This window comes from Cygnus atratus, chromosome 1, assembly GCF_013377495.2.
Source record: "Cygnus atratus isolate AKBS03 ecotype Queensland, Australia chromosome 1, CAtr_DNAZoo_HiC_assembly, whole genome shotgun sequence".
Lineage (NCBI taxonomy): Eukaryota > Metazoa > Chordata > Aves > Anseriformes > Anatidae > Cygnus > Cygnus atratus.
In genome coordinates, this window is record NC_066362.1 from 102606898 (window position 1) to 102738188 (window position 131291).

General features: G+C 45.8%; 5 protein-coding genes across 9 annotated transcripts; 3 read left to right on the top strand and 2 right to left on the bottom strand.

Moving 5' to 3' along the window:
- Positions 1–3827: 3827 nt before the first annotated feature.
- LOC118247774 (alpha-2-macroglobulin-like protein 1) lies at positions 3828–27077 on the top strand. The gene is made up of 31 exons (XM_050711574.1): positions 3828–3886; positions 4821–5004; positions 5739–5901; positions 6465–6517; positions 8426–8446; positions 8964–9123; positions 9584–9668; positions 11449–11560; positions 14597–14660; positions 15050–15195; positions 15488–15637; positions 15929–16081; positions 16329–16413; positions 17247–17361; positions 18049–18274; positions 18401–18527; positions 19127–19248; positions 19745–19799; positions 20836–20919; positions 21804–21980; positions 22121–22202; positions 22951–23107; positions 23507–23581; positions 23967–24129; positions 24589–24803; positions 24953–25168; positions 25281–25405; positions 25710–25800; positions 26415–26483; positions 26796–26898; positions 27037–27077. Exons 1-31 carry the CDS (start codon positions 3828–3830, stop codon positions 27075–27077), a joined length of 3678 nt encoding a protein of 1225 aa, XP_050567531.1.
- Positions 27078–29816: 2739 nt separating this feature from the next.
- Positions 29817–53311, bottom strand: LOC118247775 (alpha-2-macroglobulin-like protein 1). Its single transcript, XM_050711614.1, is given in 31 exon segments — positions 29817–29857; positions 30497–30599; positions 31804–31872; positions 32173–32263; positions 32943–33058; positions 33765–33980; positions 34246–34460; positions 34885–35056; positions 36206–36362; positions 37009–37090; positions 37418–37594; positions 38031–38114; positions 38508–38559; positions 38969–39096; positions 39260–39383; positions 39683–39911; positions 40958–41111; positions 41730–41814; positions 42285–42479; positions 43596–43741; positions 44262–44325; positions 44457–44681; positions 45974–46141; positions 46479–46588; positions 47660–47777; positions 48625–48745; positions 49293–49377; positions 49833–49986; positions 51431–51483; positions 52268–52430; positions 53276–53311. Coding segments are annotated over 31 exon segments (3933 nt in total).
- Positions 53312–57387: 4076 nt separating this feature from the next.
- On the top strand, positions 57388–87435 carry LOC118247630 (alpha-2-macroglobulin-like protein 1). Its single transcript, XM_035545761.2, has 37 exons — positions 57388–57455; positions 58108–58291; positions 59286–59330; positions 59660–59804; positions 60515–60567; positions 60863–60883; positions 61364–61523; positions 62125–62209; positions 62639–62753; positions 64022–64130; positions 64968–65077; positions 65918–66082; positions 66957–67178; positions 68012–68075; positions 68624–68769; positions 69336–69482; positions 70288–70461; positions 70845–70950; positions 71512–71620; positions 71715–71940; positions 72147–72273; positions 72418–72539; positions 72700–72751; positions 73994–74077; positions 74533–74709; positions 75571–75652; positions 75750–75906; positions 77535–77609; positions 77956–78109; positions 80701–80885; positions 81300–81515; positions 81943–82064; positions 83200–83290; positions 83987–84055; positions 84359–84461; positions 85603–85644; positions 86066–87435. The coding sequence occupies exons 1-37, from the start codon at positions 57388–57390 to the stop codon at positions 86071–86073; spliced, it is 4320 nt and encodes a 1439-aa protein (XP_035401654.1). The 3' UTR covers positions 86074–87435.
- A 7938-nt stretch (positions 87436–95373) lies between these two features.
- On the top strand, positions 95374–113129 carry PHC1 (polyhomeotic homolog 1). 5 transcript variants are annotated; one of them, XM_050713665.1, is made up of 15 exons: positions 95374–95431; positions 99188–99344; positions 99731–99841; positions 101020–101097; positions 101881–102030; positions 102966–103121; positions 104255–104753; positions 105082–105839; positions 106990–107137; positions 107251–107459; positions 108074–108185; positions 108753–108861; positions 109535–109685; positions 110285–110516; positions 110789–113129. In XM_050713665.1, exons 2-15 carry the CDS (start codon positions 99231–99233, stop codon positions 110941–110943), a joined length of 2982 nt encoding a protein of 993 aa, XP_050569622.1. In that variant the 5' UTR covers positions 95374–95431; positions 99188–99230; the 3' UTR covers positions 110944–113129. The 5 variants fall into 5 exon arrangements, with proteins under 5 accessions (XP_050569622.1, XP_050569611.1, XP_035401774.1 ...); XM_050713654.1 differs by lacking the exon at positions 95374–95431 and adding an exon at positions 95555–95603; XM_035545881.2 differs by lacking the exon at positions 95374–95431 and adding an exon at positions 95559–95603 and having other exon boundaries at positions 102990–103121; positions 110789–113022.
- A 19-nt stretch (positions 113130–113148) lies between these two features.
- M6PR (mannose-6-phosphate receptor, cation dependent) lies at positions 113149–118111 on the bottom strand. Its single transcript, XM_035545884.2, has 7 exons — positions 117911–118111; positions 117097–117270; positions 116707–116879; positions 116509–116618; positions 116174–116304; positions 115498–115624; positions 113149–114917 (listed from the first exon to the last, which is right to left on the bottom strand). The coding sequence occupies exons 2-7, from the start codon at positions 117267–117269 to the stop codon at positions 114795–114797; spliced, it is 837 nt and encodes a 278-aa protein (XP_035401777.1). The 5' UTR covers position 117270; positions 117911–118111; the 3' UTR covers positions 113149–114794.
- Positions 118112–131291: the final 13180 nt, after the last annotated feature.

Sequence of the window (131291 nt, forward strand, 5' to 3'; positions counted from 1 at the left end):
GCTGAGGGTCTGGATTTGGCAACAGCCCTGGAACTTTTCCAGACCAGACTCTGCAGCAAGGCTGGGATTTGTGGTGGTTTGGAGGGAGGGATTTGGAGAGTGCACTTAAATTCCAACTTCAAAGTTCCGGAGCAACCATAAAGTCTCAGCAAGTCCCCACTTTGAGGTAAAGACAGAAGCATTGGAAGTTCTTCTGTTTAAGAGTCAACACTCTCCTTAAAGCACTGAAGAATTCTGCCAGTAAAGCAGGCTACTGAAAGCCTGCTCCATGTTTCATGTACAGGATAATAAGACCAGAATGAATGCCTAAATTCAGCATAGTGGTTAGGTGTTACCAGTGCCCTGTGCAGTGCCAGAAGTGTCTGCACTGAAATTGGCTTCTATTCCAGGAGTCACTTTCTCCTTGTTTGTGCACCTTTGTTTAAACAGGTGTTTTTTCCACCTCATTATTCAATTTCCTCAGCATTTCATGAGCAATGCAGAGCCCAACTCAGCAGAACAGGATTTTCACCAGAATACTACTTTCTCTAAAACATTTCAAAAACAACTTTACAGCTACTGCAGGTTCCTTTGCAGGTATCTCGTCTCCCCACTTCCTTTATCTCTGGCAATGCTTGTGTCCTTGCTCTTAATCCAAAACCAGAACCGTAGCGCATGAGGTTTGTACTTTGTACTGGTATCAGTATCTAGAGAGCAACCAATAGTTATAGCTTTGGCTTTTGCAGAGAAGGAAAGACCCACCTTAGCACTGCCATTGGCACAATGTTCTAATTATCTGTTTTGCACTGCTTAGCAAAGCACAGGCAACAGATCTGATAAAAGTCCCTGTATTCTGGAATAGTGATGTATTGGCAAAGCAACTGCTATATTGGTCACACCCACACATATATTCTGCATACTCCTTATTGAGTCCAGAAGGGGTAGTTCATACCTGAACACATTATTGCCAGAGGAGTTCACATCCCTGAAAAACAGAAACACTCACATGCATATGTGTACATTGCACGTAGTGACATTTTTTGACTTGCTATCCACTGCAATTTCTCTGCCCACATTATTAAGAACTCTTCCAGTTCTTTCAAAATATTCTTTCTCAGACTTAAACTGCAGTATCTGTTGGGTCTGGCTCTTAGACAGCATTTGGAGGGAGGTGGCTGTGTTCCAGCAAGGAAAAAGTAAAGACAGAGAAAAAAAAGAAAAAGAAAAAAAGAAACTTTTGTACAAAATGCATCAACTTCTCTGCAGCTTAATTTTTGCCTTCTCTGCTTAGAGCTAGCAGTATCAAACATCACACTCATTTGTTTATCCTTTACAAAATTGAGAGGGTGAGGTGATTTATCCTGGAGACTTAGTGGTGCGCATTCTTCCACCTGGCTTTTGATCAGCTCCGCTGTTTGAGCACCAAGTACTGACTGCCTTCAGAGACACAAACCCAGCCCCATCTAGAGGACTGCAACAAAGGTGGTAAAAAGCCTGGAGGGCATGTCCGATGAGGAGAGGCTGAGAACACTTAGGTTGTCCAGTCTGGAGAAAAGGAGGCAACCTCATTGCTCTCTGCAGCTCACTGTGCAAGGGAAGTGGAGAGGGAGATGCAAGTCCCTTCTCCCTGGTAACCAGTGACAGGGCGCATGGGAAGAGCACAAAGCTGTGCCAGAGGAGATCCAGGCTGAACACTGGGGAAAATTTCCTTACTATGAGGGTGGTCAAGCACTGGGACAGGCTTTCAGATAGGTGTTTGATGGCCCATGCCAGTCAGCGTTCAAGAGGCATTTGGATAATGACCTCAGTGACATGCTTAAGCTTTTGGTTAGCCCTGAAGTGGTCAGACAGTTGGACTTGACCTTTGCAGGTCCCTTCCTACTGAACTATTCTGTTATATTCTAACTACTTGTAGGCCTCTTGCCTGTCTGTTGTCCTCATGGTCAATGGGTCCATGAGAGAAAGGACCACAGCAAAAGACAGCAGCCACATAACTTGTGTCCTGCCACAAGTTGCAGCAGGGGCAGAACCCTGCTGAGAGGTACTCACTTCCTAGGCACCCCCTGGCCATGAGTAGCTGGTCACCATGCTGGTCACAGGGGATGGAAATGGGACTGAGTTGGATGAATTGTACATGCCAAGCCTGGGACACCGTTTTTGCTGTTCCAACATTTTTTTTTCATTCTGCTTCATTGTCTGTGAGTTGGATTGTGGGTTTTTGTTTGTTTGTTTGTTTGTTTTCCCCTCAGGATATGAGTTTCCAATCAGTATTAAGTAGAGAACTCAAAGATGTTTGGACTCTGCGCTCACAAAACAGCTACAGAAGTCAGTAGGAGCCAGGACTCTAAATACCATTGTGAGCCCATATGCTTTTATGAGGAATTTGGCTGTCCTCTGGAACTGCTGTGGGTCTACTGTGAACAAACAAATGTCAGCTGGGATTGTTCAGCAGGCACTGCCCGTACTTTTTGAGACCCATTGAAAGAAATGAAGGGCAGCCTGGTGTCAGAGTGATTCCCTTTCTTGCTCTGGTTCCTGTTCATTTGTTTATCCAGGTGCACTTTCACCTTCTTCTCAGCCATTGACACCAGAATCACTCAGCTGAACAAAGCCCTGGAAAGAAAGAATTTTTTTTTTAAAAAAAGGATTTGCATCTGCCCACTCTGCCAAGAAAAGAAAAATCATTTTTTTTTTCTTTGTAATGCGTCAGTCTTTCCAAAATGAAAAGAAAATATTCCTAAATGTTTAAGATCTCAGTTTAGCACCTGAAGATAAATTGGTTTTTGATATAAAAATGATGTAAATCTTATAGATATGAAATGGCTATTACACTAAAATAGAAGAGCTTCCTTAATTTAGGAAGTATTTCAAGAACCAGATTTTCCTTTGAATTGTGGTAACATGCTCAGGTAAAAGTTCAGTATAAACAGTAGATAACAGGTTTAAAACTGGCATGTGGAAAGAAGCTCCCAAACTAGATAGCATGTGTTGCCATTTTGTAGAGATAGAGACACACCCTGCTGGTAGCTGGGGAAAACCACAGGACTCAAGGCATGCAGTTTTTGACCTGCCTGCCTACTGTCCAAACCCCATTTCCACTGGTGAATGCATGCTTAAGTAGGCCCTGGACTGGACTAAGCAGGGATGCGTGATACTGCTGGAGTGCACTGCAGTTGTTGGATTTCCTGTTCAAACTCAAACACCTGCAGGGCAGAGATACGAATTCTAGTTTTTCCTTCTCTCTCTGCTGTCCTGCTGGGCGTGGGAGCACTGTGTCAAGGAGCCTAGTGCTATGTATATGCAATTTTTGTGTTCAGAATCCAGTCTCCCTTTCAAGACTGAGACCTGCCTGGGGAGATGCGGACGTAAAAGGTTTGGGGACAGTATGACCACAAGAGTTCGACTTGAGCTCCAGCTGAATGCACACGCCAAGGGGTCGAGCAACAATCCATCTCAAGGCAAAACAATGGAATAGAGGCTGCAGCTGGAACAAGGAGCAGGGGCAGTGCAGTGAAAAGGAAACAAGCTGTTGCTTAGCAAAATAAAAAGTAAACTTGTCTAAATGATGCTAGTGCATCCACAGGGGAGTAGGAAAGCAGAGGCTGGAGGCCAAAAGGACTTGGATTGGCTGGAGAACATCCTGAATGGTACAACCCTGTACCTGGAGCACTATAAACATAGGAATGAGGCAGAAGGAAGGAAACTCTGGGGCTTCTTGTCTGCTTCCTGGGAGAAACGGCAACAACAGCAGGTGGCTTGGAGACCTTGGAAGGAGAGAAGCTGCACTCCATCTTCTCTCCTGACCTGCCCTCCAGACAGACCCACCTCTCTGGGGCTCTCCCAAGAAAATGTGGACTCCTTTCCTCCTGAGCTGCCTGCTCTACACCCTGGCGATAGTGGCACAACCGTAAGTGCCATTTCGAGGTCTGGTGATTGACAGTTCCAGTGCTGAGGGAGGGGCCAGGATAGCAGGGAGAGAGTATGGGACCCTGCGAGTCATCTCCTATAAGGGATAGATACGGGGTGGTATGCATGCCACAAGCCCTGTTATGAGCACAGGATACTTCTAAAGGTGGCAATTTTTTCTTTGGATGTTGCTGCAGTGCAAGATCTAAGTGAGGACTGTCAGTGGGAATAAGAAGAACAAGGGTCTGCAGTCTGAGGCAGTCTTAAGGGAAAGGTGTAGGATACAGAGAAGGGCAGGAGGTTGAGGGTTGCAGGGCTGGGAATAATTAAGCAGGAACCAGACTGCTGCCAAAGTAATTAAGGAACCTTCTCGAAGCAAGAAAGGTGGATCCTTTTCTCTCGAGGCTGGAGTAAAAGCTGTAGAGAATCCTGCACTTCTGATGTTGGAGTCAAACAGACTCAGAGCCACAGAGAGCTTTGGGATCAGAATTACACAGCTGCAACTTCCTGAGTGAACACAGCAGTTTGGTTTTGGATCCAAGTCTTAATTTTGAAACTTTTTCCATCTCCCAGTCTGATAGCACTGTTCCCTTTTCCCTATGTACTGGGAAGCCCTAAAAAAGAGTTCTCTTTGCAGAGGCAGAGATGGTCTCTACTGTGTACGCTTCCTTGTGCCACTGTAGCATGCTCCAGAATTCCATACACACCAGTGTAATGTGAGGTCACCTCAAAGCAGTTTTCATGTAGTCTCCTGAAATTTCTTATATCCTTTCCATCAACACTGGGAGGTGCACATTCTCACTGTTAATCACCTGTCCCTCTCCCCAAGCAGAGCAATTGGTCCTGGAAGAGGTAAACCCTGCTGCTTCCTCAGACCGTGGAATATTAGTCTCAAGGCAGAGAGACTAGTTGATTGTCTTGTTTCCCCACTGCAGGAAGTACCTGATCATCCTCCCGGCTGAACTGCCCTTCCCCTCTTCCCAGAGGGTGTGCTTGGACCTGCGTGGTGTGGAGAAGCCTATTCGTGTAGCCTTAACTCTTGTGCATGCCTCTGGCAACATCAGCATCTACCGCAAGGTTGTCCGGAACAACTGGATCTTTGAGTGCTCCAGGTTTCAGGTGAGGACCGTTCTTGGGAGCAGCTTGTAGCTAACGGCTCCCAAAGCACTCCTTTGGCTCTGACTCTTCTTGCCAGAGAAATGGAGAATGAGGATGATGGGAGGAGAGAGGGCATGGAAAGGAGTTAATGTAAAGCCAGGCAGAGTGGGAGCTTAATGTCTTTCCTCCCTGCCTCTGTCTGTCTGCATGATATTGTTCCTGTTGGGTAGCTTACTATCCACCCTGGTGGCCCCGTTCACCATGAGTGCCTGGCCAGTCACCAAAGGACCGAGGAAGGCAGAAGAGCTCAGAAGCACCCAAATGGCAGCTGTTACCTCATTCTCTCCACCAAGAAGGATGCACTGTCACAGGATGTCATCTGTGCACTGTGATGCATGAAGAACCAGACCTTTCATCTCAGGCAGTCTCTCCTCACACCTGCATCTCTCCAAGCTTCTCTTGCAGGACTGTGAAGTGTGCTTCAGGACTAGGAAGGGCATGCATGGCAGGGTGTCTACGCAGGCTCAATACGATGCTTTCTGATCTGCCATACCCACGAACCTTATTTTCTTTGTTTGTGCTGGCAAGTAAGAGCTAATAAGCCCCTGAAGGGACACACTGTGCTGGCCTTCGGAATGAGGTGGGGAAGAAGAAGGTGTCACAGTTCGGGATATGCGAGGAGAAGAGCATATGCATAATGTCTAATGTCTTCACCTGCTCCCTGCTAACCTGGCGATTTCTCTTCCCTGTCCTAGGTCCCCAAACCTGCAGGCAGCCAAGAGGTGGGCACTGTCCAGCTGCATATCTCCAATGGCCACTATTTCAGTGCAAAGGAGGAGAAGCAAGTCCTGATTCGTAGGACTGGCACTGGCACCTTCATCCAAATGGATAAACCTGCCTATAGGCCAGGACAGACAGGTGAGTGCTCTGCATGGAGCACCCTGGCAGTTCCCCTGCCTTGACCTGTCTTTGTTTTGTTCCCGTTTTCCCTCGAGGGCTGTGCTTGGAGCTTTGAGCCTTGTAGTCCTAGCCGGGACAGAAGGAGAAGCTGTATGTGACCGAGGCCTCTGCTGCCATCTGGGGAGATGTATTCATGCTTGTGTTTCAGGGAAGGGAGGCGGGGGGCTGAAAGCTGTGGTCTCACAGGCTGTAGGAGCAGGCTTTCCAGCCACAGGCTGGGGACGAAGTGAGACTTTTGTGTCCTCCTCCTCAGCCTGTGCCTCCAAGCACTTGCCTCTTTCGTGGGTGAGTGGAGCCAGCGGGTGGGACAAACTGTCAAAAAGCAAAGCAGGAACACCACAGCCTGCTGTGTGTGGGGAGGGAAGAAGTGGTGAGCAGGGCTGAACGAGCACCAAGAGGGGGTTGCAGGCAGGCATGGGGGTGCCAGCAGAGCCCTGATTTGGGGTTGAGGCAAGCACAGGTTTAGCCCCGTCTTGAATGTACTGTCTCTACAACATGCTCTTCTCCTTTTCTCCCTTCAGTGAAATTTCGGATAGTGACATTGACTGAAGACTTTGTCCCCGTTAACAGCAAGGTAAAGCCTGTCTAAGTGGATGCAAGGAAGTCTCCAGACTTCCTCTGCCAAGTCTGCCTCCTCTGCCAGCCCCATGCTGTGCCTGCTGACACGGTCTGCGTGTCTGCAGTACCCAAGGCAGCAGACACTGACCTGTTACAAAACCTTGCTGAATTCAGTCTCCCAGCTGCACTGTCACTCTGACAGGACAGTTGTTGGCTGGTGGTATCTCTGGTATGGCTGCTGAGGTTTGGGGAGCGTGCCAGCGCTGCCTGCTAGCTGAGTTAGGAGCTCAGAACCTGCTTGCACTTTCCCCTTGCCAGAAAAAAGCTGGCTTCTGAGGGAATCTGCAGGCTGCTGGCTGTGGGCACGGTTACCAGACGGGCTGTGCCCAGGCTCAGCCAGAACTGGAGTTGTGTAGCTTTGTGCAGCGTGGTGTTCTTATGGGTGGTGGGAGGGTCTGCAGCAAGCCACAGCACGTCTGCAAAATTTTAAGAAAAATTAATTGATATTGGAAAGGATGCACATGAACTGATTATAAAAAGAGACAAGAGAGAAGGCAGTATAAGCAAATTATACTTACTTGCTGCTGGCAGCAGCTCGTTCTGCCTGAGTCAAGGAAGTGAGAAGTTGCCAGAGACTTGCATAGGTGCTAGCCAGGAAACTGCAAGACTAGCATCTCTCTACAGTGAGCAACTTTACCTGCTGCCAGCAGCTGTAAATATCTTACATTCCTCTGTCCTGAAGCAATTTAAGGAGAGCCAACTGGAATTCATGCCATGATAGATAAATGCTGAGGGGCACAAGTGTGCAGAGTTAAATCAAATCCCTCCAGACTGAGATGAAGGGAGAGATCCTTCTGGCTTCTTTTTGACTTAATTTCCCCTTTTTCTGGTTATTGATGAGGGCCTAGGATCATGCACTCACTTCCTGCCCCGGAAATAGAAGGCATCTGTCTTATATTAGTTAGGTAATAGAGTAAGCAATACCTTTGCTTCCATGCCTACATTTGGTTCATGAAGATATTTGGCCATAAATGTTTGGTGGCTATGTGTAAGTATGAGTAAATTAGCATTATAACTGTTAATAATGCTGTGATGAAAATTCAAAAGAGGTCATATCTAACCAAAGCTATTATGAGGCTTGAGTGCACTGCAACATTAAAGCCATAATGTCTTGTTTATGAATTAGGTGGGTTGGTGATAACACAGGTGCTGTTCACTGGCATGTTTTGTTTAGCATTGACAATGGATTTGGTTATATAAATAGTTAAACTACACTGTTTTTGTTTGTTTCAATGAAAACAAATGTCTATGATAACTTGCATGAAAGTTCATAATGATGAATAATGTGAATCAAATGTGGCCTTCTGTTTACAGACCAGTTACTTTCTCCAGTCCCCTGCTTCTGCCTCCTTATGCTTCACTCTCCTTACACCACTACTGCCTCCTGGCTGGCAGTTCCTGTGATACAAGAACAGAGTTAATAGACATAGGAGGCCCTTCTTTGTGCCTGCATGAATGTGCTGCTGGAGTCAGCAGCATTACCTATCTCCAAGCCTTACCTCCTAGGCCAGGGACTTTACAGGAAAATGTGGGGTTTATTCATCCTATAGATGATACAGTTTTGCTATTTATGAGTTTGGAATGATTGTATTTGTGAGTACCTCTAATTTTCTTCCTTTTTTTTTTTTTTTTTTAAATAGTAAACTATAGCTTTCATGGTCACGGAGTAAAGCTTGAATATGTCTAAATGCATCTTAAAAATATATCCATATTATTTCAGAACCATTTTCCTGGTTTCTGTAGGATCAAGCTCCTTGTATTGTAATGTTTGGGACTGTCACGTGGGCTAGGTGGGTAAGATAAGTCTATATGTAGGTTGGCATATCATGCCAGCTTCTGACATTGCTATCTGTTTGCTTTGCAGTACTCCATGGTGGAAATCCAGGTGGGTGTGTCGGACTCCCCAGGTGTTATGAGGAAAGGTACTTCAGGAGGGATATTTAGGCCGTTGTCTTACTGAGTCAACTTACTTTTTTCAGGGTCAGTGTATACATGTGTATGCATCCACATGCTTGTAAAAACCATTGAAGAGACAAATTGTTTGTTCTTTTCAATGTTCAGGAGCTCCATCCAGACTTTAGTTAACTCTTACAGTTTATCCTTACATTAAGACTGGAGAGTTTAAATGTTGGGATCTTTCCCACTTTCTTTTTCAATGGCAGTACAATGTAGAGTAACCCTTGGTGTGTTGGTCTCATCTCTGTCGGTGTTTCAGTGTTCAGGTTGCTGCAGCACCTCCCATTAAAAAAGCAAACAAACAAACCAAACCAAACCAAACCAAACCAAACCAGGAGCCTGTGAAAGCCTCTGAAATCTCTCAAACTTTAAATCCAGTGGGCTTTGGGAACAGAACAGCAGATATTTTTAATGACAGTCTCTTGTCTCCTTTCCTCTAACTGCAGGACCCAAACCAAAACCGCATTGGCCAATGGCTGGATGTGAGACCAAAACAGGGCATTGCAGATCTCTCTTTCCAGTTAGCTACTGAACTCTGTCTGGGGACTTACACCATCAGTGTGGTGAACCCAAAAGTGTCCAGTACATTTAAGGTGGAGGAACATGGTAAGATGGAGTATGGGGAACAAAGAATGGGATGGAAGAATTGCTTATTTCTGTCCTTATAACAATATGCAGCCAAACACTGTAAACTAAGTTTTAATGTCTGAGAGCTAGATTTCAACAAAAATGTATAGAATGGGCGATATCACAAATGCCAACAAGGGAGATTGTACTGGAGATTCCTGGAGAGGGCATCTAGTAACAACAGTTACTAGAGCGTCACAGAGAGAGAATAAACCTAAGACCTCTGTAGCACTTCATAGGTTGGGGAAAAAAGGGAGATTCTTCCTTTAGTTTCCCTGTTTTAAAGTAATTTTAGTTTAAACATTTTAATTAGCTTTTATTTCACGAACATGCTCCTTTACGGGACTCCAGCTTTATGGTAACAAACTCATCCCTTTCATGATCCATGTCTAGGTAGACTACTGCCTTTTATAGAGTAACTTTGTGATTTTTGTTCAAGTGTTGCAGAAGTTTGATGTTTTCTTCGAAGGACCGGTTCAGATTTATGCTTCAGATAAAACCTTCCCACTGCGTGTATGTGGCAGGTGAGGAGACAATCCTGGAGAAAGGAAACAGCTCATCAAAATCTTGTCTGTTCTTCCACACGTGTACTCTCTTGAGTCCATCAAGGAGAATTGGCTAAAGAGGGGTGAAACGCAAGCATTGCTTTCAAAGACTCATAGGTAGTACAAGAGTCTGTTTGGTTCTTGCTTGGGATGGAGGTACCTGAGCTACACCCTGCTCTGGAAGCTGTGTCCATCTGGCCTTGGTGGACCTTGTATGGGGGAATATGCATATCTGATATGGGACTGATCTGTTGAGGTACAAGGATCAGTACAAGGTTCTCATTTTATTTTATGCTGCTGAACTTCTTTCTTTCTTAGTAGCAGTGTTTCTCTAGTTCCATAATCATTAGCAAACACTGAGCAGATGAGGGTGTGAAGGCAGGCATGACCTCAGAAAGTATAAGCACAAAGGAGGAAGGAGAATGCTCTGGAAAGCACTTTGTGGACAGATAAGGAGGCGAACAGAGCTGTATTTGGAGCTGGGTTGTCCGAAAACTTTTACTGCCTCTTTGCTGCTGAACAGGAATCATTTCTTATTAACTGGGCATTTCAAATCAGAACATTTAAATTGCTAATAGAAACAGCACAGCACTCTTCTTCACCAGGGTAGTTCACGAATGTTTTCCTGTCACTGATACTGTTAGGGAACATTGCTCCCCAAGAGAAGACCAGAGAGGAGCTGAAGCACAGAAAGTCAGCAAGGCAGTCAATGGAAAAGTCCGCCTTGACAAGGGCTTGATTCTGCTATAGTTGAGGGAAAAAAAAAAAAAAAAAAAAAGCAGAGCCAGTCTGGTGATGGAAAGAAGAGTCCAGATTATGAGATAAGCCCATGGTGAGGAGGAAGGACTGAGGTCAATCCTGGAAGTCAAGCCAGTGTGTCAGGCTGAGAAGCAGTGCACTGGCATAGGTAAAGTTGTAATGTAGCTCAAGGTCTGGAGCTTAACCATAGCTCCCAAATGATGTGGGGAGGCCCCAGTGAAGCTTTTAACAACACCCTGTGAATAGGGGAAAGGGGTTGCAAAGCCTGCTGGTTCATCCAAGGCTCTGGCAGATACTGCTGCAGAGGTTCTTACACCTCTGCAACTAAATAGACCTGTTAACAGCCACACAGAAAGACAGTTTGCTGGATAAACAATAGATTTTTCAAACCACAGAGCATGAGTTTTGCCCTTGCTCTACCAACCATCCCACCACCTCCTGAATTACAGTGACCAAGGAGTCAGTGTGACAATGAAAAATGTTTTTGATTTGGATGCCCGGTGGGGTGTGTCTGCTGTGGAGGCAGAGACAACTTTGCTGGGGCTGCTAAGGCCATCACCAGAAGGAGAAGTACCGTAGCTCTATTAATGTCATATCGTGCACATTTTATTGATGTGTACAAGAACATAGGCTTCTGCTCCTTTCACACCTGAGCCAATATATCCAATGGGTGCCGCTCCATGCTGTGTGCACACAACTCAGGCCAGCTCTTTTCTTCTGCCTGCAGTTCCCGAACAGAAAGCACCCAGAAGTGAGAGAGCTTTGGAAAGTGTGGTCCTTTTTTTGCCTAGGCTCTGTTTCTGACTGCGTTGGATGCAAGACTGTGTTATTCCACTCCCCAAGTGTACTCTGTGCTGTATTTTTGTTTATGCCTGCTTGCTTGCAAACTGAATGAAGACCGGCATCAGGAAGCCCACTTGTGTGTAGCAATGTGCTCAGCAAACCACAAAATTCTCCTCAGTGTCTCTGCTTGGCAGCTCATCTGGTGCTTTCCCTGCAGGTACCACTATGGAAAAGCAGTGCAAGGGACCATGCGGGTGACTTTGTGCCAGAAGGCAAGGAGGCGTCTTCAAAATGTCAGCAAGGATATCTGTAGAGAATACAGTGGTCAGGTGAGTAAAATCCTGGAAGATACATGGTTGGTGGAGGAGCACCACATATGACAATGTGTGACAGTGCCTGAAAGAATGGAATGAACTACTACTTAAGGAAGGTTTGCCAACCTCTATAATGTACCTGTAGACTAATCAGTTAACATTTTTATTAAATTAATGCAATTATTGTTACCCTGACCAACTGAGATATCTTTACCCCTAGAAGTTCTTCTTTGTAAATTTGTTTATTAAGGACAGGGAATAGAAAAGAGGAAATCACATGCAGACCTTAAAGTTCTGTTCTTTTCTGTAAAGAAGCATAAATACCCAAGAATGATATAGTGCAAGAAACAACAGGTGCAAAAATACCATGTTAAGGTGAACCTACCCTGGAGATGCACAAGGATACCAATGTACAGTGTAGACAAGGTTATTTCCACAGCCAAATCACATACTGGCTTTTTTTTTTCACCTTATTTCACTCTTTTCATCCCTAACAAAACATGTCATAACTGGATTCTTCGTATCTGCATATATGATTAAAACTTTTCATGTTTTATGATTTGTCATCGGGACATCTTATGGTAGTTGTAACCTTCCAGCTCTGAAAATGATAAGTTACTTTGATTCTGCAGATTCATTTGATTCTGCAGTTTTACTAGTCAGATCTCTTAAAATACTAATATACCTCCTTTGTGATCCAGTTAATGCAACCTTCAGCTTTCTACTAAAGCTGGAGAGTTACCAACATTGCAAACTTCATGCAACTATGGTGATTTGTTTTATATTTCTACAATATGAAATGAATTACATGCATGTATACATATAAAATAGGAAATACCAATTTTAAAATGTGAACAATTTCTGAGTCTGCATTATTACTTGTTGCGATCAAATTATGACAGAATGATTAATATCGTGTACTTCTAACTCCTTCACTTCCCCCCAGCCTCAAATAATATCTACCATTTCCCATTGCAGACAGTGAGCAAGGGGTGCTTCACACCTTCTGTAAGCACATCGGTGTTTAATCTGGCTCCCAGTGAGGAGGACAGCAAAATCTATGCAGAAGCTTCTCTTCTGGAGGCAGGCACAGGTACCCGTAAGGTCTGCTTACGGTCATTTGGTGCAGAGAAGGTACAAGGATGAGACTGCCCGTACCTGGGGTGTGAAGGTCAGAGCAGGCACACTTCCTCCTCTCCTCCACACTGCTGGGGCCATCACAGGACTCTGGGTGCTCCTGCTTGAGGTGCACTGCATCTGCAGAGAGCTGCTCTGCCGGCAGCAGGCAGGCAAGGAGTGGCTGGGAGCCTGGTCCATGAGGCCAAAAAGGGTCTTAGAAACACCTTAGCTAAGGATTGAGCTGCCACAGGAACAGCCTCTGTACATTAAATGTGCTTGTCTTGGGAATGTTGAGATGCTCCAGTCAAAAGGCCTGGGCGTAACGAAGTGAGATTAAACTAGGGTGCGGCAGTCACCTCCGATAATGATCTTGCATCCCTTGTACTCTGCATTCCAACAGGGGTCCAAATCAACTCCTCCAGCCAAATCCTCATTTCCAGGACAGCTGCATGGGCAGTGTTTGAAACACCAAATGCTTACTACATCCCGGGAGTACCCTACAAGGGGAAGGTGACTTTTCCCATGCTTCTTCCCTCCCTATCATTTGCCAATGAATTTAGTGTCTAGCAAATTTTGCTGACCCAAACCATTTTCTGTTCCTCAGAGCAGTTTTCCTTACATTGTGTCACATTACTTGATAGTGCAGCATGGCTCCAGTTTCTGCATTTCAGATTCCCTGGTGTGATTACACTTCTGGCTTCTGTTGAGAGCACTGAGTGATTTTTGCTGGAATTTCTCAGCTGTTGGCTAGGAGCTGAGCTCCTCATGCTCTAGTTACATGCTGCTTTTGGGGAGGATAAAATCACCCTCAGCTTAACTTTACAGATGAGGGAGTTTTACAGGTCTGCTATCTTCTTGGGGCCAGGCTGAAGCCAAGGCCACTTAAACAAGAAGGTGTATGTTTGTCAGAGGAAAGAAGGTTTGGGTATGACACTGTGACTAACATCTGACTTTGGCTTTTCTGTCCTTCCCTATTGTCACCAGATTAAGCTTCAGGATCACCATGGAAATGGTATGAAAAACAGAAAAGTTTATCTCGTGATAAAGTTCATGAGACGTCGGCTTATCAAAATGTATATCACAGATGGCAGTGGAAGAGCATCGTTCAACCTGGACACAACTGCCTGGAACAGCTCCTCAGTCTTTTTGGAGGTAAATCCCACTTCTGCATACAGGGAAGTGAAAAGCCTCAAACTCTGTCAGTGCTCCCCACTCCTGCCCTGCAGCCCCCTGACAGCTTGGTCCTGGGTTCCCCACACAGTTCTGTCGGTGTAGAGCCATGGGGAAGGTGTCAAGCAACGGCCTTTCCCAAACCAAGCTGATGACATCCTAACCTAACAAAGCACTGAAGCGTGCAACTCCCATGTCCTGATTTCTGTATGTCTCTGATCTCCTCTCAGGGAAGGTTTACACTGGAAGATCTCACGCACACACCCTGGAAAACTGGTGTCAGTTACACAAATGCTTACCATCACCTGCAACCCTTCCATGTCACAACGAAGAGCTTCCTGGACATACACCCACTCACAGGAACACTGCCATGTGGACTAAAGCAGAGTGTCCAGGTGACCTTCACACTCAGTCGGGATGACCTGGGAGAAGACACCAGCCGGATAGGTTTTGCATATTACGTGAGTGAGGGTAGTAGAGAACCGAGGTGGGGGGAGGCAATGCTGATGGGACCAGGACACAGTGAAACACTGAGTGTGTAATTTAGATCATCCCTAGAGGGATGACAATATGGACTTGTTCTTGGAGAACTCAGGGAACTCTACCGCTGCATAGAGCTCACCCTTCTCACCTGGGTCACCTTGGATTGGGCCCACAGTTTATTTCTATGGTTGCTTTAGAGTGCAAGACACACACAGGGCAAGCATGAGTGTGCCCTGGTGACAGACAGCAGTCTGCTCATCCAGTGTCCTCTTCCCTCAGGTCACTGGGAAGGCTGGCATTGTTGTCAGGGGACAGAGGAGCGTCCAGGTTGGGAAGCTGAACAGTAAGTCTGCAGTGGCCTGCCTGAACAATGGGAAACAGTTGGGCCTGGTGGGTTCCTAGGTTGGATGGTGAAAGTTACTGGAGTTTCTCCTGAACTCTCTGAAGCTATAGCTCCTGGGCAGTCAACAAACAGGGTGGATGGAGACAAAGAAGCAATTATATCAGCTGAGAGAGGACAAAGAGACAGAGCAAGTGAAACAATGAAGGGAAGAGAGACTGGGAAGAACTGTGTGGAGACGGAACACACAGGGTTAAAGAATGGAAGGAGAGAACAGGCAGAAAAACAGAAGGAATTAGTTTGATATTGTGGGATTATAAAGCAGAAAAAAGGAGACCAAAAGAAGATCTCAGTGGGGCTGTGATGGAAACACTTTTCTTTTCCTTCCTCAGTGTTGAAGGGCTCCTTCTCCATCCCTCTGACCTTCACTGCTGACTTCACCCCATCACCTTCTTTAGTGGTGTACGCTATCTTCCCCGGTGGAGGGATAACAGCAGATAGCATCCGCTTTGACGTTGCCTTGTGCTTTGAAAATGAGGTGAGACTCACACTGACAGCTGAGGGACAGCTGACAAGCTTGAGTCAGCATACTGTGGAAGGAAAACATTCAAATCCTTCAGAGAACTGGGGAGAAGAGAGGAAGGGGATGTCTGGAGCACAGTGCCCAGGGTCTGGGATCTTCCATTTAGCAGTGACTTCTATTTGTAGCAGAGCTTGAGCAGGGAGGATGTTAATTGAGCTTCCTCTTTCTGTCTGTGCCATGTGTCTGTCAGCCTCCTTACCCCTCTTTTTCTCTTTTTCATATTTCCTTTCTTGGTGTGCTGCTCAAGGTCAAAGTAGGTTTCCTGGCTAAAGAAGCCCACCCAGAGTCAACAGTGCAGCTCCGACTGCAGGCAGCCCCTGGCTCCGTGTGTGCAGTACAGGCCGTGGATGAAACCATGTTCCTTGTGAGACCGGAGAGTGAGCTGACAAGTCAAATGGTGAGTGTCTGTGCAACCAGATAAGTACATAAAAAATAAAATAATAAATAAATAAATAAAAACAACCAACTACAAAAAACAGGCATGATATATGAGCTGGGCAAAGACAGGCAGGGCTGTGGCAAAGGGAGCTGGAGGCTAATGGGTGAGAGGATCCTTGTGTGGAGGAGTGTAAGTAGTAAGTGGTGTCTGCCTAGAAAGACAGCAGGCTGTATGTTGGGGAGGTTGTAGTGAAGCATTTGAAGGTATCTGCTCCTGGCCTGATTCTCCACTGCCTGTGAGTTTTCCTAGGTCTATGGCTTGTTCCCTGCTATCTACCGACATGGGTACCCTGCCCAAGTCGAGGAGTATCCAGATCACTGTGTTCAGCCCCACTCCACATCACCTCTGCTGCAAGGGAAACCGCAGCATTCCTTTCAGCCTGACATCTTCAACCTCTTCTGGGTAATCATCTCTGTCTTTCCCCAGTGAGACACTTGTTTAGAGTCCTTCTGAGAAAGAAGGGACCAGGGAGGCTGTGCCATACCTCCCTCAGCATGCTGTCCATTTGGGCCAGTGCTGACCTGGACTGTCTGGGCAGCTGGCCGTCCTAAAAGTGATGGTTTTCAGAGTCATTTTGAGGAAGAGTGGCTGCCCTTCCCCACTCACAGCTGCTTTTCTTTTTCCCCTCCTCTCCTTCTTTCTCCAACAGAACATGGGTCTGAAAATCTTCTCAAACCTTGCAATCAGGAAGCCAACTCAATGCTCTCATCGGGCAGATAGCAAGCCAATGATGGGTAAGCTGAACTTTCAGCCGACCCTTGTGCCAGGACCTGAGATCACATAGATGGAAGAGCTTCCTGATCACTGGGGTTTGCTGGTGGTGAATATTAACATGCTAAGGTGTAACAGATGCTGCTGCCACAGCCTCACTGCCAGGTTCATCGGACCTCAGCAGGAACAAATGGGTCACTGTTTAAAAAGCTTTGAAAAATTCCCCTACCTGCATGTTCCCTGACATTAAAGGATGGCGTTCCCTTTCTGGGTACAGACAAACCCAGTGGTTTCTGAAGGGGAGTGTCTCCCATTCATTACACCACAAACTGTGCTGTGGCCTGGCTTGTGTTCCACCTGTGGCTGCAGGAACTGTCACCTGCTTCCTTAATGTCTCACTTTGCACTAGGTAATTATACCAAACTGCCTTATGTGCCTGCTGATATTGAAACTACTATTGTTTGCAGAGGTCTCTGCATTTTCTGCAGACAAGCAAACGAGAATATTGTTACTCCCAGAATTACAGAAATGTTGGTTTAAAAGGGCCCTCTAGAGGTCCATAGTCTCTTTAACACCAATTTTGGTTCAGGTTGGGAAGAGTCTTTGTCTAGCCAAGACTTTCAAAACTTATAGCCACAGCCTGCTCACTGCAAGCTGATTTTCCTATTACCATTTTCTTCTCCTTCCTACTTTCCCTCTCCTACCAACTCAGCTCACTCCCTTGTGTATTACTCTGCCTGACTCTTCTCACATCTCTGTTACTGCTTGCTTTGCCTCTTGTCCCAGTGCTTGGCTGTCGATCATTGTCAGGGCTCACCTCTTCCACTCTTGTGGGAATTTTTATTCTTTTTTTCAGGGGGTCCTTCTATGGAATACAAAAGAATGACCGAGGAACAACCCCAATTAACAACCCAAGGAAGATTTCACCACTATTTGCCTGAAACTTGGATCTGGAATCTGTTCTCTGTTGGGTAAGTGATGCTAGACTTTACAAGTGGACAGAGGGATGAACCCTTTGTTATTGAGTTTTGGCTGACTTGTATCTGTTCAAAAAAGCCATCCATAGGTGTAAAGAGAGGTCTGCATGTAAATTTTATGGCTCTTCCCTGCACTTAAAGTGCATCAGAATGAAGAACTAGTGGACTTCAAGGAGCAAAACTTCAGTCTGCTTAGTCATGCTTAGAAAACAGCAGTGCTGTTCATCATCAAACCACCAAGTATCCTCTTCTCACACAGTGCTGTACACTCTACTAATTTCCCAGTTTGGTGGGTGCACTGTCTAAATTTGTAGCCTTTGTTGCCACAATGCTTGTATTGGGACTCATGAATCAGCACTCAGGCTGATGTGGTGCTGCTGCTTTTCTGGACATTTTGCTGTTGACTGAGTGTATAGAGCTGGAATGCTGGGACAGTGTCTTGCTCAGGAAAAGGGTATAACATAATTACTGGAAGCATTTAATCAGCAATTATGGCTTTAAGGAACAGATTTCTGAGATCTGTCTGAGATCTGAGCTACTCGAGTGGGAGTAATTGATGAGAGGGCAGAGGTTGATCTCAGTCTGAGGATCTGCACAGCATCCCTCACCTGGTGTCCTGAGCTCTTCCTGTTGCAGTGGGGTGGGACAGACTTCCTTATGCAAGTGCTGTCTTCCTCTCAGCTCCAACGGGAGCAGGAGCGTCCCAGTCACAGCGCCTGCTGCTGTCGCTGAGTGGAAAGTCAAGACATTCTGCTTGGCTGGGAGGGGGTTTGGACTTGCCCCGACCACAAGTCTCAGAACAGTACAACCTGTCTTTGTGGATGTGACATTGCCATATTCTGTGATACAAGGAGAGACCTTCACGCTGAAGGCTACTGTCTTTAACTACCTGCAGCAGTGCATACAGGTATGTGCTTGTGCCACAGGAAACACTGTGTGGGACAGGCCTAGCATGCCTTCCAGTTTTACAGCAAATGTACCACACCATCTCTCCCAAGTTGCCCAGTCATTCTCCTTCATCGGACTCTTTCAGATACAGGTAGCCCTGGCTAAATCCCCGGACTTCCAGGTGGAGCTGTGCCGGACCTGCAGGGACAGAGAGTGCCTCTGCGTGGAAGAGTCCAAGACCTTCGCGTGGAACATGACAGCAATCCAGCTGGGTGTGGCAATAAGAACGGGAGCAGTGGTGGGGAGCCCTCAAAAAGAAGTGAAAGGGAGTGGGAGGTCCAGAAAAGCTGGCAGAGCCTTGCCTTCCCTGGATCCTAAAGCTTATTTTTAGTGGTACAAGAATACAAACCATCATGGTTGCTTTCTTTCTCCCTTCTTAGATAGGCTCATCAGAGAGAGTGGGAACTGAAAGGGTAACGTGGAGAACTCTTGGGGATAGAGGTGTAGAACCGTGTAGAACCAGATTGGGAGGAAAGGGCTGCATGTGTGTGAGTGGGAGAACCTAGTATGGCTGGTGCTGTGCTTCACGTGCAATGGGAAGGGGTCACTGAAGTCCAAGGGGCTGCCGAACCTTCTCACACTACAGTCACATGTAGTGTACTAAGGTCACTATTGGTGAGGCACTACCAAGTCCCCTCATACTTAGGGTGTCTGGACAAACCATTGGCACTGACTGGACCATCTTTACCTGTCAAGCAACTGAAGCTGGGAGGATCAGCCTCCTGAAGCACCCGAGACGACTGCCAGCTAAAGCAAGTCGACTCCGTTTGGCTACAGACGTAAGAAACAGACTGTTCCATTTATTTGCTAGGGACTCTGAATATCACAATCAGGACTGAGGTACTGGACACCACACCACGCTGTGGGGACAGGAAGCCCTTGCCAGCTACCACGAGGCGGAGGCACATTCTGGTCAAACACTTGCTGGTTCGGGTCAGTATAAGAGCAGGCTCACTTCTTTCCATGAGTGTCCTTGCCCCTGGGTGAAAAGAGACTGAGCTGGGCTAAGTGGTTTTCTCTCCTTTTTTTTTTTTTTTGTCCAGCATTGGCATACCAAGGCCTGGGCTCAGTTTACTCTGTTCCCCCCAAGACCTATTCCTTTCTTGCAGTACTCTTTCTTGAGCTGCATTTGTATGCCGTAACTGCACTTCTCCCTATACATTCTCCTGCTCAATGACCAACCGTACATGAGCTTTTGTATCTGCTCACTGACTAGAGAGTCCTGTCCCTCAGACTTGCTTTTGCTTTCTTAATCAGTGAAGCAAACAGTTTCAGTGCAGCCCTGCCAAAGGTGAGGAGTAGTCCCTGACAGCCTGGGAACTAAAAGCTGAATTCAGACCTGCAATTGCTGTGCGATTTTACTGCTCTTTGGGAATTTTGTGTGTAATCTTGTTTCTTCTCTCTCATATCTATGTTTCTGCCCTGGCAGCCAGAAGGTGTGCTAGTGGAGAAGTCTTACAGCTCCATTCTGTGCCCAAGAGGAGGTACGTGGACAGTTTGAAATAACTAGACCTGGTTATTGTTCAGGTCCTGCAGCCTGAAATAACTAGAATCATAGAATGGTTTGGGTTGGAAGGGACCTTAAAGATCACTTAATTCTAACTCCCTTGCCATGGGCTGAGACACCTTCCACTAGAACAGGTTGCTCAAAGCCCCATCCAACCTTGCCTTGAACACTTCCAGGGACAGGGTATCAACAACTACTCTAGGCAACCTATACCAGTACCTCACGACTCTTATATTAAAGAATCTCTTCCAAGTATCTAATCTAAATCTACCCATTTTTAGTTTAAAACCATTACTCTAGTCCTATCACCAAACTCCCTGATAAAGAGTCTCTCAAGCTTTCTTGTAGGCCCCCTTTAGTTACTGAAAGGCTGCTATAAGGTCTTCCAGGAGCCTTCTCCAGGCTGAACGAGACAAAACTAGACCTGAGAGTAGGACTGAACTGTGGGAGGGCTAATGAAAGAGAGATTTTTTTTTTTAATTATTTTTTTTTTCACACAGGAAATTTAATTTCTTATTAGGACAGAAAAGGACAGTAAATATTATTTCCACACTTGCTTCCCTGTTGAATTTGTCACTGAGTTTAGGTGGCAAAATTGTGCTCTGTAGCCCCCTTCCCACAATGTAGCCTCTGGGTGTTCCTGGAGCATGATAGTCACTCAAGAGAGAGAAGCTCCTGCTATACCACCCTAACCCTGCAGCACTACAAGCCTCTGCAGGATGTCCCCCTGCCAAGTGGTGACCAATTGTGATCCTTGTGGAACTTGTGAAGCATGGTGAATTGAGTTGTGAAGCTTGGTGTGCCCTTGCCCTTGCCAGCAACTCTCAAGTCACTTCTAATCTGAAAAGTTTCCAAGCAGTGGAGCTTGGCGTGATGACTGGGACAGATTATAGAGAGCAGTCTGCATGAACAGGATGTAGGCAGTGTCCCACTTATTTGTTTCAATTTTGTCACTCTGGTTAGATACTTTTGGTTTGATTTTTCATGCTGCACCTTAACCCTGTTGTTATCAGGAAACATGGTTGAAGAGCCTGTGCCCCTTCACCTCCCTGATAATGTAGTAAAGGGATCTGCCAGAGCTTCAATTTCCATCTCAGGTAAGCCATTTCTGTTGTGAACTCACTGACCGATGTTACAGATGAGCAGGGATTAACTTTGTAATGATGTCAGGGGATCCATTTGGAATGACACTGCTCAAAAGAGAGAACAATGAGTTTCAATGCTCTGCAAGGTTTGACAAAAACAGGGTTTCCATATTTTATTTTATTTTTTGGATTTGCACTTAGATTTTCGTGAGAAAAGTAGGCTGCAGAGGAGAATAATCCTCATTTTTCTGGCTAGGACTTTGTAGCAGAGCCCTGAGGCCAAGATTTATCTGGGACTTTGGGAGCTTGGCTAGTTCTGTGTAGATAAAATCAGCAAAATTCATAACTATCTCATCCCCTGCTAAGTTTCAATGTTACAATAAAAGCTGCTGGAAAGAATAAATCCTTCTCAGCATTACAAAGATACAAAAGGATTATCTGGGGAGGCCACTGGGACCAGACAAATGTTTTCAATATGTTTCCTTGCACTGTGCTCCTTTGTCCCCATGTTCGTACTGGTATGAAGCCAGGCCTGCCATAATTCCTCAAAGAAGAGAAGACCTGAGACAGCTCAATCTTTCCCTAAGTACTTCTATATTTGTCTGTCTGCATGACACAGCCTGAGCAACTATAGCCCTGCTCATAGCCTTTTACAAGGTTGGAGCCCTTCACACTGAAAAGGTTCCTCAGAGACTCCACAGTGTGCTCATCCTGTATCGCATACCCCCCAAATTGGGAAGATGAAGAATAGTCACCCACCTTCATCCTATACTCAGTTGTTTCTTTCCATTTTCTCCTTTCTCCTTTGCTGAGATAACACACTATTATCCAGTGCCTGGCTGAGAAGCACCTCAAATCATACTCAAACTTGCTTTGTTTCTTATATTGTCGCATAGGTGACCTCATGGGGATTGTGTTACAGAACCTGGACCACCTGGTGCAGTTGCCCCATGGATGTGGGGAGCAGAACATGGTGCTGTTTGCCCCCGTTATCTATGTGCTGCAATACCTGGAGAAGACAAGGCAGCTGACCCCTGAAATCAAGGAGAAGGCAGCAGGACTCCTGCACAATGGTAAGTACAAGAGATCCACCTTGCTCCTCTGCTTTCCCCTGTGTCTAATCTACCAGTAGCTCTCTTCCTTGCATTTATTCTGACAGTACTGGCCTTTCTGAATTACTGTGCTATATTAATCATTGTTCCTATTTCCCCAGGGTACCAGACACAGCTTCTTTATAAGCATAGAGATGGGTCCTACAGTGTCTTCGGGCAGCAGGATGGGGAGGGGAACACTTGGTAAGCACTGGGAACATCCCTTGCTCCTAATTTGTCCTGTTTGGGCCAGAGCAGCTAATGTGTCTGAGAAGAGCTGATAGGATGCATGTTCCTTGTTTTGGATGGAGCCACCCCAGGAGCTGTCTGGCATGGATACAGATTGAGGGATTGAGACAGGACAGCAGAGTTTCTGGGAAAGTGAAACACAACGATGTGGTCTCAGGGGGAAGGAGATCCCTTTTTTCTCTCTGTGGTCTTGCTGGCGCCCCGAACAGAGCAATGGGTTCTACCTGTGGAGCCCCAGCAAGACAAGAGGGGTACATACTGACTGGAGGAAGATCAGGGAAAGACAATGAAAAGTCATTTTTCCCAGGGAGGTTTTTGCTTGGGAGAGTTTGAGTGAACTGCATTGGCACTGTGATGGCTGGGCTGGGAGTAATGAAGAAATGAAGGAAATGGAGTATTCAAGATTGTGTCTAGGTATTCAAGGGAGATGAGATGCAAGAGACAAAGTAGAAGGGGTAGAGGTTTTTCACTTGTGAAATGACTAGGTAAAGCAGTACGTGAATGTGTGGACCCAGACTGAAGGAGAGGAGCTGCTTGTATCCCAGAGACCATTTCCACTTTTAGTTTGCTTTTGCGTATGAGAGAGTCTTTTTAAGCACCCTGGTCTGTCAGTGTTAAATTCAGAGACAAGCACCAGGAGGCATTTGACTTTCTTTTTGTCTTTTTGTGTTTCTATTTCTCTCACAAGTCATTCTCTTCCTAGGCTGACAGCTTTTGTTGTCAAGAGTTTTGGCCAAGCCAAGAAATACATCTATGTAGATGACAAGAATATCCAGGATGCCTTACGCTGGCTAGAGCAAAATCAACTCCCCAGTGGCTGCTTTGCCACCAAAGGGAGTTTCTTTCATTCCTCTATAAAGGTAAATGAGAGACAATTCAGGCAGCACAGCTGGGGAATGGCTGGGCAGGTGTTGTGGCAACAAAGAGTCATAGGATCACAACCGATCCTGGAAAGTCACTTGTGCAAGTCATGCAACCAGACTGAAAGAGAACAGAGTATGGGGTAGAGACAGCATAAAGAATGCCTACCCTTCTTGGAAATTATGCCCTGAGCCTTTGAAACAAGCCTTAGAGAGTGAAAGGTGCTTCAGGTCCTGGGGTGTCAGAATGACACACCTGAGAGCCATGGAGACCATGCTTACGAGAGGCTCCAGGTGCAGTGTTTTGCCTCTGCAGAGGTGGAATCCCTCACCAGCAGAGGGTCTCTGGTGACTGGTGATTTCTCACAGTTTATCTCTGGCAATGGATTCCCTTCACAGGGCAGTGTGGATGATGAAATCTCCTTGGGAGCGTATGTCGCTGCAGCACTGCTGGAGCTGGGTCAGCCACTGAAGGTGAGCACAGGCCGGCTGTCTCCCGCTCTCCCTTATTATCCCATGCCTGCACTCTGCTATGGGGAAAAAGCTCGTAATGTTGACATTCTCCAGGCCAGGAACACATCAAGGGCTGCTAAGAGGGAGACAATGTTTGGTGAAACTGAAGTAATTCCTCATAAGAGACAGTGTTGTAGCACTAGCATGAAGCAATAGTGGAGCAATAGTGTTTGGTGGCCATAGTTTCCAGTGCACAATGGGGCTGTACTGCCTTTTTTTTTTTTTGCAAGAGAGGGTGATAATTGAGTGGGTTTCTCTGGAGCTACATCAGCAAGACATAGTCCCAGAGAGAGCCTGACCCCTGCTTTGCCCCTGTCAGTGTTTGGCATGTCTTCTACCAATGCAGGGCAAGATGATGCAGAGTACCCTCCACTGCCTGCAGCAGGCAGTTCACAACGTCACCAGCATCTACACAGAAGCTGTACTGGCCTATGCTTTTGCCCTGGCCGGAGACTATGAGACAACCCAGGAGCTGCTATACAAGTTGGAGGAACAGGCCATCAAATCAGGTAGGTGCTGGCTGCTTGTTGGAGTAATGTCTCTTGTTCACCTGCTGGGATTGGAGCAATGTACCCATGCAAGTTGCCTAGCCAGAGCTGATAAACATGGAATATGCTAACCTATGCAAGAGGCTTGCTGAGGGAAAAAAAAATGCACCTGCTATTCTTGTATTTGTCCAGGAACTGCATCATGTTAACTGCAATACGTTATTTAGCAAGCTGTGTGGGTGACTTACCAGAAAGATTTTCCTCAGCCTTTAGGATTTAAAGATCTTATTGAGGGAGGAGGTAGAAACCTGTGTGCTAGGACTGGATGAAGTCCTGGAGAACCAACTTAACAAAGTGATACTGGCCTGACAGAGAAGGAGCAGGAGGAGCTCTAAAAGCCCTCTACTGCTTGCTTTCTGTATCCAGAACCCTCTGTTCCCTTCTCTCCAGATAGCTTGCACACTCCTTTTCTTTCTGCAGGAGGACAAATACACTGGAGCCCCAAACCAAGCTCCCCGGCTTCCACAGCCTTCTGGCCTGGTACTCAGTCAGTGGATGTAGAACTGACAGCCTACGTGCTCCTGGCATACCTTTCCAAGCCACGGGTGCATGCAGGTGACATGACAACTGCAGCTGGTATTGTGGCATGGCTGACCCAGCAGCAGAATGCCTATGGGGGCTTTGCCTCCACCCAGGTAACGAGTAGCTCCATGTGGATCCATATACTTTTCTCCCTGAGGTTGGCAGGGCAAGTCTTCTCAAGGTCTTCCTGTCCAAGTTCGAGGCCAAGTTGGCCTTGCTAGAGATGATGTTTTCAGGGAAGTGACTGTCTCTTTCTCCCTAGGACACAGTTGTTGCCCTGCAAGCTTTAGCAAAATATGCAGCAAGGACCTTCAGCACATCAGGCCAAGCACTTGTGAGGGTGAAGTCCCACAGGGGCTTTGGGAAGACATTCCAAGTCACCCGCCAGAAACGGCTGCTGGTGCAGCAGGCAGCGCTGACAGAGATCCCAGGGCAGTTCCTGGTGCAGGCCCAGGGCAGCAGCTGTGTTTTTGCTCAGGTAAGGTGGTGGGGTGAGTGTGGGAGAGATGATAGATGGAGGATTCTGCCTCTTCTCCCTGGATGAAATCAAGCCTGGGCTGTCTTTTCCCCTCCTGACCCTCAAACTGCAGACAGTGCTGAGGTACCACAAGTCTCCCCCACGGACCACTGTAACCTTCACTCTGCGTGTCAACACAGAGCTGGCCAACTGTAGCCAGGCCAACACGCGTGCCCTTGTTGTCCGCATCCTTGTCAGGTAATCCTGAGGATTGTTTCCTCCTCCAGCAAGACATGCTGTGCTTGGGGAGTGCAGCTGGAAAAGCCTCAGGGCTGCGATGGAGGGACTGAACACAGGCAGGACAGAGGGTAAATTTGGCAGTAGTTAGGGGTGGAAAGGGAAGGTGCTGGCTACCTGCATCTCACCTCCTGTGAGATGATAAACTGTCTGCCTTGACCCCAGTCCCAGATGGCTCAGGGTCCTGCACACAAGATATGGTGGTAAAGGGAAGGGGGGGCTCTATTCTCTCAGACAGACCCTCTGACTGTGTGATCTTCTTCAGCTACATTGGCAGCAGAGTCACATCCAACATGGTGATCATGGAGGTCTCCTTGTTGTCTGGATTTGTCCTGGCTCCAGGCTCCAGGATGTTGGTAAGGAGTCTGGAATCAGAAAAAGGGTGGCTCTGGTAAATGGGTCCCACCTGCTTGCTGCTGTTGGGAACTATTCATTCAGGCCATGAGCCAACTACATTAGGAGTGACCCTTCACTGTTGAAATTGAACCAAAATCTCTCAATTTCCATACAAGGTCCTGCAAGGACTGCCCATGGCATTTCAAGGATGGTTCAGCTTCTCCCACTGACACTATTCTGTTGGATGTGCTAAATAACAGTATTTGTTTGTCACATGAAAATGAAAGCTGAATTATTTGCACAACACCCAGAGGTGTATTTAAGAGCATTCTAGCAGTTAGTGAGATAAGATAACAACAGTCTTTACTTGTGCCTCTTTGCTGACCAGTGCATTAAGTCCTATATGCTATCCACTGCCTTTTGTCCCCAGAGTGGGAGATTCCTCTAACTGAGCAGGGACAGCGTAGTCCATCCTTGAGATGAGGCTCACAAGGAGTGCTCCAGGAGGGACTACTGAACACAATAAAACCCTTGCACATGCAAAAGACAAAGATCCACAAAGAGTCCAGGTCTACTTTGTGCCATCAATACAACATCAATACTAATTTATTTGTGTTGTTCTTTCCTGTCCCAGCTGGAGCGCAAAACCATCATTAAGAAAATAGAAGTGAAAGCTGATGTGGTCTACATTTATCTGGACAAGGTAAATAGGAATGACAGCATTAGGTTTGGCATAATGAGAGCAAGAGGCCAGAGGACAAGGAACTGTGTGAGAAGGCCAAGGCTGGGCTAGCCATGGGGAAATAACACTGGTAGAACTGTGGGCAGAAGAAACTTGCCTACTTTCATTGTTGTACAGTTAGCATTTGCTATTTCTCACATACTCCATTTCTAAAATCCAGAATCTCTGATGGATTAGAGAGATTTTTTACAGGAAAGCATTCAAGCTAGGGAAGACAAAGATGCAATGTCTTCTTTCTTCCCTTCCTTGCTAATTTCTTTAAATCTCCATAAGCTCAATGATGAATCTCAGACTTTCAGTCTGCAACTGGAACAAATATTTGAGATGAAGAACCTGAAACCAGCCACCGTCAAAGTCTATGATTACTACCAGCCAGGTGGGTTGGTGATTCCCCTCCTACTCTGAGATTGGGAGCTGGATTCCTAGTTCTCTGGATGTGACTTGAAAAGTCATTGTGCGCTATTTCTTGTGCACATGATGTGCGTGTAATTGTCTTTCTCATTTCCTTATGCAGAGGAGCGAGCCTTGGCTGACTACAATGCTGTCTGTAGCTGAGGTAGGCAACAAGTCCCTGTGTGATACAAACAGTGGCATCAGGAAATGATGGGTCTTGGGTGGGAGAGAGGGAATGTCTGGGGAGCATGTGAGCAATCTGAGGTGGGAAGGAGAATGGTAGTCATTGGGGAGTATATGTCCAGCAAGAATGAGGAACAGTCGGGTGCCTGTGGCTGAATGTGTAGAGCTAGGCCGAGGGCTCTTTTTCAGACAGGAAAGCAGCTGAAAGGCTCTGGCTGACAGCAGATATAGTCTTAAAATGGGAGTGAGGGAGGAAAGACTGAGCATGGTGACTGCATCATGTGGAGTGAGAATGCAGAGCTATAGTGGCTTGCACTAACAAGGGACTTCAGACCCAGACAACTGCTCCAGTCCCTCCCCAGCCCCTGCTACCTTCATTGCCGGGTAGAAAGGGGGGATTCCGGGAGCCGAAGGAGCAAGATGAAGCTGGGAAGAGGTAATACTTTGTCTTGTGGGGTGACAAAAACAGCTGTTAAAGGGGATGGCTTGTTAGCAGCAGCCTGAGGTGAGGACAGGTTTGGATCTGTCTTTTCTGGAAGAATAAAGCAGAATTTTGATATGGCATATGCTTCATCCTGACATAATCCCACACACAGAGCACTGTGGGACCTGCCTATACAGATCCTAGGGATCTTCCTAGAGAGCCACCGCCACTACTATCCAACACAAGTCTGGTGATAGCCATGAAGGTGCTGGATCACTCCCTCCTTGTTTGCCTTACCTTCTGTTCCCCACAATTGCACATGGTTCCTCAGAAAGGAGAGGAGGCAGTCCCAGTTTTGTGGTAAAGGAGAAGTGAGAAACTGCTACACCGTGACTTCTGCCTTTGCCCAATGTTTCAGGTTGGGGACCGAATGGAAGGAGATGCCCCAGCTACCCCCAGTAGAAGGACACTGCCCCTATTAAAGTTGAGCCTGTGTGGTCTTGTGCCTGAGTGGATGGACTTAGGGATCACAACGGTCCAGCAGTTGTGCCTGCACTGGGAGGGGGCTGGGCTGTGAGGGGGGACTGTTATATATCTGGTATATTCCTGGGAAGAAGAATTAAAGTAAGCATCACCCCTGACCTTGCTGTCATTGTGCCAGTTGTTGATGAACTGCAGGCTTAGCCCACAAGGATACCATTTCTGCCATCGACAGTGTACAAACTTTCTATCTCCTCCATTGCTCTCTCCTCATGGTCCCCATGGTTTCTTCCAGCACTTTCTGCTGAGTAGGACCCGGGAAGCTTTGGGGTATAAGGGCAACTGTACATGCTGTGACAGCCATATCTCATATGTCCTTCCTGCAAGCTCCTGTATTCCTGCTCTTGAAGTAGGCTCCAGATAGTAATGCAGTGTGATTGAGACTGTAGCCCCTCAATCCCTCTCCGCAGTAAATCCTTGCTGACTGCTCTTGGTAAAGTTCTCTAAGTGCAGCTGTTGGCCAGAGAAGTGTTGAACATATCCCAGTCCTCCCTTGCCTTTGACTAAAGCTTATCTGTTGGTCACAGCCACCAAGTACAAACTCTGCCTTGGCGTGTGCTCTACCTTCTCCTGAGCAAGTCTGCTACTGGCAGGGCAGAGTTTAGAACTTGTATATGCAAACACAGAACAGAGTTGTTTTGCCCAGGTTCTCCTAAACATGATTTTCCTAGTTTGGAAGAAAAACAGTAAACTTGAATGATCACTCAACCAGACACTTCTAGTCTACTGACTTTTAATAAGACAGCTGGCATAGTCCTAGCCTTTAGGAAACTAACTGCTCAGAAGGTGATTTCAAGTATTTTCTCTTTGCTTCTTATCTCCATGTGGTGGCTGTTAGCAGGGATGACAAAGGACTGATGGACAGAGACTGCAGAGAATGTCTGTCCCTGATCCTGTGGAGACAAAAAAAAAGGACAAAAAAGTCTGTGTTCCTGAAGTATTAAAACTAAACATTGGGAACTCAAGGGTGGTTTTTTGTGCCTCGTGACCAAACAAGACTGCCAAGCCGTCAAGGACAGAGCTCTGTCTGGCTGTCCTACAAGTACATCTCAGCTGCCTGTACAAAGCCTGCAGCAGCATCTTCACCAAGAATGTGGGGCTTGTGGCAGGCATCCCAGGGCAGGGCTGTGTGTCTCCCACAGGTGACCCATGAAGCAGGTGTTTTTCTCCATGTTGTGGACTGAAGACAAGGAAGCACGGGGATGCAGCAAAGTTTAGAACATGACCAGACACTCAGAGTTCAAGCATTGCCTTCGCCCAGCCTGGAAGCAGGATGGGACAGGTATCCGTTCCCTGGCACAGCTCAGAAGCCAGTCTGAGGCTGCAGAAGGCTTGGCATTGAAGAAAAGTCAGGTCTTGCAGTAAAGCCGACATAGCATGTTGCATGGACAGGGCTGGAGGGTTGCAGAATTGTGGGACAAATAACACAAATAGGAACTGTGTTAAGTATACTCAATACAAAATGCCAGGACTGGTGGTAAGACTCAGGACAGTCAGCCCTTGTTTTATGAAACATGCCTTCAACTCTATTAAGGGCTGGTCACCTCAAACTTTCCACTTCAAATTCAATTCTCCCTTTCCTTGGTTTAATCACTGGGATACAGGAATTCACCCTTAACCTTGCTAATTGTTCCCTACCCTCAGTGTGTAGTGTCAAAAGTTTCTTGACGAAGAGCCCTTGCCTGCATCCCCCTCCCTCTCCAAACTCTTCAGGACCATGCCTGTGATGGCAAAACAGGTGTCCAGCCCTCACCTCATGTGCAGGGAGCATTGTAGCTGATCACCGTTGTTTCTTCTGAAAGAGGAGAGGAAAACGTGTCAGTGAGATCACTTTCCAAAAACTCCCTAAAGCAACCCAGCATTATGCCTCTGTTTCTAGAAGAGGTGTCCCCTTAGCTTACAGCCCACATCTTCCCTCTGCCATGACACATGAAACCACTTGCATGTAGCAAAGTTCAATTATAGTTATGGACTCCTCACTTTCTCAAGTAATAACAATCCTAGACACATTTCCAGCTTTTCCTCCTGCTAAAGAACTCAGGGAATGGGGAACAAATTATTACTGTCATTCTTCCAAGCCATCCCCTCACTATAGTGACTACAGTCCCTTTCCTTTGTTGCCTTCCACAAAATGAGTGTACAAAAGCATGGCTCCGAGCTTCTTGCTTGTCTCTTGTTGGAAGAGTTAGACTTTGAGTGGAGCCACGTGCCAGCTTCAAGCTTGCGAGTTCTGAGTCCAGAAAAAGAAAAATCCACCATTTTGAAGCCCAAGAGGGTAAGTCCATCACTAGAGAGTTTCTAAGGGGCAGTTAAATAAACATGCTAAGGATAGTATTGTCTTAGACCAGAAAGTCTAATTTCAGAAAGACAACTTCAGAAAGTTCCTCCCAGTGGGACATTTCTGTGATTTCTGCAGTACAGCATCTGAGCTCACCTGGCATGTAGTAATCATAAACCTTGATATTAGCCGGCTTATGATCTTTCACTTGCATGTCCTGCTGCATCAGCAAAGTGTAGGCCTGAGGCTGTCGAGTCAGCTAAGACCAAGAGATGCAAAGATTACAGCCAGAACCAGTCGTGTAAGACAATCCCTTCCACCTGCTCTCACCCAGGCTCCTATGGAGACATCACCACTGTAGCAGATCCTTCTAGTCCATCTCAAAAATACCTTTTACTTCACATTCTGTGGCCATCTCCCATTTTGTGTCTCCAAAATTAACTCAATTCATGAGAGACATCAAGTCCACAGAATCAATGTGCATTAGGTACAGTGTTAGTGTTCCCAACCAATCCCACATTCCGATCCAGCTCTTCTCCTTCATGTATTTTGCCTCAGTGGCTACTTGCTTATATGCAGTCCTATTGCATCAGCTCTGACTCTGTAGTCTCACACAACTCTCACCATGAAGCAGCCACATCCAAGCTGTGGATTAACATCTGTTGGATGATGGTAGTTACATAAAATGCCATTTGATCGGTTCCATCTTGTGCTACCAGGCAGCCTGAGCTGAAATCTTTCCCTGTGCTTTCTGCTCTGTGCTGTAGATGTAACAGAAGCAGTCCCCCTGCAAGTCTAATGCATTACAATAACCAGCTTTCTATGAGGATAACTTGGTTCAGCTGAATGACAGCTGGAGATAAAGAATCGCAGAACAGTAGAAGTGCTCCTTGGAAATTCAGAATTTTAAATTCATGCCAGCTCTTATTTCTGTTGCTGTTTATGTATACATAGAGCTGGAGAAAACCTGGAGTGGTTGTTAATCTGTTGACTAACGAGGCTCTGGAGAGAGCACTGCAGCTCACACAACCACCTGGTTTAATTTTGGGTGATCTTGGCAAACTCCATGTGCAATCCAGGATGTGCCCTACTAAATTCAAGCCACTTAAGGGCTTTCTAAGAATTCAGACTGGCTTGAATTTACTGGATGGATCCTCCTATCTCTCCAGTCCTGATCAGATCCTGTATACGGACTTTTAACAGTCTCTGAACAGTGCCAGCAGATGTAGTCTTATCATCAGTTAGCTGCATTTCACTTAAGTGGTCCTGTGTACAGTCTCTAAAGCTGAAATACTGCAGGCTGACACACATACTTCTCCAGGTCAGCAAATGTGGCTGGTATGCAGAACAGCAGCTCTCAATACTTAAAATACTACTAGAACCAAAATGCATGAGTAAGCTAAAAGCTATATCTGCCAGCTCACAGTCCTCCTAATGATGACATTAATCTAAATTCCACTCACTTCCTCCAGATAAAGAACGACTCGGTCAGCTTCACTTTCAACTTTCTTCACTAAGGGCATTTTCTTTAGCTGAAAAAAAAAAAGTCAGAAAAACTCTAGCAGAAAGCATAAATATTCAGGGATATTTGACCTTTGCATGGGTAAAATGTTCATATGGCCAAGAAAGTTCATGGGGTGGGAAAAGGCAGTAGGAAGAAAAGGTGAAGATCTCTGTGTGGCCTGGAAGAGACTCTGGGTGTAAAGATTTACTAGAAGGAAAAGAACAATGTTTCTCTGCCCACAGAAATGATGATGGTTCTGCATAGAAACCTGCACAACGGACATCTGTCACCATTCCCATCCCAGCTGGACACAAACTTGTGGTCTCACCTCATCCAGTGAATCTGCCACGGGGCTGTATCCAGACAGCAGCTCCACTTGGATCAGGACCATGTTGGTGGAGACACGGTTCCCTGTGTAGCTGCAGCAGGAACCCAGGGGACAGCACTAATGTTACTTTCTGAGCCATGATCTCCACAGATACTCCAGCCCAGCTTTGGGACTCAGGTGGAGGAATCTGCCTTTCCTTCCAGTGTTCCTCCTGTAAGCATACCTGCTTCTGCACTATGATAAATTTTTGTACTTCCCCTGATTTATCTTTTAATTATGCTCAGCCTAGGAGAATTTTATTCCTTTGGAGGCTTCTGGAGTCTCCTTCTCTAGTCAGGGCAGGGAATATCCCATCCTCCTCTTGTTCTGTTGGTAGTTTCTGTCCCAAATCAGGCAAGGGTAAAGCAGAGGAGAGTGACATGACAGCTAACCAGGAGGGAGGGAGACTTAGGAATAAGTGTCAGCAGTCAGTCCCACAGACCCTTCACAACACTAGTGTTTTGGGACCTTGTCTTGGAAGGGGATGAGACCCACAGAGCTTGGGAGAATTTGTGATGACTGGCATGATGATGAGATAGGACTACAGCCCAACTCATCCCTCCATGGCCTTGTACCTTCCACCCAGCTGAGGAGTGGCGTAGTTAAAAGAACAGGGACATCTTAGCGCTTGGACCTCATGAATAAAGGAGAATCCTGGCTGTCAAGAGACTGGTGTAGTGCCAGGAGCCTCTTAGCATAGGGGAGGAGAGGGGCAACTGAGTGTCTCCTACCGAGTGTGAACGGTGACAGGAAACTGGGTGGCGTCGGGTGCTGTGCACTCTGTCTGCACAGACACAGCAAAGGTGAGGTCCTTCCTTGGCGGAGGGATGTGGTACCGCAGAATTGCCTGTCAGGACAGAAAGAAGCTAGTTGGCAGAAACAGCAATTTTTTGATGGTGAGTATCCTCATCTAATGTTTTGTTGCTGTCTTGCACTGGTGTAAGAGAAAGCAGAGGTGATGCTACTGTGCTGCTCCTGGTGGTGGTCACTGCACTCCTTGGAGAAGAAATACAGCTCTGACTGGGTGGTGATGATCTTGACTTCATTTTGGGAACTTCTTGGTTTTCCTTGGGTTTCCTCCCTGTTGGATCGCAGCTACTCCTACCAGCCCTGAATCATAGAATCATCACAGAATCGTTGAATGACTCAGGTGGGAAGGGACCTCAAAGTTCCGCCCACCCACCATAGGCAAGGATGCCACCCACTAGGTCAGGTTGCTCAGGGCCCCGTCTAACCTGGTCTTGAGCACCTCCAGGGATGGGGCATCCACAACCTCTCTGGGCAACCTGTTCCAGTGCCTCACCACCCTCTGAGTGAAGAATTTCCTCTTAACCTCTAATCTAAATCTCCCCTCTTTTAGCTCAAAACCATTCCCCCTTGTCCTGTCATTATCTGATTGAGCAAAGAGTCACTCTCCATCTTTTTCTGAAGCCCCACACTCTTGCAAATCACTGCAGCAGTCTGTTTTCAGTCTTCACTTAACAGCAAGGTAGAGGTCCCCAGCTTCCATGTTTTTTCCCCAGACAGACCTTTTGTCCCTGGACTGGTATTACCTGCAGGAAAAGGCACCCATGGCCCTGTACATGCACAGTATAATCTCTGGGAATGGCAGGCAGCTCCACTGTCTGCAGCAGGAGGCGATTGGTATTGTCTACTCGGACGTTTTTACGGAAGCTCTCAGAGGAGAGAGAAACCTGAAGATCAGGGCCATCCTTGCTGAAGGTCTTGGTTGCATACAGGGCTAGGGCTTCCAAGGCAACCACTGTGTCCTGGTGGAAAAGACACATAGTTGGCAAAACAGAATCCTTGTTTCCTGCGCATCCCAGTCCTTAGCTTTTCCCTCCCTGGTTGAGATTTCCCGTTGGACTTTTAGAACAGGATTAACTCAGAGGAATACAAATATTCACCCCTCACCAACACCCAGGAGCTTGTAAATCCATACTTTTTTTTTTTTTTTTTTTTTTTTACATTTTTTTTCTTTACAAACCACAGCTGACAGCAGGTTCTCTACTGCCAGTGGCCCCAGGGGATTACCTGGGTTGAAGCAAAGCCTCCATAAGGGTTTTGCTGCTTGATGAGCCATGACACAATCTGGGATGCCTTTCTGATTTCATCTGAAGACAAGCTTGACTTTGAAATGTGAGCCATGAGGATACTAGATGTCAATTCCACATCAACAGATGGAGCCCGATACCAATGTAGGGAATCTTCTTCCTGTTTGGACTGTTGACTCCAGAATATTTGAGCATCTAGAGGTGGAGTGTGGGAAGACTTATGGAGTGTGGAGCTGTATCTAATGACCTTGTAGTTCCTAGGCACTGAGTAAAGACGTGCTGGGACAAGATATGGGTACATATTTTCCTATTTGTCCCCCACATCCTGCTTTTGCCAATAAAGACAGTCCTGCAGGCTGGGGAGGAGCTCTACAATATCCATGACACTCCCCTTGTTTGGATGACTGGAAGATCAGGACTGTGATATCATCCACAGAGCAAGTGCGTCTCACGGTATGGGTATAGCCTGTGGCAAACAGAGGCTATCCAAGCCTTGGGCTCTCCCCAGAGCTCTGCCAGTGTTCCCCACTCTTGCCCCACATTCTCTTGGTGATTCAGCCCTGGGTTCTCTACACAATCCTGCCAACACCCCTCTCTCCTGTCCTGCAGTCTCTGGTACCTGATCTTATGGCTGCCTTATCCAGTCTTTTGAGGATTTTCTGCTTCAGTGCCTTATCACCTGCTACTGCAAAGGCATTTGCAGCTAGTGCCAGGCTGTAGAGGCTGGAAGTGCCGCTGTCAGCATTGACCAGGTCCGTTATGCATTTCAGAGCTTTCTGCACAGCTGGGTCCTAGGATGCAAATGAAAGCACACCAATTGATAGCAGGGTGTAGGGGAGGGAATGCAGCCTTGATGCGTGCAGGGGAGGGTGGAAACAGGGACAGGTCACACAGGGAGAAAACACATCATGCACTCCTGTGTGAACAAAAGCAGGGTGCCATTGTACTGTCTGCAGTGCGGCTGCACATACAGCGTGTCCCTTCTGCCGTTACTCACAGAGCGTGGCGTCCCGGAGTGTATGAGAGCTGTGATGATGGCAGAGCTCAGCCCCAGTCCTTCCTCCACTGCACCCTGCAGCCACCACAAAACAGAAGAGGAGAGCTGCCATGAGAAGAGAGCAGGAGAAGTTTTCCACTGCATTCTGCCCCGAGTGAACTCCAAGCCAGCAGAGACAACAGTGCTGGTCCCGTTCCTCTGCTAAAGAAGTGCCAGGGCTGGTGTCTGTTCTTGCAGGTCCCATTTCTCAACAACAGCACCTCAAGCTCCTCTGTGTAGCTTATTACCCTCTGCTGAACACAGAACGCATTCCCCTTTCCCTTTCTCCTTCCCTGCAAAGGATTTGCAGCAGCAGATTTCAGCGCCAGGGGAAAGTGATATTCCCACAACCCAGCTGCACAACGGCACCTCAGCTGAGGATCTGGATGAGCGGCAAGAGTCTGGAGGACCAAAATAAAACATAGCTTTTGCAAGGGGAAATGAAAGGTACCATTCTCTTCACTTGGAGTAGTTATTATCTGAAGTCTGGTGCATTGAACTGCTGCAGGCTCTGCTTTGATGGTGCTGTGTGTGTGTCTGTGCATGTACAAGTGCTGTTTCTGACTGAACAAGGCGCATCCCTGGTATGGTGAGTCTCACATGGGTGGCTGCGATTAATTGCCATTCGCTCCACTTCTGACTCTCTCTGTACAGGGAGAAACTCAGACTGAAGGCTGAAATAGCAGTTCAGCAATGGGAAAGGAAGCTGTTTACCAAGGGAATAACAAAAAGTACAATCATGACTAAGCACAACCCTGGCTGTCACTCAAGGGTGACCTGAGCACACCAGAGCCTCCCTCCTGCAGTAGTACTGCAGTAGTCCTCATTTGTTTTTGGCACCCAAATTAGGCAAGAAAGTGAAGCAGCCCTGAGGTACCCAATGAACAGCCAGAGTATGTCATACCATCAGGCCATTGTTGAAGAGTTTCCCCACACTCTTGAAGCAGCCAGATGGAGTCTGACTTTTAATCAGGGCACTGGCAGCATCCTTAATGTTCTGCTCATCTATATGGATGAAGTCCTGGGCTTGGCTGAATGTCTTGAGGACAAGGGCAGTCAACCTAGAACCAAGGAAGGGTGAAGAAAATCAGACTGAGTTAGTTACTGACATCCATCTCCAGAAGGAGACAAAAGTCTCTGTGTCTTCTGTTATCTCATCCCTGGAGAAATGCCAGCACATCAGAGCCTCTGAGCAGACTGAGAACTGGAAGCAATGCACATGAGATAGATGCTATTGAAACTCAAGCTCAGATTCACCCATTTGCAGAAAGAGGATGTCTGAGATAGAAAATTCACTGACAGTTCACTGCTCCCCTGGACCTCTGCCAATTCCAACACAGTACACATCTGTGATTTAAACACGAGGGCTGATTTTTGGTAAGTATAAAGGCTGCTCACTCAGCCCCTTTCCCAAATCCCCTCTGGGAACAAAGCGCATTGGAAAAGCTGGGAAGAAGAAGGCTTTGCAGCCAAGTTTTCAAAAGCAGGCTTGGTTGGGGTGTCCAAACACAAACAGTCAAAGAGCAGTACCTCAGGTCAGTTCACTGTCTCGTGGTGCTCTTCCAAAAAGTCTCAGAAGTGGTGTCCATATGAAATACCTGCACATCTCCAGACACCCTTATATTCCCCAGGCCAAAATCCAGGACAGCTTGAGCCTGACCAGGTCAGGCTGTTGTTCCTCAACTGTGTCTGGACATCTCTGCTTACCATGTGTTCCCTGGCTCGCTACCTTCCCCAAAGGCACTATATGAGCCATCTGCGTGTTTATATAGAAGCTGCCGTTGGTATCCTGCAGGAAGAGAATGGAGGTAGTGAAAATTTTCTGTGTCTGGCATGTTCTCAAGGTGACAACCTGCCCTGACAATAAGTCTGCAGATCACTATAGAAAGCATTGTCTCCAGGGAACTCAGCAAAGAGCTTTTAAAGGTGTCTTGAACCCTTTGTTTAGCTGAGACACAGCAGCCTGATTCACAACACTGCAATTCCCATGGCATCACACAAATGACACTGTACAAATCCTGTTCAGCATCACCTGTCTCCTGAGATCCCCACTGTACAACCTAGCATAGTGAACATCACCAGCTTAATAACTCAGCATGAGCAGAAATCCACTCACCACTTTCCAGATAGCCAATTGCCTTCTGTTTGATTTCTGGAGTCAGTTGTCCTGTCTCTTGGAGGTATCGTGTGATAAAGACATTGGGAGCAAAATGAACCATGTTCTGCTCACCACAACCACTGGACATCTGGAGGAGCTCATCTATGTTGTCCAGTGCTGTCCCCAAAATGTCACCTGTACAATAGAACCACAGCTTTGGCAGCTTTACATATTCTTGCATATAAAAAAAAAAATCTATGCTCACTGATTCTCCAGATAACCTGCTAAGAGTGGGCTCAGCTCACCCCTGTTCACACTAGGGTGACTTTAAAGTCTACAGGGCTCTGGCCATGCAGAGCTATATGGTCAAAGGTGCATCCCTATAATAATAGTGATATGGTACTCATCTATGTCTCTTGGCTTGGTGGAATTACAAGCCCATCTAGCCCAGTGTCACTTGTATAAGAGAGACCAGGACTGGATGAATCTCTGGAAGAATGGGGACCAAATATTACACCTCACTGTACACATTTCCTCCTGTTACTCTGCTACAGAAGTTACAGAAGTGGCACTAGAAGAAAAGAATCCTGCAGGGAAAAATCTTACTTTCTAAGATCCCCCTAGATCTCACCTAAGAAAGAGATGTGGGCTCTCTCTGTCCCGAGGACCATGTTCTCTGGCAAAGTGAAAGTGATTGTCTCCGAAGCTGAAGTTCCTGCAAACGGCAAAAGCATCAGCATAACAACATGCAGGAGGGAGATAGCAGAGCCACAGGCATCCCCAGGAGATGGTGTGAAAAAGGCTGGAATCACCTCATCTGTACTGAAGTAAGCATCGAAAAGAGAGGGTGACACAAAGATCAGGCCACCCACTGATGTGTGACTGTGATGTAGTTAGGCTTTGTGCTGCCAAGAGCTTGTGCTACTGAGTAGAGCTGAACGGCTTTGCCTCTCCATAAAAGTTCCAAAATCCTTGACTCGCCCCTCTCCATGCCCCTCTAGACACTCCTGGATTTGTTCACAGACCACCCTGCTTCTGTTTGGTCTCCGTGGTTCACACACACATACTGCCCCAGTTCTAAGCTAGTCCCTGTCTGCCTGGTATCTACACCTACCTTTAGGGCACAGGAGCGAGGTGCGGGTCTTTTCCTCCAGCAGCCCCTCTGCCTGGTGGGGAAAAGGCTGGTCAGTGCAGAAGAGGGAGCAATAATCTGAGATATCAGCTGCACAGCACCCCACCTTCCTGCAAGACTTCCATCCTCATGGGCTTTCCACAGGGATATGCATGTTGCTGATGAAGTTTTGCTGGGAAGCAGGTTTCTTAGCTGCTGCATGGCCTCTGACTACATTGCTTTGTTAGCAATCAGTTCTGATGTCTCTGTCCTACCAAGCATATCCAGACTGGTGGTATTCAGCTCTCATCCCTACACAACCTACCATTAGAACCTCTCCTTGACCAACCTCATTGAGAAATGTGCCAACAGACAAGTGGGATTTCCCTTCCTAGACCCATCCCACCAGGCTATATTGAGTCTGACCCAGTTCTGATCCCACCACAAACCTGAAGCACACTGACCTTCACCAGCAGGTGCTTAACCACTGTGTCCTTCCCTCCAGATTCTGGCACAACAGCTGTACTTTCAGTGCAAACATCTTTCTGATCAATCACCTCTGCAGTGATGGTGAAATTCACCTTCCCTAGAGAACAAAAGTTTAAGATGCCAGGTGGCACATCAGTGCCTACATTTCAGTTTGTTCAGCCTAAGGCTGCTCATTTATGGTTCCCATAACAGGTCACTCTCCCTTCCAGATCAGTTCCATTCCTGCTTGAGACCCTGCCCCTCCCTTGTCTTCCTCTTACCTGGCTTAGTAGCTTTCACATCCCAGAAAAATGTCTTCGCTGAATCGGGACACAGACAAACGGTGAACCTGACATTTGCATGCACAAATTCAAAATCGCTGGAGTTCATTATGCTAAGCTGGAGCTAGAGGTGAAATGAAAGGGAATTCAGGTTACAGAGCTGCTATTTTCAGCTCCTTGATCCAAATGTCAGTTAGAACCAGGGTGAGTTTGATAATGGCCCTGTTGCAATACCTGTGGGCCACCAACAGCCCATGGCATCACAACCCTACCGTGTTGAGATTATGGGGAAGGATAACCTGGACCGAGATGGACGTGTGTGGAGATTTCTGAAGAGCTGATTTCTGAAGAGGGCCTCAGTCAGTAAAGTACGGTTACCATACATTCCCTTGCCCAACACCAATCCTGGAGGGAGCCACTCACCACCATGCACTGCTTCAGGTAATTGAAAACTTTGACAGTCAGGGGAAATGACTCTCCCCGGAAGATGGAGTAGGGCAAGACGGGTTCCACAAAGAAGGGCTTGAAGCTCCGCAGGCTGGTGGTCTCTGAGATTCCCAACCCATGCGTCTCTGATGTGCAGAAAGTCATGGCACTCCAGTCTGTGATACTATCAGGTACTGTGACAGATAACTCAGCAGACCCTGAATCACTGAGGAGAAAACAGACCAGAAGAGGTAAGCCCTGTCCCTGTGGATCATAAGCTGAGCAGAAAACTCACTTGACCATCGCGGTCAAAGAATGGTGAACAGTGACACAAAATTCAACTGGTGACTGCTTGCCTGTGGCATCCCTCAAGGATTTATACTGGGACCAACACTGCTTAATGGCTTTATTAATGATCTGGGTAATAGGATAGAGCACATCCTCAGCTGGGCATCCTGGTGCATGAAAAATTGAGCGTGAGTCATCTCATTTGCCCTTACAGCAATGAAGGTCATCTCTGGACTATATTAAGAAGACTGCAGTTACTGGGCTGAGGGGAAGTTATTTTTGCCCTATATTTCTCACTTGTGGGGCCACATCTGGAATACTGTGTCCCGTTTTTGTCCTATGGTATAATAAAGACTGATACACTTGCATGAGTACAGTGGAGGGCTATCAAGATGATCAGGGAGCTGGGACATTTGATGTACAATAGGAGGTTGAAAGAACCAGGGGTTTCAATATTTAAAGGGAAAGGCTATGGTAAAATCACACTGCTTTCTACAGCTACCTAATGCAAAGGTGTAGAGACAATGGAGCCAAGTTCTTCTGAGGTGCATAGTGATATAATGAGAGGTAACAAACACAAACTGGAACATGGAAAATTCTGACTTGAGACAAGAAAAAAAATGCCATGAGAATAGTCAAACACCAGAACAGATGCCCAAGGAGTTAGTGTCTCCATCCCTGGAGACACTCAGAACTTGACTACAGCAACCTGATCTAAAACCTCATCTGCCTTGTACAGGATGATGAGCTCCAGACCTCAGGAGGCCCCTTCCATCCTACAGGAGCCTGTGATTTTAAGTTCCCCAGGGTCATTTGGAAAATCTCAAGATCCAGGAACTGTGCTGAACTCCTTATCCAGTTCTTCACACTCCCCTTTTCTTTATGGGCATGAAAGTGGTAATGCCTTGGCTCTGCTCCTGCCTATTCTCTGTCTGCTGTGGCTGACAGGAAGTCCGTGTGGGGCCACAGCCCATAATTACTCACTTGATGGGGACCAGACTCCAGATGAACGTCTCAGGAAACCAGGTACGTACAGGCCCTGCCTTGCTGCCCAGCTCAATGTGCTCTGACTCAGTATGTTCAACAGCAGCATCTAGTTCTGGATCCAAGTCTTCCAAGTCTTCCAGATGATCATAAGCTATTGGGAATACAAGCATTCATACAAAGACAGTACTTTGCTGAGATCAGGATACAGTTCAGCTGGGAAAAACCCAGTTCTCCATCCTTCCCACTCCCATTCGGATCCCCATTGTCCTCTCCAAGATGCCCTTGACCTACTTCACTACTTTCTTCCAGTGGACTACTCAGCACGTGGATTCCAGCATATGCGTGCTCCCCCATGAAGAACTCTGCCTGCTCACACTTCTGATCTCTCAGCGTCTACTGAAAGACTTAGATACTATACTGCCCAGAGCCAATCTTGGCTCATTATCTGGTTTACAGTGAGACCTTTATTAGTCTTACAAAAATATCCTTCTTCCTGGGAGAGTTATCTTTTCCCCCTTGGCCATATTATCCTCCTGTCTGCCAGAAGCTTCCAGGTGGGCTCTTCCAATGCAGTCAACCTTCTGCCACTCCAGTGCACTAGACACGTCAGGACCCTTCCCCTCTTCCTGTGGTTCTCATCTCACGTGCAACATCCCACTCATCCCTGGAAGCCATTCCCAGTTCCTCAACGCACTGCACGTTTAGCTGCCCTTGTGCAACCTGTATGTTACCCATGATTTCCAAAGAAGCACGATAAATTAAAATGTACACATGTAGTCGTAGAAAGTGGTCTGGGTATGGCACTCGATTGGAGACTTGATTTTAAGGCTGGTTAAAAACGTTAGACCTGAATTCTGCGGGAAAGAAGGGGAAGAAAAGAAGGCAGATTTCAGTGGAGGGAGTGGTATGTCTGGGGTTTGTCTCTGCCCCCACCTCCCAACATATCAACCACCCCGTGTTGTTACACCTCTGACTGACTTGAAAATTTAAACAGGGAGAATGTGGAGCCACCCTGTTCACAAAGCCCAGGTCCAACCTCCTATTTCCTCTGACTCTTCCCTTTCCTTCCAACCACTACAAAGTCTGAGGGCCTAGAGTCTTGGATAAGTGGGGAGCCGGCTTCTAGGGATGTGCCTGATCAATGGGAATTTATAAAGCTTGGAGCATGGGATGTCAGAAATCTCTTACTTCAAAAGCTTGGCAAATTCAGAATGTGAAGTTGCTGTGTTTACAGGAAGAACAATCTGTGAAGCTGCTCTGGGCTGACCCAGGATACAAAAGGGCACAGCTCTGGTATTTCAGGGTTTATGGAAATTAAATTTACCCTCAGAAGTCCATAGACATCTGGCTGGGACACTGCGTAAGAATAGCTGTTGTACATAAAGGGTGATGTAGTAGTTGGTGGAAGCATGGTCTGAGAACTGATGGTTCCTGAACTCTTGTGGACAGTACAGTAGTCACTGTAAGAGTCTGTGAGGATACTGGGGTGCTCTTGAGGATAACTGAACATATTGTACACCTGCAGACAGAGAATGAAAACAGTACAGGTTAGTTTGAGAGGTAGGCAAGATTCTCTGTGATGGAGGCAGAGCTTGGACCCTGCCTGCCACAAAAATCCATCCCCAAAGGTTTTCTATCTTCATGGAAAGCATCCACAAGTTTCAGGTATGTAGAACAAACATTAACACAAACCCCTCTGGGGCACAGGTGCATAGCTGTGGCTCATAGTTTTCACCTGAGAGCTTAATGCTCCTTAAGGAGGCCATTAAGAATCCTTAGAAGGCTTCTTTGACTGTGGGCACATCCTGGATTCGCCAAGACAAGTGTCAAGATGCAGCTCAAGTGTCCTCAGACATAATGCATCCCAGGCCTAGGTGAGAAATGAGACCTTTCCACTGCCAAAGCACCACTTCCAGTCTAGTCTGTGCATGGAAGGACTGTCCAGTTTGTGTGAGTTGGAACAAAGTTATGGAGCCTATCATACACTGGGCATATCTTCTAACGTAACTCTTCTTTTGGAGCGCTGTCATGAGGTGGTTCAGGAGATGGAAGTCCCTAGACATTTGGTTGCCACTACTGCAAAGTACACTAAGTTTGGCAAGAATGTGTCATTAGTTTGTACTTGGGCTTGTCAGTGGGTTATTCTATTAGATCCATCCACAGAAACTGGTAATTTTGGCTGATGATTGATGTTTGTCTTCATTTTTTTTTCTCATGAAGCCATGTCCTGTCCCCATTTAAATACCTGTTGATATATTCACTGTGCCTGATTACCCAGTGACTGTAATTAGATATTCAAAAGGCATCTCTCCAATAACAGCAGGGCTCAGCCTTAGACTCACATTAGCCCTGGATAGCTCAGCCTCTGGCCTTAGCAAAAGTACACTCTGGTCTACAGCACGGATGCTACATAGGGAGTGTGGTGCAGCCTGCAAATGGAGATGGACAGCTGATCCTGGAAGAGCCACCGTGTCTGAAAAGCCAAGCTTCACCTGAAATGGAAGAAGAAAGAGGGACAGAAGACATTGAAAGAGGAGTCTGTGACTACTGGGTTCTACTGGACATTTATTGACAGTTTTTAGCTAATTGGCTACCCTCCAGCCTATGACCCCCTTATGTTTTGCGCGTTACTTACACGGTTCCTGAAGCATTTGGAAACTTTCAGGCTGAAGCTGTCAGCTGCCACTTGACCCTCAGGGAAGGCAGTGTAAACAAAGAGCATAGCCATGGGTGAAATTATGTCAATGGGAAGACTGATATTGAACGTATCACTGTACTGACCTGAGGGAAGAAGGAGAAACAGCAGTATAGGAAGAGGCAAGGAGGTCTGTCTGTAAGGATTATGGCAGCAAAATGGTCATCCTCTGCAATACTTCTGTACAGTTACTTGGATAAAGAGCTATTCTGTCTTGCTTCTGGGGAGGCCACAGCTAGACCAGGCTGTAAGTTAGTGCCATTTTGTAGCACTGATCTTATATCATGAGGGATCTTGCAACACTGCATGCTTGCAAGAGAAATGACTTTCCACTGGAGCGTGGCAAATAGATTCTCTGAGTTTTCTCTTGGAGGCCTCTGATAATTCCTGCTTGGCAGCTAACTTCTGACAATTTCTTCATTTGATCAGAAAAAAAAAAAAAAAAGGGAAATTAAAAGGCAGAAGAGAGATAGCATATTTGCCATTCCACTTGAATTATTTTTGCCAGCTTTGTTGTTTCCTGTTGGTCTCAGATCTCTCTGTCCTTCCCCATGTAGGCTTTCCTGTTGGGTCCTTAATCTGTTCTTGGTATTTAGACACTCTTACCTAGTGGTGGATCAAGAAGTACTCTTGTTTTGCCGTGATGCACAAGGGATCCTCTGGCCAAAACCTAAAGGGGAATGAACAGAGCAGTGGGCTGACAAGTGCCACTACTCTGTGTCTCTGGGCCAGCAAAGGGCCCTATGCCAACACAGACCCATTGCAAAGCTGACCTCGTTGCCTGTGCTGCCCTGCACTCACCAGGTGGTAGAACTCTGCTCTGGCAGCCCCGTCCCCCAGCTCAGTGGCCAGGAGATGATAATTCACGGTGACCTGCTGCACGTCCCCACAGGGCAGCGCTGCCTGCACTGGTTGGATCCTCACAGAGCTACGGCTGGAGGAGTAGAAGGCCCTCAGTGTGAGGGATGCAGTACCATAAGACACCCTCATGTTCTGACTGCTGAATTCCTCTGGCTGGGTCTTTGCCTGTGGCACAGAAAAGGTGGCTCGGTCTTCAAAGATTTCTTACCAATCTCCCCAGGCCAAAACTGTGACTGATGGGACAGCAGCCTTTGAACCCTCCCGCAGTAAGGTGTTGAAAGCACCACTATACTGACCTGAAGGAAGGAGAAATAAAAGTACAGAAGGAGGCAAGGAGGAGGCTTCTGCTAACCCTAGAGCAGGCCAAATCATTCAGTTGTGCAGAGTGGCTTAATAGTCCCTGGATCAAACCACTGAACCCTTCACATTCATATGGTACACTTGGGGAAAGTATCAACATGGATCTGCCCTGATAATGTATTTCACTGTTCAGTGTTATTCCACTCACACACCATATTTCTTTTAGCAATTTCCCTGATCCATTCAGTAGGGATGGCAGGGGACAACTGAAGATCAAGAGCCTTGCTCATCTCTAAACTATGATCTATCTGTACCAAGACTATGATGTTAACATCTTTCAGACTTCCAGCCAGGTCAAGATCCTTCATATAAGATACTACATAAAATATGATGAAAAGGAAAGATGTGCCTTGACCTGGAAGTGTAGATATGGCAGGTATTAGAAACCTACCCCTAGAAGCAGACGAGCCTTCCAGGTTCATGGGAAGGCAGACAGAGAACTTTTCTCTGTCATTTCCCTATACCTGGCAGCCATCTTTAGCTCCCACTCTGCTCCTTCCATCCTGGTTACCTGTTTTGATCCAGATTGGCTTGCAGCAACTGGTTCCTTACTAGCTTTCCTTCCTTCCTACGTTTTCTTCCTCTTATATCCAAGGTTCTTATATCCAAGTTCATTATCTTCCTCTTATATCCAAGGTTTTTATATCCTAGTTCTTATGCTATGAGGGTGATACACAGCGAACCGGTCACTCATTTTTTCTTCTCTACGTGTATTTTCAGATGCTTCTCTCCTGGCTCCTTTCCTAACTTCCCATCCCATGCCATGTGGGAGTCCTTCCTCTGTTTTCTGTCCCTGCCCAGTCTCACAGAGCCTCGTCCACCTCAACCAGAGGTGCTATGTGGATAGACCTCAGTCACAACATCACACAGCCTCTGTCCACAAACCTGTCTGTCATCCTGTCTCCTGACTGTTCAGGGACTGCGTGTAGCATCAGAATGCTGGCTCTGCCAAGGAATATTTCTCTTGCCCTAGATCTGTCATTTCACTGCTCCGCACTTCCACCTCCCTGGCTATACAGAGACAATGACATCAACTATGGATCTGAGGGATGCATTGCTTAGTGCTAGCCAAATCCAGTGTGTTCATTGGCCTTAACCTGCAGTCGGACTTCACTGCTGTTCCATGCTGAAGTCTCTAAGATGAAAGAGGCCATCCCAGTGTCATCTGTGAAGTAGGTCTTGGTCTGCTTCCTGCTACCATAGGACACTGTAAGAATCACCTTTTTGTTCTTCAGGTGGGTCCCATTGCCACTTTTGAGTTCCAGCTGCAACAATGCAGAAAACAGAAAATTGGAGGCCTTGGAACTGAAAATCTGCCTCACAGTAGAAGACTCAGTTCCCCTCTCTGCAAAGGGATTCTCAGTGTGGCCCCCTAACTCCTCCAATGCCTCCCCATTTATGCAGAAGCCATCCCACCTGGCAAAGCTATGTACCTATTCTGTGGTCACACCTTTGGATTATCTCTTGGTGGAGACATCAAAGGAGAGATTGGGATAGAAGAGTTGTGGCAGCTTTGGACAGCTCAGAGCAAGGGGACTCATTATTTCTGTGTCTGCCATCCCCTCAGGCTGAACATTCCACGTTTTTGCTCTGTTCGCTTACATTTCCATAGTAAGGAGCTCCTTGCTGATAGTAGTAGCTTGTCCCCCAGAACTGAAGAGTTGTGATACCAAAAGTGACTTTGCAGTTTTCAGTGGTGTTGAACTCCACTCCTAAGAAAGACAGGAGATGCACGCAAGTGAGTATCATGTGTCTGAGCAAAGGCAGAAGGATTGAATGGATGGAGGTAAACGTTGGAGTATCACTCACAGGGAACTGTAGTTTCTCCATTTAGCTTCAGGAGTCATTTAACACACATTATTTGTTAATAGTGTCTCCTACATTGTGAGCTGCTGGAAGGACAGAGGCCTACCACGGGGGTTCTGCCAGACCCAAATGCTCTTTCTGACTTTGTTTAAAATTGTTCCACTTCCAATTATCCACTTTCATTCTCTTTGCATTCTCACAGCAGAGTCTCTATAAGGCAGCATTTCCCCTTGACTACACAACTTATTTTACGGTCTGCTGTCTTGTCATGCGGTGCCCAACTGAAATCACTGTCATTGCTTGGTAAGTGAATATGTATTACTGCTTTCAGCAGGGGGCTGGGAAACATTTTCTTGTAAGGAATGGTTTGTAACATTTTGGAAGAGAGGACACCTTCCAGGATGGGCTATTTAGCTCTGGGCAAGTAGCTTCATATCCCTGCCTGGGATGTTGAGATAAATCTGGCAAGATGCCATTTATTAATGGTACAAAGTCAGGGCTCACGTTATCACTGGTTGCTCTAAGCCCCTCCTCATTCCAAAGGACTTCCCTAAAATGTGGTTTAAAAAAAAAAAAAGAATGTGGCCTGGTCCACATTTCTGCTGTAACCAGAAGAGGAGAAACAGCAGCTCTGGTCCATCTCTGATAAACCAAGGTGACTGTCAGAGCTGGAATGGCCAGACCAGCTTCTAGAGGAGCAAGCATACTGGTAAAGGCTATCTTGTAACTGGAAGAACTCACATTGCCTGTCTGAGTTAGACCTCAGTGGTATGCCCCATGCTGCTGTAGTGCTTCCAGGAAAGACACAACCCTCTGAACACCTGCCCCCTGGAAGCCAGAGTAGAAACTTCCACTTTTTCGCTGTGTGCAAGACACAGGGAGTCTTGCAGGTGAAAACCCAAACGAAAGCATATTGTAAGAGTGTAAATAAAAAGACCTTCCACAAAGTGTAGAATTGTGTTTTTTGTTTTTGCTACCTGTTCCACTTTCTTTCAAAGCAGCCACAGCTTCCAGGTTGAAATCGTAATTGTCAGTACGCTTCTGGTGGTAGGTCTTAACGTGCACCTCAGTGGTAAAACAGCCGTCCTCATTTGTCTGAGGGTGTGAAATTGAATCTATTAACTGATTATGAATGCACTAATCATTTCTGTTGTTCAGATTAAACCCAAGGCCCAGAAGTCTAAATTACGTGACTAAGACACTTGAGATAAAGGAGCGCTGCCCATACTGGCATGAACCATCTTCTTTCTGGGGCACTGAGGAATAGGAGATCCTGGTTCACAAGCATGGGTGTGTGAAACATGCTTTACACTCTTTACACAGTCATTCACATGCCAGTAGGAAACATTAATTGCCATTTCTCCTTGAAACATGATGTTTTCTGCTCTGGCAGGATTTATCTTTAATATATATATATGCTGGGTTATTTAAAAACATGTAAACAAATGTAGATACATTTATTCAACCCCAAAGATGAATGAGTAAAGCTTATGCTGAACTGCAATTGTTTGCTTAGACATAAGAGGTAATCTCTGTCTTTCCAAAACAGCTGTTTCTGGGAAACAGTATATACATCTTTCTTTACATCAGATGAAAATCTCTTGCTAAAAGGCATCCAGCAGAAGTCAACTGATGTGGACAGTATCTCTATTTTTATTGTCCTGTCACAATACCTGGCTTGTAGGTGAATCTGCAGCAGTTAGCTTGTCTACAAATGCTCCTTCCTTTGAGTGCATCAAAGTGCATTTAGAGAAATTACTGAGATGGGTTAAGATTATTTCACAGGGGAATTAAGAACATATTAGTCCATCATCCTTGACTGGACTGAAGAACATGCTGCTTCAACAGCTGATCCCCACCCCACATCTTACGTTAGCATTATTCCTTCTCTTTGCCCCCGTTTTTCTCTTTTTCAGGAGTAGTGGATAGCCCGTGTGCTCACCTTGCCAGTGTAGTCCTTACAAATACTACGCTTGGCTTTGGGAGACTTCCTTTTATACTGGATATGCTTACGGCACACCACAGCCTTCACACTACCTTGAACTGGTTTTCCATATGTGTACCTGGCAAAATAGCAGAGAGGGCTTACATATATGCACAGAAACACTGACTCAAGACAAATAATATCTGCTTTAGCCTGTGGTTTGCAGCCATACCGCCCAGCAGCTTGAAATATCTTCATGGATCATGAGCCAAGAATTTACAAAGACTTAATCAGATTAAGGCAGAAGGCAGTGGTGGGTGAATTCTCCTCTCTAAATTTACGTTAATCCCACTAGACAGTGCTAGCAGACATTGTGCTGGCCACAAGTCTGAGTCATTATTCCCTCCCCACTGGCACTAATCAATGCAGCAGAGGTACTGTACTGTATGGCACATGCCCCACTGAGGAGATCCACTGTCTTACTTTCAAACTCACAGATAAATAAGTAGGGAGAGAGAATACGGAGAAAGGTGAGAGTCCAGGAGAATTCCTTAGCAGAGGATGTCAGGGTACCAGACATCAGGGAGAGGGACAGTTGGCAGAGATCATTTTGCACTTGGTTACTGATAGCTGCTCAGTTTCCAAAACAGTAAGAATGCAGCTTCTGCCAAGGTAAGTCAGCTCACATGCCACAGATATGGAGATGGAAGGTCTCCTCCAAGATGGTGACCACCTGAGGCATCTGGATGGAGACACTGAACTTGGGCAGAACTGTGAGAAAGCAAGAGAAATATAATGCAGTAAGGAGAGAGAGCTTGTTTGTCCCAGATGTCCAGAACCTCCCCAGATGGTTGTTCACAGAAAGACAGTCTCTCCTTTTGTTCCCTGTCCCTGACAGGACTGGCACAAGGCCTGGTAGGAATGCAACAGCAGCCTGGCTAAGAGAGCGTGGTGTGAGTAGACAGCTTTAGTCCACTTCACAGAGCACAGTTGCAGGACAGTGCCTCAGTCCCTCCTCAAGACATGTGGAAGGAGAAAGCCAGTGGGTCTGAGTGAAAGCCAGTGATTACACCTATTAGCATGTGGTGGGACATTCCAGGTGCTAGCACAAATAGCGCAACTAGCACAGCTGTTCACAGCTGCAAGGCCAATTCAGCCCTGTGAGAGGTTGGGAATCCGGAGGGAATGCATTTTTGTCTGTTGCTGTGAGCTCCTTAGACCCTTACCATACTCCTCTACCCTGAACGTATGTGTGCGGTCAGGCGTTTTGATGGTATACTCTCCAACTGGTGCTTCTGCAGCCAGAGGGAAGGACAGATCCACAATGCCTCCCACAGGGGTAACATTCAGCCACTGTGCAATTCGGTTCCTTTTGGGGTCCTGTGTAGGTAGTCATAGAGAATGGTTATTTCCAAGTGCAAAAAGAGACACTTCCAGGATACCTGTGCTTGAGTGCACATAGTCATCCTGAAAGCCCAAACCTATGACACAGCTATGGTGCTCAGGTGAGTTCCAGCTTAAAGAATATAGGGCCTTTCTCCCTGTCTCATTGACAAAGTCATTCTATTGTGTTATTGCTCTCTACCATCTCACTGACTGCTGCAAAACTGTGGTTTGCTGCCAGCCAGTCTCACTAAGAGATAGAGGTGGTTCCTCTCAAATGCCCCTGCGGTGATCTGAGCTGGCATATCCCCGAGGTCACTTTGAAAGTGGTCAACCCTGACAGCACGTGCTGCCTAAGGCATGATCTACTAGAGTGATCACTGGGGAGTGTGATAGCTTGAATCCCTGGGAAAGTCTGGGGAAATAAGTTCAGGACACCATGCAAGGCACCATGAGGTCCCTAACAGAAAGCAGGATTTAAAGACCTGTGATGATGAGGAGAGGCTGTGGAGCTGTAAGGTCTTTTTGAGGCTTTATTGATAGTCATAGTTGGCCCACAACTGTCTGTTGCTGTTTGGAACTGGGACCTCTCTGTATGGGTTATTACAAACACACTGCTTTTGGGCATCTTTCCTCAGCTCGGGTGATTGTAGTTCATATTTTATCTTTCATATTAAGACGAGCAGATTGTAAGGTCAATATCCTGAGAGCTGCTTTAGGAAGCTTGGCTCTTTTAGGAAGCTGTGTAGCCACAACACTAACTGATCTAACTTCTATTTTCTGTATGTTAAATATAAAAATCTCCTGAAAAAGACGTTATATTTTCGTAAACTTTCAATTCACAGGCTACAGGGACTAAAAGTACTCTGACCACTCTAGAAAAGTTGGCTGGACAGCTGACTGATTCTCACTGGCACTGCAGGAACCCTTATGAGACTGGTATCATAACACTGCACTGCCACACTTGTGTGGACAGTAAAGGGCAAGAATTCAAGTGCTGTTCTCATTCATTCTGAGGTATTTGTCTTTCTGCATCCGTACCCTCCCTCCAGTCATCTCCAAACCTTTGTCTTCCCCAAGGGGTGAAGAGATCGCTGCTTTCAACAAAGTTTTTTTACCTTCAGTTCCACTAGGCGGTGCTGTGGGAAGAAAATAACAGTTAGTGGTAGGACGCTTTCAGGAAAGCCACTTCTCATGCCCCTCTCCCCTCCCCAGCATTTTTGTCTCCCAATCATCCATGAGCCTTCCCTAAGCAACACCCCGGGATTGCCTGTGACCCAGCATCATAAGCAGTATCTGCATTGCCCAGTGCTGTTTGTAAGCACTAAAACCAAGACTGAGACTAGCTGTCCACCTAGCAGGGCCAAACACTGATCCAGAAAACATGGAGGCAACCCATAGCACTTTCAGACACACCACGTTTTCTCTGCTCTTGACTTACTGTTTCATTGCTGGCAATGAAGTTCTGATCCAAGGTTACGATTCGCAACTTGACTATAGAGCAAAAGAAAAACAGGACTGGTGACATTGGTGGTAGGGTGATGGTTGGACCAGATACCTTGAAGGTCTTTTCCAACCTTAATGATTCTATGATTCTAAATGAAAGTCTGTTAATAGGTATGGATGTGCCAATGTGCTTCATTGAAAGGGTATAGGCAGAAGCTAGTGCCTAAGTTCAAAGACCTGCTCTGAGCTGGCAGCCTGCTAAAAAATAGAAAAAAAAATGCTACGAGGGACAGTGTGGGGTTTCTGGGAAGGCTGATTGTGCTGGTGAGAAACAGCATTTTTTATGGACATTGGACCTAAATTGAAGCCCTCAGTCTTGCCTGCCGTGAAGGTCAATGCCAGCAGCAGGTGGAGAGATAATGGGGAAAACAGCTTTGCACTGAGGTGATCTGAATTGTGTTAGTGTGGGGCCTGCAGCACCATGGTCCTCTTCTGAGGAAGTCTGTGAGGGAGAGAAGGCTTTAGGGCAGTCACAAACCATGTCTGACTGGAGCAATTATGAATACAACACAGTGCCATGTGGGCCTTTTCTCATGCCTCTGCCAAAACACGGAAGCCCTGTTCACACTGGCACGCTGTCCGAGTATGACTAGTAATGCTAAAAACATGCCATGCTGACACATGGCAGAGGTATCCAAATCCCTCAAAGCAGGAACAACCTCGAAGGGTGATGGAGGCGGTGCAGGCCCCACCCCAAGAGCTGGAGGCTACCCTGTATTTGTGGCCTGAGGACTGCCTCTTCCTCTCACAATGCAAGGCGTTATAACCATACCAATCTGACCGGGTTTGTACACAGGTTTGTCTGTCTGGATTAAAGTCTTCTTCTCTGCATGCTTGATTAGGACTTTCTGTTTCTTCTCAAACTCTGAATTGGCTCCCAAGACTGTGATCTCAACAAAAGCTACTTCCTCTGGCTGTCCAACAGGGGGAGGGACCTGCAGGCATAATTGTAAACATAACTGAAGCTGAATCTCATTCGTGGATCCCTAGTCTTCTGCAATAATGATTTTTATACTGATTTTTTATTGCTCCAGTTCTTCTTGCCCTGAAAGATATCACAGTACTTTTCAGAATGTTTTCTAGAAGAGTAAAATATCAGTGGGGCTCAACAGCAGGAAGAACCTGTATAGGCTGAAGCAGAGCCTGATTAAGAGAGGCCCATGGGATGACACAGTTAACTGTCTTTCCAGTCCAGCTAAAGCAGAATTCATGAAATAGCCACCCTATTCACAATCCTTGAAAATATCCTCCTCACCTGGAAGCTTGTGCAATGGAAGAAGATGAGCTGAGAGATGGTCTGCGTGATCAGAGTCTCATTCCCAGCTTTGCTTTGCAACGATACTGTCACATGGATTGGGACTGCTTGCTTTCTGCTGAGCTGGAGGCACACTGTCTCTGAGAAGGGGTGGTAGAGCTGAGATGGTATTGCCACAGCATAATTTCTTTAAAAATAAATAAATAAATAGATAAATAAATAAATAACTCAGATGAAATTGATTTTCTGATGGGATGGGTTTTGACTGTGGGATTTGGGTACTTCTTAGTAAGACTTCTGGTTGCTTCATTCCACTGTCAAGATCCTGGTGGGACAAGATCACACTGTTCTCATCTATTGGTAATGTAGGCATTACCACCGAGGCTACAGTACATGCTGCATACACTTACAGAAAGAGACAGTCGCTGCTTCCAAAACCAATGCCATTTGTTGTATGAGACCCAGTGTACTGACCTTATGTCCCAGACACAACATCTCATAAACACGTTTTCTTCAACCCCTCACACATCCGCCCTCACTCTCATTCCAGATCTCACACATCTGTGGCTACTATCATAGCTGTGCCCATGGGTAACACCAACAAGCTGACCGTATTGTTTTATTTCACCTTAAATGGCATTGCAGCAGTTAGGACCAAAGAAACGCCAACATTCAAGGAGGTCTGAAAACTTACTACTGCTTACTGCCCCTAGACTGAGTCAGATATCAGCACCTTTTGCAGCAACAGGAGTGCAAGGCCTTGAAAGATCAGAACAGCAGGGATATGGTGACGTTCACAGACGTGAACTGCTGGCAGTTCTCAGCTGGAGCTCATAACCATAGCAAGAGGGAGTCAAAGTCCTGTTGGCCAGGAGCCATAAATGCTTTCACAATCAAGTGCTGTCAAGCTGCCTTGAGCAGCCTGTCTGCTGCTATTATTAGAGGAGATGATAACAGGTGCCAACATTTTGATTTTCCTTTTTAGGACGACTCATAGCACCTCCTGCCTGCCACTGTGCCAAAGGATGCGATGTGCACTAAAAGCTTACTTCTTGAACTTCCCAAACCTCACTTGCTCCTAATGGTCCCTCGGTGCACTCTCTACTCTAGAACATTTTCTCACACCCCTCTGCTGATTCTTCCCATGTCCTTGCCTTCTGAGCTATAAAAGTATCACACAGCCTCTCTGAGGCTGTTTTTCCAGGATCCCTAGAGCAAGGCTAGATTACCTTCTGATGAAGCTACAAAAAACATTGACATACAGGTGTGACAGCAGCCTGCCTGCTGAAACCAGCAGTATTACCATCAAGGAAAGCTTCATGCTGAAGGCAGCAGTAGGAAACAAGCAGCAGTAAAGACGTATTTGATTGGAAGCTGTATCAGCCTATAGAGTATGTCCAAGGCTGTACTCCCACTAGAACAGGCTTTTAAAACTAAGCTTGTGCATTCCACACCACACGTGGCTTGAGAAAACTCAGCTAAGACCCAGTGACATATTTCATACTGTTACATCTACCATGAGAAAACTCAGCTAAGACCCAGTGACATATTTCATACTGTTACATCTACCGTAGGGAGCACACGGCCAGCTAAGGCAGAATCAACACACTGCTTTACAAAGATCATGCGTATTAGATACCATGGACTCACATTTACCCAGTTTGTAAAGGCACCCAGCTTTGTCTACCAAAGGTTTAAATGGCAACTTCTGACTCTGGGGAGAAAAGCAAAGCCTGGAACACAGTAGGACACATGAGATGCTGGCAGGTCAGAATTAAACACATGCAGAAAGCTGTCAGGTTTGGTATAACCTGAGTCCTTGCAGAAATACCTGGTCTACACCATAGGCACCAGAGGGAGAGCCAAGTAGTAGGGGTAACGTGGTGGGGAGGGTGCATGAAGACCAGGTAAAACCTTGGGCGTATGAAAAATGAGAAACTCCTTCTGTCCTCTTTGGAAACACTGCCACCCCCCAAGAGCTCCCCCCAGACCAATGCGCGTATGCGAAGCAGCTGAGGTTCTTACATCACTGCAGATGTTCCAAACGCACTAGGCAGGAGAAGGATGCTGCCCCACAGGAGAGCGATGCTCCACATAGCTGAATGCAGGTTGAATCCCTCCACGGGAAGGTGAGCCTCTCCTCTGCCCACCTTTGCCCCTGTTTCTGCTGCTTTCTTTCTTCCCTCTGCCCCTCATCCAGAGATGAAGGACTATGCAGCTCTTGCTCTGACAGGGTGCCTGTCTCTTTCGAAAGCCTGTCTTGGCTTCGAAACCAAGAAGGTGGAAATCATGCTGTGCATGGCTGGGGCTGGGATGTGGGCGGGTGGAAGGGGTGGAGACAATGTTTATTGCTGAGGCACCAAAGGCACTTGCCCCAAGGCTTTGTAAGCCTTGTTGATATTTCTCTGGGAGATGTGTTTCTCTGCCTTATCTTATGCAGCATAGCTGATGACAGCAGGAATGCTCAGATACTTGATTTGGTATGGGGGTTTAATTTTTACAAGGGTGTCTTTAGTGGGATTTCATTATAGAATCACAGAATCACAGAATGGCCGAGGATGGAAAGGACCTCTGAAGATCATCTAGTCCAACCCCCCTGCCAACCAGGATCACTCAGAGCACATTGCACAGGGCAGCATCCTGGTGGGGTTTGAATCTCTCCAGAGAAGGAGACTCCCCACAGCCTCTATGGGCAGCCTGTTCCAGTGCTCTGTCACCCTCACAGTAAAGAAGTGACCCCTCATATTCAAATGGAAATTGGAAACATTCTCGGAAACATTCCTGGAAACATTGGAAACATTCTTGGGCAAATTTGTTGTTTTTGATGTCAGTTGAATTTTGCTTTAGGTTTGAATTTCTTCTGTAGAACTTCTTTATGTACTATTCATTTTGTATTGAAACTTCATTCCTGCCCTGCAGCCTCTGGCCAGGCCAATCCAGGGCTCCACATACAGCTCTTGTAGTGTCCCTGACTTCTCCCTGGAAGAAGGGAAGAACTTTAACACTTTATTATCTTTTAGTTGTCTTTCTGTTCCCATTTAAATTCTGACGCAGCTAACTTGATGACTATTCAGAGATGAAGAGCCATGGGGAATGTTTCTGAAATCAGATAGAATTCTGTTTTTTGTCTGGCTAATTTAGGCTTGAAGTCAAAGTTGATTTCAGAGAATCAAATGTATTCCCAGATCAGTGACATACAGTGCTTCAAACCTGCAGATTATTTGAATGTCTGTGCTAGGTGAAAGGTGCACATTGCAGTTACATTGCTCTGTGAGCTCAGAGAGTGGATACACATGCACAGACTCCATGCCAAAGTAAATCCAGGGGATTGCTTCAGCTGGGATCAAAGAGTGGGCAGACGGCAAATTCATTCTGTATTGTGTACCTTTGGTTATGATCTGCAAAACAACAGCTGTGGCCAAAGCAAGATGAGGACAACCACCTTCAAATAAGGTTGTACCTAGAAGGCAAATAGATCCAAGCCCTGCTCACTTCAGCTGCCACTGCTGCCATACAGAAAAAGGAAATAGAAGTTTGCAGTACCTGGTAGGAATCTGAAGGAGATTGGTGGTGGTGTCACTGTAGAAATACCTTATGGTTGGATGAAGCTGTGAACTGGATCTGGCTGGGATGGAGTTAACTCCCTGCGGCAGCCCATACAGTGCTGCGCTCTGCACTTCACAGAATCACAACTTGTAGCTAGAACAGCGTTGGTAGCACACCAGTGTTTTGCCTATTGCTGAGCAGTGCTGGCACAGCATCAAAACTGTCTCCAAAGCTCCCCAGAGCCAGTAGGCTGGGGGTTGGCAAGAGGTGGGGAGGGGACATCACCAGGGCGGCTGACCTAAACCAACCAAAGGGATATTCCATACCATGTGGTGTCACACTCAGCACTCAGCAGTAAATGGTGGGAAAGGGGAAGGAGCAGGGGGGGCTCTCATTATGAAGACATCTGTCCTCCTGAACAACTGCTACATATATTGAGGCCCTGCTTCCCAGGATGTGGCTGAACATTGCTCGTTGATGGGAAGCAGAAAAGAGTTGTTTTCTTTCTCACTTTGCTTCCATGTGGTCTCTGCTTTTTTTTTTTTTTTTTTTTTTTTTTTTTTTTTTTTTAGGTGGGGAGGAAATTAATTGAAAGGTTTTGAATTCAAGCAGTGATGAAAAACTGGATGAGGGAAAGATCACTAATAAAGCACAGTCAGAGAGCTGAGGATCCTTTTTCACAAGCTAAGGATAATAGCTGCTTTGTCTCCCATGGGATGCTACAGCCAGAATCCAGACCAGCCAAAACTGAGGTGAGCTTTTCTGCTAAGTCCCTTTCAGTTTGGGTTAGAGGTCACCCACTCCACATGTCCCCCACAGTGCTCTGACATCCCACCATCTGGAATGCCATCTGAGCTTAGACGTGGGTGGAGAACTGCGCTGTGTGGTCTTTACTCTGCCATTGGTGGAAATAAGTAAATATTAGCTAATGTCATTAGCCTGGAAGAGATATAATCTCCATATATAAACTTCCCCCACACTTTGGCCTTAGGAACATCTGAGGGGTGTATTTAGGATTGTTCCAGCCCATCAATACAGGCTACTCTCTCCTCCTGTGCGGATCTTGACAGCTGTCTTTCCCAGCCCAAGCAATGAGAGCACCAGTGCTCCTTTTAGCCCTGACCCTATTCCCAGTTGCAGCTGAAGCAAGCCTGGAACCGTGAGATTATCTTTTGATTTTGGGGGGCTTGGTGGAAAGGACTGTCATTGAAGGGTGTGGTGCTGAGGTACTGCACGGTTTAGCATCACAGAGCTGCATGCAGGGAATCTTGTTATTAGGGAGGCTGAGCAGAAGCAATTCCTTCTGAGTTAATTTGGAGCTCTGGGTGTCAAGCACCACTACAGGTGAAGCCCCTGGTATATGCTAGTGCAGGCACCGCACTAGCAGTGCACTGTACACACTGAAAAGCTACAGAAGCCACAATTTTGCCTTCGTTGATCCTGTGCTTGTGAGGATGAAATTTGGTGTGAGGATGAAATTTGGTGTGAGGCCTGAAGCCTTATGCATCGGTCACTGAGTTTTCAGCTTCATTCCTCACCTAAACTTTCTGTTCTTGTGTACTTGCTGCTGGGGCAGCTGTGTCCTGGCTGGTGGCAAGGTGGTGACAGACACATACCAGGAGCCATCTGGTTCCATGCTGGGCATGTTGCTTCTTTCTGGCATGGAAAGGGAGCTGCACCATAGTTCCTTCACTGTAGGCCTCTTAGACATTTCTGACCTTTGGTGTGCCTCTTCATGAAAGCAGCAGAGATTTATTCTGGCCTGTCCACCTCAGCCTCTGAATTGTTTCTGAACATCTGCTCTCTTCCAGTCACTACATGGTGGTGTTCCCTGCTGTCATTCACCATTCCCAAGAGGAGAAGCTCTGCATTCACCTCAGCTCCCTGACTGAGGCTGTTCACCTGGCTGTCACCCTGGAGGTGGAAACCGAGAATCACACGCTGGTGGAACAGGACGTGGAGAAGCCAGGTACTTTTGAGTGCATCACCTTCCAGGTGAGTGTAGCTGTGGTTGCCAACTTGTCAGTAGATGATCTTCCTCTCACTTCAGACAGGAGTGCTCTCCTGACACACCGTCCTTCTCTGCCTTGCCATGAGGTTCCAAGCAGGCGAAGTGTCTTTTCCTACCAGTTCCAGGCAAAATACAAGTGTGCCCTAGAACCTAACAAAGTAGGCAATCTTTCACAGTGTAGATATATATTTTTTAATCTCTATCAGCTGATTTCATCCTACTGTTGTAGTTAGCTGAACTAGCCACACTGAGGCTCTGACACGACTACAGAAATTTCAGTTACATTTCTGGAGAGACGTGGAGATGTGTCTGGTGCTGAGACTCTACAAACTCTCCCTGTCTCCTTCAGCACCATACTAAGTTGTTGTGCCTATGCTCTGATTGTCCTACAGATTCAGCAGAACTCGAGAGGGGTCTGTAGTCAGTTCTGGTTCTTTTATCAGCAAGACAATATTTAACAAAGTGTTTGGTGCCAGGACTTAGGAGAGAGTGAATCCTGGTTCTGGAAAGCCAGGGACATCTGTAGTTAAAAAACAAAACAAAACAAAACAACAAAACAAAACGAAAAAATAAAAACACTTTCCCCTGGTGAGCTTAGTCTTTCTGATAGTGAGATGTCCAAAGTTTTTGCCTGACCATTATCTTTTTCCCATTACTGCCTTAGTCAGCTCCATATCTGTCTTCCCTATGTGTTTTTTTTTGTTTGTTTGTTTTATTTTGTTTGTAAAAAAATCTTAAATTTCTGTGATGGAGAGAATGGTATGTCAGATGGTTCGCTCTTACATTCATGAATAAAAGACAGATGGTGACTGCTTCTTCTTCAAGCAATATTAAGTGGGCTAGAGACTGATTCATGCAGTGGAGTTTGGACTCTGAAGTTTGAGGATTGTTTAACAGTGAGGTGATGTCTCACATCTGGGATAAGATGCAAAATCTCTGATGAATTTGTTTTCTGTTTCCTTACATCAATCAACCTAGGTACCAGCATTAATTCCCTGGGAAACAGATGCTTCAGCTTCACAAGTAAGACACCTTTCTTGGCTGCCTCTCCTCTTACAAACTAGAGAGCTTCAGCCTCTCCTGTGTCTGAGCCATATTAAAGGGAGGAGTTGCAGGGTGGGAAATATAGCAATGGGGAGAAAGAAATGTAGAAATGCACAAGTGCGACAAGGGGAAAGGCAGAGAAAAGAGAATAAGGAAACTGGGGAGCATGTGGAAGTCTATGACTAAAGAAAGGAAAGAGCTAAATCAAAGAAAGGGGACAGAGAAGAATTAAGTTGGAGATTTTGGTAGCCTCAGTTTCCTCTTCAAGTTACTTCTAGTCTTAGGCAGTTTTTGTTTTAATCTGGCAGTCAGGGGAGGTGGTTTTTCTGCATGTCCTGATACACAGCGGTGACAGTGTGCTCTTTGAGGGTCGCAAGAAGGTACTGGTCAAGCCCCAGAAGAACGTAATTCTGGTAAAGACAGACAAGGCCTTATACAAACCTGGAGAAACAGGTAAGGCAAGAAGGTGACATGGAAATGGGGAGGGAAGGGTTAAGGTAGCAGCCACATTTTGAGGGAAGACTTCATCAAGTGCACCAAGCTAAGCCTTTTGGAGCTAGAAGAAAGCAGGTCTCTTTTTTTCAGTGTTTCCAGGAACAATGTGAGTCAGGATATTCCCCATAAGCCGTGCTCTACCAAATGCTCAGCCTGCTGCTTCTAGGTGTTGTTCTGGTGAATTATCTCTCATGAGGCCAAAAGGAAAGCCAGAACACTCTAGGACACTAGGCAATCTCTTGCTATTTTTTGAATACTTGTTTACATTTGAGTAAAGCTTAAAGTCACTGCATAGACACTTTGTGCTTAGAGCACCTCCAGGCTGTAGAAATATGGAGACTTATTCCGCAGTTTTCACAATATGAACAGACTGCAGAAAGACCAACCCCACTGTTTTACACACCGTTATAATCCTTCCAGGTAAAAGCAGTGAGTTTCTACAGCCTGCAGCTGCATATAAACCTCCCAGACAAAGTCCTGGGTGGGGTGGGGGCTGGGGTTGGGGCTGGAGGGCAGGTGCTGGGAAGGACTGTTTGGGGAAAGACCTGAATACCTCTAAGGTAAACAGAGAGATGCGTAGATATTGGAGAACAGAAAAGGAGAACAAGATTTGTGCAAGGACATGTTGAATGCAGAATGCTTTACTATCCTTTCCTTTGTATTTCCAGTGAAATTTCGAATTGTGAACCTTGACGATGACCTTAAAGTCATTAAAAATGAGGTGAGTTTCACCCCATGCATTTATAGAAGGAGGAGCCTCAGCATGATACACATTGAGAGGCTTTTGAAAGAGACATTTCCCTCTCCCTGCATGCCTGTTAAGTCCTAAAGACAAGCGATCTTTGAAGGGAAACCACTCATCCATTGGTCCCCTGGAGAAAGACTGCAGTGTAAGCTACCACAGAAGAAGGAGACATAATGTAGGGTCTGGATGGAGCAGAACTTCTCTGGTTCGCATGGATGCTGTTTTGCTCTATACAAAACTGAGCTTGTGTCTTTTTTTTTTTCTTTTACAGTTTCCCCAGATATGGCTGCTGGTAAGTGACAAAGAACTGACCAGGGGGAGTCTGTCTCTTCCACTGTGCCCTTTCTCTCCTTGACTGAGCTGTGCCACAAATGTAACCCTATAAATAAGTCATCTGAACTCTTTTCTACCTGGGCTCTTCTTTCAAAGCAGCACATAGCTGAGCTAGAAGCATGGCAGTAATGAATCAGAGCAGAAGCACAAGGCAAAATGGTCAATAGATACAGCACAGCTGCTTCTCCTTCCTATGGTTCTGTGGTATTACCACTTCCCAGTAGCTTTACTGACAGCCTTTGCAAGTCAAAAGTTCAGTAAAAGGGTACTGGAGGGAGGAGGAGTCTCACCTGGTGGTCTCTGCTGTGACAAGGGATCCTCTCTGCTGGGGCAAGGCTAAGCCCTGGTAGTGTCTTCTTGTGCCTGAGTATGGTTGGACCTTCCAGGTACCTATGCTCCCAGTGTGACTTAGTGTCTCTGAATGTTCTTTCCCAAATAGGATCCTAAACATAACCGTATTGCTGAGTGGCTGAATGTAAAGTCAAGACATGGCATTGTGGATCTGTCCTTCCCCTTGGCCTCTGAAGCAGCCCTTGGGAATTATACCATCTCAGTGCAACAAGACATGGCTAAAAATACCTTTGTTGTTAAAGAATATGGTGAGACTTGGACAACAGAGGTGAGGGAAGAGCAGTGTGGGTAGGTAGAGAAGAGACGTGGACATGTTCATCAGACCTTTTGCCCTGGGAGAAGAGCAGATCGGGGACATAGATGGGTCTGGGCACACATCTCATGCTGGTCTGAATGTTCTGCAGCTGAGTAGGGTACAAGGCAGATGTTGTAGTCTGACAAGACTGTAGATCTTGTTCTAGCTGCAGCTGGACCCTGTGGTGAGCACTTTCTGCTGCTCATTGTCACCCTCCTCTAAGCTAAATGTACTGTTCGCTCCAGTCAGCTGCCATAATAAAGAGCTGCATCATGCCCTAGCCCAGTTCAGTTGCAGTGACCCTAACCTGTTTACAATGTTTATGCCTGATAGAGCTAGAGTAGAAAGCAATTCCTTGTGGAATTGTAGCAGCAGAGGGAGGCAAAGGGAGTAAGCACTATCACAACATGGGGATGAATAACTGGCGTCATTACTATCTTGACTGCAGCTATAGCAGAATTTCCAGTCAGTGCCCACCATACTCAGTACTGCTTTTTTTTTTTTCTTTCCTCTCTGTCCATGCCTCTTCCCCTCTTCCATGCCTCTGTCTGCAGAGCTGACGAAAATTGAATTAGAGATTGAGCACCCTCCCTTTATCAGTACAGCAGATGAGGAATTTCAGCTGAAGTTATGTGGCAAGTGAGTACCATTGTGGTATCTGTCCTTTGGCTCCACAATCACCTCTAAATTACTGGTAGCAGAGAAGTGGCCTTCCAGTATGACGTTCTTGCATTACCTTGTTGAGAGAGCCAGATCACTCTGTGGAACTGGTTCCTTCTCACCTATGGTCATTCACTGTGAGACTGAAGGACACTAAGGATGCTGGTCAGGGGCACACTTGAGATGGTGGCTTGAAAATGGGCTGTCTTGAATCTGTGAAACACATTCCCAATGTATAGTGGGTGGAAAGAAATGCAAACTGTTTTGCAGGGATGAGCTGAAGTTCCTGAACAAACAAGATACAACACTCTCCCAGGCTCCACTTCATCCATGATAGGGTGGGGGGCCTGGTTCAATTTTTCTGCTGAAGTATCTCATCTTCAGGTGTGTTTCTACCCTGTGACGCAGGTATACCTACGGGAATCCTGTTCGAGGGAAAATAGATATTACTTTTATGACATTGCCACAATTTGGGAAGAGAGATTTCTCAAATTCTACTGAGATGAGGAAGGAACAGAGCTGGGTAGGTGGAAATATGAGTGGAAAGTATCACCTGATGGAAACGTCTGTCCATCTGTCCTCTTAATCTGCCTGACTGCACCTCTGATGTACGCAAATCTGTTTAATCTGGTGTCTTTCCACTTCTTAGACCTGATTGATTTCTCTTCCTGTAACTCCTGTATTACTTGAATTACTTTTCTGGCTGCCCATATCTGACTCAGTAATTCAGGAGAAAGCATGAGTTCTGTGTAAGTAATGGTTCCTGTGGCCTTTCCCAAGAATCTGTATCATACTGTGCAGAATCAGACCACTGGTCTATTCAGCCTTGTGACTGTTCCCACCAATAAACAGTAAATCAGACAATCAGATAGTCAGTGGCTTAATGTACCATTTCTTGCTCTGTTCACACAGTTTAAAGATAATCTTAAGCTTACCAGTGTCCTGTAAAATATTAGGTCCAGTGCTGGTTACACTTTCTGCACATTTGTGCTCGTTATATATTTTTGGTTAAGGCCCAAGGTTATTTTTTTTTCTCTCAGCTTTCAGATGCAGCTCTTTTAGCTTGCAAGTCACAAGAAAATATTTTTAAATGTCAGGTGAGCCAGAAACAAGCCAGAATATGGAAATCCAACTGGATCTCTGCATTTTTTAAAATCCATCCAGTAGCAAAATATCTCCATCTGGAACGATGCATGCCAACTTCCTCTCACATAGCATGCAGAAAGCCATGCAAAGTTCTCCAGAGAACTTAACAGACACAGCTAGAAACACTTTGTCCACCCCCACTCTCATGGCAGACTGCCTGTACCCAGCCTCTACCTAATGATTGGCACAGCTCTTGAAATCTGTAACTGGATGGATGCCCTTGTTTAGCATGGCTACATCACAGAGACGGTTGTCACTAGAATGCCACCATATCAGACTTAATTCATCAGGATCACAGTTTTAGGGAGAAGACTACCTCCGGCTCAGGTGGACACCAATGCTCTTTTAAAGGCAGGGTGTGGGCTTAATCCAGTCTCCTTCTTAGCCAGTGACATAACTAACCATTGTGTCATTTGTCTGAAGCACTTTTTTGTGCCCCTTTTTTGGTGACTTTAATCCAAGCATGCTCAGTTTTTTCTCTGGCTAAGGTATCCGTGGCGGATTTCTGCAACTACAGGTTTTTGAGCTTCTCTCTGTTCCACAAGTATTTGGAAATACTTCTTTAGGATTACCCAGCACCTGTGAAACAGCTCCTCTACCTCCACATCATGCTCTTTCTTTCTGCTCATGTCTCTGTTTCTCCAGACAGACAAGAATGGCTGTACTACTTTTACAGTGAAGACAAGGACTCTGGAATTAAATGAATCTGACAGCTACATATATGTGAAAGGGGAAATGGAGGAAATTGGAACAGGTACTGCAGGACATGTGAAGAGTTCTAATCCCTGCAGACAGCTTTTCATTTCTTTTTTTTTTTTTTTTGGTTTTGGCCTTTTTGCAGCAGTTGAATTCCTTTTGAAAGGAGAGTTCCCTAGTCTTCCATCATGATGATGTTCTCTATTCTAGCACCTCTTCCACCTGTTATGACCAGATTTCCTAATCCTCTCTACCCTTCATCTCCACAAGCACACAGATGTCATTTCAGTGACTGCCTGAACACTGAGGTGTGTCTCAACCATTTACAAAGCCCTAGCTAGTCATGGAAAAGTCTGCAACAAATCCTCACAGTTCTTGCTAACTGTAGTGCACCATCCCAGCAGGTAGTCCCTACTCACAGAGTCTCTTGACCTCTCACTTCCTAAGCCTGAGGCAGGGTTGCTTATGGACACTTCTGCTGTCAGAAATCCCATTCTGCTCCCTTTTATTCTGCTACAATATTGACTATGAGGAGGTAGGTTCTCAGCATCAGTGTTAATGTCCCATTGTTCTGGCAACGGGAGGCGTCCATTTTTTGAACTGCCACACTGTGGGTGGGGTTTCTCAGGCCACTTTTAGGCATCTACAATATAGTTGTCTATACCAGAACAGTCATCTGATTTCTCTTAATCTGCAAAAAAGAGAAATATGTGCTTATAAGGTATGATGTATCCTGTCATTAAGCAAATATCCCAGAGAGATTGAGGGAATCGTACACTAGAAGAATGTATTTTCTCTTCTAAATTTAGATGTAGGTAGTGTAGAAGCATCTTCTCATCTTCTGCTTCCTAAGAGGACTGCTGGGGTTTAACAGATTTCTTCTCTCTCCACACAGGAGCAAAGACTGAAAATATATCTGGAATTCCTATTGTGACAAGAATGAAGTCTATAGAGTTTATCAATCTCCATCCATTCTACAAACGTGGATTACCATACACAGGGAAGGTAATATCCTTAGGTCCCTTCTCTGCTGAGAATACATCATAGGTCTAATTTTCCGTAGGTAGAAAGAAGCAGTCTCTGGGAAAGTAAGTGCTGCTCTGTCAATATCTGGCAACTATGAATGAAGCCTTCTATAGAAGCAATTTCTTTTCTACACCCTAACCCAGTAATTTCCCTGAAAAAGAATTTTAGAGCCAGCTGCAGTCTCTGAGAGCCTCCTCTGGAGCAGCTCCTGAAACTACTCCGAGTGATATAAGGCATATGGAATGGGGGTGTCGGCAGCAGGAAAATATTATTACCTGTGGACAGCTGTCCAAATGGTTGTGGCAGCTTGGCAGAAACCACTAAAGCCTTGTGTATCCATTCACTGTCAGTCATTGCTGACCCAAGTCCACAGCGTGATGCTAGGACTGCTGTCCCATTGGAGCTAGAAACACTTCCATCTGGGCCAGTACTAATCACATAATGAAGGAGGGCAAAAAACAGTAAGAGTTAAGTTGCTGGAGACAAGACAGCTTCTGATCTTCTAGGATCTTGGAGCATTGTCCAAGAAAAAGTTCAGGATCCAAGGAAATTACCTCTTTTTTAACCAATATAGGTAACTTTTACCTATAGCCAACTGTAGGTATAGTATAGTATGGCTGCACTATACTTTATTTCTGGTCCTGAACTGCTGCACACTGGTCTTTTTGTGTATTTATTCAGTTTTTATTTGGATCCTTCCAACCCGTCTGAAAGCTCAAAGGACTTAGAAAGCCTGATGATAGTAATAATTAGTATTAAGCACTGTCGGGGCCTGGGAGTGTGGCATGAGGGATATTAGCTTCCTTCCCTTGTCTGCAGATGTTCTGCCACAGTGATGACTCTCCCCTCCAAAATGAAACAGTCTACCTAACAATTGACATCGACGATGAGGAGACACACCTGTCATTCCTCACAGATGAGAAAGGGGAAGTCCACTTCTCACTGGATACCACCAGCTGGAACAGCACACTGGTTTCTTTGAAGGTGAGCATCAGCCACAGTGAAAAGATAAATAAAGTAAGGGCAGTTGGAGGAATGGGGCAGAAAGTGGAAGACATCTGAGGTTTCTGGGGCACAATCCTCTGGCTTCTAATCTCATTTGACCTCCCTTTCAATACCAGACTTTGAAGCACTTGTCTTCTCTTCACACCTTCTGATCCTACACCTGAAGCTCATTGTTGCCAGCCTGGCAGTACATGCATCTTTCCAACTCTCTGCATTCCTTGCAGCTGATGTGGGATTCATGCCCAAGCAGTATGACTTCCCATTGCTATTTGTTTCTCAGACTGGAAGAAACTATTGCTCTGGATGTTTTCCTCTGAGACCCTAGCCTATCCAGGATGAGGTCCCCTAATTTTGGTTGATGTGGTTTGATGATTAGAGGTTCTGTAATCTGGGAGGTAGATTTCTGTCCTCAGGGAGCCCAGGGGCAGGCTTTAGTTCCTATTCCTAGGCCCACAGATATTGTCCGCAGAGCCCTAGATTCTCCACATGGAAGTAGACCTTCATCATGCAAAAGCTGTTTCTGCACCTGTTGTACTTAAGGGCATCTAAGCAGAAGTACAAACACAAAACATGGGTGTTGTATTCATGCTAGACAGTTAAAGACTGATGTTAAGTGGAAAGACAATGGAGGTAAAGTAAGATTGTGTGCAAAGCTACTAAACTTAGATTTTTGCTAAAACTTCATAAGAGAAAGTATTATTGACTTCAAAATTGACCTTAAACAAAAGAATGTTTTAAGCATACAGATGTGTCATCTGCCAGGTAATAACTTAGTATTTTCCTCAGACTCAAAGTGTACAAACTCATTTGTCAGGTCATACTGACTGCTTACTCATGTTTTTGTGCTCTGAAGGGCACCTACTACCTTGGAAATGACACTGAGGAGAAGTCTGAAAGTATCGAGGATAGCTTCCACTGGCTGAAACCTTTCTACTCTGAGAGCAACAGCTTCCTTGAGATCAAGGCCAGGAATGATGTGATGCCCTGTGATCAAGAGCAGGAAGTGCAAGTGGATTACATCCTTGACCAGAATAAACTCAGCTCTAAAGCAGACCACATTGATTTCTACTACTTGGTGAGCAGAGAAGACACCTGAATCTCGGGCAAGGTCACACTTACTGGTATTTTATCTTTTTCACAATAGCACACAGATACTCTTGGTAAAGGGTATACTGTTCCCAGGACAGTAAAAGTCAGTTTGTGTATTCTGTTCTGCCCCAACCTCCTGTCCTCCTATCCTCAAGATCCTGGGCCTTCTCCTATCCTCCAGCTGCTTTGCTTTGTTTGTCCTGGCCTAACCTTGGGTGATAGATGCCTGCCATTCATCTTAATTTCTGTTATGTGAACTCAGAGGCAATCTCTGGTGCAGCTGACTTCCCCTGGCCTGGTTCCATACAGAAAAACAAACAAACAAACAAACAAAACAAAACAAAACAAACTTGAAATTGCCAGGGCTTTGATGCACTCCAGAGGTATGTTACCATGTGTTGATGAAGTCCAGTTACAGGAAAGTGAGTCCAAAGCAAGAGTCCAACTACTTTCAGCCTAGCTGAGAGGTTATTAGTATATGGGTTACTGAATTGAGCTCATTCATAACTTTGAAAAGTGTTGTATCCTAACAATGTGAAATCAGACTTCAGTCGTGCTTAAAAACAGCTGCTAGTGCTAGACTCAGATGTACCTCTGGCTTCATAAGTGGCAACTTCTTCTCGCGTCGTAACCAACACTTCTGAAGTCCCTTGCCAGCTGTCACCACCTCTGCTGCAGAGCTCTTTAGGTCATAGCCTACCAGAGGAGCATCTGTGGCAATATGTCAGGCATTTCCTTCTCTCTTCTTTTGTTCTTTTCCCACTGTCCTCATGCCTGCAGAATTCCGGCCCTTCAATGGCTCTTCTCTTTGCTCTTCAGGTGATTGCCAAAGGCAGGATCCTTTTCAGTGGAGAGAAGAAGGTATCAATTCTCCAGCATGAGAGTGAGTAGAACCTCATGAAAATTAAGTGCACCATAACAAATACCAGAAAATTGTGACTGCCAACCAATGACAATTTCTGCAGGTGTTACTATTATCCACAGGAAGAAGCTGTTGAAATGAGTTCTTAGTGTGTGGTCCACCTCATTAGACCAACACAACCTCCACCCTCATCAGTTCAGTGGCCTTCTAGACAAGTGTTTTTCTTCTGTCTTGTCTAATTGACCTAATACCCAACCTTATGACTTTGCTGCTACCTTGTATCTTTGGAGAAGATAAAAAATTTGTGTAGCTTGCCTGCTTATCTAAGGTGCAGGAGGAAAAGGAGATATTTTTGCCAACCTTGAGCCAAAGCAGTGGCTAGTATACTGGGATTATTGTTAATCTGTAATCTGTGACAGTGTATGTGTGGGATGTTCCTGTCTACAGGTATAAAGTATTGAATTCCCTCTTTTGATTCTTATTGTATACCCTACCCCAATCAGCTGATTCTGTGTGGCGTGAATTCAAACAAGAGCTTTCCCCCTCTTCTCAGCTGTTGTCTTGTGCAGATCTACAGGGTTCCTTCTTGTTCACTCTGACTGTTGGCAATGACTTCCTTCCTGACATCAAACTTCTAGTGTATGCTCTCTTCTTGGATGGAGAGGTGGTAGCTGATGTGGAAGAGTTTCAAGTAGCAACGTGCTTTAAAAACAAGGTAAGTAAAACACAAAATGGAAGGAGAGCACAATTGCATCACTGATATGCTCTGGCCTGCTGTGGTTCTTGGTTTTGTTTTATCCTCAGCCAAAACGTGTAAGTTGGACACACGCTAAACCAGATGTCCAGTATTTTTGACTGGGAAACAAACAGGTAACCTCCTTCTTACCTAGATTCCTAGTTCTGCCCTCCCCTACACTGAGAGGCAAGCTGTTCCAAAGGAGTAAAACAGGCCCCCTTGAACTCCCAACATTCCCCATGAGTGACTTGGGAATACACTATCCCTTGTGCTCTCCCTAATGCAAAAGAAAGCCTGCCTGCCTAGCTACGTGTGTGAGCTCTGGATCAGCAGGAGGTGGTGGTGTGGTAGTAGGGGAATTTTGACTGGGGTCTATGCACTGCAGCCCCAGTAACCTTCCCAATAGGTTTCCAGGATGGTTTCTGTCAGTATCTCAGCTCCCTTCTCTATCTTATTCTTTGTTTTTCACCCTGCTGTCCAGACACCTAAGACTCACAGAGTCCCACTCTCCAACAGTGAGCCCCTGACCCCATCTCCTTTTGCAGGTGGCACTGGACTTCTCAAGCAAGGAGGAAGTCCCAGGGTCAAAAGTCAGTCTGGATCTCAAGGCTGCTCCAGGGTCCCTGTGCTCTGTCCAATCTGTTGACAAGAGTGTCCTCTTGACGTGGAACAATACCCTAACAGCATACACAGTGAGTGCAGCCTCCTGTGGCCATCCCCATGATGTCTGCCTGCCTTCTATCTCCATGCATTGGCAGGAAGCTCCTGAAAGGAGGAAGCCCATAGTCCTAACAGGACATAGCATCGTTAGGTGGCTGCTTTGGTATCCCCCCTCCTGGGCCTCTTCTGAGCAGTTATGTGTTGTTCATGTTCCTAGTGCGTCCGCCCTGCACTGTGGGTCTGTCTGGAGAGTGGTGGAAGATGCACACCACTGCAGAAGTAGGTGGGGAGAGCAGCTTCAAAGAGATGCTAGTGCTCACTGCTTAGAGCGAAAGCGCTTTCCTCACATCTACCTTCCTCTCTGCTCTTCTGTCTGCTATCAGGCAGTGAGACTAAGCCTTTAAAAGTGAATTTTGCCCTGGTAGGGTCCTCCTGTTCTTCTGCCTCCAGCCTTGCTGAATTATAACCATATGACAGCTCATGCTGAGCACCTGAGCAGTTCTTTAGAAAACAGAAGACAGGACATAACCCCATAAGGCTGAATTTGTAATTCAGATATGCCTTGTGCTCAAACTGAGTCATGTGTCCTACCCAAATCTTTCATTTTAGAGTTAAAAGGCTTGAGCTGTCAGAAGTGATAGTCTGCAAACTAAGGGCTTCTTGCCTACAACCACTCCTTGGGCTTCATGTCCTTTAGTGTAAGCTGGGCCAGTGCCAACATCTTCAACTACGAAGCTTTATGAAGTATAATAGAGGGCTACAGTACAACTATGAGACCCATACAAATACATGCATGTTGCCCGGTTCCTTATCAAGACCTCTGTTTTTCCATTGCAGCTGTATAAGACAGTCTTTGATGACAGCTTTATAATTGGAGGACGAGGGTTCCCTTATCACCTGGAAGACTTTGATGCATACCCTTGTCTGCCCCAGAGATCTGGTCTCCATAAAAAGACTCGGATGGAAGCACCGTGGTACCAAAGTGAAGCTGATGTCTTTAATCTGTTTAAGGTGATTCTCTGCATTTGTACCAAACTTTTCCTGAGACAGTGATTGCCAGTATGCCAACCTGAACGCCTACAAGAATTTACTCTTAGCAAACTTCAGCTGCTCTGACTTTCATTGCTAAAAGTCATCTGTGCCTTGTTCTTCTCCATCATGTCCACACTCACCTGGGGACTATGGGGAAAGATTAAACTTATGAGTAAGCATAGTGCATTCCTCATGCACTGCCCGGAGTGTGAATCTGTAAGTCTATGCATATGCATATGAACAAGTAGCATTTTTAATTGTTTCATCTATGAACAACTCACTTACTCTTGCTATCTCAAGTATTTTCAACATTCCTGTTCCCTTTTATTTATCACTGATTTATTCTCTTACTGTTTTTCCAGATGTTGCGCATGAAAATATTAACCAATACTAAAATCAAGAAACCAGTTTCCTGTATAAAACGAGACTTCAAGAAAAAGATGTTGTCTAGCAAAGACAGTGTAACTGGTAAGTAATGGAAATGCCCATCTCCTTGACTGAAGGGGCTCTCCTCTCCCAGTCCTGGCCAGGCTGCAGCTGAGATGGCTGACTTCCACCCTGCTGTGTTTCTCTTTTGTGTGTGTATGAAAGGAATGATGTTTGTGTTCAGTTTAAAAGACCTGATTTATATATCACAGATAAAAGCTCAAATCTCTGTGCCTTATTGGCTGTCCCTGGGTTCTGCACTCTTCACAGAAAATGTAGTGTGCTCTCCACCAGTATTTTCACAGACTGCTTAAAACAGTGTGACTCCATTTAAGTGTTCTGTCCCTTTCTGGATCCAGACCAAACTTTCTGGATTTGTCAGACTGAGCCTCAGGCTAAAGTCCATCCAACTCTCTCTCCCTAAAGTTGTGTTCCCCAAAGATACAGGCACTGTGTCATATTGTCACTGAAAAGCCAATCCTGCATACTCTGTTCTGTGTCTCAGGTCATTTATGGTTTGTGTTAGATTGCCTGCAAATGAAGAAGCAATTTCACCTGTACTGACACATGCTATTTTCTGATGTACCACTTGCTTTTCTGCAGACAATTATGTTGGCCGTGTTGATTCTGTACTTCAGTCAGATGACACAGAGAAGCCGAAACCACGGACACATTTCCCAGAAACCTGGATTTGGGATTTGGTCCCTGTTGGGTTGGTAACAGTCTCTGCCTGCCTTCCCCAGAGAGACCCCTGGAAACTTCTGACTGCTCCTGAGCAAGTTCTCCTCTCTTTCTTCCTGCTGTAGTGACGACGGGCAAGCATCTCTCCAACTTACTGTACCCGACACTATTACAGAATGGCATACCAATACCTTCTGTGTTGCTGATACTGGCTTTGGGCTCTCTCCTTTGGCCACGCTTAGGGTCTTCCAGCCTTTCTTTGTAGATCTGTCACTGCCCTACTCTGTGACCCGAGGAGAGACTTTCAGCCTAAAAGCCACTGTCTTCAACTACCTCAAGGACTGTATCCAAGTGAGTATTCCTCCAGTCCCATAGCCTCTGTTGGAGCAAAAGCTTGAGCCCAAAGGCAAGCTCTGAGCTTCTCAGGAGATGTAGATACTGGCATCTGGGCCACAAAGCACAGTCTTATATTTCGTGATCCATGGTATTTGCTCATTTGAGCAGGGCCCAGTACTTACTCTATGCTAATGCGTGTTTGTACACCCCACCACACTCAGGTGCACACCACCCTCAAAGACACCCCAGAACTAAAGGTGGATGCCTGTCCAGGCTGCCAGTTCACCAGCTGCCTCTGTGCCAATGAAACAAAAACCTTTGTGTGGAATGTGACAGCCACCAGACTGGGTGAGGTTGAGCAGAGGGATGTGTGGCAACAGTGGGAGGAAGTGTGAAATTTGCCTGCCTCTGTGTCTGGTCCTGTCATCTGTCATCTGTACATAGATATCTCTGCTGCAAGTGCTGAATAATGTACCCTTTTGCTTCTTGCAGGCAAAGTGAATATCACTGTAAGCAGTGTGGCAGAAGATTCACATGATCTGTGTGATAACCACGTTGCTGTGACACCATTGCGAGGAAAGACAGACACAGTGATAAAACCTCTGCTTGTGAAGGTTAGTCAGACCCAGTCTGGAGAACACCTGGGGACAGTGAGTTATCCCATGAGGCGATTAACAAAAGGAAGCTTAGCCCTTTCTTGGAAACAGGCCTAATGGGTCATGGAGACTTCCTTTCCTGCCTTCCCATTCTGAACTACTCTTTCTTCACCTGCAGCCAGGAGGTGTACCACAAAAGAAGACGCAAAATGCCTTTCTCTGTGCTACAGGTATGGAACATAAATCCCTGGCTGCTGTCCATCATGAGAGCAGGATGGAATCATAGAATGGTTTTGGTTTGGAAGGGACCCTTAATGATCATCTAGTTCCAACCCACCTACCATGGGCAGGGACATCTTCCACTAGACCAGGCTGCTCAAAGGCCCATCCAACCTGGCCTTGAACACTTTGAGGGAGTGTTTTGAAGTTCTGTGATCGTGAAGTTGAAGTGAACTTTCCTGGGCAACCTGTTCGAGTGCCTCACCACCCTCACAGTAAAAAAATTCGTTCTTATATCTGATTTAAACCTACTCTCTTTTAATTTGAAGCCATAACTCCTTGTCCTATCATCTTGCACTTGGCCTTGTTGAACTTCATGAGGTTTGCACAGGCCCACTTTTCAAGCTTGTCCATGTCCCTCTGGATGGCATCTCTTGCTTCCAGTGTGTTGACTACACCACACAGCTTGGTGTTGTTGGCAAAGTTGCTGAGGGTGCGTTCAATCCCACTGTCTATGTCACCAACAAAGATGTTAAACTGCACCAGTCCCAATCCTGACCCCTGTGGAATGCCACTTGTCTGGTCAATCTCTTGGTGACATCCCTGATTTGAGCCCCAGGTAAGCAGCAGACTTCTATAAGAAGCAGATCACGTCAGCAGATCAGGTCAGCAGATGGGTGCTTCTATACCTCTCAGAAGAGAGTCTCCTATTACAATCACCCGTCACCTTTTTTTAGTTTCACTAGTTGTTATATGGGGAGCAGATCAGGCTGCCTTACTCAGCTCCATCCCCCCTGCAATGGGTCTTTACTTGTCAATCAGCAAAGGGGTGAAGCAATTCTGCAAGGGCACCTCAGGCTTTGTGTGAAGACTTCCTCCTGCTGGCCCTTGCCATTGCAAGCTCCCATTCTTCTGTGCTATTGGCGTCTCTCCCTTTCACATGTGCTGGTTTTGAGGGGAGTTTTTGGTTGTTTGGCCATGGGTTCCCTGCAGACTGCACTTGGAACCGGCTATCTGGTTCCATTATGCCTTGACCTGCACAGATAGTCATGGAATGGTGCCAGGTTGTGGGGTTAAAGTGTACCTGGGCCTCCTGCTCAGCCAGTGGAGGGGGTGCCCTGCCCTGCTGCACCCAGCTGGCACACCATGCCCTCACCGCTCATGCTCACTAGGGGTTGCCTATGGAGGAGGCCGCCGTCACTGTGTGTGATAAGTCTTCCATTGAATACATTCCTGGGTTTTGCCTTCCTCAGATAACACAGTCTCTGAAGAATTCTCCCTGACCCTGCCTGCAGAGACACTGGAGGGATCTGGCCGAGCCACTTTCTCTGTCATTGGTGAGAAAGGCTTTACCTGCTCTTGGGTCCCAGTGGGAAAAGCTTACATAATACTTTGGTCTTAATGCTGCATCAACACAGTTCCTCAGAAGATAAACTGAAGGGGGTGTAATGCTAGCCTCAAGAATGTGTATCAAGTAAATTTTTCAGCAGTAATTCCTCTCAATATGGAATGATCTTGGGTGATCCCTAGGTGGCTGGAGCAGAAGACACGGGGTATCTCCTCTGATGTCTCTGACTGCCTCCTTCCAGAATGATGCAGTCTTCCCTTGCTGTGCTGGAGCAATCCAGGAAGGATTTGAAGAAATCTGAGTGTGATATGAATTGCTTGTTTAATGAGGAGCTGGCTCTTTTCCAGGATTCCAGTAGAGTTTGGAGAAGGCGGGAGTTCCCTCATTTCATATTGCTGAATGCCTGTGCTTTTCTTTCTCTATCTCCTCCACCTCAAACTTTAGGGGATATCATGGGCCCAGCACTTCAGAATTTAGGTCAGCTGCTTGAGATGCCCTTTGGCTGTGGTGAACAGAACATGGTTCAGTTTGCACCAAACATCTTCATACTCCAGTACTTGCAGAAGACTAAACAATTGGACCCAGAAATTGAAGATATAGCATTGTATTTCCTGAGAACTGGTAAACATTGTCCTTCCTTCTCCTTCTGCAAAAAGAAGGTATTATAAATCAGGAGTGTGGGGCATTGGTTTATTGGGTTCACAGCAGGAGAGGAAGCACTGCCAGAGCTATGCCAAAGAAAGATACTGCACAGTATAGGAAATTGTTTCAAGAAAGGTAAAGCATCCTTCTGAAGAAACAAGACTTCTATCTCTGGCTATTATTGAGGTATTAAGCGTGTTTTTCTGAGAATGGAGTGGGTAATTAATGATTTGCATTATAACGTGATGCCCGTGTTTTGTTCTTTTATCAGTCTGAGGCAGACAGAGACATTTTCCTTGTAGAAAGAGGGCATCAGCTGCTTAATTGGAATAAAGAGTGGCCATAGGGGATAGATAGGAGTTTAGTAACTTAGTGTTTCCTTTTGGTTTAGGACATTTATTATGGTGGTGTGTCAGCTCTGTCCAGTACAATCCAAATTTAATGCAGTGCTACTATCTGTGTCTCATTTTGCAATGCACATCACATTCCAGCTTGGCAGTCCTCTTAACCTGCTACACTGAATGCTCAGCAGCCTCCCATGGATAGGAAGTTTACTCCCTTCATCTCCCTTTCTTTCCTGTACCATAAATTAGGACAGATGTTTGGGAGATGGGAACTTACACAAGAGAATGGTATTAGCAGAGGGGCAATGGTAACTGATAACTGGTAACTGGTGCCATGGGATGCACAGGGTGTTGCGGTGTAGTAGGTTTGATTCAATGTCTCTGTAGGAACTGGTGAAGTCTCTTACTGTAAAACATACTTCCTTCAGCAAGGGTAAAGTTTGAGATGCTACATGCCTTCACACTGAGAGTTGTGCCCTTGCACCTGTCTTCACAGGTTACCAGCGTCAGCTGCTCTACAAACATGACGATGGTTCCTACAGTGCCTTTGGGAAGGCAGACATGCAGGGCAACACGTGGTGAGTGACCAGAGTTGGTGCTGTCATCCCAAACCTATTGCCCTTACTGTTTCTGCTCCTGGCTGTGACATAGGATTACTCTGTGCTCTGTCCACAGGCTGACAGCCTTTGTGGCCAGGTCCTTTGGGCAGGCCAGCTCTCACATTTACATCAATAAGGATCATGTGCAGGATGCTGTGCTTTGGCTGCGGAAGCACCAGCTGCCCAGTGGATGCTTCCAGAGTGTGGGGAAGCTCTTCAATAATGACTTGAAGGTATGGCCAATAGCCATGTAAATAGTATTGGGAGGAACATAATATAGGGACAGGCTCATTCCCTAGGCTCTTCTGCTGTGCACAGTAGCACAAAGCAATCTCCTCATGGCTTAGCACAGCCAAGACAGCTTCCCAGAGCAGAATGAAGAAGCATGGCCTAAAACACCATGCATTTCCTCAACATGAGGTTTTAGTCTTTGCTGGGTTTTCTTCATTTTTACTCTAGCCAAATGGCACCATGGCTGATTGTGCCAAGGCACATTAGAGGCACAGGGAGAAATATTTGTATCCTCTAGTGCTTGTCTAGAATACTTTGGCCAGATTATCCCTCTTCTCATGCCTTATGACCCACAGTAAAGATTGTCCAGATAGGCCTGACTTTGTGCTCTTATATGGGATTATCTGAAGACACAATTGTCCCTGCACTGTACACTGACTGTAAATTCTCCTGGAGCCTGGCACTCCAAAAACTGGTCCCTGCACTGTAGCTGGAAATGCACAATGAACATGCCCTGGTGCTCAGGTACTAAACATCTGCATGCACTCTGGCAGTACCTGGGTTCTTGTTTTTTGTAAACGTATGAATAATCCAGACTGATCATATTGCAAAATCACCCTTACTAAATACAAGGCAAATTTATGAAAGAAAACAAGCTGATATTTTAGCAAAGCAAGGGGTTACACTTTTTTGTTTCGTAAAAATTTAATGCAGTACAAAATAAAACCAGAGTGTACACGTAGACCGTTCATCCTTGTCTGACTTTCATTCATTTCTTAACATGGGCTTTCTGTCTGAACACTTCTTTTGGGGCACAACAAAGTGCCCTCCTATTGCACTTTGAAGATTTTGCTGTCAGTGTGAACAATGCTTCACAGCATCTCAGCCCAAATTTCCCCCCTCATTTATGATGCAGTCTTGTCTCATGTCTGAGGATGTAGGCAAAACTTCCCTGAGAATGCATGTCCTCTGATGGGGAAGGAGACACTTGAATGCCTGTTTACCCATGTTAACCTGTGGCCTCTCACAGTCAACTGATTTGCATGTAAACTTGCATTGCTTCTTGTATACAAATCCTGCATCATAAAACCTTTTCTCTAGTGTCCATTTGTAACATACATTATAAAATAAATAGCTCCCCACTATGAGGGTGGTGAGGCACTGGAACAGGTTGCCCAGAGAGGTTGTGGACGCCCCATCCCTGGAGGTGTTCAAGACCAGGTTGGATGGGGCTTTGGGCAACTTGATCTAGTGGAAGGTATTCTTGCCTGTGGCAAGGGGGTTGGAATTAGGTGATATTTAAGATCTCTTCCAACCCAAACCATTCTATGATGCTATGAACACTTTGTTTCATTCCCTTCTATGAGAAGGTATGCCTAGACTGCATGCCTATGCTGCATGGCTCTGAGGCTGTTCTCAGGACCAGACTTTTGCAATGTTCAGGAAATGAGCCAGGAGTGATTTTTTTCACTTCCTGCATCAAGAATTTCCAGAAGCATGCTACTACACTCTGGCAAATATGCTATCCATAGGCAGTTTCAGTGGTTAAACAATAACATTCCACACAATGCTCGTAGGCAAGCAGTGTTTGGTTTTGTCCCTTTCTGATGTCTGTCTGTGTGACTCGCAGGGTGGTGTGGATGATACACTCTCATTAACAGCCTATATCACTGCTGCACTTGTGGAGCTCCACCTGGAGAAGAATGTAAGTTACATTTGAACTCTTGTAGGGTTTGGGAGCATGCTCCACCCATCATTTCTCACAAGGTCTGTGGGTTCAGGGAGTACTCAGACTGAGTTGGTGAAAGGCTCTGTCATGCCCCACCTTGGCACATGATCAGCTCAAAAGGAAATTTTTACCATGGGGAATGTGTATGGCCTGAATTGCAGCAAGCAGAACATTTGCCATTCCCAGATAATCTTAGGGGGGACAATTGTCTCTGAAAATGATGCAGGGCTTGCAGGAAGGATGGGATACTTCAGTGTTGTTGATACTATTTCACAACAAAAAGTCCCAAAGGAAATTTACTGTGTTTGGATTCCTTTCTCAGGACACAATGCTGGATAATGCCTTGCATTGCCTCAAGAATATAGCAATTGATGAGACCAACCTTTATGTCAAGGCCTTGATGGCTTATGTCTTCACATTGACCAAGGATATGGAGATGAGACAACAGCTCCTGGATAAGCTAGAGAAGGAAACTGGTAGGCTGTTGCCTTATAGAAGAATGGGTTCAAGAGAGTGTGTTTAAGACCTGATATTGGTAGGATTTAATTATAGTGGATTGGGAAATTTAACTTTTCTCACATTGGCTTTTGTGTCAGAAGATGATAATTTATTGAAGCTGTGAAAGGTCTCTAGTATTTAGGAGAGAATTCTGGAGACAATTTCTTGGACCCAAGAGAAAATTTCTGGTCAAAAGGAACAGATGCGATCTATATTTAATTTGTGGGGTCAAAGTCTCACTTCACTTTAGGAAGAGTTGGCTTCAAATCTTGCCCCATCATTCCTCAGCAATGCATACACAACACAAGAGACCTCACAGAGGCAACTTGCCTTACTGTGTCTATTCAGCTGCTGGTCAAGACATTCAAGCCTTTTGACAGTTTCCACATTGCTGCTCTACTCAGCTCAGGGATCTTGGGTTTATGAATCTTTAGTTCAGTTCTTCCTTTTGTCTCTTTAACTTGCAAACAACTGGACTTCTATCCTGAATGAAGATTCCAGGTAGGGTTTGAAATCACCTAAGCATATGGTGATACAGCTGGTAACAGCAGTACCTGACTTGGGTTAATTAAGTTCTTCCCCATATCTGTTCATATGGCAGTATGGTGAACTACACTGAGAACTGAAAAATAACAGAAGAAAAAAGAAGACAGTATTTTTCAGCCACACCAGCTACCAGTGTAGTTCACTGCATATCCATTCAAGCTGCCGAGGTGGTTTAATAGGGTGGCAGGTGTGAGAACTGGAAGGAGTAGAATTGCACACACTAGAGCTACTACTGAAAAGGTACATGTGGAATGAGTGACTGGAGCACATCCTCACTGATATTCAGTCAGTCTGATGCTTCTAACTTACTGAGCACTTTGGAAAATATCCCCTTGAGAACTTAAGGCATGGAACGCTACAAATTGCCTATGGGTCAAACAATAGTTTTCTTTGGTTCTTGCTTTCACTGATAATAGCTAGCAATGACATGCCAAGAGCAATGGAGTTGTAAGTGAGGGAAAGTGTTTGTTATACTTGTCTAAATGTGTCTGTGTCCTGCCTGCTGAGTCTGAGGATGTGAGGGCAGCTACCAGCAGCAGCGAGTTTGTCTGCTGGAGAATCCCCGCCTGAGAGGACTACCTTCTGTTGGCTGGAGAGGTGAGGTGTCTTCCATGGCGAGGTGTCTGGGATTCTGTTATCTTCACTAACAGGATTACAGTTGGATCTTGAAGAGAAATTTGGTGCTTTTTAAAGAATCAAGGTTAATCTATAGGCTGTCTATGGCTGTATCTCCCAGAGGCTTTCTACCACTTAACGAAAAAATTGTTCTGCTTATGTCACCTTGGAAGTAACAAATCAAAAATGCGTCGTGAAAACTTTCCACTGTGGTAAGCATGATGAAGTAATACAAATCTTTAAAGTCCCTAAGCTAAGTTCTAAAGTCTTTATGCTGGTTTTATGCAAACAACTGATTTTTGTGATTCTTTTTTTCAAAAGTGAAGATTTGTTTTGAAAATAGACTTAGTACTTCAGGTTTCCACATATTTGCAGAAGATTTCTACAGTGGCACAATTAATCAAAACTCTTATCTGAATTTTAGATACCCTCTACCAACACTACAGCAAAGCTTTCAACCTGACTCAAGTGCATTCAGCACCTGTAGGCTTGGACCATAGGTGGAAACCCACTAGTATCTCAAATTGTCCCAGCATATCCACCGTATAGGTAGGATGCAACAAAATCAGTTGGGTAGTCTTGCTCCTCCAGTTGCCTGCCAGCAATTCTCCCTCAAGGAGTGACCAATTATTGTACAATAGATGCAACTGACTGTAGGTAAGTCCTAGAGCTTCTCAACATGAAGAACCCTGTTAGATTATCCCAGGTAAGTGCAGAAACAGCAAAAATACTGTAGGATGGGAATAATTTGCATTGGGGACTTCTACAAGAGTGTAAAACTAGGTTCTAAGGCAAGAAATAGTTGTGTCTTCATGCCAGACCAAAAATGCCCTCAGGCTCTCAGAGTCAAGTTATGCATTCTACAGCACTTAATGACCTTAATGAACTAGTCACTGCCCAGAATCCACCCCCCTCACAGCACATCACTGAGAAAGCAGTTCATGGGTGCAGAGTGAAAACCAGTATGGCTCCCTCATCCTAGGTTGGGATGAGGGGAATTGGACGTGGTTCGTCATTGTCACCACTAACAGGACATAGCTTTCAATATACACAGAGCTCAATAAGACCAGGATGGCACTTTAAACAAAAAGCCTGTGTTGAGAATCAATCAGTTCCAGAGGAACAGTTTCTTAGAAGAACTGATGAGGATTTGGGGCCATATATGCAACCTAGATCTCCTGTGCTTTCAAAGGAAGAAATGCAGTCTAATGTAGCTAGATGGCCTTTCAGAGCACAAAAAAAAACGCAGGAAGGATTGGCTTCTGGACACTGAGGTGGTCCAGAAAGCTGCAGGCATTTCTGATGTTGTAAAGAAAGCTGCCAGTCCTCCAGGGCTACTGGCACAGGATGAGCTAATGCTCATAGGGATCTAATGTTTTGCTCTTCCACGTGTTTCTCCCTGCAACAGCAGAGCATCTGACATCAGATTCCAGTAGTGAAGAATCTTCTTCTTCTATGATTGAGATAGTAGCCTACATCCTTTTGGCTCATGTCTCCAACCCAGACTTGGCAGTCAATGAAAACACAGTGAGCAAGCTTGTGCACTGGCTCACTGAACAAAGAAATGCCCGTGGGGGATTTGCTTCCACACAGGTAACAAGCTGGGGAAGGTTACGGGGGAAGGAGAGATACTGTACCTGGAGTGATGTGCATGTGTCTTGCATGTGCATGTGTCTCACATGTGCATGTCACTCCAGATCCATCCTTTGCAGAGAGGCACACATGAGCCCTGTTTGGGAAGGGGAGTGCTGTGGGGAAGCCCTTCTTTTCTGTGGTATAATTGGGATCACCTAAGTCTGTGACTGCCAGTCCTAAGGTTCTGAAGCCACCCTTGCCAACTAACAGAAGTCATCTTGCTACCTGTGCGCTTAGTGGCACATACCCCAGTCGCATCACAGCGTGATGCAGGGCCATGAGGTGTGTGGTTCTCCATGTAGTGCCTGGATTAGTGTGATGGATCTTGTACTGCATTGCTTCATACCAAAGTGACTTTCTTTCTGTCTTCAGGACACAGTTGTTAGCCTGCAGGCACTGGCTCAGTATGCAGCCCTGTTTCCTCATGAAATGAGAAATGTAAATGTGACAGTGAAAGGAAAGGAGGCTTCTCCATTAGAGTTCCACGTGCACAGAAACAACAAGTTGGTCCTGCATCAGGCATCTCTTCTTGCAGTCCCAGGGACGTACACAGTACAAGCGACTGGCAGTGGCTGTGTGTATGTACAGGTGAGCGTACAGAATGAACAGAGCTGTTAAGTTTTTCCACTGACTCTTTAAGTGAGGTTTGGTTCTAAGTAGGTACTATTGCCTTAAGTTCTGAGAACTTGAAGAAGCTTGGCTTCTTTCTCCTTATGGGCAGGATTCTAGCTAATGTGCTTTCTCACAACTTAATTTTTTCAGTAAAAATGAGACAGTGTTGTACTGAATGGGGCCTTGGGTTACAGATAACTGAGCCTCCAAGCTGGGGGTTATATTTGGCAGATGTATCAGACCCTATGTGCTGAACACAGCTTATCTAAACAGAAAGCACAGCTGTAGCCAGCTGTGTTAGTTGCTGGTTATTGATTTGTTAAAAGCTGGAAGCACAGATAGGCCTTTGTCTTCTACAGGGAAGCTGTGGGGCACTTCACAGACATGTTTTCTCCTCCACCAGAGTACTCTCTACTATAACACCCTACCACCAAAAACAGAAGAGGCCTTTGTCCTGGATGTGCAAACAGTACCAAGAGAGTGTGATGGTGTCAGGAAACAGCTTGACATCCACATTTCTGTCAGGTATGTGATTCCTTAAAGCTCTTCCTTCAGCAGAAAGAAGTGGAAGCCCCAGCAGTATGACCAAAACCACCTAAATACCTCCTGTCTGTGGCAACAAACACCAGGCAGACTCTTATTCTCTATAGACTCCAAGTGTTGAAATGACAAAATGTTTGTATTCGTTCCCGGTGTGCAATGAGCCAATCCACACGCTGCGTCGAGATATTGTTTATTTCAGAATTGCGCAAGACTGGGTACCAGGTGGTTTCCCACAAAGCTGGCACCCCTAAGGATTTTTCAAGCCACTCTTTATACAATCTCTTATCAATACATTTACATGTTTGTACAATCCCCTAGCCTCCTATTAGTTACATACTTAGCAAACTGCTGGTATGACAGAATCATTCTACATATCCTCAGAGAGGAAGGGTCCCTTGTTGAGGTGGTGTCTCCCAGCCTAGGGACATGATTTTTACTATTACAATGAGGGTAGTTCATTGATAGTTCACATTAGAATACTCCTAATCTTTGTTTTTCAGCCAACTATTCACATTACATTGACTGGTGACACATTTAAGGGAATACATCAGGATGCTTCCCTCAAGAATGTCAACATAACGTTCTTGCTGATTAGCATTTCCTCAGTTAATCATCCCGTAGACATCTCCAAGGCCTGGGTAATCTCGTCCTTTCCTCAAAGTACATATTTTATCTCTTCCACACAAAACAAAAGTTAACTATACACTGGTATCACAAGAAGATCATGAAGTGAGAGCTAAGGCCTGGGGAAGCAAGGGAAACACATTGGCAGTGGCTTACATAACCACAGCAACCATTTCAGTCAGCGCAGCAGCTCCCAGAGCACTGGGAAAGCAAGAAAATGAGACCAGTCCACTCAAAATCTGTAACGTCACAGATAACTTCCATTTTTGTACAGGGCAGTGTGAATATTAAGCATCATACATTTGCTGCACAATCTGTCTCCATATTGAGCAAGTAGGTGGGGCATAGGGCTTTTTCATTTCTCCTATTAGCTAGGCAAGCTTCTGTGCTTTCACATCACTGTAGAGCATACCAGAATTTGGACCGTAGTCCATCACTGGAAATGCTGTGATGCCTTCCGCATCTCATGTGCTTCTCTCCTACCTTTCTTCAGTTACACCGGGGACCGTGGGACCAGTAACATGGCCCTGGTGGAGGTGGAGATGCTGTCAGGGTTCATTGCTATGAAGAGGTCTGTGAAAGCGGTAAGACTTTTTCCTCTGTCCCCCTCTGAAGATAAGATGATCTACTTTCCAGATGTAGCTCAGCCAGAAATATCCAAACCTCTAAAGAACTGCTGGAATATGGTAGCTACTATGAGGTTATCTTAATACAAGTTAACTAGATGAACCAAGTGCAGATATAGTGAGCTATTTCACAAGGTAACTTTCTACTTATCAAACTGATTGTGCAGTTTTGTCATGTCCAGTAGTGAAGGTCACGTATGAGGGAAGAAGTTAGAAAGGAGCTGAAAAACACCTAGTTAGAACCATTTGGGATGCACTGAAATTCCTCTCGGTTGCCAGTGCTATTTTATTTGTAGGGATACTCCATAATTGTTAAATACCATTGAGTTGTTTAATGACATGCTTCAGTGTTCCAGGAAATAGCTAAAAGATCCATCATATTTTCCTATTAAATGGCTTTATCTTTTCTACAAGTACTGAAAGTAGGATCACAGCTCAAGGACATTCTTTCCAAATCTGAGAAAATCTTTTCTAAGGCTCTGTGTGCTCTCAGCAAATATCAATGCCGTTATAGTTAGGGAATGCAGGCCTTCCCTTATCTAGGCTAAGTGCCATAATTAGTGGTACTCTGACAAGTACCAAAGTATGTGTGAACTAACAGGCAAGTCCAATGAGCTGATGCTAACCAAGCTCATCTCTTGTCTTCCAACATAGCTGGAGAAGGTACTCTTTGTGAAAAAGACAGAGATAAAAACAGACAAAGTCACAATCTACTTGGAAGAGGTAAGAGGAAGACCACAGCGATCTGCTCATTCAAGTAGGATTCAAGTAGTGATACTGCAACAGCAGAACTTTGTGTTGGGTCTCTCATAGTAGCAACAGCAGTGTTTTGTGTTGGGACTTTTAGAGATCAGAAATACAAATCTCTAGGCTGGTCAAGCAAGTCAAAATTTTGGCAAAAGAGGAAGAGGGGGGGAGAACATGTAAAGGTGAAGAAAAAAATCTGATGCAGAGGGGATAAAGTCAGGATGCAGATGACTTTGAGATGGTCAGTACATTTCTGCTCCTTTCTGTTCTTCCCTCTAGCTGGATAAGACTTCTCTGAAGCTTAACATCTCAGTGGAACAAGATACTGAAGTACAGAACCTGAAACCAGCAACAGTGCATGTCTATGACTACTATAAGCCAGGTGAGATTTCAGTGGCATAGGCTAAGGGTCACTATCTTACCCTCCACTCATGTCCTTCATAACCCTTAGTTGGTGCACTTATTCCTGCAGCTCCAAGCTTGGGTTTCCTCTGTACAGAACTTCTACATTCAAGTTGCAGAATCATTCACTTTTCTGTCCCTGTACATTTCTTGGGATGAGACTGCTGGACACTGTTGTTATCTTTTGGTGTACATGTATTCAAAGTTACTGTGTTCTTTGACTTGCTCTAACTTCAGGCTAGGTCTCTGCAGAAAGAAAGCTTCTTTATCAATTTACCGGATCTTCTCCTGCTTCTTAGCTTTCTTGAAAATATTTAGGCATTTGTTTAAAATCAGTATTATATACTGCCACCCTGATCCATCATAAGGCAGAATTTATTTCTATGCTTTTCAGATACAGTGTAATGATCCTACTACCCACTGGGTGCTGTCATGTCTGAGAAGATATTAGGAAAATAATTTCTTATCCTTTAAAGCTCTAAATGAACTATTAGCACACAAAAATCTTGGAGTTATTGTGAGCCTCTCTCTGATTATTCCATGGCCAGTATGAGGCAAAACAGCAGACATAACAATAAGAATTATTAAAAAAGAATTTGAGAGCAAAATGCAGAAGGTACCACTGGAGATTTAGAAAGCTGCACTGTAGGTCTACATGTTGTATACTGAATTCCATTTTTGCTCCCCATTCCACACGATGTCAAGAGGAGGAGAATTCTTAATCCAGCCTTTACAGAGCTAAATACTGTCACCTGATATGGTCTCTCTTTGCTATGCCATCCTCTACCAGAATTTCTGTGCTTTATACAAACACTTTAAAAATTCTTATATGACAAGAAAATACTATTCATCAGTAAAAAATGAGGCTTCCAGGAAAACCTACTGAAAAGTTCTCTGTTTAAAAAAACATCCGTCTATTAGAAGGCATCACACTGTGTAATAGTACCTTTTATAGCTGGAGTGGACACATGTCAAGGAAAATTCTAGACATTTTTCTCTTCCTATATTCACAGCCTCAAAAATGAAGGTAGTGGGATGGCTGTGTTAAAGAAAAAGAAGCTTGGCATTATCTTACCATGTAGTTCTGCAGCTCACCATACATTCTTTTTTTGTTCCTACAGATGACTGCACAGCAAGAGAATACAATTCACCTTGCAGTTCAGGTTAGTGTTAATAGGCTTTCAAGACAGGAACAGCTGAAATAGTTGGAACAGAAATCTGGCTGTAAGCAAGCAAAGCAGCCCACCTCTGCTCTGTATTTAGTTCCATCAACTGCTGGATGGACTGCACGTTGAATTGAAATCTACTGTATTAGTTATGGGCACTGTTTCTAGTCCAGGTATGATCTCAGTGTAGACCAGGATTTGAACATATCATAGAGAGTTTAAAGGATCCATTTTTATTCCATTTCCATATATCCCTCAAATGTACAGTCCTCACAGTATCCCAAATCTGAATGCAACTGGAAATGCCTATGTCATTGACAAAAAGATGTTGCAATTCATTCCCAATGACCTCTTGGCCCTTTGACTTGTTCCTAAAAATTTGTTATGCACTGTGCCTTCTCTTGTTTTCTTTCTGCAGATGTCTAGATGGATTCCTACAAGAACTCCATGGCTCTGGAACTAGCAATCTGAGTTTCCCATTTCCATAAGGAAAACTTCATTGCTCTGGCTCTACTCTGTGTACTCTGCTGTACACACTTGTGTTCTGTTGGATGCACCCTATTTCTTTTGATGCCCTTAGTTTCTATCTGAAACATGACTTGACATGCAGTAGTTTGGGTTCAAGTGAAATAAAGTATATGGAACTTGAAAAGAATGCAGTGACTTGATAGTTGATGAAATCTGCACAGAGTTCAATGTCTGAAAAAAAGAGAGAAACATTTCTTAGGTCATGATTACATATCTTTCTTTTGGTTGTCATATTAGCTTAAGCATTCCTCTCCTTCCTGAGTCCCATCTCTGGGATACCTTCTCAAGTGAGTTAACACAACAGTGTGTTTGCAATCAAATTCCAAGCAAAAAAAATATTTTTTAACCATGATCTGGGGTTGCTACATGGCCCTCTGAACCATCTTTCTGTCACAGCTGAAGAGTAAGAACAGGCAAGGGGAAGCCAAAGGAGAACTACTTTACCAGTTCTCCAGACAATGTCCTATGAAGGGAGGCCATTAGGCCACACTAATACTCTCCAAATTCTCTATGTGTTGTGTAGACACTTGTTTGTCTCTAGTTCTTATGTCAAGCTGGAGTATTTTAGGAATTCCATAAGGGCATGACCCTGCAGATCTCACCTTCAGATCCGAATTCCATTCCAAGGGCTCCAGGATTTTTTTTCAATGCCAACTGCTTTGAAAACTGGTCTGATATGCCATACAAAAGAAGAGCTAAATATATATGTGTTCATGGAGCTCTTTTTATGGCCTGTGCCTCCTCTTTTTTCAGAAACAAACATTAGTAATGTCCTTTTTGAGATTCAGTTTCCTGCCATAAAAAGATACAGCAATATGGGGCAGTGATGGACTCTGCTTGCACGCAGGACTTGTAAAGCTAAAGCTGTTGTAGATGTTTCATACAAACAGAAGATACTAATAGACATTACAATGCACTGTACTGTCCATGATTGCCCACAGAATATGTCTGTTTCACCTTCTAGTACATGGAAATGCAGTACTGATGTCCTTACAGCTTCCCCTACACACCTGTGTTGCAAAAGGGGATCAAGCAGCTAGCTAAAACAACCTCAGAAAGCTAGCAGACTATATGCATATACTATGGATATAGGGTAGACTAATACTTGTGTAAAAAAAACTGTTGCATGTCACCAGCTTGTAGTACCAGGACAATGGTAGTACTGCAGGATGGGATCAAGATCACAATTAAGACCCCGTGGCAAATACTGGTGAATGAGCAGAACTGTATCTGTCCCCAGATTCCTGAATGGGTCCTGAATAAGGAAGGTGAAGAGGCATGAGCACAGAACAATTCCATGCATAGTGTAGTTGGTGTCCTTTTCATTGTCATATCTCCCCCTGAATTGTAGTGGTTCCCTTTTTTTTGCTTGCCTTTTTGCATACCCATGCATTGAACGATATATTTAGCGTTAACTACACCTTCTTTACTATCATCTCTTGTATTGTGCACCACTACTCAATGTTGATCTTTTTCTATAAACAATCTGAAATGACTGTCTCTCTAGGAGTGATTTATGGATCTGTTTTCCTTTTCCCTCTCTCTCTTTCTCTTTTTTTTTTTTTTTTTTTTAAATGCAGGGCCAGTCACATAAAAGTGTATGGCCCTTCCTGTTTTCTTTGAAGATTGTCATCTCCCCATGTTGGAACTCTAATTTACATGACTATGCCTCCCACTTTCCATAGCATTGGTTTCAGTTTTCACATTTCAGGGAAATATAAAGTGAAGCAAGTCATGAGACCAGAGTTGTTTGGGGAAGTTCACTCTTTTTGTGAACTACCGTGCTGGGTCTTGCTGGATCTGGCTTCTTTCCATAATATTTTCTTCTCCCCCTCTTCTTCTGAGGAAGGGGAGTGAGAGAGCAGTTATGGTGGAGTTTAGCTGCCCTGAGAAGTAAAATCACCACAACATCACTGCTTGGACAGTAAATCTATTTTTTCTCCGCCCACTCAGAATATCTGCCCATAAAGCAGGCAGAGCCAGTCCTTCCTCCCCTACTTGTTATTGTTCTGAATTTTATTGTCTGGTAGGGACAAGAAAAACAAATGAAAATATAAATTCCACAAACATTTGGTGTGAGGCAGAAAACTTGAGAAAGTAATTCTGTTGGCAACTGATACAAAAAGAAGACAGGGCTGAGTTCAATGGATCAAAAAAATGAACGAACTGGATGGGGCCTCTGAGCAGCATTCCTCTAACACTGATCCTTCCCAAGACATCCTGGGAGTCAAATGGTGCTCCTTTGCCACTGGATGGGGAAAGACAAGGGAGCAAAGTGGGCACCACAGGCTCTCAGTTGCCTTCCTGGCAGGTTTCCTACTTTGGATATTTGGGCTGCACAGAAGAAGATTAGGTAGGAAGGTGCTTTTACCTGGTTGAACTTCAGATAGGAAATTTATAAATAAAAATAGAAGATTGTAACACAATGCACTTGGTGTGCACATGTGCCAGGATCTCCTGCCCCTGAATAGACACATGTCAAGGGTCTATTTTTCAGCTTCTGCCATGTGACAACCATGAAATTAGATCTGAGTAGAAACAAGCCTACCAAGATTCCTCTCCTAATAAAAAGTCTTGCCACCTTGCATTTGGGTGGAGTAGCTAAGTAAGGAAATGAAGTGCATGAAACATGAGTACAAAAAGATGTTTCCGGGCTGTGGTTTCATATCAGATTGGTGTTGTTCAGCTGCACATGAGGGGCTGAGGAAGTTGGCAAAACAGAGGGTTTGAAAAGAGCTGCTGTGCAGCAAGCTTCCTTAAGATAGGAGTGTACAGTAGCTGTCAGTGAAGTCTTTGCCTCTCAGAGCAAACATTAGGGACTGTGGTAAGTGGCTAGTCTGTGCGGTTGTTGAGTGACCTGAAGCTTGCTTAGTTCTGCTAAGTGTAGAATAGGTGCTCCCTATTCTAGGTGATATCCATTAGAAACACCTTTCAGTGCCAGAAAGGAACTTTTGGTATGTGTAAATGAAAGTGGGGTATGAATAACTGGCAGATGGCCAGGAGACTTCCTCCCATCACCTCACCACAGCAGCTTTCACAATTTGGTTGCCCAGATGGCCTGGAGGCAGTTGAGAAACTTCCTATACTTCCTATAAAGTTTTGCTGCTTCAGACTGAAAAAAAAAATAAAAATAAAAAAGGCCTGAACAGAATACAGCTAACAGGAAATCTGGTAAGTAGCATCTCAGCTACCAAGGGATTTTTCTGCAAAGAAAAGCTCTTAAAAGGAGTGAGAAATAGGCCCCTTAAAAAGGAGAACTGTAAGCATGTGAGATGGCCCTCAATGGATTCTGACCTTGTTAGGAAGCTCTTATCAAAAATAAATAGCATACTTAAAATCTATACATGAAGAAGATAGTTGGCATGCTGAAGAGACAGGGATGTGTTGAAGCATTCATAAAGGTTTGGTGAGTGTGGCTTACTTGGACTTTTGTGGTTATCTGCCAGTATTGTGCAAATAGGGTTGAAAGACTGTACTGCTTCTGGTGGGTCAGAAGAAATCACTAGGCTTTCACAGAACGTTTTCACAGAGTTTATTTTCTCTGAAATACGCCCTAATAAAGAGGAGTTAGGACACAGGACACGTGGATGTTATGGTCTTCTGTATCCTGATACTTTGAACACCTATGTATGCTTAGAAAACACTTTGTCTCTAATCTTGATAGAATATTCAGTAGGTATCTGGATACCTACTAGAAGTTGAGCTTCTTGCACAGCTGTAAAACCGAAAACACTGAGCTCTGTCAGAAAACAACCCTCCATTCTCCATAAAGGAGAATATTCAATGTCTCTTTAGCGCTTGGGACTTCCTGGTCACCACATCTCCCTCTTGCTCACTCACTTGGCAAACTCTTCTTGGAAGCACATGCCTTATTCCCTGGATACATGCATGTTAGTATACACTCAACTAACATGCGCCAGTTTGGAGATAGAGCAATGTGCTTTGAATCTGCCTTTCGTATTCTGATTTTAGCCCCCACAACAGCAAAGAAATACAAAGCTGCAGAGCTGTAGTTTGGAGTGGTAAGGCTTGTTATTAGGAAATGTTGTACAGTATATAGATTCTAAAGTTTATTCCAAGATTTTCTCCTTCCTTTTGAGGTGCGCAATGGCCTAGATTTTTCTCGTGTAACTGCAGGGCAATGACAAGCTTTTTAAGTAGCTACCACTGAGAACTGTGTGAGACTACATGGGTCCATCTCATGATTTGTACTGTCTCTGTGCAAGGTAAGCATACTTTTAGACTCGCATACAATGACTTGCTATTTTTTAAATCTTACTCCGTTAGTTACTTTTCTACTAAACTCAAATAATGGCGTCAAGGTGTATCAACCTACAGGTAAGGCCAAAACATCCGTCAAGATATCAACCCACAGGTAAAACCAACATATCCAATAGATGAATATTTTTTAAGCTTTCATCAGTAGATAAAAAGTTTTAAGTATGCCTGGATTTTCTTTGTTAACCTGGTTTGATTTACTTTAAGGGTAAAGGCCCTGGAATGTGGCTTACCTTTGACATTCAGAAGCTCCTTTCCTGAGAAAAGTCACAACCTGTGACTTCATGTGTTGTACAGTTTCACAGATGATGTCTCATAGTGGGCCTATTCCCACTCTAACTAGAGGGTCATGCAATTTAAGTGGGATGATATGTTGATAAACAATGAAATTCATACAGTCTTGATGGCCAAGCCCAGTAACATCTGGAAGTATATTGGTATGTATCAGCCTTTGCTTGTTGATCTGCTTTTCCTTTCATATGTAATTCACAATTTAAAGGCAGAGGAGAGGTGAAGCCTGCCTTCAGGGTATGGCAGGTAACTGCCCCTTGGTGTTGGCTCCTTAGACATAGACAAAGCATTCCGATCTTCCCTTTATGTTTTCCAACATCCCAATCACTGCAGGGAGCAGAAAGGTGATTTGGCATGCATTGGCCTGTTTTGTTGTTGATGTTTTTGTCTTGAGGGATGGGAAACAAAGATGAGGGTATTTGTGGTTGTGGCCTCTGTACTATCTCAGCTCACGAACATGGAGAACCTTTGTCATGGTAGGAAGTGCAGATTCACACTAGGATCGGTTAAACAGGAAATAAAATATAGGGTATATAGGGTAAGGAAGGTAGAGATGATACTATATAAAGACTTATTAAAAATGCAAAGCTGGAGAGGTAAGAGGACAGAAGCTAGAACAGCCCACTGAGTCTCTGCTCAGAGAGAGGACAAAATGGCAGTTACACCCTGACATGGGTAGGATCATCTGACCACCTTCGTTCTGGAGATGGTGTTGGGCCAGACTTGCCAGGGCTAGCAGGAAGTTGATGAAGAGTTCCAGTGACATTATGAGGGTGTGGATGGGCTGGTCTATGTGCAGGAAGGCATGTATACCAACGGAGATCTGGGCAGCTTGCAAGAGGTACGAGGTGGGAATATATTTGTCTTTGAGGCTTATCAGACAAGACTGCCAGCTGGAAGAAATAGGGATGGAAAGGTTGTGAGTTTGGCTAAGTGGAGAAAAGAAGCAGTGCTATCTCACCCAGCTGGGCCTCTCATACAAGCTGCAGGAAGCCTGTTTGTAATGAGTAGACAAAATAACTACCTCTTCCTTCTCAGAAACCTACTTGCATTTTTCCAAAAGTGAATGTTGTGGAAACTGACATCCAGGCCACATCTTGCAGGAAGGCAGTTTTATCTGGAGCTCTCAAACTCTCTTCCTGACTCACACCAACAGCCCTATATAGGAAGAAGGATCAATGAGTCCTTTATCATCTTAGAAACTCATCCTAAAAGAGTTGAGGTAGGTGAAAAGTGCTTGCAGTAAACTGACTGTCCAGACACTCTGTGACTCCTGCATGTAAGCCATGTTTTATAAGAAGACATTATTAGGTACAGTTGTGTACACTTTGATTCTCATATCCAGTAATGATGGTCAGCAAGTTTTCATAATAGTTACGGCACTGGAATGCCTAGTAAACCTAGCTTTCCTCTCATTTCCTGTATGATGTGGAAGTACTGCCATATGGCTAGAGGACTCACCAATCTACTCAAATATCCTCTTGAGAGTAGTCTTGGAGACACTGCAAGCTCCCACAAATTGGAACCAGAGCCAAACTAGGTAGGTGGAATAATGCTGTTATTTTAGCCACTACAGCAGAGTGTGGAGTACAACAGTTCTTTGAGGAGGTGGATAAATCACTATCTGAAGTTGATTGCAGACTGCAGTGAATACTTGCAGACTGAAGTGAGTAAATGAGTATGGATAAGGGAAAGAAGGCAAATACGGATACATAGGCTAGATGCCCATTTGTATGTTTGTGCTGTATGATTCTGTACAGTACAGTATGCAGACTCATCCTTATGCTAAGCAGTGCTGTTTACTTACCTTTATACAAAGTTCCTTTGCAACCACCGTCTTTCTAATAGCTTTAAAAAACCGTGAACCAGGAGGTGCACTTCTCCTGTAGGGCCACTAAGTGTCACCATCACCCCATAGCTTGCTCTGCAAGATGATTCTCCAGCAAAATTCTTTTGCTGAAATAGGTTGGGATGTCGTAGCTTGCTGAGAAGCTCGGGGTGGGGAAGGTCGCCACCTAAAATGTGAGAAGGCGATGCTACCGATGAAATGAATCCTGGATTATATTTAGGCATAGTGCTAGACAGGTTTCCAGCCAGTTCTTACCAGCCAGTTTCATGAAGTGTAGCGTGAGCCTCAGTGAGAAAAACTGAAAGATGGAACAAGTGCTTTATGAGGATACTAGAAAGGCTGAGATTCTATCATGTGATGAGCACAATTTGGTGAGCAGATGGGGGAATCGAGATTTACAAAAATAATGAAGGCAGCGGATAAAATTAAGAAAAAAATGTTCTTCAGCAAAGAAACTGCTTTCTTCAGTTCTGTCCATGATCGAACTGGGGGCATATGCTAAAACTGGTAGGTGCTCAGTTTAAAACAAAGTACTTTACACTATAAGAACGTGCAGCTATGGGAGTTGTAGGAGCAGACAATATTGACAGTTTCATAATGCATGTAGACAAACTAATGGAAAACCAATCTATAAAGACACCAAAGGGAACAGGTAGATATATTCTCTAAAATCCCTACTATCATGCTTAGTTGTGGGAATAGAACAAGGAGAATGGACTGTAGATATTGGCCAGGTGCACCTGCCATCCCTAAAAAGTATTAAGTGTAGCTGAATCTGGTGGATTGAAAGACCCAGAGGCTTCGTTTCTTCCTGGGCCAATGAATGGGAGCATCATACATGTTTGAATTACCCCCAGTAGCAGAGTGGTGTGCAAATTCACAACAGGCATGCACACAAAGTTTAATACAGAAAGGAGACAGTACTTTAAAGACACTCACATAAACATAGCATGAATAGCCTGATCTTGTTTCTAAGGATCGGTGGTCAGAAAAGCTTTCCTTTGTAGCCCTCTCTTGGGTTTTTGGCTCTCAAACCATTCACCCTACTTGCAGGCTAAAAGACTTGTAAGTTTATTAGTGTGTCACATACACACACACAACAGAGCATAATCACACAGGAAATAACTGAAATAGTTTATTAAGAATATAGTACAGGCTGGTGATCAGGTGCAAAACTTGTTCAGATCAGCACACTGACCAGAAGCTTCTTACATAATTAGCAGCTTAGTTTACTCTTCTCTTCATTTTGTCATGTCTGTTCATCTCTGATCCATCCCGTTCCCCCCATTTCCCTGCCTGTGATTATTGCCCCAAACATACCACTATAGTCCTGCAAACCATCAAATTCTCTTGTTCAGTTGCAAAATCCCTCTCCTCAAAGCATCCCATGGTAAGTCCTAATGCCTCTTTATTGCAGGAGTTCCCCTTTGTTTGCACAGATTCCAGAAAGAGTTTCTTCCTTTGAATCACCTTTAGTGGGTTTTGCAACAGGGACAAATGGCTCAGCCCTTGAGGCTTTTAGGAGTGGTTGATTCACAGGGATTAAGTTGGCTGAGTTCTCCGCCTTGTCATTGTTCCTTTGATCACTATCTGACCTTTATTTAAAAAATAAATAAAATAAATCAGTCAGATACTTTTCCATCTGAAAGAAAAAAGAACCCCAAGCATTTGGAGCAAGAAGCCTAAGCACCTTCCTGTATGGTGTGTTTTTCAGTTTTTCAGACAGCAGCAAATGTCATTTTGATTCTAAATCAATGGGATTGATTTTGATACTAAATCACTGGATCTCCAGTGAAATGATAGTCCAGCACTTGGACTACTGAATCAGATGCAGCATTCCTGCAACACGAGGCTCAAACTCATCATTTATGGGATTTATTGTGCTCCTTGTACATGCAGGTGAAGCATGTTTCCTTTCTGCTTTTCTTTTGTTTCTTCCCCCTCTACCTTGGTGCACAGCCAGTCATCCTTAGAGGAGACTCAGCAGCTCTGGTCAAGATGAGCCACTAGCCTGACACGACAGGGAATTTCTCATGTTAGAAACAACCACTCTTACAATGCTATTGCTACGAATGAGTAACAGTCTACCCTAATCGACCACCTCCCTAAGACAGGTAATCGAGAGAAGAACTGATGTTCTTCATCAGTAATGAAGTGAAGCAAGGCTATAAAGTGCCTGTGCAGTGTAGCTTCTCTCTTCATGACTAAGCGTGGTCGTTAAACTCTGGCACTTGTTTTCTTTACACTCTCTTCACGTGGGTTTCCACTGTGTACACAGCAAAGTGGTGGAGTCACCGTCCCCGGGCGTGTTTAAGGAGAGGCTGGACGTGGTGCTTAGGGACATGGTTCAGTGGGTGACATTGGTGGTCGGGGGACAGTTGGAGGCCTTCTCCAGCTTTAATGATAGTGTGATTCTGAACAGCCAGGCACAGGTATTACTGCTGTGCCGTTTGCTCATCAACACCTTCCCCAGGTGGTAACGCAGACGTTTCTACGCCGACACAGCACCACCAGCCTCCAGCCGCGCCGAGGCCTCAGGCCTCGAGCCCCCGGCCCCGCCAGGCCGCGGCCGCCGTCACCATGGCAACGGCAAGCGGGACGAGGAGAGGCATCACGTGCCCGGAAGCGCCCCGAAGGGCGGAAGTGACGGAGCGGGGGAGGGGGGGGAACCCCAAAGACCAAAATTTTTAAAAGAAAAAAGAAAAAAAAGAGAGGGGGGAGCGGCAGGGGGCGGGGCCTAACGAAGCCACGCCCCCTCCCTCCCGCCCCGCCCCGCCCCTCCAGCCCCCAGCGGCCGCGCAGGGCCCCCGGGGCCGGGGCCGGGGCCGCGGCGGCGAGGTAACGCCCCGCCCCCCCCTCTTCCCCCCCCCCCCCCTCCCTCCCGGCACCAGGGGGCCCCGCGCCCCGCCCCGCCCCGCCCCTCCCCGCCCCGCCCGGCCCGGCGGGGCTCGGCCCGGCTGCCCGCGCACGGGGGGGGGCGTGCCGGGCGGCGGCGGCGGCGGGCGCTGCGGTAAGGCGGCGGCGGGGACGGCGGGAGGGGAGGCGAAGGGAGGCGAGGCCGGGCCCGGGGCTGACAGCGCCCGCGGGGCGGCCATTGTGCGCCCTGCCCCGCACCGGGGTAGCCTCGCCCCGCCGCCTCCCGGCTCCCCGGCGCTTTGTGCGGGCGGCGGGGCCGGGCCGGGCCGGGCCGGGCCGTGCAGCGCGGCGCAGCAGGTGTCCGTGCCCCCGCCGTGCCGCAGCGTCGCTGGGGCCGGGCGTCGTGGCCCCGCCGTGCGGCTGCGGGGGGCTGTGGAGGAGGGACGGGCGTGCGGGGGTCCTGGTGGGTGGGTGGTTTTTGTTTTTTTTTTTTTTTTTTTTTTTTTTTACGTGGGTCTTGCGGGCACACCGTGCTTGTTTGGGAACTTGGCTCCCCCGGGGTGAAGCTGCGAAGCCGGGTGCGAGGTGAGGAGATAGTCCGCAGGCAGGAGCCGTGGACGCGTGGGGTAAGCGAGTGAAACTTTGGTGCCTCCTCTCTGCTCGGGCGTTTGGTCTGAGCCCGCCGCTGTTGCGCCTGGGAAGGGTCAGGGGCTTGGAGGCACGCTGCCGGAGCCTGCCCTGTCCTGTGCGGAAATCAGCCGTGCAGCTGGGGCACCGGGCCGGCCCGTGCTCCCGCACTTGCGCCGCTCCGTGAACTGGTTCGCTCCCTTTCCTTCCCCATCCTCCCTGCTGTCCTTCCATCCCCGTCGTGATGTTAGCAGGTCTTTGTATTCCCCCGTGCCTGCCTGTTAGGGTGCCGCGCTCTGCTAGGCGTGATCTGTTTTAGCTGTTGTTTGAATGACAATTTCTTCTAAGGACCACGTTTTTACCGCCCTTTTTTTGCATGGGATCTACCAATTACGTTGGCGAGGTGAGTTGGTTAACTCAGTTGGTTAACTATTTTGGAAAATACATCGTTTCTACCTTCTTGGTAGATCATCCATCTCATGGAGCAGCTAACTGAATCAAGTGATCTGACAGCTCGGTGGTCACCAGACTGACACGGGGAGGAGGGTGCTGGAAGATGTGCTTGGAGGGGGTGAAGTCTGGGCTACTTTATGTGGAAATAGCCTGTGCCTGGATTGGATTGGCACTAATGTGGAACTGCATCCTTGAGCATACTTCCCTGGTGGCAGTGGAACTTGGCTGCTCGTTTTTGAGTTTGGAAAGGGTTCTGTTTGTCCCTTCTGCAAAGAGACAGCGTGCTTCTCCGTCCATGTCCCCAAAAGGCCTTTTGCCTACAGAGACACCTAAATGGTTTTTGATGCCTTTCATCCCAGAGGCACCATTGTTTCAGTAGGGTTCTAGATTTATGGTAACTCCTGTTTTTAGGAAGCTCTAGATCAACATGAAACTCAAAAACGTTGGCAACCTTAAGAATTGATGCTGTTGTATATTGAGGAAATACAGGCTGGTGGAGCAGAGCACCAGCTCAGAAGCCAGGCTTCTCCTCCAAGTACCCTGAGAGTAAGGTCATATGTGAAGCTGGACAAACAGCTTGCTGAGTTGCCTTCTCTTCCACCTGGCCGGCATTTGAATTAGCTCACCTCTGAGCCCACAATTCACTGATCTGACTGAAAATGATATTTAGGGTAATATTTCTGTAAAATGAACAAGTTAAATCAACTGATGGAAGGGTCTAGTGAGTGCTGGAAGTAAGGTAATTGTCTCCTGCTTGTAGCTGAGCTACTAGGTAACTTGGTGTAATGTGTGTAGCTTCGCCCTGAGTTGCATTTTAATCCCATTTGAAGTATTTCATTTATTTACACCAGTTCCGTTCTTTGAAAATGTCTGTGTTCTCTCCTTTTCAGTTGCTCTGGGCTTCATCTACTTTTTTTGGTGCTGCCCCCTGGGGAGCATCTTTAAGGCAACTGTCTTCTACAGAGCTTTTGAGTTCTGGGTATACGTATTGATCGACTGTTCCTAACTATAACAGAGCTGTGGGTGAAGACAGTAGTGGCCAGCTGGGAGGGTGCGTTTCAACTGAGGGAAAGGTGACTGCGTGTTACGCATGGTCAGTGCTGGAGCAGGTACAGGACCCTAGTGTTGCATTAGGAGGGAGATGCCTAGACAGGACTCAAGGGCAGAGGTGTAAAGATTCATGGGGAAGCCAGGACTGGAGCAACACCTGCATGCTGGTCAGTGACAGAATTTTCCAGATTTCGAGGAGTAGGTTTGGAACAGTGGTTCCCTGATTTAATCAGCTGTCCACAGCTGTTAATGTTGATGCTATTGTCCTACTTCGAAGTTGTCTGCTGTTAGCACCATTCAGGAATTTAAAAACTTGTCTGGTAGAGAATATTGTTGCACTTCCTTTTATGCTGTGCTGGTCTGTTTGTTTACTGACCTGGAAGAAGTTGCCTTTGGTGAAGGCTATGAAGCTTGAAAACTGGATTTGAAAAGGTCTAAGTACAGGGGCTGTGGTGATGCTATGGGATCTTGGAAGCCTAAAGGTCTCATTTAGAGGTCTCTCAGGTTGGCTTCAGGGGAGCCAGCTGGTAATTTGGAAACAAAGAGGCCATCAGTGATACAGAGACTATCGGAAGCCTTTTTTTTTTTTTTTTTAAACCTTATGCAAATGATATCCTCCTGAAAAGTCATTTTTTTTCAGTAGAATTCTGTTCATGTCTAACCACTTTTGTACACTTCCTTTTCTCACTCCAAGCCCTCCTACCATTACTCCCTGTATAGCCCATCTTTCTTGCTACACGAAGACTCCCTGATCATCCCAATATATTACTTTTCTGCTAAGCACTTTTTTCAGTCTTGCTTCTCTTCCTCTTGGCTGATGGATGCCTTCTCCAGGCCTTTCTTAGTTGTGCAGTTCACCGCATCTCATCTTTCTGCCCCTGGAATATCTCTCTGGCTCTGTATGACCTCTTCAGTGTGTTTCCCCTCATAAGTATTGCTTGTGATGCTTTCATCCGCCCTGCTTCTGGCTCCACTCTTCCTTAAAGCAACTTGCCACCCCAGATATCAGCTTCTAGTCTAACATTTGAGTTACAGTCTGTCAGGAACACTGAGTAGCTGGAGGTGCATGTGATCAGAGAAAGAAAGAAACAAGGACTGGGGGGCAAACTGGGAGAAAGGACTGAGTTGGTGTATCTGCAGGGCAGCAGTTGTAGAATAATTATACCTCTCAGGAGACTACAGGAAGAGGTGATGAGAAGTTGTGGAAGAACAGTGGGAGACTGGAAGTACAGTTAATTCACCTGAGTTCACCAGCCTTGAAGTAGAGGTGGTCAGGTCTGTAACCAAATGGTTGTCTGGATGAGCTGCAGCTGCTACTTCACTCTGCTGCCTGTTTAAGAACTCAGGATGCTGTAGCGTCCAATTGTAGCATGGTGATAAAAATACGAGAACGTGTGTATTACGTTTCACACTGTGGTAATAGAAGACTTAAACTGTGAGTATAATTTCTGGGTTATTTCAGCTCCTAGCATCCCCAGCCCCCTTTGATGTAGCATAGCTGTGGAAGAAGCCTGGTACTGGGATATTCAAGTAAAAGCTGTGTAATGCAGCGAAATACAGTTTGGCTCTTTCTCTAGCCTGACTTAGTTTCCAATTCTTTCGATTTAGATCTGGAGTCAATCCCAGCCTGAGCTCCCAGGATCCTGTCACCATGGAGACTGAAAGTGAGCAGAACTCCGGCTCCAGCAGCGGGAGCTCCAGTTCTGGAGGAAGCACCCGTCCTCAGATATCACAGATGTCTCTGTATGAGCGACAGGCTGTACAGGTAAGACACTGCTACATTCTGGGATTGAGTGTGCAACAGCGGAAGGGTGGTGAGCCCTTTCATGTTCATCTGAGTTGTCATGCATCAAGGTGGGAGCATGCTGGGAAGAGTACAGGGATCCAGACGTGCAGGGATGGGAGTAGGAAAGCCAAGGCACAGATGGAACTGTTTTTTAAAGTGTGCTTCCTGCTGTCCTGGAATATGCTTGTGATTTGTTACCAAGTTTGTAGCTTCTTTACCTGTTTTGTTATACTAATCTGGTGGCTTTGCTTTTTTTTGTGGGGATGAGGTATGGTCCCAAGGCCACGATTTATTTCTTCATTTCTCTCTGATCACATTTCAAGGCCATACTGTTATTTAACAATTGGGTTTTCCTCTTTCTCTAGGCTCTTCAGGCACTCCAGAGACAGCCCAATGCAGCTCAGTACTTCCATCAGTTTATGCTCCAGCAGCAGCTTAACAGTGCCCAGCTTCACAGCTTGGCTGCTGTCCAGCAGGTGAGTTGCCAAGGGGCAGAAGGTGAGGAACTGGATCATTCTCTACTTGCACTCTGACTTATACACCGAGGTCCTGATCTGCAATTAGACAACTGGTACCTAACTGCACTACTTACAATGTGCTAAACACATTGTTTGAATGTAATATAAACAGCTAGTAAACTGGAAGATTGATGGAAAGATTTGTTTAGCTTTCAGGTACAAAAAAGGGGAAGATAAAATTTAGCATCCCATGAGAGAATTTGCACACTGGAGGCATGTGACTACTGTACCTCCTTTAGATAAAAGATGTGTGTTTAAATCACCAGTGGATGCAGTAGTGTTTTAAAAATGTCTTAAAGTGAACAATGGATTGTTATTCCTCTGAGAATAAATGTAGTTTTGTATGTGTGAAATTTCATGTGGTATCCTCTGAATTTTTCTCTCTTGAAACTTACTATCCCATGGTTTCTTTGCCAGTTACTAGCAAGAAGGATCTGGGGTAGATCTTGTCCATGAAGGAGGGTGTTTCTTTAATTGAGTTGAGTTTATTGAGATGATGTATCCTGCGTAAATTAACTTTTTTTTTTTTTTAATTTGTTGACTTTCCTCACTTGAACTGATGATAAATTCTGACAGATGAATTATATGTGATGTGACAGTACACTTCTGTCTATGTAACAATATCTCCATCAGTAGCTGTGCTTCTTGGCTGTTAGTCCAGGTTTTAGTTGTTTTCAAATCCCTACCTGCAGTTTTATAGCACAGAACACATAGAATCCTCTCACCAGTATTATATGAATCTTAGTTGTAAAACCAACTAAACACATACAGTGTACTTACCATGGGATCATTATAGAAAGGAAAAATAAAATATGTTTTCCCTTCTCCGCCAACTGAATGTGCTGTAATCTGAAATTTCTTACATGCAGTACTATCATTGCATTGTTACTAATCTGCGTGACTAGCTCAGCAAATTGGTAGTATTTCAGGAAATGTCTGGGTGTTAGCAGAGTGGACTGGAGCATCAGGATGAGGGGTTGCAGCGTGTAGCATGACAAACTGGGGCAACATTCTTGGGAATGGGAGAAGATGATGATGATGGTATTTATTGCTCTTACCAGACCAAATATTTGGGCTGGATAAAAAAAAAAAAAGTTTTTTTCAGGTACTCATTGCTCTGTCAATCTCTCTTTCAGGCTACAATTGCAGCCAGTAGACAAGCTAGCTCCCCCAACACCAGCACCCCACAACAGACTACCACCACACAGGCCTCCGTAAGTAATTACACAAATCAAAGCCTTTCCCCGCACCCTCCTCCCCTCTGCCCTTGTTCTTTCTCCTCTTTGTCTTTTAGGAAGGCAGTCAGCCAGGGAAACACAGCTTCTAGGAATGCTGGCAATCCACAAGATACAGACAACTTTGAGGATTTGGGGTGCTGTCATTATTGGTGGGGGTTGAGGAGCCCTGAAAAGGTTTCTGAGTGGGATAGGCTTCTTAGCTGGAAAGGTAGACACTAATATCTTTTTTCTGAGGCTTTGGGGATATGTTTTCTTGGTTTAAGAGAAGATCAGGATTTCTAAGAAGAAGGAGTTGTGAGCAGCTCGGAAGGGAACGTTCTTTTTTTTTCTGGGATAGAGTAGAGGTAGCTCGTTGAATGAGGGGAAGTATGATTTTATAGCGGGTATTGGGGAACTGAGATTTGTTCAAAGAGTAGAGGTGAGTTGGTAAGGCAGATTACATTATGTTTTTTTCCCCCCTTTACTTGAGAGGCTGGAGAAAATGTATTTTTAGTTCTCTTTTGGATCTCTTATTGAAGTTGCAAAGTAGCAGTGATACTCTGGCTCATCATACAAATGAGGTTAGCATCCAGGATTTTGGCTAGTTTAGATCACATAGCCTCTTAAGGCAAGAATTGCCTTCTTTCTTCTTGGTCCCCTGTGGGATACAGGGAAAAACTGTGAAATACTTGTTCTGGCTGTACCCCAGTAAGTGAAACTTTACTTCTTTCTTTGCCCCTATCTCTACTTATATGATTTGTGTCTTTTTTCTGTTTTAAGATCAACCTAGCCACCACATCAGCTGCTCAGCTGATTAGTCGCTCACAGAGTGTGAGTTCCCCCAGTGCCACAACTCTGACGCAGTCTGTACTCCTTGGGAATACCACCTCACCACCTCTCAACCAGTCACAGGCCCAGATGTACCTCCGGGTAAGAGATAAGTACACAAAATGTGTCCTGACTATAAATCCCACTTTCTAGACACTCCAGAGTTTCACTGTTTGGGACTACCAGCTCCTCAGAGCTAACTCCAACTCTAAGAAGGATATGATACGTTTTAAATTCAGATGAGGAAGCTCTTATCCCTGAAACGGCATTTGACTTTGGGCTCAGCTTTTGAGGGTTAATTAGCTTTGTGTTGTGTACTGAAATTCTTAAGAACTATGTTTGTCTCTGCTCTGCATAGATGTTAAAGATCCCATGGCACTTCTCAGTAGAGCATAAATGTGAAATATATATCCTAGACTTGAGTAGAACTCGCAGAAATAAAGCTGCTCTTCTTGTTGATTGCTGGAACAGATATATGGTAAATTACTCCCTTCAGTCACTGCACACAGGGACATAAGTCTAGGAACGTAAATTAACAGGAACAAATATCTCATCCTTTTGATTAGTATGAAGTGCTGCTGTATGGAAAACATTAGACTTGACTATAATCTATCTGGAGTTTGGTCACCTACTTGAAAAATACGTTCTGTGTCTCATTTGGCTTTAGGTACAATTTGTAATCCCCTGTTCAAACAGCCCTGGTCTTGGGCGTATGTCTTCTATCACTGTTTCTCAACCAGTCCTGAATATACATCTCAAAATTAAGTTATACCCAAGTATTTTAGCTGGTCCTGGGCAGCTTGTAGGAGTTGCCCCAGGCCCATATTTAACAGAAGACTGCTTGTTTCCATAAGGAAACTGTTTCCTGCTCTTGAGGGTTATGTTACAGTGCAGCGTGGGGAAGGGTGGGGGGGGGGGATGCTGTGTACAACATTGCAGCCTCGTGTTGCTTTGTAATCTGCTTGTGGTTCGCTGTCTTTCTTTCTCTCTTCCCCTCTGTTCCTTTCATTCCACATCACTTGACCCATCCCCAACAGCCACAGCTGGGGAACCTGTTGCAGGTAAACCGGACCTTGGGCCGCAATGTGCCTCTTGCTTCCCAACTCATCCTGATGCCTAATGGGGCCGTGGCTGCTGTCCAGCAGGAGGTACCACCCACCCAGTCTCCCGGGGTCCATGCAGACACAGACCAGGTCAGTGACACCCCCTCCCAGAATCCTTCCCTTCCCCTGTACACAACCTGCACTCTGGTCTTTGTCTCCAGCCACCTATGCCTGTACAGAAGATTCACTCTATTTTATCTCCACTCAGTGTCCCTGTAACTATTGCAGGCAAGAGATATTGCTCTCTCTTGCCATCATTTCCCAGTGTTTGCTTTTTGCCTCCAGAGACTGGATTCATTTCCGATTAAAATTTCTGGGATGAGACACGGGCTGGATCAATCATGTTTTCACAGCTTTTTAGTTGTCCTTGTGTGAAAAGAACTGTTGAGTTCTATGTCCATTTTTCAGCGAGACTTTCACTCTGCAATGAAGAGTCTTTGTCAGCAATAGTATTCCTTAACCTGGGTGGTTTGTTGTAAAAATGCCAACGACTGAACAGGCCCACAAGGACTTAGCTCCTGCACTCAGCTGTAAATCTTTCTCTGGGTCAGAGAGCAGCCATGGCTTCCCATTTTCCTGGTCCTAACTTAGTCTGTCTTGGGATTTCCAGTTACTTCATATTTGTCTTTTCTGGAGCACTTTCTTTGAGGCAAAGTTAGCCACAATCAAACTCAAAGATAATGCTGCACTTGGAGGGGGATTAAATACTGAGGATGGTAGCACTGAAATGCAGAGGAACTGGTGAAATCAGCAAGGCTGCAGGCCTCCTGAATGGAAAGCGCTGTACAGATAGAGCAGGCAGGTGGCACAAAAATTGTAAAGGAATTACTGGCCTTTAAAGGGGTATCTCAGTACTTTTACAGCCATTCTAAAGTGGATCCTAGCAATGCAAGCACAAGGCAGACAGGTCTGGAGGCTGTCCCCTGCCTCAGAAAGAATGGTATTTTCCTCAAGTGCTGTTCAGAAAGTGCCACGAGATCTTTAACTTCCATCAGAGACGGGGCAGAAGGCAGTTCAGGTTAATGTATTTTCTGGCGAGGGTTGCACCTGAGCCTTGCCCTACGGTATTAGCCAGTTCCCCATGTTAGGCTTAAAGCATTGACTTGGCCTACATCCCAACAGAGAATATTGCTTATGCATTCTCTTGTTCTGTACCTCTCTCCAACTTCCAGGAAGTAACATGCATAAAGCAAATGGACTGTGTTCTGTATGTGTGTTTCTAGGTGCAGAACTTGGCTGTGAGGAGCCAGCAGACCTCATCCACTAATGCCCAGCTCCAAAGCTCTGCTCAGAAGGCAGCTCTACCAGGAAACTCCCAGGCTTCGTGCCTACCACAGGCCACGAGTACAGGCCAGACCTTGGCAGTGGCTCAGGCATCTTCTAGCAGCACAGGCCAGTCCCTCAACTTGAGTCAGGGGGCAGCAGGCAGCAATGGTGTCTCTGGGGGTGTGGTGGCAAGTAGTGGGAGCCAGACCTCAACAGGATTGAGCCAGACAGCCTCGGCAGGTGCCGCTGGCAGTTGCCAAAGGAAAGGCACAGGGGTGGTTCAACCATTACCAGTAGCAGCTGCCCAGGCAGTGACTATCAGCCAGGGAAGCCAAACAGAGACAGAGAATGCAGCCACAAAGAAGGGCGAAACGGACAGTGGTGGACAGCAAACAGTGGGCATGAACCTGACGCGGACGGCTACACCAGCACCCAGCCAAACATTGATCAGCTCAGGTAAGCGGTGCCCTGTTCCTTCTCTTTGAACCAGTTGAGCTTTTGAAAGAGTGCCATTTAAAGCCCAGTGGTGAGAGGTTTCCCAACAAGCCTCCCAGTTGCCATGCTCCTGGAGGCTGTTCTCTAGGGCTTATCCTGCTCTACTAATGACAGAACTTGATCCCAGCCCATTCAGTTCCCACTGTCCTCTGCCAGTTAGCTGTCAGTCGTTTTGGAACATAACGATTCAAACCAGTGTGGTGGCTGCTTGCCTTTTTTTTTTTTTGTTCCCAGCCATGCTGTTGCTAACCTTTGTGCGCTCTTTTTCTCTGGTTCTGTGTTTGTATAGCCACGTATACACAGATTCAGCCACACTCCTTGATCCAGCAGCAGCAGCAGATTCACCTGCAGAAGCAGGTGGTGATTCAGCAGCAGATTGCCATTCATCACCAGCAGCAGTTCCAGCACCGCCAGTCCCAGCTCCTCCACACAGCCACCCATCTCCAGCTGTCCCAGCAGCAGCAACAGCAGCAGTCACCATCTCTGACTCAACAGCAGCAACAAGCTCAACCTCCACAGCAGCAGGCTCCGCCTCAAAACCAGCAGCAGGCTCAGACCCTTGTGGTGCAACCGATGTTGCAGTCCCAGACACAGCCTGTTCAGCTCCAGCAGGACAGTCCTTGCCAGCCAACCACCAAATCACCTGTTCCAATTCAGTCAAAATCTATGGTCGCTCCCATCAAGCCACCTCAGCTTGGGCCTGCCAAAATGTCAGCAGCACAGCAGCCTCCACCACACATTCCTGTGCAGGTGGTGGGTACTCGGCAGCAGGGCTCAGGCCAAGCCCAGGCACTGGGTTTAGCTCAGATTGCTGCAGCAGTGACGACTTCCCGGGGAATGCCAGCTGTGGTCCAGCCTGTTTCCCAAGGCCATGCTGCTTCCCCATCCTCTTCAGCTCCAGCATCCTCACAGGAAGCTCCCCCTCTCACCACAGGGGTGAATTTGGCACAAGTTCAAGGCACAACCCACATGGTGAAGAGCCCAGCCTCCTCTCCAGTCGTGGCTCAGATGCCAGCAGCATTCTACATGCAGTCTGTCCAGCTGCCAGTAAGTGATAGCATCAAGAAGGGGAATACCATATGGATTCTCTTCGTTCAGTCCTAGGACACTAATTGCATTCCAGCCCTGGGTCGGTGGGATGGGAGGAATAAGAGGTTTGGATAAAGGGATATGGAGGCTTTTCCTCTGAAAAATGCTGATCCCAGTCCAACCCTTGGGGTTACTGACTACAAACAGTTTTCTTTCACATGATCATTCAGAGGCTTGCATGAAACAAACTGGTGAGACTTGGAGCCTGATTCAAATGGAGTAGGTGTCCACATCATGTACTAAATATCCCATTTAACGACAGCTGGCCTCTTTGATGTCTCTCAGAAGAGAGAAGGTGGCTGACTGGGCTGTGAAGACTGAACTCCCCTCTCCCCACTAGGTGCGGATACCTCCAGGTCAGAGACCCCTTGGTGCGTGGTTATCAGCCACTGAGGTAGAGCTGGCTCTAGGTCTGAGAGGATTCCCTAGAAACAGACTATGCAGAGGTAGACAAAGATGGCTCATGTTCCCTAGGCCTCTCATGCTGCTCTAAATTGGCCAACCAGGGCCTGCCTAACTCCCTGGGACACTGACACTTTTTCAGCTCAGATATCTGTAGTAAGTTGCTCAGACTGTTAATTTGACTGGGTTTTCGCTTGTGTAGTCAAGGGCAAAGTGTGCCAGTTTGTTTCTAAACTCTGGCTGCTTCTTCAGGGAGCTGTCACAGGATTTGTCTGATTTTTACAGCTGAGGGACAATTCTGCTCTCATCCAGCATATTTCCCCTACTGTTTTGACTCTGTTTCTTCGTTGGAACTGATTTGATCTAGCCAAAAGCCTGTTCGGAAACTGCTGGGTGAATGCCATTCCATTTCTTCCTGGAATAATCCCTTGAGGTTTGCATGGTGTCTTGGTATTGTATCAATGTATCAATATATCAACTAGGATGCTACATCCTGGTCAGTAGTCTGATAGTGTGTCTTACGAAGTTTTAGCTCCCTGCTAGGTAAATGCTCCTAAACAAAGATGGGAGCTGGATGCATTTCCAGGAGTGGGAACCGGGCTGGAGATGAAGTATGATGGAGCAGGATGTATCTTGTTGCCTTTGATCTGTGTTGTTCTCTGCTTTGGGGTTCTTCTCTCTGCTTACGTGTGCCTCTATCATTCAGGGCAAGTCTCAGACCTTAGCAGTAAAACGCAAGGCAGAGTCGGAGGAGGAGAAGGAGGAATCAGCCAGTGTCAATGCAATCCTGCCTGCCAGGTCTTCTCCTGTGACAGACAGCCCCAAAAACATGGAGGAGAAGAATGGCCTTGGAGGTGAGGTACAAAAGGAGAGCTCTGGTTTTTCTGTACTAATGATCTGATCTCAAGTTCCACTTGAAGTAAGCGGAGCAATAGTAACAGTGACTTTGGTGCTGTTAACATTCCAGATAAATCCGATCCTGCTGTCACTGCAACCCCAAACACCGCCTCAGGTGAAGGAGCATCAGTCACCCCCACCTCTGCACCCACCCCAAACCTAGCAATGGTGTCGCGTCAGATGGGAGACTCCAAACCCCCACAAGCCATTGTTAAGCCCCAGATCCTCACACACATCATTGAGGGCTTTGTCATCCAGGAAGGAGCAGAACCCTTTCCGGTAAGGATTCACTGCTATGGGGAAAGGAGGTAGTGCTGTCTCTTGGAAAGGTTGTGGGCATCCATCTTTGGACAGGACTTTATTTCCCCATGTTCCAAGTAAGCTTTTTTTAGCTCAAAACACAGAAGTGAGAGGCAGGCAAAGGAAACTGGTTTCGTGCATGAAGCAAAGCATCAGGAATTGGTATTAAAGACGACAGGTTGGAGCGAGATGGGAAATGTGAACTGGCAAATGTGATGGGAACTGTTTTCTCCAATAGTCCCCAAAGCAATAATTTATGCAGGAATTATAAGGAGGTTCTTCTGTCTGATTTCTACTGAGGGAAAGATGCGCTGCATTTTGAATAAGCAGAAGGTGAAGTTAAAGCAAATAAGGGGAAATATAGTCACATGGAATTGCAGGATATTCAAAGCAGACAGTACTTGGTGATCTTTGAATGAACTGCCACGTCTGTGAATAAGGAAAGAGTAACTTTGTTCAGCATCTCTCCTTCCTTCGTGTGCGAAGGGATTATTTTGAGTTACAGTAAGGAGTGAGTGGCATATGCTTCAGAAGAGAGTGGTGGGCACAGAGCTCCTTTACTGATGGGCCAAATTCTTTCTCTTCCTGGCTAGGTGGGTTCTCAGCTGCTGAAAGAATCTGAGAAACCACTGCAGGGAGGGGCTCCTTCTGGCCAGAGTGAAAACCTGTCCAGCAATTCTCCAGGAGGGGACAGTGCTTCTATGGGTGAGTTTCAGCACTGGGGTACCTCGCTAGTGGTACTGAAAGTTTCTGCTGATACTTTATTACCTACTTTATACATTATGGACTTGTATCCCTTTCTGTCCTGCTAACACCTTGGAGTCTCAAGCTACACACCTAGGATCTTCTTTTCTCAAGTGCCAGAAGACGTTACTCTTTTTGTTGTTGTTCATACAATCTAACACACCCTATGTTAGTAAGCAGAATCTGAACTGTACCTGTAATGACTATGAAGGATGTATGGACACAGCAGAGAGTGCAGATGGAGACTCCCCCACAGCCTTGTAGGATAAGAAGGATATGCTATTTCTTGTTCAGCGAAAGGGACAAGGAGAAATACACTACTCTGTTCAATATCCTGGGGTCCTAATTAGCGGAGCTTCTGCCTCTCCTCTACCAGCTTCTTCCCCCCGCTAATTCTTTAGTAGTTTCAAAAGACAATAGTGTTTGGAATCTGTCTGCTCAAAGGAAGAGTAGTGCAATGAGGAATCATTACGTGTGATTTGTTTCAGCTCAAATCATCAAATGGTGTATATCTCTGTATCTCACTAGAGCTTGATAAGAAGGCAAACTTGCTGAAGTGTGAATACTGTGGGAAGTATGCCCCAGCCACCCAGTTCCGTGGCTCCAAGAGGTTTTGTTCCATGACCTGTGCTAAAAGGTAATAGCAAGACATCATGATCCTCTTCTCTGACTACATTCTTGGGAACTGGGCATGTGTCCCTTCTCCAGACAGCGTACAGTACTTCAGTACATCTGATTCTCCCTACATGGGATGCATTGACCGCAGAGATCCTTTAGTACTGGACCTCTTCATGATTTGTGAATGCTCCTAGATCCGGAGGAAGTGAATATGGTATTGAGTGTAAACAGGATTTCCTACTAGCTCAGGAAGTGAGATGGGAAGAGGGAAGCTCTTGGGCTCCAAAGAACCTCTATGAGAGGTACATTTGACTGACTAAATGAACGCTTACTGGTAGCTGTCTGCTCCGTTGGTAGTAAAGACACAAGGGAGTGCTGGGGGGCGAAAATCCTGTGGAGAAATTACACTAGTCATTGCTGCCTCCTATTGATAGCAGAGTGCTTGTTGTGGGTCTTTTTTCCCTTAGGGGAATGACTTAATTGACCCTTCAGATGTTAGATCAAGACTCTGGTGTCCAAATGTTGCTTGTGAGAAGTCTGGACTGGTTTCTTCCAGGGGGAATTCTTAGGAGGAGGAAGAACAGAATTTGATGGTAAAGAGAAGTTTTTCATCCACATCTAGAGAAAGGAGAAACAGTACGTTCAGTTAATTGCTGTCTTCCTAATTGCTGCTCTGCTTCTACTTATTTGAGGTACAATGTCAGCTGCAGCCATCAGTTTCGGTTGCAGAGAAAGAAGATGAAAGAATTCCAGGAAGCTAACTATGCTCGTGTGCGCCGACGGGGATCACGACGCAGCAGCTCTGAAATTGCTCGAACAAAGATCCAGGGCAAGCGTCACAGAGTAAGGCCATAGTCCTGCCTGCCTCTGTCAAGGCAGATTTCAGCATGAAAATTGTCACTGTTGGAGGTACCAGGTTCCCAGAGTGTACAGTATGTGACCAGTGCACATTGATACAGTTGTTACACAAGGCACAGTAAGCTGTTCTGGTTGCTCATCCACTGCAAAAAGTGGATTAACATTTGTATTTGTGTACTCTGTATTCACTCCAGCATGTCACAGACATCTCAGTGAGTGTGATCAGCTGCCAGGCTTGCTAGAAAACAATCCACTTTTCCTGTATGGTTAGCTTTTTTCAGATTAATTATTTGAATCAGATTATAGAAGGATTGAAAGAGCTCCAGAGCTGACATAAGGAAGAGGAATGGACTAGGGGAGGATGGGGAGAAGGAAGAGGAAGGGAGGTGAGATTTTACTTTTGCCTCCCTTCAGTGAGCTCTTGTGACAGCTGCCCCTGGACTAACAGCCTGAGGAAATTGTCCCAGACTGTTGGGACTTCTACTGTTACCAGTGTCTGGTTTTGCGCCTGGTAGCTGATTTAAAAAAAATAAAAATAAAATAAAAAAAATCTCACTTTTTCTTTCTTTCCTGTGGGCTTATAGGGTCAGGAGGACTCAAGTCGAGGTTCTGATAACTCCAGCTATGATGAGGCTCTGTCCCCTACATCTCCAGGACCCCTGTCAGTACGGGCCAGCCATGGAGAGAGGGACCTGACAAACTCTAGTATGGCCCCACCTACCCCAGATCTACATGGCATCAACCCAGTCTTCCTGTCCAGCAATCCCAGTCGTTGGAGCGTGGAGGAAGTGTACGAGTTCATTGCATCATTGCAAGGTGAAGTTATACTCCGTTCCTGCAGTCCTCTGATCCAGTAGCATGGGGAAATCTTTGAGAGTGGTACCTGGTGCACTTACCGTGCTCTGTATGTGTTTCTGAACTGGAGTAGGTCATGCAAATGGATGAGTTGTACTCCTCAAACAGCCTGTGTGGGGAGGGGGGATTGGTTAGATTCCTAGCTTACTTTCCGTATCTGCCAGAGGTCTATAAAGAGTGGGAATGACAGGAGTGCCCATCTGTTCCTTAGTGCCATTTTCTTGGTTTCGCAGGGTGCCAGGAGATTGCTGAGGAGTTTCGATCACAGGAAATAGATGGCCAGGCCCTGTTGCTTTTGAAGGAGGAACACCTCATGAGTGCCATGAACATCAAGCTGGGACCAGCTCTCAAGATTTGTGCCAAGATCAACGTCCTCAAGGAGACCTAACAGCTCGTGGCAGTAGATGCACTTCAGCTCTGACACCCAGAGCAGCTGCCAGCTTTGGAGCATCCTGCTGGGGCAAGGAAGAATGGGACAATCCCTTGTGGTCTTGCATTCGAGAAGAATGAGAAGGAATTTGACTGAAACTGCCATGTACAAGCCCATGTTTTGGTCTTTTAATGGTGCTACAAGGGGGAAGAAAACTCCCACCTGGGGCCTTTGAAACTTTCCTTCTTCCTGGTTTTGAATATGCCTCTCCCATTTACCACAAAAAGGAAGGGAAGGAGACTTCTTTCTGTTTTAGCAGACTTCTGAAAGGGGCCGGGGCCCTTGTCCCTTTTTGCTACAGGAGGTTTGTTGGATCTTATTTGAGTCTTGTGTCAGAACTTGAAGCATAGGAAGACCCTGTCCTGTCTGGATATTGGGGGCAGCTGTGCTTGAGGCATTTAGGAAGTGAATTAGTAAATTCCAAGTGACAGATGTGGACAAAAAAGAACTAGAGCAAAAGAGGCTGCCTCTGTTACACTTAAAAAAAAAATAAATAACCTAGGCTGTTTATGAACTGGGTTTAATAGCCATTCCAGCATGCATACCAAACTTGAAGGCACATGGCAATAGGAGCTGCCTTAGCTTTACTGTCTCCTGTAGAGATTCAGATCAAAGACTAAGTGTTTTGGCAGCTATTCACTCCAGACGCTCCTCATTGAAACTGTTGAGGAGTGTTTATCCTGAGTACTTATAACAAGGTGATGGGGAAATCAGAGAGTGGGGGGTTGTCTTACATTAGGAAACCCTGTACCACTTGGTATATCTCCCCAGTACGTGAGTGCGAGGGTATAATTTACAGATCCAAAGCAGTCTCAAGAAGCACCAAGGCTCTTCATAAATCAGCTATTTTTTTGTTTGCTTTTTTTGTTCGTTTGGTGCGGTGGGGGTGGGGGTGGGGGTTGTTCTCCTACCTGTTTGTATTATTTTTGTGTCTGTCTTTATTATCCTCAGGAGAGCTTATGGGACAAAGTTTAAGCTGGCAGGATTGTATCACCTGCCTCAGACTTTCTTTGGTGATGATGTAAAACAAATACTTCTCTTCCTCAGTATAAAAAAACAAAAACACTCCAACAACTGAATTATGATCCTTTAATACTTCTTTCTAAGGGGTACAATTATGTTATAGGCTAAGCCCCTGCTACTCAACTCCCATAGGTTTTAAGGACCAAATCCAGAAGTTTTGTGGCACTTTGGCAAAGGCAAAAATGTGGGCAGTTGTTTTCTTCCAGCACATCTGCTTTAAAAATGGAAAAAAAAAAACTAAAGCTACACAAAGCATGAAGATGTGTCCCTTATAGCCAAATACCTGAAAGCAAGATTTAAAAAAAAAAAAAAAAACTTTTCTATTTTCAGAAGTTTCATATGCCTATTTGGGTGAAATGCAAGAATGTTCTGTCTGAAACCCACCTACTATTGTAGGAGAGCTGTAATTGCATGGGAGAAGGCCTAAGGGCCTAAGTTAGAAAACATGAGAGATCTTTGGAATGGGCTCAGTATTGACTCGTATTGACTCATCAGAAAAAGAGGGGGAAGTGCTTAGAAGATGCTACAATGTGGCAGCAACTTCTGAGATTTAATTAACACAGGCAGCCCAAAGGAAGCTGCCTGATAACACTTTTCAGCCTAAGTATGGGGGGGATGGTGTGCACGCACTGATAGGGGGGAGTTTAGAACTAACAGTAAAGGAAGGCTGCCACAAACCATTTTATGAGCAGGCTGAGCATGACAAAACTCATGTTTAGTTTAACCCTCAGCAGCAGGGCAGGCAGTCATGTATATTACTAGCTGCCTTTGAAGACTGGATTTATTTCAGTGAAATGGAAACATTTCACATTATTTCATGTTCAGTGTTCTTAATAAAAAAAATGCTTGTTCAGGCTTTACAAGTCTGGCTGCTTTGTAACTTTAGTGTCAGATAATTGAGAAGAACAACTTCAAAAACTTTGTTACACTTTCAGAAAAATATAGGGAATTTTTCTCCTCTGTAACTCCATGAGCTTTTAAAGTTTCAGTTTGAAAGGTGTGCATATCCTATCCTGTCAAGCCCTGTAAGGCCACATACTAACATGAGGAGACATTCGGGGCACAAGACGGCACGTACTGAAGACCCTTCACCCTTCGTTAACAAAGGTGGTCTAGTACTAAAGAAAGCTGTTATCAGCGTAACACTCCAGCAGTTTTTTTTGGTCATTTTATTTTTGAAAGTTGTGTTTTGTACAAAAAAAAATACCTTACACACCACCATGAAAAACAGTAACAACAGGCTTAGTGACTTCCTATTTTTTCAATGTTATGAGAAGGATTGAGACCGTAACAAAAAAAAAAAATCAAAGAAAGCAGGAAGTGTTTGTCCACTCAACCCAGCAAGAAAGCAGGGCGCCTCTTTTGCCCCTCCTGCCACTGCTCAGTCTGCTTTGGCAGTACACAAATATACAAACCTTGTCTGTGCTAAAAGCAGAAGTGGCTTGCTCATTCACAGTCTCCACCCTCAAGACTGAAGACGGTTCTCTGCCAACCTACAATATGGCAGAATAGGATTGTGTAAAGTCTAGCTCCTCACATAGAAGGCAATTAGGAACCAGGTGCCAAGTTCCTAAAGGCTCCAATTAAGTCTTACAACTGTACCTACTTTTCACTAGTGCCCAAGGGGAAGGTTCTCTCTCACTCCCAGCCAGCAGCAGCATGCAAGTACCATTTGCACAGGGCAAATATCTTTAGACTGGTTTGGACCATGCTTAAGGGGACAATGGTTTATCCAAAGCTGATGCTGTAAGCACAGGAGTCCCTGAACACAGTTTTGAATGTGTTAGTATTTTTACCCTTGGCTTCCATGGTTCCTTTATAAGTTTTGGTAGCTTCACAGGAAAGCCCTTAGCCAAACAAGGAACTGTAGTGCGTAAGAAAGTTCTGACAGTAACTGAGCTATGGGGGCAGTTAACCTCAGACTTGTACTTGTAACAGAACTCAAGTGGCAGCTACTTCTAACCTTCTCATTTTCCCTTGATGAGGATTTCACTCTCAGCAAATGCCCCTTTTACTTAGCAGGGCATCATTACCTTTTGATTCTCAGTGATAGAGAAGACTGACACTATTTCAGCTGAACTGGAAAGTCTTGAGACTGTATTGGATTCCTATATATATATATATATTTTTTTTTTTTAAACACTGTCCCTCTCTGGTTTGAGAGGATGGCATATGCATCATATGCATCCCTTGATATCTGTTGTAAGAAATGGGCACGTACTTTTCAACGTATTTCCATTAGGAAAAAGGACTGCAGGGGTGCTAATGCCTCTTCCATCCTCAAGAAGTCCGGCATAGAACACTCTGTGCAGGTTATGCTGGCAGAAACTGTGTGTAACAGTGCAGAAGCTACAAAAGCTGAAAATGCATTCAAAGAAAAAAATCCAGTGTCTTACAGATCCTGTAAACCCTAGGAGGAAAAAAGAAAAAGGCCCCCTCCCTTACAGCCTCAGCTGTTTTAACCCACTGCCTCCTTTCCCTTTCTACACCTATCCATGGCTCTTTTTTTCCCCTCTAACTAATCTTTTATTCCTGAGTCTTCTCAGCGCTCAGCACTTGCCCCCCACCAGCTCTGCTGCTTTTTTTGAAGAAAAACAGTATTACATTCATAAGACACATGATCAGGGACCAGTGCTGTTCACACCCAGAGGCATCCAAGAGATTTGACACACCAGAGACAGCAAAAGCAAATCGTACAAAGAAAATCAGAAGTGAGAGAAGAACTGGCTGGGAAGCATCCGATTAAACAAGCACTGGAGAGAAAAGAGTTCGGTGTCAAAAGCCCATCACATTGGTAGCAAGTGGTCGTCCCGTTCTTCTGACTCCTCACCCAGCTGGTCATCGCCCACACCCCGGTACGCAGCTGGCGCATTTCGGGGCTTCGATCGACAGACAAAGTCACAGCCGTCCTGTAAGCACAGGTTATTGCACTGGAATCAGACTGTGTGCAGACTCAGCATCCGTGGCACAGCAGCTTCTGGTTTGCTATGCGACTACACCCACCCCAGTGCTATCGGGGGCAGGTCCACAAAACACTGTCTGGGTAAGAGGAACATACATGCAAACATCCTAGACAATCCTGGCAGTTCGTTAAATCTGGAGTAGGACATGGAACCAATTAATAGTATGCAGCAACACTGAGACACGCATGGAGGATAAGCAGCACTGCCTAAGGTGACCAAAGAAGGGTTTCACATAATCAGACGTGAACATTTCACAGTTCCCAGCTTCACATTCCTACCCGAAAACCATTAACCATAATGAGCAGCAGGGATCCAGCCTCAGCAAGGATTCAAAGTCAGTAATGCCCTCCATCTTCCCCCTCCCCACTCCAAAAAAAAATAAGCTCTCTTTCTGCCACAGGGTACACTGTGGCAGGTCTACCCAAGAAATACAGTCCACAAAGACAAGGAAGCTACCATTTTACCATTCTCTCTTATCCTAACACACAGGCCTAGACTGCAAATATAAAGACAGATTTTCACTCACCGCCACCAAATTGCCCAGATCTTGCCAGAAGGCAAAGTGAGGAAACTGCTCCATGCCCTTCGCTCCCACTACAAGGCGCTGGAAGAGGAACCCACCAACAATGTAGACTGCAATTACCGAAGCAAATCTGGAGGGCAGAATAAAAAAAAAAAAAATCAGAGCTAAGAAAATCCTAGAAACAATTTGTTCCAAGCCAGTTACCTGTCTCAGGTTGGTACTGGAGGAAGTAGCTGAGCACCACTTAAGAAGTGATCTATTTAGCAAGACCACACTAGAAAAGGTCTCCAAAATACTGATCTGGTAGTAAGTATCTTTCAGGAGCATTACATGAAGTAGCGCCCCAAAGCACAAACACAGAAAATGAAGAGTCAAGACTCCTAGTCTGAATTTCTAGCTTTGGCAAAGAGCTGCTGTACAATTCCAGGAAGTCACACCTCCCATGTTTCGGTGCACTGATCTGTAAACTATGAAGGGGGACATCTGCAGGGAACAGAGCAGCTCTGCAGCATCATGCCTTAAGCTAGAGCTCATCTACAAAGCTCAGAGGCACAGTCACATTTAACAGTAGCTGTGGGTAGGTATATTACAATGTTCTGGTCTAGCATAACACTTGCTGCTTTTCTAAATGGCCTTGGAGATTATGGCCCAAACACGAACAGCTCTTCCAATGACTCACGTGATTAGTAGAATGGAGCCAACGCTGAGGTGGGAATCCTCAGCTGGACAAGCCACGCTGCTGTCCATCTCAAAGAGGTAGAAACAGTCCTGCTCCTTTTCACGCTCTTCCGAAACAATGCTGAACGAACTCTGCAATTTGGGAGAAGTCAAGTCACATGAAAATACGCTCGGGCATGCTGAACTTTACCAGAAAGCAGTTTTATCACTGTTAGTGCAACTACGCAACAGCCACTGGAGAACAGAAGAAAGCCTCACTGCCTTCTCACGGCCCTTCTGCTTATAAAGAATGTCTGAGAGCCTCCTGCTCCTCTCCCACCTCATGCCGTCACTCACCGCTGTAACTCCCCGCTTGCAAGAAATCATTATCACAGCTCTTCTCTTCTCACCGCTGCAGTGCCTACCGTATGAATCACCCCCCTTATAAATCAGCATGATCCAGTCACCTGCCAAGAGAGAAAGAATATAAGCTGCAAATCCAGACCAGCAGGCAAAAGAGAGATACCGAGTAAGAGATACTGCACGTAGTCTTACTTCCATTGAAGACCTGGGTTTCATTGATTCTTCCTATTACTGTAGTCTTTCCAGTCCTTCTATCCCTTTGTACTAGGCCAGCAAAATCATGCGAGCTGCTGTCGACCTCCCTGCACACCCTGAACTGGTAGGTGTAGTTTTCTGCTGCACCTATCTCCACAGTTGCGTTAAACCTGCAGCAGAGAGAGGACGGAACAGACTGCCCACTGAATCACAAAGAGTAGGGCTCAAAGCAGTTGACACTCATGACCTGGGAAGCCAGTCACAGCCCATGCTAATGACAGAGCCCGTCCTGAAGTCCGGCCCCAGATTCTTCCCTCCTCCTGACCTTAACATAGGCACCGCGCAACCCCAAGGCCCACGGCAAGCCGACACGTGCCCTTACTGTACCTTATTTGGCTCAGGGGTTCCAGTTTCTTCAGCAGGGCTTTTTCCATTTGTGACTCACTGCTCTCATCACCGACCACATCGCAGCTCTGCTCTTTCAATGGTTCAGCCCCCACACCAACAGCAAGTGCCAGGAAGACCACCAGCACAGCAGAGGTATGGCAAGGTGATGACATCCTGGGCACATACCGCAAAGAACACAGGGGATTAACCATTTCATCCCCCTGCAAACTAACTGCAGGGTCACAGAGTCAATTATTGGCTACTTCCTCAATCCTGACTGTGAAAAGGAGAAGTAAAAGTCTAGAAACACTTCACAGTTCCCAAGAGACACCAAATCCTAACCTTTTTTACTCAAGGCCAAGTCACGAGAACTCTCTAGGATTCTTTTCTGAATTTTGCCTCGGGACTGCAAGGACTTTGGCTGCTGAACGTGTTAATTAGCATCGATTCAGCCGCAGCAGAGCCCAGCAGGCTGAATGCTGGTGTAAGCTGCAGGCACTGCGCGGCCAGTCAGCACATAACGATTTACCAGGCCCCTAATCAATCCTCGCTGCAACTCCTGCGCAAACAGCGCGCAGGGAAGAGCCACCGCGACCTGTCGGGCTCTGTCTGTTGGGGCTCCCTATCCCTAACAACCACGTCGTTCCCCCAGCACTACTCGAGCTGACAGCTCGTCACCCACGAGCCGCGACCCGCGCCCCCACGGGCCGAGCAGCAGCTCGCTGCCGGCGCAGCCTTCCTCGGGCCCGCACCGCGCCGAAGCGGGAGGCGACGCGGCCGCGTTGCCCCGAGCCTCCCCCCCGGCCGCACCCACCTGCCGCCGCCCCGAGCCCGGCGAGACCCCAGCAGGCGCGGGGCGACGGCACGGGACGGGACGGGCGCCCGGCGGGCACGGAGCAGGCCCCGGCCCCGGCCCCGCCCGCAGCGCGCCTTCCCCCTCCGCCGCCCCGGCTCCCCTCTGCCGCCCCGCCGGCCGGAAGCAGGAAGCGCTCCGAGCGCCCGGCGCTCTGCCGCCAATGGGAACCCGCGGACGATTTCTCAGCGAATGGGGAGCGCGGGCGGGAAGCCCCGCCCATCGGCGGAGCGGCTCTGCAGGCCGCCTCCTTCCTCGCCTCCGTCCAATGAGCGACGGAAAAAGGCCTCGAGGCTCCCACCCCCCTCGCTGCCCTGCCAATGGGCGGTGAGCACCGCCTCCTGAGCGCCCGCCCGCTGCTCCCTCCCCGCCAATGGCCGCGGGGGAGAGCGGCTGGAGGCGGGCGCGGCTCGCCCAATGGCGGCGGAGCACGGCCCGGGAGCCGCCCCCAGGCTGTGAGGGGCTGCGGGGCCGCGCACGGGGGGGCGGGGCGAGGGCGGCCCCTGCGTGCCCGTGCCTGTGCCCGCGCCCGCGCCCGCGGGGGCGCGCACCATGCACCGCCCCCGGTCTCCCCGTCCTCGCCGCCAGCCACCAGAACACCCAGGGGCAGCCCGGCCCGTCAGGCTGCAGCGCCCTCGTACCCCTCTGAAAATGGCCAATGTAAACAGTTCGTGGCTCTCCTGGGAGCTGGGCTCTCGCCTCCAGCCTCCGTGCAGGTCACGGCACCACAGTCACTGAGGCTGGAAACGACCTCCACCATCATCTGCTCCAACCACCCCCCTACCACCAATGTCACCCACCGAACCATGTCCCTAAGCACCAGGTCCAACCTTTCCTTGAACACCCCCAGGGACGGTGACGCCACCACCTCCCTGGGCAACCCGTCCCAGTGCCTGGCTGCTCTTTCTGAGAAGAAATGTCTCCTCATTTCCAACCTGAACCTCCCCTGGTGCAACTTGAGGCCTATCCCTCTAGTCCTATCGCTAGTTACCTGTGAGAAGAGGCCGACCCCCAGCTCCCCACACCTTCCTTTCAGGGAGGTGTAGAGAGCAATGAGGTCTCCCCTAAGCTCTTCTCCAGCCTAAACAACCCCAGTTCCCTCAGCCGCTCCTCACAGGACTTGTGTTCCAGGCCCTTCACCAGCTTCGTAGCCCTTCTCTGGACTCGCTCAAGCACCTCGATGTCCTTCTTGTAGTGAGGGGCCCAAAACTGAACACAGTACTCGAGGTGCGGCCTCACCAGAGCCGAGTACAGGGGGACAATCACCTCCCTGGTCCTGGTGGTTACACTTTTCCTCATACAAGCCAGGATGCTGTTGGCCTTCTTGGCCACCTGGGCACACTGCTGGCTCAGCTGTTGCAAATTTTGCCGCTGCAGCGGAATTCCAGGTCCAGCATGAAGTTGGTGGGCTTGAACATCTTGAGTAGGATTATTAAAGCTATAAATGGTCTGACGTTGGACTATTTAAAGGGCGTTTGCCCCCAGTGTGACGGTAAGAGTCCAGTTTCCATGGCTCTGTTTTTAGAAGGAACAACTGAGGCTTTTGTCTTTTAGTAAGAAAGAAATGCTGGATTCAGTGAATTTGTAAACATGGTAGAGAAGTAACTTGTTTGAGAGGATTCTGGGAGACTTCCCTATGGCATGATTCTTCAGCAGTGAAGAATTAGGTGGAAGCATTGTTGGCTCCTGGAAAACTGATCAATTTAGTCTGGCTGTGATTTGTACCCTACGGCTGATTCTACTGGGAGGATGACAGACATCTCAGCTGCATCAGTCCTACTGATTTATATGCACAGTTGGATATTAACAGTGTTATCTGCATATGCTGCAGTTTGGCCAGTTCCCCTCTATTTCTTGTCCAAACTAAGAACTCAGTTTAGTGATATCTGAGGGAAAATGGTAAAACACATAAAAACAGAGCTCTTAATTCTTCCCCACAAGCCTTCACTTAACAACAAATAACTCCATCTTCCTTATCATACTGGCCCAACAAGCAGCAAGCCAGTGCCTTTGACCACAACTTTCTCCTCTTGGTCTGGGCATTTAAGCAGTGTCTGAATCTTGGTGATTTATTTCCAGTCACACTTTATATTCTCAGCTAAACTCTCAGAATGACTGTAGCAAATTCTCCCTCTCTGGGCTCGTCAGATCTCTTTACACTTCTCTAATATCCATTGAAAACACTCAGGAGAGCTTCCCTTCTGTGCTGCTCTGCTGTGTTCTGCCTTCCCCTTCCTCTCAAGTACAGACTTCTTGTCTTGCAATCTAAAGGCTCGATGCAGAAACCCATTATTGGAAGGAATCGCATGGGTGCAATCTGCCATCCTTAGAGGGAAGTGTGTGATGGAGAGATTTGCAGAAATAGCCAGTTTGTACCTTCCCAAGCATATGCTTTCTCACAAATATTCCACAGCGCTCTGTATCAAATTAAGCATCTTTCCAGACAACCACTTCTCAAATTTACAGCATGTCACTAGGACAAGGAGCAAACATTCCTGCCCTAGAACTGAAAACCATGGGAAAGCCCTTTGTTGCCACTGCCTGGGCAGTTCTTGTAAATGAACTGTACCAGTGAGGAAGGTGTACATCCCAAGCCTGGCAAACATCCCCAGTCTGAGTATGAAGTGGAGGGGTTCATCTGGATCAAGAGAAAAGCCAGCCAGCCATGCAACTAAGAGGTTTCTCAGCTTGCTAGAAGCATCAGTACTCCCCACCATTCTCACCAATGGTCAATCTTCAGTATTTCATACATAAGAGAACCTTCCTTTCCTTTTATCTCTGATCACAGGGTCACAGAATGGATTAGGTTGAAAGTGACCTCTGGAGATCATCTGGTCCGACCCCATTTTGCTCAAGCAGGGCCACCCACAGCAGGTTGCTCAGGACCATGTCTGAGCAGTTTTTGACCATCTCCAAAGGGGAAGACTCCATAACCTCTTTGGGCAAGCTGTGCCAGTGCTCCATCACCCTCATGGTAAGGAAGTGTTTCCTGATGTTCAGAGGAACCTCCTGTGTTTCAGTTTGTGTACATTGCCCCTTGTCCTGTCACAGGGCACCACTGAAAAGAGTCTGGCTCTGTCCTCTCTGCACCCTCCCTTCAGGTATTTTACATTTTATACATTGATGAGATCCCTCTGAGCCTTTTTTTTATCAGGGTGCTCAGTCCCAGTTCTCTCAGCCTTTCCTCATGTGTGAGATGCTCTTTAGTCATTTTAACGGTCTTCACTAGCTTCATTTCTCTCTTGTACTAATGCTGTTGAGATGTTAACTGTTGAGGGTCTTGAAGGATGTCAGCTCTCAATGCCAGCCTGTTTCTCAAGCACATTTGCCCTGGATGTTGACTACAGAAACGAGTTCCTTCTCAAAATGTTCGAAACTCATAAGGCTTCATTCTCAAACAAACATGTGCTGTGCACTTTTACTTCCCTTTCAACAGCAGTTGGGCTGCCAGTTAGCTGTAGCCATTGTTTATCCCACTGGTATTTTTAACCTTGTACTGTCCCTATCCACCTGCTTCTGTCCTGAGAGGGAACTCTTTAGACGTGCACACTTTCTCACAATTATTACCACAGTGCAATCAAAGCCTTTCATTGGCAACACTTCAAAACTCATGAACTTTGTGATTAATCACCTCTTCTACTCAATGCTGCTCTTAAGACATCCCTCAGGAGGGTAGGAAATGAAACGTCTTGCATTTACAACGCTCACCATTCTGGTGTAAATTTGGTTATTTTGCACAGCTTTGCAACTTCACATTTTTTGTCTTCTGAATGTAGCCTCAAGTTTCCTGTTTCACGGGCGTTGAACCCTAGCAGTCAGCAGCCTGTTCGAAACACATCTTGTCATATGCACTCTTTGCTTTGGCATGGAGGGAAGCAGATCAGATACTTCTGCAACAGAAAGAAGTGAGGAAATAATCTATACTTCTGTCAAATTCTCTGCAACTCCTCCAAGAGACAAAGCTGCACAGGAAAGGAGAGGTAAGGAAGCTCGATGAGGTAGGTCAGCAAAGGATTTTACTTCTAGCAAAAGCAGGATCTAATAAATCAGTGAGCTACTCACTGATTTTGAGTACCAGCTCATGGTACTGTTGTTTTGATTTTAATATTACCTGAGTATTTTACAGTGATAAAAGCCAATGTGTTGTTCCCCTTCCTTCCTCCATCAGACCCCTTACAGTGCCTATTACCGGACGTTCAACCCAGGCACCCCTTTCTCTGAAAGAAGTTTGCACTTTTCAAGTTGTCTGCTTGTCAGCCATAAGAGACTGTCAGCAACAGTTCTTTGAATAGCAAACGAGATGTGAGTACAGATAAATTATGGGTGTATGCTAATCGGAGATCAGAGACAGAAGAGGCATATGAGATCATCCAGACCCTCTCCAATGGGTCTCTGCAGGATTCTTGTCATAATTTTTTTCCTATGTTTTCTCTGTTCTAGTTTTACATACTTCCCACTGAGCAAATTTTCAGCTTTCCCCCAGAGACAGTCCTGCAGGGCAGTTTACTATCAGAAAGATTTTCTTAGTACTTTCCTTAAGTTTCTCTTTCCTCGCTTCTGCTCCATTCTCTCCATTTAGCCCTCACAAATGTCATACTGAGCAATTTCTCTGGCCATTTAGTTGAGAAATCTCACCTTAGAAAAGTGAAATTTTGCATTGGTAGTCATTTTTTATAAATGTCTCCTTCCCATAAGCTGATTGCTTTTAAACTAAATGTCTGTGTATATAGGTGAGTCGTGTTGTATTGGCTGCAACACTACTGGTTGACCTTATCTTTTTTCAGAGCTATTGCAGCAAAGGAGGATATTTGGGATAGGATTTCTATGCCATGCTCACAATAACTGTATATATCTGCAGTTGTTACTACTGCCTCGTCATTTGCTTCCTTCTAGAAACAAAGTCAGCAGAGAACCCACTCCCAAGTTCACATCTGGTAGTCGCACTCCACCTGCTTGGAAGGCAATCTCAATTTTGCGTGTGCTTTCATTAGAAAACACATTTTCTGATGCATTGGAAAATACAGGGACATCCTTTCATTCCCCACTATTTGTGTTCACTCCTATCCTGTCGGAGGTGGGAATTCTAGGGTGCTGTGGTGAGATGTTTGCAGTTTTCCTTTTAATATTCCTCCTGTCCAAATTGCTTTATGTATCCTTATCTTTTTAAGCTAAAACCAGAAGGCTTGAAAAAGCTGATCTTTGAACAGAAATTCTATGCATAATATTTGGTTATTTTCCAGCTGTCTTCTGTATGCAAGGAGTTCCTAAGGAGAGAAGTTTAAGTAACTTTCTTTAGAACACCTTTATTTTCAGCTGTCTCTACATCTCTCTCTTCCTGCCCCCATCGCTTTTGAGAGATGTGCTCTCAGGTTTTTTATCTCTATTTTTAAATGCACATCCTTGCTACTAAGTCACCTCTGTGACCCAGTGTCAGAGGTGTATCACAGGTGCACAGATCAGTCTTCTGGCCAACCAAACGGTATTGGCTCACATAGACTCCCTGAAAATGGTAGTTACTCTAGATCTGTCCTCTCTGGCTGCCAGAGAGCCTGAAATATTTCACACTACCAAAATACCAGTCCAGCAGTCACTTAAAACAGTGGTTACCCTACGTGACTTGCTTGTAGTAACAGCAAGTAACCAGCTCTGTACCCTCGTTTCTTACATCCTCCTCTCTGGCACCACATAGTCACATTGCTCCCATACTAACATAGGCAGGAGCTGAGGGGATCTATTTGGGACAACACAATGACATTCCTCAGATTGTCCTAGAAGAGAGAATTATAAAATGCTAACAACTTTCAGTTTTTGAACTGAATCTGGACTACCAAACCTAAAAATAGTAGGTCGCATTCCTTGCAGATGAATGCAGTGTATCACACTCGTCTCCTCAGAGCTCTCATAGACCTAACTGGGTGTTTTTTATTCTAGAAAGCTATAGCATTGTATATTTACATCAAATATCCACCAGGCAACCTCTCCCTTCCCTCAGGGAACCTCTTCCCCAGTTCACCAGACAGCTACGTGTAAATATGTCTGGATGTTCCACTTTTCAAACTCATCTCAGGTACTTCTCTCTTCCTCTTCTACAAAAGCTTCATGTGGTATTTCCAGTGGTTGAGGATCAAGCACAAACTCTTGAACCTGTTTTAAAAAGGGGGGACTGCAGGAACACCTTTCTGCAAGCAGTAAATATCCTGATTTATGAAAAATGTTATTCCATTTTCCTGGGTTGATCATTACAATTCAAGGGAGGCTCAAATTCAGCTTGAATGCTTCAGTATGACTTGCCCCCTTCACTTTCTTTTTTTTTTTTCTCTGAAAATTATTTAATGGCATAACTTTTTGTTTTAAAATCTCAAGTGAACTATCTGGCTCTGGTTGTGGAAGTGCCCTGGGATTTTGTTTTGATGCTGATTTGCTGAATCAAGTCAGTTTATTTTTGCTGCAGTTGGTTTGAAACAATAGAGGATGAACTGCTCTATTCATTGCCAGTAGGCACCAGCTCATATGCTTACTGCTGACATTTAAGAATTAACTGTTTCACTGACTGTCATCCCAATAGCTTTGTCCTGAGAGCAGTTTCCTCTAAAATCAGAAACAACGATTTGGAGGATGCAGATGTCTTCCCTGAGAGGCAACAGAGGAAGGAAAACAGAAGTGCAAATGCTCAGTTTCTCCAAGCATGTGGTCTCTGAACAAATAATTATGTTTCAACAGATATTTATCCTATTTTGCTTAGTTTTTGGCTGTAAACTTGCCCAGAGAGGTCGTGGAGTCTCTGTCCTTGGGAGATCTTCAAAAGCTGTCTGGACATGGTCCTGGGCAACCTGCTATAGGTGTCCCTGCTTGAGTGGGAGTGTTGGACCCTATGAACTCCAGAGATCTCTTCCAACCTCAACCATTCTGTGCTTCTGCGATCTGCAGAGAAGCTCCACCTTACACCTTAACCTTAGGCTGACTCCATTCTCTTGAGAATTAATTTGATTATTTGACTGACTGATAAAAACTATGTCACCAGAAGTACAAAGATGACCTTAGAAGAGGAATAGAGAGCAGGCAGAGAGAACAGGACTGAATTCAAGTTTTTCAGTTCTCCCATTGTCCTCCCATATGCAAAGTTGATAGACATTCTGTATTTTGTAAGTGAAAAGACATTTTTTCTTTAATATTGATTTTAAAATACTTTTTTTTAACTACAAGTGAAGCAGCTAGAAGATCCTGCAAGTCCATGTAATCAAAAATAGAATAGAATAGTTCAATTGGAAGGGACCTTCAAAGATGATCTATTCCAACTGTTCCAGACTGACTAGCTTCAAGAAATGCTACAGAACCTTTGCCGTAGGAAAGATCTCTTTACCAGAAGGATGATGCTTAGAACAAACTCCCTCATACTCTCCTTGGTTACCCTGGAAACTTATTTTAACTAACACCACAGGTCTAAACATACTGCGATAAAACAGAAACAGGTTTTAAAGACAGTGAGTCTAAAAACATCTCTAAGACTAAAATAAATTAATAGAAGCAGGACACCAACAGATTTGAGGACAGAACACAGGAATGGTCCATCATGATAGGCAATATTTTCCTGAGAATGGCTAATAGACAACAGGGGTTTAGTAGCAAACTAAATATGTAGTGATAGGTCCCTACAACAATCTCTTTGCCTTCCTGAAGTTTCGCATTAATCTGCCAGAGTTTACAATCTTGTCTGTTTTCTTTATTTAGACTTTCCATGCTGAAACCAGGTATTCTTGTTTTTCAGTGAAGTCCCTTCCCCTTCTGTTTTAGCACTAGCTTTCTTTGTGTTTTCTACAGTATTTTGGATATGTGATATGTTTTTTGGATATGTGATTTTGTTTTCAGCCTCCACCAAGGGATCCTATAACAAGTCTCTCCTACTGAAGTCTCCCCTAAAGAACCAGTATTTTGTTCTTTTAGCTGTGCCTTTTAATTTCTCTTTGACAAAACACCTCATTTGCCTGTAGTTTCCTATTTTGAAATTGTTATACCATAGTGTTCTCCCTCCTCTCCTGTTGAATCTTGGTACATTTATGGTCGCTGCGACAGAGAAGCTGCTGGATGGATCCATGGTAAGACAGGGCCTGTACACAGCTCAGGGCAGTCACAAGCTGCTTCTATTTTTGAGTGTCTCCCAGCTTGCCACTCTGTGAGGCAGTTATTGATGGTGACAAAACATTTAGTCTCTGTGCCATGCTCTGACATTTGTTTAATTTAATATGACTTGATAGGATTTAATATGAAACTGATGCCTGTCATTGTCACTGTGCTTCCTTCACTGTTGCTCTGATTTTTATTTTTTTTTAAATTCATGACTGCTATCACCATCCTTGTCTGGCAATGTGTAGTACAATTTTCACCCTATTTATTTAGTAGTATTTGCCTGATCTGTGGGGTTCCTGTTACTGTTACCCCATTATTGTAGTTGATTTATTAACATGCTTTCACTTTAATTTTACTTGAAAGGAGAACAGCCTCCTCTGTCTTCTCTTTATATTTTGTATCCCATTGTTAACACATCCTACTCCCAGCCCTTCTTCAACCAAGTCTCTGATGTGCTTGCTGTGGTAGTGTCTTTGGCCTTCTCTTTCCTCCATCTTATTCCTTAGACTACTAGAATCTTTTAGGAGCAAAAATATGTTTCTTTGGATTGTGTGACACAACCAAGCACCTGAGATTTCATGAGCTCCGCTGGGGACTTTGCAACTGGGTTTGCGTAGAAGACTCGAATTCGACTAGAAAAGGTTGTGGTATGTAATCTTAAGAGAGAAGCACAGGAAAAATCTTGTATTCCTCAACATCAGTAACTATTAGCTGCCTATTTAGTGCTTCTTAGAACTTCTTGTTGTTTATACAGCTATCAAATTGAATTTAACAAAAAAAGGAAATCAATTCCCACCTGCAGCTCTGCCATGGTATTAAGTACAGGCCTCTCCTCAACCTGGGAGATTAGATTTTAGTGTTGAGATTTCAAATGGCTTAAAAGAGTATCTCCTGGGGCAAGCACAACTCTAGAACATGACAGTAGGAAATCAAGGTGTAGACTGGAAGTTACCTGTTCTTTCTATACACAAACAGATCTCTCTCAGTCCTCTAGGCTGAAATCCTTCCCCACCCTTTGAAGGGAAGTTGTTGTAGACTAGGGCGGAGGCTTCACTAAGTAGTCACCCTCTGCCAGTGACGGTGGGTGAGCAATGGATGGTGGCAATGAAAATGTGGAGAGGCATAGAGGTCTTTGAGGCTGGTCCTCCCATCCTGCTGCCCCACAGAGAGAGATGTGGGCGAGAGTGTAGGATTGACTTGGGAGTGTCCTGGGATGGCATAACACAACTGTGTGTCTAAGCTTGTGAACAGGATGCTGAGGTTAAACTTGTCACTTTTGCTGAGACAGCTGTGGGAAAGGCCTTGTTGTTTGCACGTAAGCGGGAACAAGGTAGACGTGGCTGTACAGCTGTGTGTTTCCGCCTCGAACTTCAACACTGAGGTAGGAGCGTGTTTGCTGGAGGTGACCCTTGGTGGCTCATAGTCTTCTGCCAGCATGAGGTGCCACTCACCTGCTGGCTTGGGCCAGGTGCTTCCTCTCCTGGCATCACCCGCCACACCACAGCTCCTGTGGACTGGGAACAGAGCCCCGTAAGGTGCCCGGCCCAGCCTGCCACACCATTTCCACCAGTGGAGATGGTGGTGGGAGTGCAGCTAGACTCAGCTGTCCAGGTCATCAGGAAAATCTCTGAAGATGAGACAGGTGAGAGGCTTGCCTGGGAATTTGGTCTTCAGGCGAGAGTCTGGGTCAGTAGGCTCTGTGGAGACCTCCTGAGAAGCTCAGGCAGGGACCAGTGGCCCCAGGCTGAGCTGAAATGGGGCTCCTGGGCTGATGGGCATTGGTCGGAGGAGGCCCCAGAGGCCTTTTAGTGCTCTTAGGGCCCTGGCAGCAATGTACAGAGCGTAGACACTCACTCCTGAAGACACAGAGCATGGGTGTATTACTAAATGACGGGTGGAGAAGTTTTGTAGTACATCCCTTCTCTTTCTTTTGTGGTGATGATATGCAACACATCAAACCATATCAAACATATCAAACCCCTCTGTTGTACCTATGTGTTGGGACAGGGATGCTCTAAATAGTGCAGTTTCTTACGGAAATGCCCAGGACACAAGCAAACTATCCCAAAACACCATCAATTTTTGTGTGGGTCCTGTTCATTGTGGTTCTTCTTTTCTCTTTTACAGCTCCCTGTCTGAGGTCAGTGGTTGTGCCGGGCTTGGCTATAGGCTTTGGGATACTGAGCGTCTCCCTAGCGATTGCTTTGATTTGGAAGATGAGTAAGTGCGCAAAGGGGTGCTGGTGGTGAGCAACCAAGAGCAAAGGACTGGAGACTCATCTAAGCACAGGAGATCAGATCCTGAACTCCTTTATATTATATGGGGTTAAACCAGAAGCTGTTCTGTGTTTCTACCACCTTTATGTACCTATTGCTTATTGAGAATATTCTGAAGTATACATGCCTTATGCAGACCCTAAGCAACCCATCTCAGACACTGTGGCAAAGAACTACGAAACATACTGAATGTTTTTTGTAGACTTGTCTGCTATATTTAGGATGGTAAACTGTAAAGCAATACATGAGATGTGTAACACATTTGCATGCACACAAATGGTGCTAAACCATGTAGGAGAGTCGACTGTTTGCCTCATAAAATCCATTCACCTGATGTGTGACAAAAAAACATTGTGCCCACAGAATGACAGCATTTTTTTTCCCTTATGTTTTGCACACCCAGAGTATATTTTCCTTTCAGATAACCAGTTTTGGTTCTGAGGTAGCTGAGTAGCTCAGGGGAAAACCAAGGGGTGGAAGAGTTACACCAGCATTAGAGTGCATGGGACACACGCACATGGAAAATGCACAGAGGGTTTGAACTTCTTGTTTTTAGACATTTATTCTGATTTGTGATTTCTGCATTGCTTTTATCCAGGAGAGTTGCTTTTCAGTAGGCCCTTGCTTGCAAGTGCCTTTCTGTTTGTTGATTAATGGTAGAGAAAGACTGGTATTTTAATTCTTTTGCAGGTGACTCCTACCCACACTGCCCTGAGCAGTGGATAGCCTACAGAGGGAGCTGCTACTCCTTCTCCAAGGAGAAGAAGGATTGGCGTTCCAGCCAGGAATCCTGCTGGGCACAGGGAGCTCATCTCCTGGTGATCAGCGATACCAGTGAAATGGTAATGTTTTTTGTATTCTTTGAGGACCTTCCATTTCCTTGCAGATATCTCAGTGATTAACATCCAGGCAGTGCTGTCACTCTGGCAATATTTTGGTTTAAAGGCCAGCAAGCCTTTAAACTATAATATTTGCACTATAATGTTGCAGTGCAGTTGTGGTTTCAGTATATACCTAATAAGCTCCCACCAAGCCAAGAAGCAGAGGGGGGAAAGGAGAAGTGAGGGTCGCTGTCAGCTACTCAGAATCATCCTAGGAGGGAAGTTGGGAGACTGCCTTTTCCGCTGCCCTGCTCCACCTCCCTCCTAGCCCCAACAAGGCCAATATGAATAATTACAGGAAAAAACTGTGGCACTGTGCAATCTCCACTCATTACTTACAAACCAGTACATCACTACACTTCAGCAATGCTTCTTTTTCAAAGTGTCTTTTGCAAAACCAATACCTTTCGTTCCTGCAACCACTCCAGCTTCTTCTGCTCAGTCACCCCTGCCACTCCCTGTGTTCATGTACAGATACTTCCTTCTCAGTCTGTTTTCAATGCTGACTTCCTCTCTCTGACAAAAAACAACAACAAAAAAAAACACACCTCGGTTGTGCTGGTGTTATCAGAAACCACTTGTTCTACTGCTCATTTTCCATCAGGTGCTCACTGGTGACAGGTGCATCTACTAAAGAAATGGATAGAGCTAACCACTAGGGAAGTGAGGCATACCTGCACAAGTAGAGCAGAAGTACTTGATTTTGGTCTGTGCAAACCAGGACTTATTAGCTCATGTCCAATGAACGTGGACAGCCTCCAGTCTGTGGATGAAAGTTGCATTGTGTGATGTGTTCTGCAGTGGCTTACAAGGCTAGGTGTCTTCTGGTCTGGGAATATGTATCAGACTCTCATACTTTCTTAGGCAAATCTTGGCTCCTTGGGAAACACTCATCTTCTCCAAATTACCCATTTCTGTGCATGAAGAAAGTCTCTCTGTTGCTTTCTCAGTACTGTCCCTACCACCAGAGTATAATCCATTATCCCTCCGCAGACTTCCCCACACAAGTAAGACTCTCCTAGCTATCATAGCTACCCTATGTTGCAAAGTGACTGTTCCCACGCCCCACCCCCACCCCATCCCGCCCTGCCCTTTACCAGGGAAGCGCTTTTTTAGCACTTTAGCAAGCCAGCTTTGTTATTGAAATGTCTGAAAATGGCTATGAAAATGCCTGCTCTGAAGCTTTTTTATGGCAGCAGGAGATAAGGATGGGGCCCAGCCGTGCTACTGAAAGGCTGCTTTTGCTGGGTTTTATTGCAAATATGGAGAAGACAACCGCCCCCCCCCTTTCTCTCTTTCTCTCTCTCCCCCTCCCCCCTCCCCCTTTTTTTTTTTGGGGGGGGGGGGGTGTTTACTTCGGGGTGAGTTTCTATTGCAGGCTTCAACTTTTAACAGTAGACAGGAGTTAAAGGTTAGGCAAAAGGAAATGAACATTGAAACCATGTAGGAGGAAGGTTCATATCAAATTGTAATGAGCTTTAGTTCTGAGTTCTTCGCACAGATCTGTTGGTGCCTGCACTTCCTGCCCTGACCAGATTTTACCTTTAATTGTTAATACGTTGCACTATCTAGCTAGCTAGCTATATGGGAGAGCATTAATGTTAATACTAGTAGCATATGTTCCTACATAAAGCTCTGTGTAGGATACTCCAGAAGACTGTGGTGCATTTGGTTCACATATATTGCCCTGAACTGTGAAAGCACACTTACTTCCTTGTGAGTATACACTTAGTTGTTGTTCCAGGCATGATCTTCAGGGCTGATCTCCCTGATCAGCCTGACTGTCTTAGCAGATGTGAAGAAGCAGTATTGTGAACCACATAAGGAACAGTCAAGTGAGAGGATGTATTTTGCTGTCTGTTCTCTTGACTTATCCTTACCTCCATTTTCAGGCTGACTCTTATTAGTCTCTGTATAATTCATCACCATTTCTAGAACCTGTTCAAGAGTATTCAAACAGCATGTTTCTGGATTGGACTGAGCAAGACCACAGGCTCTGACTGGATTTGGGAAGATGGCTCTATACTCAATGGCACCCAGTGAGTTTAATTCTGTTTTAAA

What these genes read in the sequence shown, in the direction of transcription:
- M6PR (XM_035545884.2), bottom strand. Translation starts at nt 117,269, where the DNA reads ATGTCATCACCTTGCCATACCTCTGCTGTGCTGGTGGTCTTCCTGGCA. An exon ending in AACCCAGGTCTTCAATGGAA is followed by an intron (nt 116,619 to 116,706) that starts GTAAGACTACGT and finishes CTCTCTTGGCAG; the next exon opens with GTGACTGGATCATGCTGATT. An exon ending in GGCTCCATTCTACTAATCAC is followed by an intron (nt 115,625 to 116,173) that starts GTGAGTCATTGG and finishes TCTGCCCTCCAG; the next exon opens with ATTTGCTTCGGTAATTGCAG.
- LOC118247630 (XM_035545761.2), top strand. Translation starts at nt 57,388, where the DNA reads ATGAGAGCACCAGTGCTCCTTTTAGCCCTGACCCTATTCCCAGTTGCA. An exon ending in GCACACTGGTTTCTTTGAAG is followed by an intron (nt 66,083 to 66,956) that starts GTGAGCATCAGC and finishes TGTGCTCTGAAG; the next exon opens with GGCACCTACTACCTTGGAAA. An exon ending in AGCCACTTTCTCTGTCATTG is followed by an intron (nt 74,078 to 74,532) that starts GTGAGAAAGGCT and finishes CTCAAACTTTAG; the next exon opens with GGGATATCATGGGCCCAGCA.
- LOC118247774 (XM_050711574.1), top strand. Translation starts at nt 3,828, where the DNA reads ATGTGGACTCCTTTCCTCCTGAGCTGCCTGCTCTACACCCTGGCGATA. An exon ending in GGAACAGGCCATCAAATCAG is followed by an intron (nt 24,130 to 24,588) that starts GTAGGTGCTGGC and finishes TTCTTTCTGCAG; the next exon opens with GAGGACAAATACACTGGAGC. An exon ending in TCTACATTTATCTGGACAAG is followed by an intron (nt 26,484 to 26,795) that starts GTAAATAGGAAT and finishes AATCTCCATAAG; the next exon opens with CTCAATGATGAATCTCAGAC.
- PHC1 (XM_050713665.1), top strand. Translation starts at nt 99,231, where the DNA reads ATGGAGACTGAAAGTGAGCAGAACTCCGGCTCCAGCAGCGGGAGCTCC. An exon ending in TCCATGCAGACACAGACCAG is followed by an intron (nt 103,122 to 104,254) that starts GTCAGTGACACC and finishes GTGTGTTTCTAG; the next exon opens with GTGCAGAACTTGGCTGTGAG. An exon ending in TCCATGACCTGTGCTAAAAG is followed by an intron (nt 108,862 to 109,534) that starts GTAATAGCAAGA and finishes TACTTATTTGAG; the next exon opens with GTACAATGTCAGCTGCAGCC.